The sequence below is a fragment of the Zea mays genome, chromosome 1 (assembly GCF_902167145.1).
Source record: "Zea mays cultivar B73 chromosome 1, Zm-B73-REFERENCE-NAM-5.0, whole genome shotgun sequence".
Lineage (NCBI taxonomy): Eukaryota > Viridiplantae > Streptophyta > Magnoliopsida > Poales > Poaceae > Zea > Zea mays.
In genome coordinates this window covers 123,374,007-123,518,185 of record NC_050096.1, presented here as the reverse complement: position 1 = coordinate 123,518,185, position 144,179 = coordinate 123,374,007, and the positions used below count along the sequence as shown (strand labels likewise).

At 44.3% G+C, this 144,179-nt stretch overlaps 2 protein-coding genes and 1 pseudogene across 5 annotated transcripts; 2 read left to right on the top strand and 1 right to left on the bottom strand.

Moving 5' to 3' along the window:
- The first annotated feature begins 42,667 nt into the window (after window positions 1-42,667).
- Window positions 42,668-126,492, top strand: LOC100279122 (uncharacterized). Of its 4 annotated transcripts, none has more exons than XM_023301903.2 (33): window positions 42,668-42,960; window positions 43,039-43,212; window positions 45,322-45,417; window positions 48,987-49,056; window positions 77,136-77,260; window positions 78,884-79,024; window positions 79,113-79,270; window positions 79,375-79,534; window positions 79,615-79,713; window positions 86,263-86,340; window positions 87,028-87,087; window positions 87,170-87,327; window positions 87,933-88,134; window positions 99,732-99,851; window positions 100,066-100,151; window positions 100,223-100,333; window positions 104,157-104,228; window positions 104,448-104,533; window positions 108,460-108,608; window positions 108,873-109,016; window positions 109,096-109,203; window positions 113,953-114,057; window positions 115,293-115,400; window positions 115,568-115,678; window positions 116,556-116,719; window positions 116,981-117,175; window positions 117,418-117,652; window positions 120,962-121,069; window positions 122,006-122,064; window positions 122,364-122,745; window positions 123,376-124,932; window positions 125,519-125,726; window positions 125,845-126,492. In XM_023301903.2, the coding sequence occupies exons 1-33, from the start codon at window positions 42,805-42,807 to the stop codon at window positions 125,943-125,945; spliced, it is 5,886 nt and encodes a 1,961-aa protein (XP_023157671.1). In that variant the 5' UTR covers window positions 42,668-42,804; the 3' UTR covers window positions 125,946-126,492. The 4 variants fall into 4 exon arrangements, with proteins under 4 accessions (XP_023157671.1, XP_023157674.1, XP_023157673.1 ...); NM_001350807.1 differs by having other exon boundaries at window positions 42,701-42,960; window positions 123,397-124,932; window positions 125,845-126,396; XM_023301906.2 differs by lacking the exon at window positions 113,953-114,057 and having other exon boundaries at window positions 123,397-124,932.
- Window positions 61,952-68,068, bottom strand: LOC103638371 (transposon Ty3-G Gag-Pol polyprotein). Its single transcript, XM_020546473.2, has 2 exons — window positions 67,414-68,068; window positions 61,952-67,327 (listed from the first exon to the last, which is right to left on the bottom strand). Exon 2 carries the CDS (start codon window positions 66,429-66,431, stop codon window positions 62,064-62,066), a length of 4,368 nt encoding a protein of 1,455 aa, XP_020402062.2. The 5' UTR covers window positions 66,432-67,327; window positions 67,414-68,068; the 3' UTR covers window positions 61,952-62,063.
- LOC111590626 (uncharacterized) lies at window positions 113,692-113,830 on the top strand (annotated as a pseudogene).
- Window positions 126,493-144,179: the final 17,687 nt, after the last annotated feature.

The window sequence follows — 144,179 nt, the reverse complement described above, 5'->3', positions numbered from 1 at the left end:
GCCGGGAGTCCCAAGAGAACTGGCCGAGCACAAATTGAAGGTCTATCCCCAGGCGAGGCCGATCCGGCAAAAGCTGCGTCGTTTCACGCCCGACAAGAGAGAAGCCATTCGTGCCGAGTTAGCCCGCTTGGTCGCGGCCGGATTTATTAGAGAAGTATTGCACCCCGAGTGGTTAGCCAACCCTGTTCTTGTACTCAAAAAGAATAAAGTGGATTGGCGCATGTGCGTCGACTATACTGATCTCAACAAACACTGTCCGAAGGATCCCTTCGGGCTCCCGAGGATAGATCAGGTGGTGGATTCCACCGCTGGATGTTCGATGCTGTCTTTCTTAGATTGCTATTCCGGGTATCATCAGATTAGTTTGGCAAAAGAAGACGAGGAAAAAACGGCGTTCATCACCCCGTTCGGTGCTTTCTGTTATACCTCCATGCCGTTCGGCCTCAAAAACGCTGGAGCAACTTATCAGAGAGCTATTCAAACATGCTTAGCCGATCACTGGGGCAAGCGTGTGGAGGCTTACGTAGACGATGTGGTGATTAAAACGGAGAATCCGGAAAATTTCATTGAAGATTTACAGCTGGTTTTCAATAGCTTAAGAAGATATAGATGGAAGCTCAATCCTGAGAAATGCGTCTTCGGGGTACCAGCAGGAAAGTTACTCGGATTTATTGTCAGCCACCGGGGAATTGAAGCTAATCCAGATAAGATTGAAGCTATCATGAAGATGGAAGCTCCTCGATCGCAAAAGAAGGTTCAACGACTCACTGGATGTATGGCAGCCCTGAGCAGATTCATATCCAGGCTGGGAGAAAAAGGTCTGCCATTTTATAAACTGCTGAAGAAGGTGGATAAGTTTCAATGGACTTCAGAGGCACAGGAAGCTCTAGACGCACTGAAGAAATTCCTGACAACGCCGCCAGTATTGAAACCGCCCCGGCGAGCTACGCCGACTCAGCCGGCTGAAGATCTGCTGTTATATATCTCTTGCACGACTCACGTGGTAAGCACTGCGTTGGTAGTCGAGCGAGTGGAAGAAGGGCATGCCTACCCGGTACAACATCCCGTCTATTTCATCAGTGAGGTTCTAGGCCCATCGAAGAAAAAGTATCCTCAAGTTCAGAAGCTATTATATGCAGTACTTCTAACTGCCCGCAAGCTGCGCCACTACTTTGACGACCACAAAGTCATAGTAGTTACTGGTTTTCCAATAGGGGACATTCTTCACAACAAGGAAGCCATTGGCCGAATAGCCAAGTGGGCTTGCGAGTTGGGGTCCCATGATATCGAGTTCCGACCTCGCACTGCCATCAAAACTCAAGCACTGGTCGACTTCGTATCAGAGTGGACAGAACAGCAAGTGCCGGATAATCCAGAAACCGCAGAAGTATGGCGAATGTATTTTGATGGCTCGCTGAAGCTGCAGGGAGCAGGAGCAGGAATTCTCTTCACTGCACCTGGAGGCGAACACCTTAAGTACGCTCTCCAATTGCTATTCCCGGCCTCTAACAACACAGCCGAATATGAAGCTTTGATACACGGATTAAACATCGCCATATCGCTGGGTGTCAAGAGGCTGATGGTGTACGGGGATTCTCTGGTAGTCATCAGTCAGATAAACAAGGAATGGGATTGTTCAAGTGATTCAATGGGAAGATACTGCGCCACCGTCCGAAAGCTAGAAGATAAATTCGAAGGCCTGGAGTTCCATCATATAGAAAGAGATCGGAACACGGCGGCTGATGTATTGTCCAAGCTCGGATCCGGTCGGACTCAAGTCCCGCCCGGGGTCTTCGTGCAAGAAATCCTTCAGCCGAGCATCTCGACGGATCAAATAGAAGAGTGCAACATCATAGACCAACCCGAGTCAGACTCTGATGACTGGAGGCAACCGATTATTAAGTATATAAAGAATGAAGAAGAGCCAGATGACAAGAACTCAGCAGAGCGCATTGCCAGACAATCAGCTCACTATACACTCATTGGGGAGGTATTATACCGGAGGGGCGCGTCAGGCGTCCTCATGAAGTGCGTTCTCCCGTCCACCGGGAAGCAACTTCTGGAGGAAGTCCATGCAGGCCAGTGCGGAATACATGCAGCATCCAGAACATTAGTCGGGAAGGTTTTCAGGTCAGGATTCTATTGGCCGACAGCAAAGAATGATGCAGCCGAGCTAGTTCAGAGATGCGAAGCTTGCCAGTACCTGTCAAAACAACAGCACATGCCAGCACAGCAGCTACAAACCATACCAGTAACTTGGCCTTTTGCATGCTGGGGATTGGATATGATTGGACCTTTCAAGAAAGCTCAAGGAGGATACACCCATGTATTGGTGGCAATTGACAAGTTCACTAAATGGATAGAGTTTCAGCCCATTGCCTCCTTAACTTCTGCTAAAGCCGTGGAATTCATACAAAGCATAATATTCAGATTTGGGATACCAAACAGTATCATCACTGACTTGGGATCCAACTTCACCAGTTCAGAATTCTTTGACTTCTGCGAGCAAAAAAGCATTCAGATCAAGTATGCATCTGTAGCCCATCCGAGAGCCAACGGGCAGGTTGAGCGAGCCAACGGAATGATATTGGAAGCACTTAGAAAAAGGGTCTTTGACAAAAATGAAAAATTCGCAGGAAAATGGATAAGAGAATTGCCTTATGTTGTTTGGAGCTTGAGAACCCAACCTAGCCGGGCCCTGCATGGAAACACTCCTTTCTTCATGGTCTATGGGTCGGAGGCAGTGCTACCTGCTGATCTCAAGTTCGGGGCGCCAAGATTGATTTTCGAAAGCATAACAGAAGCCGAAGCCACTAGGCTGGAGGATATTGACGTACTTGAGGAAGAACGACTGAATACAGTGATTCAATCGGCACGATACCAGCAGACTCTAAGGCGCTACCACGACAAAGCTGTGCGGCAACGTTTCTTTTCGAAGGGAGACCTCGTCCTCCGCCGAATTCTAACGGGGGAGGGACGGCACAACTTATCACCCTTATGGGAAGGACCTTTCATAGTAGCAGAAGTCACTCGTCCCGGATCATATCGCCTCACCCAAATGGATGGCACGGAAGTTGGGAACTCTTGGAACATAGAGCACCTCAGAAAGTTTTACCCCTAGCTGTACTTCAAAACAGCCGGGGCGGCCATGTACTCTGTAAAGTGGAAATATGTCATCAATAAAGATAGATTTCAAGGATACTCGGTTCGTTTATGATTGACTTGCATTCTTACTTAACTCGGGGTGACCACTATGCCCTACAAACGGAGCAATCGACTTAAGTCGGCAACGACTTAAGGCGGTGCAACATGCTCACGCTTACTTAACTCGGGGTGACCACTATGCCCTACAAACGGAGCAATCGACTTAAGTCGGCAACGACTTAAGGCGGTGCAACATGCTCACGCTTACTTAACTCGGGGTGACCACTATGCCCTACAAACGGAGCAATCGACTTAAGTCGGCAACGACTTAAGGCGGTGCAACATGCTCACGCTTACTTAACTCGGGGTGACCACTATGCCCTACAAACGGAGCAATCGACTTAAGTCGGCAACGACTTAAGGCGGTGCAACATGCTCACGCTTACTTAACTCGGGGTGACCACTATGCCCTACAAATGGAGCAATCGACTTAAGTCGGCAACGACTTAAGGCGGTGCAACATGCTCACGCTTACTTAACTCGGGGTGACCACTATGCCCTACAAACGGAGCAATCGACTTAAGTCGGCAACGACTTAAGGCAGTGCAACATGCTCACGCTTACTTAACTCGGGGTGACCACTATGCCCTACAAACGGAGCAATCGACTTAAGTCGGCAACGACTTAAGGCGGTGCAACATGCTCACGCTTACTTAACTCGGGGTGACCACTATGCCCTACAAACGGAACAATCGACTTAAGTCGGCAACGACTTAAGGTGGTGCAACATGCTTACGCTTACTTTACCTAGGGCGATCACTAAACCCTACTAACGGAAGTTACCGGCTAAAAGTCATTGACGGCTTAAACCGGTATAGCATACTCGCGCTTATGAAGTTCAGGGGATGACTTCCATATCCCACAAACAAACTTCATAATTATCATGTAGCATTACCACAAATTTGCAAACTAATAAATTCTGATACGATAAGAAAGAAATCATAACATTCGAATGATAAGCTGATGTCCTCTAAATGAATGCTTGCTCATGCTAACTGCGCGCTCAGAGCACGCGAACTGTTTCTTTATTTTCCAATGTCTCTCTCAGGAACGACTGACGAAGAAGGGCGATTCGAGGAATCAGGGGCAGCAACCACGTCGGCTCTTATATCCTCGGGGACAACCACGCCAGGTCTTCTCATCAAGATTCGTCCCGCCCGAATGGCCTTGTCCAGGGCCTTATCGCGCTGAGCTTTGAAAGTGACAGCAGCTTCTTCAGCAACTTTAACAGCCTGCTGAGCAGTTTCTAACTCCCGGGCAATGGTTTTCTTGGAAGCTCGGAGTTCCTTGATGGTGGCATCCTTTGCTGATAGCAACTGTGTAAGGCGGGCCACTTCGTCCGAAGATTCTTGCAGTTGACGGCGCTGATTGTCAAGCTCCTCCATCGTAAAGCGGTGGCTCCTCTCCAAGATGGTCAGCGAGCTACTGGAATCTCGGTACAATCTGTCCAAGTTGTCGCGAGAAGCAGCAAGGATACGTTTTTCTTCCTACAAGCAAAAATCAAACTCATTCAGAATCCAAGAGCATGATAAGGCAAAGCACAGGTTCGTAAGCTACCTTCTCAGAGTTAAGCTGGACATGAAGAGAAGAACTCAGAGCGTTAGCATCATCCAAAGCCGCAGAGACTTGACTCAACTCGATCTGACTTTGAGAATACTTCTCCTCGAAGTCAGCGCATCGTCGAGTCATTTCAGCTTGATCTTGAGAATGTTTTTCTTCAAGAACTGTGATCTGCCGAGTCATCCCTATCAAGAAGTATTCAAACAAAATGAGGTCAGAAGGTAAAACAACCTACGGGCAAGAATAAAGAAGAAGAAGAAAGGACACTGACCAGCATTGGTGGCCTCCAACTCAGATACACGACGATGAAGCAACACTGGATTCCAACGCTCGAGAGATGACGCCACTTCTGGGGTAGAAGCACCCTGTGATTTCAGTTGACTGGCCAATCCATTCACCAAAGCCTGACGAGAAGAACAGATGAGCATAATGACAGCAATTCATGCAACATAGAGATCAAATTAAAGCACGGCACAGCACCTGGAGGTTGGAAAAGAACGAAGGGATCCCCAAGTCAGGAGAAATCAGCTGATAATCAGGTGTCAGACCACCACCCGAAGCAGCTTGCAGTAGACCAGCAGGAACGAGTTCAGTACATTCAGCAGAGCCTAACACCAGACCAGTGGGGATGCTGCCCTCTAAAGCGACCCCCTGATCTGGAGTTTGAGCCACCACCATGCCGCCAGAGTGTGGAGGTGAACCCACGTGAACGTCCATAGAAGTGCAGGAGGGAGACCTCGCTCGGACACCCTCGGGGGCTGGGTCAAGGTTGGCACTGCCCACTTGAGCCGGGTCACCCCCGGCAACACCCTCGGGGGCTGGGTAGTGGCCTGCGCTCCTCACCTGAGCTGAGTCCTCCCCGGCAACACCCTCGGGGGCTGGGCACATGTCAGCACTATTCAAAGGATCCAAGCTCTCTGCCGTGACCACCTCTAAGGTCGACGGGCCTTCAGCTACTTCCACAGGATCAGGACGATCCAAGTCATCATCCCGGCCCTCGAGATCGTGCTCTAAGGTCGACGAGGCACGGGACGACCTCAACCCAGCATCTGGCACGACTGCGCAAGTTTCTGTTGCATCAGCGTCTGCAGGTTCCAACAACAAGTTCTCAGGGACCATATCCTCTAGAGCTTGATCAAAATTGGCCATGGACAGTTCTTGCAGACCAATAAGAGCAGACAAGGCAGGAGAAGGAACCCCACTACTACCACCGCTAGCAACGAACTGCCGACTGTTTTTCCGAGTTAATGGAGTTTCGTTCTCTTCCTCTTCATCTTCCACAGCAACAGCACAAACAGCATCCTCATTAGGGTCAGCAGCAGGCGGAGCACACCCATTGGGATCAATGTCAGCAAGGCCAGTTGCAGTCATTTCTTCAGCAGCAGGAGCTAAGGTGCTGGCATCCTCATCAAAGCTAGACACTCGCCGGAGGCGTCTTCTTTTCTTCTTCTGCTCATCAGCAGAAGGCTCGGGCTGACTGGTTCGGCTGGGGCGCCTCGGGCGAGCATTGACAGGCTTCGAGACATCCAAGGTCACATCAACCTCTGGAAGCGGCACCACCGCCAATGTACCATCAGGAACAGTATCAGATGAATCCTCAGCTAGCAGATCGAGCATGTCATTTATGTCTGCGTCACTAGGGTTCAGGGGCACTTCAAAATAAATCTGCCGTTCATCATCAGGTATCTCCCCGAGCGAAGCAACTAAGGAACGGACCTCCTCAGCAGAAGGTCGCACTCTAAGACCCAAGTTGCTATCTGTCACGGGCGGATTGGACACAAAAAGAGTGAAATCTTTGGGAGAAGGCAGGTTCCAAGCCGAGTATGCCACTGGAGCTCCAACGTTTGAAACTTTACCCCTGAGGATCATCTCGAGTCGGCTCACCAAATCAACAGAAGGAATTCTCCTATTGGTAACTCGGGTTGAGTCGGCCAGCCCTCGGTAAAGATATGCCGGATAGGCCCTGTCCTTCAGCGGCTGAATGTTCTTGAAAACAAAATCTGTGACCACGGCTTCGGCAGTCAGACCTCTTTCTTTCAGTAATCCAACTTCAGTAAGCAACACGCCCGCTTCGGCTACTTCTTGGTCCATGGGAGATTCAGTCCAACTCGGAGTACGAACGTCTGCCTGTCTTCCCGAGCGGGAAGGGAGAGAATTTCCATAATTATCCATTATAAACCACTCCAGACGCCAACCTTTAATGCTGTCTTTAAGGGGTATCTCGAGATACTCAGTCTTCCGCCCCCGACGCATCTCTAAGCTGGCACCTCCGACCAATTGATGTTGCCCCCCGGCCATCCCAGGACGGCAGTGATACAGATACTTCCATAAGCCAAAATGCGGCAGCACGCCAAGATAAGCTTCGCAAAGGTGAACGAAAATAGAGATTTGGAGAATGGAGTTAGGGTTCAAGTGAGTCAGGTTGATGTGATAAAAATCAAGGATGCCACGGAAAAAAGGAGATATGGGAAGGCCGAGGCCGCGAAGAAGGAAAGGAGTGTAAACCACTGATTCGTGGGTATCTTCGGTTGGGACAGTAGTCCCATGGCAAGAGCGCCAAGAACAGAGTTCCCGTGGAGGGAGAACCCCGATGGAAACAAGGCGGAGAAGCTCAACTTCAGAAATCACAGACATATGGTTACCTGCGAAGGGTAACTGACTGTTGGGATCGATGGCGGGGATCACTGCAGCAGACGAGTTCGCGGTCTTCCTCTTGGGCGCCATCTTGCTTCTCGTTGGCGAAACAGAGCAGGAGGCGAGTGGCAGAGAAGACTCAGATGCGGAAATGCAAGAACTAGGGCACGGAAAGCAAAGGCGGCTGAAAGCGCGACACTTAAGGGATATTCTTGAGCCAGATACCTTTTCAAAAGTGCCCAGTCATCACCCGGCGGTCATCTCCGAAATCCCAGCATGCCACGTGGATATCTAACAGTTATTTCCAAGAAAGCCGATGTGCCACCTCATCACTCGGCCATTTTCCTCAAAGAAACTTGAAGAAGCTGGCTATCACTCGGCGCTGCCTCTAAAACGCCGACCACGTGTTCAATCGCTCGGCATTACTTCTAAAATGCCGACGCTGATCTTCAATCACTCGGCGCTGCCTCTAAAACGCCGACCACGTGTTCAATCGCTCGGCATTACTTCTAAAATGCCGACGCCGACCTTCAATCACTCGGCGCTGCCTCTAAAACGCCGACCACGTGTTCAATCGCTCGGCATTACTTCTAAAATGCCGACGCCGACCTTCAATCACTCGGCGCTGCCTCTAAAACGCCGACCACGTGTTCAATCGCTCGGCATTACTTCTAAAATGCCGACGCCGACCTTCAATCACTCGGCGCTGCCTCTAAAATGCCGACCACGTGTTCAATCGCTCGGCATTACTTCTAAAATGCCGACGCCGACCTTCAATCACTCGGCGCTGCCTCTAAAACGCCGACCACGTGTTCAAACGCTCAGCATTACTTCTAAAATGCTGATGCCGATATTCTATCACTCGGTGTTATTTCTAAAATGCTGGCCCCGTATTTTGTCGCTTGGCATTACTTCTAAAATGCCGATGCCGACCTTCTATCATTCGGCATTGCCTCTAAAACGCTGGTCTTGTGTTCGATTGCTCAGTGCTACTTCTAAAACGCTGATGTCAATCTTCACATCGCTCGGCGCTGTTTCTACTATATCAAAAGAACCAGTTCAGCATTCAGCAAAAGCAGTGGCAAGTCATCAAAAAGAGGGGATAAAACGATATACTTCATTAAAGGGAAGTTGACGAACTTACAAACCAACTCTTTATGAGTTGGTACTTCCCTAATTCTACTTTACATTACTACTACTACTAAACTACACTAATTACTACTACATTATTCTAGCTATACTAAACTATACTAATATCTAAGAAGACCAGTGGCGTCTAGCCACTGGCCCTGCCCCTGCCCCTGCCGCCGCCGCCGCCTTTGGTGCTGCCCCTGCTGCTGCCCTTGGTGCTGTCCCTGCTGCCGCCGCCGCCGCCCTTGGTGCTGCCCCTGCTGCTGCCCTTGGTGTTGTCCCTGCTGCCGTCGCCGCCACCCCAGCCGTCGTCGTCGTCGTCGTCGTCGTCGTCGTCGTCGTCATCACCCTCGTCGCCGCCGTCCGAGTCCTCCTCATCCGAGGAGCACTCCGACTCATCCGAGCCTTCGAGCCCGGCGCGCTCGACGGCCCGGATATATGTCCAGACCTCCGCGGCTATCCCCTGGGAGTCGTCCGAGTCATCGGACGACGCCGGGGGAGAGACGGGAGCCGGAGACCCCTCAGGCTCGGAGGAGAACTCCTCCTCCGAGTATTCTGAGTCACCAAACTCCTCCGATGGAGGAGTCGGCTCACGCTTGCGCTTGTTGTTCTTGCCCATGGTTAAAGTTTTGGGAGAGAAGAAAGGGAAGAGGCAGTAAGGAGCAGCGAAGAGATGTGAAGAAACCAGAGAAGCAAAGGGGTTATTTATAGAAGGGAAAGGCAACCGCTCACTTCTAACCGCGGTCACTGAACAGTCGAAAGGCATTCAATAAGCACTTCCACCCACCCGAAGACACGTCAGACAGCGGACGCCGTTTCATGCAACTCTACACCCATTGGGACTCCAGTCAACAGCGCAAAGGATATGATTACACTAGCCGTCCCATCGCATTACTACTCAGAGGCAACCAGGCTAAAACACTCAGCGTACCAAGCCGTCCCTTGCCCACACCCATTGGGGGGGACGCCCAGGAATTATCAGTATATTTTTCAAAACGGTCACATCCGTGCAGGGCATGCAGTGAATACCTCAAGACAAAAATGAGATATCAACAAGAGTTAGAGGGAAGCCAAATATAGCCAGTAGAGTGCAAAATATGGTCGACAGAAATGACTTGAAGACTAGACAGAGAACGTCCATCAAATGTCCAATCAGTCACAGAGCAAATAAATTACACTACCTAGCGAGATATGGATGGATTGCGAACTCGGCTGCAAAAGACAAAATACATGCTGACCTCTGAAGCATAAAATTGATGACATAGCGCGGATGACATCATGCCAATTTTTTACAAGCAGAAAGGATAATTTTCAGCAAAAGGACACAGAAGGAAGACCTTCGAGTGGATTATCCTCAAAAATCCACTTGAAGGTCGGGGGCTACACCCATTGGGTGCACCTTCGGTGCACCCCATGGATTATCATTCTAAATCAATATAGTGCCGACCTCTAAGGCGTAGAACAAGATTGGAAAGATCAATCCTCAACTGAGATGCAGGAGCGCGAATGGAGAAAATCTTCGGAGAAGACCTTCGAGTAGATTATCTTCTAAAATCTACTCAAAGGTCGGGGGCTACACCCATTGGGTGCACCTTCGGTGCACCCAAGGAAGTCCAGAATCTTATAATCCAAAATGCCGATTTCTAAGGCACAGGCACAAAACTAAACTTTGGTCGAACAAGTGATCAGAGCAAGAGAAAACAGCAGGGAGTCATTTTTGGACCTTGGATCTTTAAGTTGATTACCTCTAAATCAACCCAAAGATCGGGGGCTTGTGGGGGATAGATATCCCCTGGGTCCACTAAAGAAGTAAAAGGCCTCACGAAAGGCCCAAGGGCCCAGTAATTCGTAAGGTCATTCTTTCGTGGGCCTAGAGAAAGACAGCCGATAAAATAAAGAAGACGTGGGACTAATTAGTGCAAGCACAGGCGGCCCACAACGTCGAACGAATGAATCACAAACAGAGACCCGACTTTCCCGCGCTGGAGCCCCCACGCATCGGAGCCATGCGAGGATAAGTCGGCGGAGGTTACGTAAGGATAAACTCAAGAGGTTCACTATCTTTCAGCTACTTGTTGTTATCGTAACACATGTAATGCTCCACGACCGAGTATATAAGGCCTAGGGGGCACCCCTTCAGATCGATCGACTCTGTTCCACTTAGCCACCCACAAAAACTCTTTGCGCCCTCTACCCAGAGAATCCTCTTGTAACCACGCTCATATACTCACCAGGACGTAGGGTATTACGCACTTCTAAGCGGCCTGAACCTGTAAATCTTGTCCATTGTCCCTCGTGCGATCAGCACGAACCATTTTGCTACAGTCGTCGACACCGTCCTACTCCTAAAAACACCTTGAGGGGCAACCCCGGGTGTGCGGTCGGACCCAAAACACCGACACGTACTGTTCACGCTGATTTGTCATTCTGCTTTTGCGTCACGCTTGTACTTTTACCTTCTTTCAAGCCAAAGGTACATTTGTAATTTGATATCATTTCTATTTTTCCATGATAATAGAATAGAAATGAGCTTACAATAATATATAATTGTTCATGTTATTTCTTATGTTTCATACATTCCTTCTTTCATTAATGTACACTATGATGATGAGGGTATGTCCTTCATGACCTTCGTCCGAAGATCGTTATATCCTAAAGGAAAAAACGCTTCGAAGGACGAAGAGCATTAACCATTAACCTTTCTTTGTGTTGCCTTGTTCTCAACTCATAGCATTTGAGAGCAAGTCCCCAACATTGGCGCCCACCTCCGGTGAACTCTTTTTGACCACCTTCGACAAGCACTGACCTTCGTCATGCCACCGAAGAAAGCTTCAGCAACAGGGGCTTCCGCTCTGCAGCCGCTGGACCCGAAAACCAGGAGACCCTTTCTCTTCGAGAGGTCCGAAGCCAGAAGAGGAAGGCCACTAGTCCAACACCCCAGGAGGATGAGTTGGACCAAGAAATCAGAAATATGGAGATGCTTCATCAAAAAGTACAAAGGAAGAAGGAAAAGATGGCCCGACTAGCCGACCTTTAGAGGCAGATTGACGAAGCCACTGAAGAAGTACGCCATCTTGCTCAAGATGAGCAAGAACGAAGGCCCCAACACAGGGAGATTCATCAAGAAGGCTTGTTCGATGATGATGGATGGTATGATGATTCTAATCATGGTACCTTTACTTTTGATGATGCTTCTCCCTTAGCAGCAGAACTGCAGGCTATCCCGTGGCCACCATCATACAAGCCACCTCAGCTTCCAATGTATGATGGGCATTCAGACCCGAAGCAGTTTTTGATGAGTTATGAAGCAACCATATCTTCATATGGAGGCAATGCAGCTGTCATGGCCAAATCCTTCGTCATGGCAGTTAAGAATGTGGCCCAGACATGGTATTCTTCTCTTCGGCCAGGAACTATCACTTCATGGCAGAAGCACAAAGACATGCTAGTGACAAGCTTCCAAGGCTTCCAGACGAAGCCAGTCACAGCTCAGGCTTTGTTTCAATGCACGCAAGATCATGAGGAGTATCTCCAGGCATACGTCTGAAGGTTCTTGCGTCTGAGAGCACAAGTGCCTACAGTGCCCAATAAAATTGTCATTGAGGCCATGATCAAGGGGCTTCGCCCAGGACCTACTGCCCAGTTTTTTGCTAGAAAGCCTCCATAGACTTTGGAGAAGCTGCTTCAAAAGATGGATGAATACATCCGCACTGATAATGACTTTCGTCAAAGAAGGGAGGAAGCCTATAGGTTCTCTGAGATGACCAGGGGCTTCGAAGGGAGAATCCACCCAAGGCACGTCAGATCAATCCACTCCACTCAGAATGACAACAGAGGAAGTCAGCAACAGAGGCCACAATATTCCTCGCAAGCTTCGGGGCAGCAACAAAGCTATCTTCGGCCACCAGCTCCATGGGGCAGAGGCGCCAGGGGCTTCGGAGGAAGGTTTGGGGATCAGCCCAGAAAAATTTATTGCCTATTCTGTGGTGAGGACAAGGGCCATACTACAAGGATGCGCCATGTCACCATTCAGAAACAGAAGGAAATAGCAGAAGCTGCAGCCCAACAGAACCAGCCGAAGCAGGTCATGCACACTGCTTCGTATCACTCACCCTACATACCAGAATATGTGGGTAACCATTCTACAGCTTCTGTTGCTTTGGCTAGCCAGCCATAGGCATCATGGCAACAACCTCCACCTCCGCCACCACTACAACCTGTGTATTCACGAAGCCAGCAGCCAGAAGGGAGTCAACAGACCCATCAGCAGCGAGACTTCAGGGAGGAGTCCGAAGCTCGTACAGTCAACAGTACTGTGCCAGAATCGAAGCATATCTACTGAGAGATATCTGAAAGGGAATTAGGCTTACACCTAGTTCCTAATTGATTTTGGTGGTTGAATTGCCCAACACAAATAATTGGACTAACTAGTTTGCTCTAGTGTATAAGTTATACAGGTGTCAAAGGTTCACACTTAGCCAATAAAAAGACCAAGAATTGGGTTCAACAAAGAGAGCAAGGGATAACCGAAGGCACCTCTGGTCTGGTGCACCGGACAGTGTCCGGTGCACCAGGGGACTCCCAGCCAATATAATTCACCGGACTGTCCGGTGTACACCGGACTGTCCGGTGAGCCAGCGGAGCAACGGCTACTTCGCGCCAACGGTCACCTGCAGGCGCATTTAATGCGCGCCAGAAGCGCGCAGAAGTCAGGCACGCGCGCGCTGGCACACCGGACACTCTACAGTTCATGTCCGGTGTGCCACCGGACATCCAGGCGGGCCCAGAAGACAGAGCTCCAACGGTCGGAACCCAACGGCCTTGGTGACGTGGCTGGCGCACCGGACATGTCCGGTGCACCATGCGACAGACAGCCCCACCAAACGGCTAGTTTGGTGGTTGGGGCTATAAATACCCCCAACCACCCCCCATTCAAGTCATCCAAGTTTTCCCACTTCAACTACTTACAAGAGCTCTAGTATTCAATTCTAGACACACCCAAGTGATCAAATCCTCTCCAAACTCCACACAACGCTCTAGTGATTAGTGAGAGAGATTTGCTTGTGTTCTTTCGAGCTCTTGCGCTTGGATTGCTTTCTTCTTTCTTTGATTCTTCATTGCGATCAAACTCACTTGTAATTGAGGCAAGAGACACCAATCTTGTGGTGGTCCTTGTGGGAACTTTGTGTTCCAAGTGATTGAGAAGAAAAGCTCACTCGGTCCGAGGGACCGTTTGAGAGAGGGAAAGGGTTGAAAGAGACCCGGTCTTTGTGACCACCTCAACGGGGAGTAGGTTTGCAAGAACCGAACCTCGGTAAAACAAATCCTCGTGTCTCACTCCTTATTCGCTTGCGATTTGCTTTGCACCCTCTCTCGCGGACTCGATTATATTTCTAACGCTAACCCGGCTTGTAGTTGTGATTATTTTTGAGAATTTCAGTTTCGCCCTATTCACCCCCCTCTAGGTGACTTTCAATTGGTATCAAAGCCCGGTACTTCATTAGAGCCTAACCGCTCGAAGTGATGTCGGGAGATCACGCCAAGAAGGAGATGGAGACCGGCGAAAAGCCCACTACAAGCAACGAGAAAGCTCTATCGGGAGAGTCCCGCAACAAGAAGAAGAAGAAGGAGAAGAAGAAGGAAAAGAAGACTTCTTCCCACAAGTCGCATCGGAGTGGCGACAAGATAAAGAAGATGAGGAAGGTGGTCTACTACGAGACCGACACCTCATCGCCATCTACCTCCGGCTCCGACGCGCCCTCCATAACTTCGAAGCGCCATGAGCGCAAGAAGTTTAGTAAGATCCCCTTACATTATCCTCGTACTTCTAGACATACTCCATTACTTTCCGTTCCATTAGGCAAACCGCCAACCTTTGACGGTGAAGATTATGCTAGGTGGAGTGATTTAATGAAATTTCATCTAACCTCACTCCACAAAAGTATATGGAATGTTGTTGAGTTTGGAGCACAGGTACCATCCGTAGGGGATGAGGATTATGATGAGGACGAGGTGGCCCAAATCGAGCACTTCAACTCCCAAGCCACAACCATACTCCTCGCCTCTCTAAGTAGGGAGGAGTACAACAAGGTGCAAGGATTAAAAAGCGCCAAGGAAGTTTGGGACGTGCTCAAGACCGCGCACGAGGGTGATGAACTCACCAAGATCACCAAGCGGGAAACGATCGAGGGGGAGCTCGGTCGCTTCTGTCTTCGCCAAGGGGAGGAGCCACAAGATATGTACAACCGGCTCAAGACCTTGGTAAATCAAGTGCGCAACCTCGGGAGCAAAAAGTGGGATGACCACGAGGTGGTTAAGGTTATTCTAAGATCTCTTATTTTCCTTAACCCTACTCAAGTACAATTAATTCGTGGTAATCCAAGATATACACTAATGACTCCCGAGGAAGTAATCGGGAATTTTGTGAGCTTTGAATTTATGATCAAGGGCTCGCGGAAGATCAACGAGCTTGACGGTCCCTCCACGTCCGAAGCTCAACCGGTTGCATTTAAAGCAACGGAGGAGAAGAAGGAGGAGTCCACCAAGTAGACAACCAATCGACGCCTCCAAGCTCGACAATGAGGAAATGGCGCTCGTCATCAAGAGCTTCCGCCAAATCCTCAAACAAAGGAGGGGGGAGGACTACAAACCTCGCTCCAAGAAAGTGTGTTACAAATGTGGTAAGCCCGGTCATTTTATTGCAAAATGTCCTATATCTAGTGACAGTGACAGGGGCAACGACAAGAAGGGGAGAAGAAAGGAAAAGAAGAGGTACTACAAGAAGAGGGGCAGCGATACCCATGTTTGTCGTGAGTGGGACTCCGACGAAAGTTCTAGCGACTCCTCCGACGACGAGGACGCCGCCAACATCGCCATCACCAAGGGAATTCTCTTCCCCAACGTCGGCCACAAGTGCCTCATGGCAAAGGATGGCAAAAGGAAGAAGGTTAAATCTAAATCCTCCACTAGATATGAGTCTTCTAGTGATGAAAATGCTAGTGATGAGGAAGATAACTTACGCACTCTTTTCGCCAACTTAAACATGCAACAAAAAGAGAAATTAAATGAATTAATTAGTGCCATCCATGAGAAGGATGATCTCTTGGACTCTCAAGAGGACTTCCTAATCAAGGAAAACAAAAAGCATGTTAAAGTTAAAAATGCTTATGCTCTAGAAGTTGAAAAATGTGAAAAATTATCTAGTGAGCTAAGCACTTGCCATGAGACTATAGACAACCTTAGAAATGAGAATTCTAATTTATTAGCTAAGGTTGATTCTATTGCTTGTAATGTTTCAATTCCCAATCTTAAGAATGATAATGATGATATGCTTGCTAAGATTGAAGAATTGAACATATCTCTTGCTAGCCTTAGGATTGAGAATGAAAAATTGCTTGCTAAGGCTAAGGATTTTGATGTTTGCAATGCTACAATTTCCGACCTTAGAAGTAAAAATGATATATTGCATGCTAAGGTTGTAGAATTAAAATCTTGCAAACCATCTACATCTACCGTTGAGCACACTTCTATTTGTACTAGATGTAGAGATGTTGATATTAATGCTATTCATGATCACATGACTTTAATCAAACAACAAAATGATCATATAGCAAAATTAGATGCTAAAATTGCCGAGCATGAACTTGAAAATGAAAAATTTAAATTTGCTCGTAGTATGCTTTATAGTGGGAGACGCCCTGGCATCAAGGATGGCATTGGCTTCCAAAAGGGGGACAATGTCAAAATTAATGCCCCTCCTAAGAAATTGTCCAACTTTGTTAAGGGCAAGGCTCCCATGCCTCAAGATAACGAGGGTTACATTTTATACCCTGCCGGTTATCCTCAGAGCAAAATTAGGAGAATTCATTCCAGGAAGTCTCACTCTGGCCCTAACCATGCATTTATGTATAAGGGTGAGACATCTAGCTCTAGGCAACCAACCCGTGCTAAGTTGCCTAAGAAGAAAACTCCTAGTGCATCAAATGATCATGACATCTCATTTAAAACTTTTGATGCATCCTATGTTTTAACTAACAAATCCGGCAAAGTAGTTGCCAAGTATGTTGGGGGCAAGCACAAGGGGTCAAAGACTTGTGTTTGGGTACCCAAAGTTCTTGTATCTAATGCCAAAGGACCCAAAACCATTTGGGTACCTAAAGTCAAGAACTAAACATGTTTTGTAGGTTTATGCATCCGGGGGCTCAAGTTGGATCATCGACAGCGGGTGCACAAACCACATGACAGGGGAGAAGAAGATGTTCTCCTCCTACGAGAAAAACCAAGATCCCCAACGAGCTATCACATTCGGGGATGGAAATCAAGGTTTGGTCAAAGGATTGGGTAAAATTGCTATATCTCCTGACCATTCTATTTCCAATGTTTTTCTTGTAGATTCTTTAGACTACAATTTGCTTTCCGTTTCTCAATTATGTCAAATGGGCTACAACTGTCTTTTTACTGATATAGGTGTCACTGTCTTTAGAAGAAGTGATGATTCAATAGCATTTAAGGGAGTGTTAGAGGGTCAGCTATACTTAGTAGATTTTGATAGAACTGAACTCGACACTTGCTTAATTGCTAAGACTAACATGGGTTGGCTCTGGCACCGCCGACTAGCCCATGTTGGGATGAAGAATCTTCATAAGCTTCTAAAGGGAGAGCACATTTTAGGATGAACAAATGTTCATTTTGAGAAAGATAGGATTCGTAGTGCATGCCAAGCAGGGAAGCAAGTTGGTGCCCATCATCCACACAAGAACATCATGACGACCGACAGACCACTGGAGCTCCTAAACATGGACCTATTCGGCCCTATTGCTTACATAAGCATCGGCGAGAGTAAGTATTGTCTAGTTATTGTGGATGATTATTCTCGCTTCACTTGGGTATTCTTTTTGCAGGAAAAATCTCATACCCAAGAGACCTTAAAGGGATTCTTGAGACAAGCTCAAAACGAGTTCGGCTTAAGGATCAAGAAAATAAGAAGCGACAACGGGACGGAGTTCAAGAACTCTCAAATTGAAGGCTTCCTTGAGGAGGAGGGCATCAAGCATGAGTTCTCTTCTCCCTACACGCCACAACAAAATGGTGTAGTGGAGAGGAAGAATCGAACTCTATTGGACATGGCAAGAACCATGCTTGATGAGTACAAGACTTTGGATCGGTTTTGGGCCGAGGCGATCAACACCGCTTGCTACGCCATCAACCAGTTGTATCTACACCGAATCCTCAAGAAGACATCATACGAACTCCTAACCGGTAAAAAGCCCAATATTTCATATTTTAGAGTCTTTGGTAGCAAATGTTTTATTCTTGTTAAAAGAGGTAGAAAATCTAAATTTGCTCCTAAGACTGTAGAAGGCTTTTTACTAGGATATGATTCAAACACAAGGGCATATAGAGTCTTTAACCAGTCCACTGGACAAGTTGAAGTTTCTTGTGACGTTGTGTTTGATGAGACTAACGGCTCTCAAGTAGAGCAAGTTGATCTTGATGAGATAGGTGATGAAGAGGCTCCGTGCGTCGCACTAAGGAACATGTCCATTGGGGATGTGTGTCCTAAGGAATCCGAAGAACCTCCAAATGCACAAGATCAACCATCCTCCTCCACGCAAGCATCTCCACCAACACAAAATGAGGATGAGGCTCAAGTTGATGAAGGAGAAGATCAAGCAAATGAACCACCTCAAGATGACGGCAATGATCAAGGGGGAGATGCAAATGATCAAGACAAGGAGGATGAAGAACCAAGGCCGCCACACCCAAGAGTCCACCAAGCAATCCAACGAGATCACCTCGTCGACACCATCCTCGGCGACATTCATAAGGGGGTAACCACTAGATATCGGGTTGCACATTTTTGTGAGCATTACTCTTTTGTTTCCTCTATTGAGCCACACAGGATAGAGGAAGCACTTCAAGATTCGGATTGGGTGGTGGCGATGCAAGAGAAGCTCAACAACTTCACTAGGAATGAGGTATGGCATTTAGTTCCATGTCCTAATCAAAATGTTATAGGAACCAGATGGGTGTTCCGCAACAAGCAAGACGAACATGGTGTGGTGACAAGGAACATAGCTCGACTTGTGGCCAAGGGATATTCCCAAGTCAAAGGTTTGGATTTCGGTGAAACCTATGCACCCGTAGCTAGGCTTGAGTCAATTCGTATATTATTGGCCTATGCTACTTACCATGGCTTCAAGCTTTATCAAATGGACGTGAAGAGTGCCTTCCTCAATGGACCAATCAAGGAAGAGGTCTATGTTGAGCAACCTCCCGGCTTTGAAGATAGTGAGTACCCTAACCATGTGTATAAACTCTCTAAGGCGCTTTATGGGCTCAAGCAAGCCCCAAGAGCATGGTATGAATGCCTTAGAGATTTCCTTATCACTAATGAATTCAAAGTCGGAAAGGCCGATCCTACTTTATTTACTAAAACTCTTGGAAATGACTTGTTTGTGTGCCAAATTTATGTTGATGATATTATATTTGGGTCTACTAACGAGTCTACATGTGAAGAATTTAGTAGGATCATGACACAAAAATCCGAGATGTCTATGATGGGGGAGTTGAAGTATTTCTTAGGATTTCAAGTAAAGCAACTCCAAGAGGGCACCTTCCTAAGCCAAACGAAGTATACTCAAGATATTCTAACCAAGTTTGGAATGAAGGATGCCAAACCCATCAAGACACCCATGGGAACCAATGGGCATCTCGACCTCGATGAGGGAGGTAAATCCGTTGATCAAAAGGTATACCGGTCGATGATAGGCTCTTTGCTATATTTATGTGCATCTCGACCGGATATTATGCTTTCCGTATGCATGTGTGCAAGATTCCAAGCCGACCCTAAGGAAGCTCACCTTACGGCCGTAAAACGAATCTTGAGATATTTAGTTTATACTCCTAAGTTTGGGCTTTGGTATCCTAGGGGATCCACATTTGATTTGATTGGTTATTCCGATGCCGATTGGGCGGGGTGTAAAATCAATAGAAAGAGCACATCGGGGACTTGCCAGTTCTTGGGAAGATCCTTGGTGTCTTGGGCTTCAAAGAAGCAAAATTCCGTAGCTCTTTCTACCGTCGAAGCCGAGTACATTGCCGCAGGACATTATTGCGCGCAACTACTTTGGATGAGGCAAACCCTTAGGGACTATGGTTACAAATTAACCAAAGTTCCTCTTCTATGTGATAATGAGAGTGCAATCAAAATGGCGGATAATCCCGTCGAGCATAGTCGCACTAAACACATAGCCATTCGGTATCACTTTTTAAGGGATCACCAACAAAAGGGAGATATCGAGATTTCATATATTAACACTAAAGATCAATTAGCTGATATCTTTACCAAGCCTCTTGATGAACAAACTTTTAACAAACTTAGGCATGAACTAAATATTCTTGATTCTAGGAACTTCTTTTGTTGATTTGCACACATAGCTCATTTATATACCTTTGATCATGTCTCTTTTATGTACTATGACTAATGTGTTTTCAAGTCTATTTCAAACCAAGTCATAGGTATATTGAAAGGGAATTGGAGTCTTCGGCGAAGACAAAGGCTTCCACTCCGTAACTCATCCTTCGCCGTCACTCCGAGCATCACTCCATCTTTGGTATAATCTTCACTCATTTATTTATGACCAAAGGGGGAGAGAGTACTTCTAAGGGCTCTAATGACTCCGTTTTTGGCGATTCATGCCAAAGGGGGAGAGAGTATTAGCCCAAAGCAAAAGGACCGCACCACCACCTAATTTTTTTAAAAAAAGAGTTTTTCAATTGGTATGATTCTCAAATTGATAAATTTAAAATTGGTATTTTATTATGTTCAAAAGGGGGAGAAAGTAGCTTTTCAAAATTGATATATCAAAACCCTCTTGAACACTAAGAGGAGAATTTTATTTAGGGGGAGTTTTGTTTAAGTCAAAGGAAAAGCATTTGAAACAGGGGAGAAAATTTCAAATCTTGAAAATGCTTCGCAAAATCTTATTCATCTACCTTTGACTATTTGCAAAAGAACTTTGAAGAGAATTTACAAAAGAATTTGCAAAAACAAAACATGTGGTGCAAGCGTGGTCCAAAATGTTAAAAATAAAGAAACAATCCATGCATATCTTATAAGTGTTTATATTGGCTCAATTCCAAGCAACCTTTACACTTACATTTTGCAAGCTAGTTCAATTATGTACTTCTATACTTGCTTTGGTTTGTGTTGGCATCAATCACCAAAAAGGGGGAGATTGAACGGGAATTAGGCTTACACCTAGTTCCTAATTGATTTTGGTGGTTGAATTGTCCAACACAAATAATTGGACTAACTAGTTTGCTCTAGTGTATAAGTTATACAGGTGTCAAAGGTTCACACTTAGCCAATAAAAAGACCAAGAATTGGGTTCAACAAAGAGAGCAAGGGATAACCGAAGGCACCTCTGGTCTGGCGCACCGGACTGTCCGGTGTGCCACCGGACAGTGTCCGGTGCGCCAGGGGACTCCCAGCCAAACTCATCACCTTCGGGAAAATCCAGAGGCGCTTCGCTATAATTCACCGGACTGTCCGGTGTCCCAGGGAAGAGCGGCTCTGGAACTCGCCAGCCTCGGGAAATTGCTCCACTATAATTCACCAGACTGTCCGGTGTACACCGGACTGTCCGGTGAGCCAGTGGAGCAACGGCTACTTTGCGCCAACGGTCACCTGCAGGCGCATTTAATGCGTGCCAGAAGCGTGCAGAAGTCAGGCATGCGCGCGCTGGCACACCGGACACTCTACAGTTCATGTCCGGTGTGCCACCGGACATCCAGGCGGGCCCAGAAGACAGAGCTCCAACGGTCGGAACCCAACGGCCTTGGTGACGTGGCTGGCGCACCGGACTGTCCGGTGTGCACCGGACTGTCCGGTGCACCATGCGACAGACAGCCCACCAAATGGCTAGTTTGGTGGTTGGGGCTATAAATACCCCTAACCACCCCTCATTCAAGTCATCCAAGTTTTCCCACTTCAACTACTTACAAGAGCTCTAGTATTCAATTCTAGACACACCCAAGTGATCAAATCCTCTCCAAACTCCACACAACGCTCTAGTGATTAGTGAGAGAGATTTGCTTGTGTTCTTTCGAGCTCTTGCGCTTGGATTGCTTTCTTCTTTCTTTGATTCTTCATTGCGATCAAACTCACTTGTAATTGAGGCAAGAGACACCAATCTTGTAGTGGTCCTTGTGGGAACTTTGTGTTCCAAGTGATTGAGAAGAAAAGCTCACTCGGTCCGAGGGACCGTTTGAGAGAGGGAAAGGGTTGAAAGAGACCCGGTCTTTGTGACCACCTCAACGGGGAGTAGGTTTGCAAGAACCGAACCTCGGTAAAACAAATCCTCGTGTCTCACTCCTTATTCGCTTGCGATTTGCTTTGCACCCTCTCTCGCGGACTCGATTATATTTCTAACGCTAACCCGGCTTGTAGTTGTGATTATTTTTCAGAATTTCAGTTTCGCCCTATTCACCCCCCCCCCCCCCCCCCCTCTAGGCGACTTTCAATATCCTACTCTTGAAACAGTTTTTACATTCATTGCCATTTTCTTTTTCAATAAGGAACAATTATTGAAAACTTAGTTCTCTCGTCATTTTCCATTTCTTGTAATAGCTTCATTTTTGCCATAGTGAAATATATCTTCTACACAGACTCGCCGAAGCTACCAAAAATTGTTCTAAGGAACGCGGCATAAGTATCACTGAAGCTACAAAAAGTCGTTCTACGGAACGCAGCGTAAGTTGCCGAAGTTACAAAAAGTCGTTCCTAAGGGAGCACAGTGTAAGTTTTCTGCTCAAAAGTCGTTTCAAAGGGAATGCAGAGCCAAATGCCGCCAAAATATAAGGCGAAGTACGAATACCGCCGAAATAGAAGGCGAAGAAGTTCAAAAGACATAAGGGAATGCAGAACTTACAACGAAAAGTCAGCGCTGATACACCGAAAAATAAGCGGTGAAGCCGAAAAATAAACGACAAAGAGATTGTGTATTCCATTGTGGGGATGTGTGTGTCTTCGGCACAAAAATCATTTTGCATAGCATAACATCATTACATCATTTCGCATAACATAACATCATACATCATGTTGCATCAATGGCACAAGAAGGGGATACAATGTTGATCTTCGGAGAATGCTTCGAAAAAGCGAAGTTGTGCTAAGGCACAAAATAAGTTTTAAAGAAATACAGCTTCATCAGCTCTGATATGGGGGGAAAATCTATTGTTGACGAAGCATTAAAGCCTTTTGGCGATGTCTGGAGGATTTTTCACGAATCATAAAAGCTCTTCTTTACGAAGCATGAAAAGAAGGGAAGGTGTTTTTTCGCCGAAGGCTCAAAAACGGTATGTACATAAAAATTTCATGCATCGCAAAGAAATGAATTACAAAACTATTTATATATTACATTCAAAACCCATGATCACCAAATATTACAAGCATAGTTCAGCAAATGTTACGTTAATAATCTAGCAATGTCTTTACAATAACTATTCTTCTTCTTTCAAAACTTTATCTGCAGCTTCGGTTAGCAGTCGGGTAACGACTTCGTCTATAATAGTTTCGGCCATGCTAATAATTTCTGATGATTCTTTTGCCTCTGCTTCGGCCAGTGGCTCGAAGGGCACTGGGGGAGGAGATAGTTCAGCTATGGTAGAAAACGTAAATTATTTCGAAGTCGCAAAAGTAAACAACAAAGGTAAAAATCATTAAGTAATACCTATTCGTCTCTCAAGCTTCGCAGCCTTTTCAGCTGTTTTTGTTGCTTCTCTAGTGTCGTGAGTATCTTTTTCACTTTTCTTTATTATTTCATGAGCCATCCCTCGACCGCCATTCTCCCAAATGTCAGTGAAAAATTTTCCGCCTATTAAGCTTGCCTCGGCTGAGGGATCCTTCGTATCATCAATGGAGAAAGCAGCTTCGGCTTGGGCCAAAGTTTTAACATGTTCGCACCCTGCTCTCTCCAAAATAGCTGCAACTCCCCTCGCGCCAGAAAAGGCGCAGACGTCCCCACGGTCACTCAAAACTTCCTCAAAAGCTTCGGCTTCGCTGCTGATCCATTTAATTGGGCCCTCAGGATCGCCTCTTATGAAGTTGTCCTCGCTTGAATATGCGCCAACGTTGGCGAAGCTAGTTTTTATTTTCTTCACGCAGTCCATATATTTTTCAAAGCATCTTTCCTGGGATATGCGAAGTTCTTCAACGTTCTTCTCTAAATGATTTGTCCATTGTTCGCTAATTCCTCGTTTAGCTTCTGCAACTGCGCACTTCTCTTTAGCTTCGACCAGTTGCTTCCGAAGGTCTTCAATCTCAATTTTTTAGGCTTCAGATTGGGTTTTAAAGTTAGCTTCATCCTTCTTTACTTTATCCACCAATGTAAGCAGAATTTTATCTTTTCCAAAGCCTCGTTCCTCAGCTTAATAACCTCTTTTCGAAGGTTGTTGAAAGCAATGGTGTAGCTCTCGTCTTCGGCATTCTTTTGCGCCCTCAAGGCGTTGCTAAGTATTAAACCCTATATGAAAAAAATTTAGTATAAGGGCAAAAGAATAATTCAAAATTTATAAACTTCTAGATATACAATTTTTGTACCTTTAGACTGTTATATGCGAGACTATCTGCCAGATCGTCCTTCGTCATAGCACAAAGGCCAGCTTCGAGCTTTGGAAAGCCCATACTTCTGGCCATCTCCCGGCAGACAGATAATTCTTTGTTGTCTGGGAGGCAGTATAAGAAGTCATCTTCGTCTGTGCCATTGAACACTAAGGACCCTTTCAGATACTTCAGTTCTCGGGCATAGTGTTTAGCTTCAAAAAACTCTTCTTCAGATGATCTTTTTCCCGAAGTGTGTCGTACAATATAATCAAGTACTTCAGAAGATGCTTCGGGAGTAGGAATGGCAGTTTTTTCAGGCAGAATTTGTTCTGCAGCTTCTTTTTCCGTTTCATTTTCTCCGGTTTCCAAGGATTTCTCCTTGGCGGGCTCTGAAGGCCCAGCTTCGGTCTCGGCCTGGCTCTTTGCAGCTTCGGCTTCGGTTAGTTTTGTCTCAGTCTGCGCTTTTGAAGCTTCGGCAGTTTTCCTTGGAGTAGAGCTTGAAGTCTATCGTCTCCAGCGCATCTAGTACGTTGACCATCCTTTTCCTCTTAGGGGTCGTTGTAAGACCTTTTTGTGCCTTTGGCACTGTCACTTCTACCGAAGGGCTTATAACTTCTAATATCTTTGTTCCTTCGACCCCTATCTCTTCAATATTATCGGCCTTCGGCTCAACTAATTTGGCTGAGGATGCCTTCGGCATTGAAGCCGGCTCTTCAATCTTCTGCGTAAGCGCAGGTTCTTTGGCTTCAGTAGCCGAAGAAGACTCACCGCCAAATTCGGGCACTGTGTTCGGTTCAATGTAGCGCGGTCGGTGAGTAAGAACCTTCACTTTTCTCCTCTTCGGCGCAGGCTCACTCGGAGCAGCTGAAGTAACATCCTTCCCAGAAGTTGCACTCTTTCTCTCCTGCCCCTTTGGCGGGTAGCGGTAGTCAGGATACATAAATCCGATAGCATCAAAAACTCTATTTAGCCTCTTATTTTTTCGGCTCTCGAAGGCCGCAGATAGTGCGTTATCTTCAGACTTGGAGTAGGCTCCAAGTAGTTCATCGCTGGTGTTTTCAACGCACTTCAGTCAATCGTCGTCTGGTTCGATAAATTGGTCTCTAAACCTGAAGGTATATTTTAATCAAACCAAACCACCTTCGTTAGGGTTGCTGATGGTCTCTTTTGGCATCTCCCAGTTGTCTACCAATGGCCATATCCTGTAGGCCACGTGCTCTTGAACTAAGTCCCTTGTCCCAATAAATGCGCAGACTGTGCTGAAGGCCCTCTGGCACGCTTCGGTTACCTCATTAATCTCTACCTTCGGCTTTCGGAGGCCGAAGTGCGACCAGATGGAGCGCATGATGATATCTTTTATATCTTCTCTTGCTTTTAAATCATTCTTCACGTAGAACCATTCTTTCATCCAGTCCCTAGGCCATCTCTTCCGAAACGTTGGCACTGGGCAGCTTGAGCCTGAGCAAGCAACGAAGCTGTAGCAACCAAAGTTGTTATGATACTGCTCCTTACCCCAGGGCTTTGTCTCATATAAAAGTTCGTGCATGCTGCAGAAACATTTTGCACTTGGTTCTGAACCTTGACTCCTCACGGCCCACACGAAGATCCCCATTCTGATAATTGCTTCGGGGGTAATCTGGTGAAGGAAAATCTCATATATCTTTAGAACTTCAACCACAAATCTGCTTAAGGGGAACCGAAGCCCAGCCTTGAAGAAGCTTCGGTAGATAACGACTTCATTCTCTTCAGGAACAGGAATAGTCATGTCTCCATTGTCAGCCCTCACAATAGATATGTCTCGAAAATACCTTTCTCTCATGTTATCAAGATGACTCTATCTAATAGTCGATTTTCCGAAGACTGCGTGACTTGGTCGCCAGGGCTGATCTTCGGAGTCTTCGCCCCCGCTTTCTGCATCATAACTATCGCTGTCATCGGTATCTTCAGATAAGCCTTCTAGAATTTCTTTCGTAATCTTTTCTGTATTTGTCTTTGCAATTGACTCAATGAATCCAGCAGTCTTTTCCTCAAGAAGATTCTCCTCTTCGGTTAGCTTCGCTTCAGTAATTGCTTTCTTGTCTTGAGACATCTTATCTTCGGAACTGACAAAAATATGTCCTTAAATCCAAAGCTCGGAAAAGTTAAGAAACAAAGCAACTGTTGGAAAGCAAGAGCTAAGAAATCAAGCAAAGCAAAGTAAGCGTACCAAATGTGCTCAGGGTGAGTTCTTATTTATACGCCCAGCGCGCTCCAAGTTGGAGGGCCCAGGTTGTCATTGACTGTTGCTATTCTAGCAAAGGGAAGGTGTTTTTTCGGACCTTCGGCTTAGGGCCTTCGTCCATATCGCAATCTGAATTCGTTATTCTAACAAATTAACATTGCGAGGGGCTACTGTTGGGGGCCTTCGTCTTCCGAAGGTCCTCAAAAACATGATTTAACAATGTTTCTGGAGTATAATACATAAACAGGTACCTATAATACATAAACAGGTACCTTCGGACTCGGATCAGAACCACAATGTGAAGAAGTACGAAGAATATGAAGGTTGGCGCAGAGCCGAAGTTGTACGCAGGGGACCTTCGGCATGATAGCAGAAAGGGGAACCGACTTAAAAGGGAAAAGGCTATTTGGACCTCGATGGATTGCTATAGAGTCATTAGCAAATGTAAAGGGCATGAATGTAATTTTACATGGGCTGCGTCCCGTGCCTATAAATAGATGAACAGTGCTCCCGTACTGTTCACGCTGATTTGTCATTCTGCTTTTGCGTCACGCTTATACTTTTACCTTCTTTCAAGCCGAAGGTACATTTGTAATTTGATATCATTTCTATTTTTCCATGATAATAGAATAGAAATGAGCTTACAATAATATATAATTGTTCATGTTATTTCTTATGTTTCATACATTCCTTCTTTCATTAATGTACACTGTGATGATGAGGGTATGTCCTTCATGACCTTCGTCCGAAGATCGTTATATCATAAAGGAAATAACGCTTCGAAGGACGAAGAGCATTAACCATTAACATTTCTTTGTGTTGCCTTGTTCTCAACTCATAGCATTTGAGAGCAAGTCCCCAACACTCATCATGTTCATTGATTAGAGTTGAGCAATAACATAAAGCTAAACAATAATAATCCAACCCAAATAGGTAAACAAGGACATGGATAATAAAAGCTAGTCAATCCTTAGGTATAACTGTGTAAATGCGGGAAGTGAATTATAGAATGTATAGGACAAAGATAGGTCAAGGGACTTGCCTTCACCAACCAGCTGCTGCTTAGGGGCTTCTCCTGCGAGTTCTTCGGGCTCTTCAACCAGATCGTTCTCTATACAAGTTCAAACATACATTCCACGCATTTAATACAAAAGAACAGTACACCATACAATGGAATGCAATAATCAAACAGACGTTCAACGCGGGGCTCGCAATTACGGTTAAGCGAGAAAGAGGAAATGACGGTCGAGTCTACGGTCGAGAAGCGATCACGTTACATAATTATAAATTAAACCACTCGTTTAACAGAAGTGTATTAGTTTGGCCACTCCGTTTAGCATAAAGTAAGGTCATGTTCCACATCTAATCATTATAAATAGATAAAGATGAATGAAAGGGAGTGGTCGCACGACGAGACGCGCGACACAACATTTAAATTGAATTAAGAAATAAACGACTCGCCGCGCGACAGAGCGGGCAACGAGATTCTTGCATTAATTATAGATAAACGTTAAGCGTTGCGCGACGAAATGCACGACGGCTTACGTCAGCAGAACTGCATTTAAAACAAATCGTTGCGCGACGCAGCACATTAATAAAGACAAATTTAGAATGAACCATCGCGCGGCGAAGCGCACGACGCATCACATTGACTAAACTAAAATTAAAATGGATTAAGACGAGAGTTGAACGCAGCGCGACAACGTCGCACGCGCGAGAGCATGCTGTGCGTGCCGAGGGCACGCGAACCGTGCAGGCGCACAGGGCGCGAGCCCGTCGGGGCACGGGCTCGGGCAGGGGCGCGGCCGCCGGCGCGCGGCCAGGGCGCAGGGGGGCAGGCTCGCCGGGGAGGGGGCTCGCCAGGGAGGGCCGGGGAGGGAGCTCGCCGGGGAGGGGCTCGACGGGGAGGGGCACCGGGGAGGTGTGAATCATCTAGGCCCCTTTGGTGATGTTTTGGTAATTAATGACAACTGCTTGTGGACTAACGATTCTTGGAGAAATAAGAATGCAGGGTTGGACCACATAGAACAGGAAATGTTGGAGAATAATAAGCATTGGTTGTGGATCAGATAAAAGCAAAGGTATAATATAGGTTTCGTTTTTGCCGGTCTTAAGGAGTTTAGAGAAGATACCTGACCGGATTAGTAGGCTAGATAGCCGTACAATTAAGAGGGGTCAATGACTTTGATCTGTGTAAAGCTTAGTGCCTCATAGAGCATCAAGTAGTTGCATTTGCATGGACTAACAACGCTTCAAATTTCTTGAGTTAAAAGTTCTTTCAAAAGCAAGTTTGAAAAATTGCAAAGTCTTGGATGCGCGGACCGTCCGGGCCTTGAGGGCGGACCGTCCGCGATCCACCAGAGGGGTCCGAAGTCTGACCACTTCGGAAGCCACCTTGTTCTATTGCACTACGGACCGTCCGGGCCTTAGGGTCGGACCGTCCGAAGTCATGACCAGAGAAGGCTGGTTTCGGGCCAGTCCCTGAATTATAGCGCGAACCGTCCGACTGTGTTGGGCGGACCGTCCGCAAGTGTCAAACATGTTTTGGACAGGGACTGTGTGATTTTGTAGATTTGTACTACGGACTGTCCGGGGGACTAGTCCGGACAGTACTGTCTCAGGTCGCGGACCGTCCGGCCTTATAGGCGGACGGTCCGTCCGTGTTAATTGTTCTTGGTCAGAGGTTCGGGTACCTCAAGCTGCCAGGTCGCAGACGGTCCGGCCTTGGAGGGCGGACTGTCCGGATCCACCTTTTCTGACAGCTCTAACAGTTTTCAAATGGGAATTATAGCCGTTATATGTACGGCGGACCGTCCGGCCCTAGGGCACGGACCGTCCGCGTGTGCGCAGAACTGGTGCTTTTTGCACATAACGGTTGGATTTTGATGGGGGTCTATAAATAGAAGGGTAGCTCGTGTGAGAGAGCTCTCTTGGCCATTCCTTGCACACATTGAGCTCATTTGTGATCCTCCAACTCACTCTCTCACACTCTTTGCTTGAGATTGCATTCTAGTGAGAGATTGAGGGTTCCTAGTGCATTTGCATCATTCGGTGATTCTTGAGGCACTAGGTGGTACACCGAGCAAGCGTCATTGGCTTATTACTCTTGGAGGTTGCCGCCTCCTAGACGGCTCGGGTGATTGTCTCCGTCGAGCTCTCCAAGAAGATTGTGGAGAAGTCGCGGTGTTGATTGTGAGGGGTTCGCGCCTACCTCGCCGAGCGGCAAAGGTGACATTAGTGGAATCGAGGTATTGAGTGATTTCTTGTCCACTTGGCTCAAAGATCAAGCCGTGCCTTGATAGAGGAGCAAGTGAGAGCTTGAAGTCCACCTCAACGTGGATTAGGGGTGATCGGCAAATCACCGATACCACGGGATAAATTTCGGTGTCTCTACCTTCTTGCATTACTTATTGCCTTGCAAGTGATTAGTGTTTTGCATATTGTTCCTCAAGTATTCAATCACCGTAGTTGTTTCTCATACATTGTTTACTTGTTGTCACTAGAGAATTTATTCCTCTTGTTATATTGATTAAATTTACCTAGTGTTTTTTATTTTAGTCAAAACTGCCTATTCACCCCCCCTCTAGCCGGTGTCCTAGATCCTACAAGTGGTATCAGAGCCGAGGACTCCATTGTTTGTGGATCTAATCATCCCGGAGTGGGACAAAATGGCTAGTAACAACAATGTGCACATTGGGAAGCCACCACATTTTGATGGGAATAATTATGACTATTGGGAAATAAGAATGTCAATGCGTCTTAAAGCAATGGGTGGAAAAATTTGGCCAATTGTCAGGGATGGATTTGTTGTGTTGAAAGAAGATGAACCATCCGTTAGTGATAATGAGAATATCCTCACAAATGATCAAGCCATGAATGTCTTTTATGATGCTCTTGATATAAATGAGTTCAATCGTATCAAGAATCTCACAACCGCTCATGAGATTTGGATTAAGCTAATGGAAATTCATGAAGGAACTACAATTGTGAAGAGTGCCAAACTATATGTGTGCAAAGGGAAGTTTGAGCAATTTATTATGAAGGAAGATGAGAGTGTATCCGATATGTTCAATCGGTTAAATGAGATAGTAAATGAACTCAAGGGACTTGGTTTTAATGTACCGGATGTGGATTTCACTCACAAGTTCCTTAGATCACTTCCGGAGAAATATGAGACCATTGTGACAATGTTAGTAAGGAGTGATCTATCTTCAACTTCTCCAACCGAAGTATTGGGAGAAATTCTCTCTCAAGATATATTTAAGAAGTCACAAGCCGATGCTTTAAGTTTGGCAAAGAAGGTGAAAAATGAATCAATTGCTCTCAAAGCTAAGGCCTCAAAGGCAATTGAAAAGGAAGATAGTAATGATGAAGTAAATGAAAGTGAGAGTGATGGTGACATGGCTCTATTTGTAAGGAAATTCAATAAATTCATGAAGATGAAGAGAGGTTAACCTAGGAGAGGTCAAACATCAAGAAGAAATGCTTTCAATGATAGAAAGTGTTTTGAGTGTGGGGAACCCGGTCACATTGCCATGAATTGCCCAAGCAAGAAGAAGAAGGGCAAAGATGAAAGTGACAAGAAGAAAAAGAAATACTATAACAAGAAGAAAGATGGCAAAGCCTACTTAGTTGAATGGGACTCGGATGATAGCTCGGATGATGATGATGATGACACCTCATCCAAGCTTAATGCCGGAATTGCCATCAAGGAAGCTCCCTCACTCTTCTCATCCCCCCATTGTCTCATGGCAAAGGGAGATGCTAAGGTAAAAATCATCACCGATTTAAATGATATAAATGATGATGATGATATCGATGATGTTGATGATGATGGCTATTCATATGATGATCTTGTTAGAATGTTAGGTGAGACCGATGACTACATGCACAAAGAAAAAGAAAAATTTAAGACTTTGAAGGAATTGTATAAAAACCTCCAAGTGTCTTTTGAGGAGCTCAAGACCTTTCACAATGACCTAAAAGAAAATTGTGAGAAGCTTGTGGATGCTCAAAAATCATCTATTGTGCATGAAGTTGAGGTGGTCACTAAGGATGTTGGAGTCACTTGTGATTTACTTGATAGTCTTACAAGTGAACCACTACCTACTAACTCTATTTGTGATAAATGCAAAATTTCTCTCAATGATAACATTGCTCTTGATGAATCAAAAATTATTGTTGAGAATGAAGTGTTAGTAGATAGAGTAAACACTCTAACTCATGACCTAGAAAAGGCATATGGTGGTAAGGCTAAATTGGATTTCATATTGGGAAGTCAACGGTGCTCTCTTAACCGTGAAGGTCTTGGATATGTTCCCAAGAAAGGAAAGAATGCTTTTGTAAAGCAAAAGACATTGTTTGTGAAAGAATGTGACAAAGTATGTCACAAGTGTCACAAGAAGGGACATGTTAAGAAAAATTGTCCCAAGTTCAAAAATGTATCCTCCACTTGTTTTGAGCATTGTTATGTTCTTTCTCATAGGGGTGGGCATTCGGTTTTTTTTAAACTTCGGTTCGGTTTTTCGGTTTTAAAAAACTTCAGTTTTCTAGACATTAGAAACCGATCGGTTTTCTAGAAAATGAAAAACCTAGAAGTTCGGTTTCGGTTTTTTACTTCGGTTTTTTGGTAAAAACCGAATACCAAACTTATACTCAAGACAACACATATAACAAGTTTATATGATAGATTACACATAATTTTAAAAAGTAAAAATTATATAGGTACAAATATTTAGAGATACATCACACATCACATATAAATAAGTAAATAACAATTTAATTGCTTCACACATTTAGTTCACATAATCAAATAGTCAAATTTTAGAATTGATAAAGTTTGGTATTCGGTTTTTTTGGTATTTCGGTTCGGTATACGGTAAAAACCGATTACGATACCGAAAACCGAACTTCTGAGATACAAAAACCGAAACCGAACCGAACTACCGAAAAAACCGAAATTTCGGTTCGGTTCGGTACGGTTCGGTTCGGTTTTCGGTTTATGGTAAAAAAGTGCCCACCCCTACTTTCTCATAATGCAAAAGGTGTTCATGCTAAATTTGTTGGTACTTCAATTGTTGGAAACAAAAAGAAAGCTATTTGGGTGCCAAAGACCTTGGTCACTAACATCCAAGGACCCAAGCAAGTTTGGGTACCTAAAAGAGATTGATTTCCTTTTGTAGGTAAACTACAAGGCGGGAGGGAATCATTGGGTGTTAGATAGTGGATGCACTCAACACGTGACCGGAGATATGGAAATGTTTACCCAAATGAGTGAGGAAGATTGCTCAAATTATGATAGTATCACATTTGGAGATAATCGCAAAGGAAAAGTTAAAGGTTTGGGTAAAATTGCTATTTCAAATGATCATTCCATATCAAATGTGCTCTTGGTTGAGTCTTTGAATTTCAATTTACTTTCCGTAGCTCAATTATGTGATTTAGGATTTTGTTGCAATTTCACGGTTGAAGATGTTATTATCTCTACTGTTGATGGTAGCAATCTTAAGTTTAAAGGTTTTAGACATGAAAATCTTTATCTTGTTGATTTCTCATCTAATGAGGCAAAGCTCACAACTTGCCTATTCTCAAAAGCTTCACTAGGTTGGTTATGGCATAGAAGACTTGGTCATGTTGGAATGAAGCAACTCAATCAGTTAACCAAGCATGACTTAGTTCGTGGCTTAAAAGATGTGAAGTTTGAGAAGAACAAATTGTGTAGCTCTTGTCAAGCCGGGAAGCAAGTGGCAAACACTCATCCAAATAAAAGTCAAATGTCCACTCATCGACCTTTGGAATTACTTCACATGGATTTATTTGGGCCCACATCTTTTGTAAGTATTGGTGGTAATTCTTATTGTCTTGTGATCGTGGATGATTATTCAAGATTTACTTGGGTTTATTTTCTTCGAGACAAATCTAATGTGTTTGAAACATTCAAGTCATTTGCTATATTGGCTCAAAATCAATTTGATTTTGACATCAAAAAGGTTAGAAGTGATAATGGGTCGGAATTCAAAAATGCAAGAATTGATGAATATTGTGATGACAAGGGTATTAAACATGAATTCTCTTCCAAATATACCCCGGAACAAAACGGTATTGTTGAAAGAAAGAATAGAACTCTCATTGATATGGCTAGGTCTATGTTAGCAGAATATAATATATCAGATTCTTATTGGGCCGAGGCAATAAATACCGCTTGTCATTCATCAAATAGACTATATTGTCACAAGCTTTTGAAGAAAACTCCATATGAATTGCTCATTGGTAGAAAGCCAAATATCTCATATTTTAGGGTATTCGGTTGCAAATGTTATATTTTAAGAAAGGGAAGCCGACTTTCTAAATTTGAGAAGAAATGTGATGAAGGTTTTCTTCTTGGATATTCATCAAATAGTAAAGCTTATAGAGTCTTCAACAAAACTCATGGTATTATCGAAGAAGCATATGATGTTGAATTCGATGAAACAAATGGGTCTCAAGATGAGAGTGATAATCTTGATGATGTTGGTGGAACTCAATTGATAAATGCAATGAAAACAATGGCCATTGGTGAAATAAAGCCAAAGGAAGATGATGATGAAAATAGTGTGGTTGTCATTCCTTCATCCTCAACTATAAATGAGGAAGATCACCAAAGCCAACAACATGATGAAACTATGGATACTCATGATCAAGGTACTTCAAGACATTCGGTTCCTCCTAATGCTTCAACTAGCAATTATCAAACGGTATCAAGAATTCATCATTCCATTGTGAAGGATCACCCGGTTGATCAAATTGTGGGTGATATTAGTAAGGGTGTTCAAACTCGCTCTTGCATAGCTTCATTTTGTGAACATTTCTCTTTCGTATCTTGTATGGAACCTAACCGTGTAGATGAAGCTCTACTTGATGTTGATTGGGTGAATGCAATGCATAAAGAATTAAATAACTTCGCTCGAAATGAAGTTTGGGAGCTTGTTGAGAGACCAAAGAACCACAATGTTATTGGTACAAAATGGGTGTTTCGCAACAAGCACAATTAAGATGGCGTGGTAGTAAGAAACAAGGCAAGATTAGTTGCACAAGGATATACTCAAATTGAGGGATTGGATTTTGGGGAGACATTTGCTCCCGTGGCAAGATTAGAAGCAATCCAGATTCTTCTTGCTTATGCTTGTGCACATAATATCAAGCTCTACCAAATGGATGTAAAGAGTGCTTTTCTAAATGGTAAGATTAGTGAACTAGTGTATGTTGAACAACCTCCCGGTTTTGAGGACCCCAAAAGACCCAACCATGTGTTCAAGCTTTCTAAAGCTCTCTATGGTCTTAAGCAAGCTCCACGCGCTTGGTATGAAAGGCTTAGGGATTTCTTGCTTTCCAAAGACTTCAAAATTGGGAAGGTTGACACTACTCTATTCACTAAAAGAATTGGAAAAGACTTATTTGTCTGTCAAATATATGTTGATGATATTATTTTTGGATCTACTAATGAATTATTTTGTGAGGAATTCGGAAAAATGATGTCAAAAGAATTTGAAATGTCTATGATAGGAGAATTGAGCTTTTTCCTTGGCCTTCAAATCAAGCAATTGAAAGATGGAATTTTTATAAGTCAATCAAAATATTTGAAGGGCATGCTCAAGAAGTTTGGCTTAGAAAATGCAAAGCCTATCAAGACTCCAATGGCAACAAATGGTCATCTAGACTTAGATAAAGGAGGTACTATGGTTGATCAAAAACTTTATCGCTCAATAATTGGTAGTTTGCTTTATATTACCGCATCTAGGCCCGATGTTATGTTTAGTGTATGCATGTGTGCTCGATTTCAAGCTTCACCTAGAGAGATTCACTTGAAGACCGCTAAAAGAATTCTAAGATATTTGAAGTATACTCCCAATATTGGTCTATGGTATCCCAAAGGTGCTCAATTTGAATTAATTGGATATTCGGATTCGGACTATGCGGGGTGCAAAGTTGATAAAAAAAGCACATCCGGTTGTTGTCAATTTCTTGGTAGATCTCTTGTTTCATGGTCTTCTAAAAAACAAAATTCGGTTGCTCTCTCTACCGTCGAAGCGGAATATATATCGGCCGGAAATTGTTGTGCTCAACTATTATGGATGAAACAAACTTTGTTGGATTATGGGATTATCTTCAAGAATGTGCCTCTCATGTGTGATAATGAGAGTGCGGTAAAATTGGCTACCAATCCGGTCCAACACTCAAGAACTAAGCATATTGATATACGGCATCACTTCTTAAGGGATTATGTTGGAAAGGGAGATATCAGACATTTTTACAAAGCCTTTGGATGAAACAAGATTTTGTTCTCTAAGAAGTGAAATGAATGTGATCGATCTCTCAAATGTGGCTTGAAGTTGATCACGCATGTGTCGTGTTGCATTTCGGTTCTAAATATGCTCTTTATGCTATTTATTTGGTATTATTGATGCATTTTTCATTCTAAATTGCTCTAGATAGTTTAATACAAAAATTTGCATTACTCAATTACATAATATGTATATGCATGCATACTAACTCTTGGATTGGTCGAAATGTCCATATATGAGCACCAATTCGGAATTGAAATTCAAAATCAGAAAGTGGACAAACATTGGAAAACTGAGTATCAGGCCGCGGACCGTCCGCCCATGGACCGCGGACCGTCCGCAGCATCAGGAACTGGACAGTCCGATCAGCAACGCAGACAGTCTGACCTCATCAGGGCACAGACCGTCCGCCGCCCCTGCGCGGACCGTCCGCGACAGGCAGTAAAATTAGGCAGCGGCCGCAGACTTGTCATTTGTGTTCTTTGCCCTTCTCTCTTGCTCTCCACTCGCCAAATAGTCTCCTTTGTCGATTGTGCACGGACGGAGAAGTGACGTTGCGCACGGACAGTCCGACAGCTGGTGGAAACATTCAATCAACATGTCTTCATCACGGTATTTCATAATCTTGTGGATTTCATCAAATCTCTTCAATTTTGAGATTATTTGGATTTCCTCTCTGATCTAGAATTGAGCAGTAGTTTTACAAATCTGATTGGTGGGATTGTTAGTACTACTCACTATGAATGCTGTGCAAAATTTTGAACTCGTTTGGATGGGTATTCTCTACAAAATCATCAATTCAACATTTGTGGCGGCTAGGGTTCCTTGGAGTCGCCCCTGGTCAGTCGCGGACCGTCCGCCTGGTGGGCGCGGACCGTCCGGACCTCTGGCGCGGACAGTCCGGCCCCCTGGCGCAGACCGTCCGGACCCTGGCAGAGCAATGCAGTTCTATTCCTTTTATTGTGGTGTATGGTATCAACTTCTCATCTATGGATGTCTGTCACATTATTGCAGTGATTTTGGTGGTCTCCGCAAGAAACTTGCAGGTCGCTTTAAATCAAAGCGCCCTCGTGGAGATGACGCTGATTATACACCAACCACTGATTCAAAGGCCCAATCCTCAGCTGGGGGCACTGTATCTATGGATACTGAAGACTTTCCTCATGTCCATCCCGATTATCCCATTGACACCACAGGATGGACATATCCAAAGCGGAGGTTTTCTATGGCTGAGTACTGCTCAAGACGAACTGTGAACCAATACACTCTGCCATCTGACACCAATGTTCAATTCTTCCATACTCAACTGCAGTTTGATGTTTTCTGGGGCACCTTGGTGGATACAAATTTTCATAAACATCAGGTGATTGATTGGTCTTTCATGCTAGGTCAATCAGTCATGGAGGGTCTGATCCCTAAGTTTGAGACGTGTGGACTGTATCAGTTTATGGGGCAACGTACAGACTTCAGTGAAATGGCTGTCAAGCAATTCCTGGCCACCTCAGAGATTGATATAGAAGAAGAATCCATCACCTGGATGACTGGCTTCAAGCGCTATTTTGCCTCTTTTGCTGACTTTGCCACTACCAACAATCTGGATTATGGCACCATTTCAGCTGGCCTGGATTTCTACACTGAGGATAATTTTGAGGACATTGTGCAATTCTATGAGCCAGCAAGGCTGGGAATACCCAGGAGGTTTGGAGAGACAGCAGGACTCAGGCATCATCCTACTGTGATCAACAAGATTGCCAGAGTCACTATTCTTCCTAAGAGTGGGGATAAGAGCAAAATACGGGACAAATTCTGGAATATTATCCATCACATCATGAACGGTGAGGTAATGAATGTTGTTCTATTCATGATGAGACAACTTAATGATTTGAAGATGCACAAGAACCAAAATTTAGCTTATGCTCCTTATATTATGGCTCTCATCAAAGCCAAGACAAGATTTGAGGGGCCTTGCGAGGTTGTTCACACACTGTTCAGACCTTTTAAGAATGAGATAGGGTTTCTCACCAGGCCACTCACTCCCTTCCCAGATAATGAGGAAGACCCTGGCTATGATGCAGGAGCAGATCCTGCTGTTGAGGGCGAGCAGATGCCTCCTCCTCCACCTCCTCCTCAGCCTCAGCAGTATTGGCAGCCTGGTCCAGGCTACTTTGATCCATATTTTCACACTATGCAGCAGGGGCTTGAGACCCATATTGATACTCGCTTTGAGGGCATGATGACACATGTGGATCACCGCCTAGATGACATGCAGTCTCGCTTTGACAGTAACTGGGATGCGCTCAACTCTGAGTTTTCTGAGTTTCGTGATCACATTCACACTAATGTCACTGATCCTATCATGACCAGGCTGAATAATATGCAGCAGAGTTTTCAAGATAACATGGGTGCTCTCTCCAGCCAATTTGACAATCTTTCTACAAATGACAGCATGCATGATATCAGTCAGAGGCAGCAGCAACTCCAGCAAGATTTTGGCCAGTTCTCCTCTCTTTTTGACACATTCAGCACTCACTACTACAACATGCATCCTGCACCCAGTGATCAGTGAGGCCTCTCCTTTGTGGCAATTGATGCCAAAGGGGGAGAGAAGTGCTGAGAAGAGAAGTTGTCAGATGTTACATTCAGGGGGAGTTGTTGGTCTATGTGGACATTATGACCGTGCATATGCATATTTACCTTTTTATGTCGCATGCATTAGTTTATGTCTTATGCATTTGGAACTGGCTTGAACTGTTAACTCTATGTCGTATGTCTGTGGACAATTATCTATAATATTCTGTGGGTTGAACTATGTTTCAGTTCAAATTACTCTGTGTGTGGTTAATCGAGGAATAGTTACAATTGTTGTGCTTACTCTACGTATCATCTCTTGTATGCCTCGATAACCATGATTGTAGGAAAGTCTCCATCAAACTTTGATATATTATGTGTGTTATATCTTCAGCTTCAAATAATCCTGCACACACTTAGGGGGAGCCTTTCTTACATACCGAGTTTTTATTGGGATTTATCTATCTCTCGGACAGAATTTCAAATCAAGATAAGTCCTATGAAACTCATCTCCAAAATCTATCTTATACCTTAGGTATGAGAGAGATTTGGAAAAACTAAACTTTTCTTTAATATATTATGTAGTGTTGTCATCAATTACCAAAAAGGGGGAGATTGTGAATCATCTAGGCCCCTTTGGTGATGTTTTGGTAATTAATGACAACTGCTTGTGGACTAACGATTCTTGGATAAATAAGAATGCAGGGTTGGACCACATAGAACAGGAAATGTTGGAGAATCATAAGCATTGGTTGTGGATCAGATAAAAGCAAAGGTATAATATAGGTTTCGTTTTTGCCGGTCTTAAGGAGTTTAGAGAAGATACCTGATCGGATTAGTAGGCTAGATAGCCGTACTATTAAGAGGGGTCAATGACTTTGATCTGTGTAAAGCTTAGTGCCTCATAGAGCATCAAGTAGTTGCATTTGCATGAGGACTAACAACGCTTCAAATTTCTTGAGTTAAAAGTTCTTTCAAAAGCAAGTTTGAAAAATTGCAAAGTCTTGGATGCGCGAACCGTCCGGGCCTTAAGGGCGGACCGTCCGCGATCCACCAGAGGGGTCCGAAGTCTGACCACTTCGGAAGCCACTTTGTTCTATTGCACTGCGGACCGTCCGGGCCTTAGGGCCGGACCGTCCGCAGTCATGACCAGAGAAGGCTGGTTTCGGGCCAGTCCCTGAATTATAGCGCGGACCGTCCGGCTGTGTTGGGCGGACCGTCCGCAAGTGTCAAACATGTTTTGGACAGGGACTATGTGATTTTGTAGATTTGTACTACGGACTGTCCGGGGGACTAGTCCGGACAGTACTGTCTCAGGTCGCGGACCGTCCGGCCTTATAAGCGGACGGTCCGCCCGTGTTATGGTTCGTGTACCTCAAGCTTCCAGGTCGCGGACGGTCCGGCCTTGGAGGGCGGACTGTTCGGATCCACCTTTTCTGACAGCTCTGACAGTTTTCAAACGAGAATTATAGCCGTTATATGTACGGCGGACCGTCCGGCCCTAGGGCGCGGACCGTCCGCGTGTGCGCAGAACTGGTGCTTTTTGCACATAACGGTTGGATTTTGATGGGGGTCTATAAATAGAAGGGTAGCTCGTGTGAGAGAGCTCTCTTGGCCATTCCTTGCACACATTGAGCTTATTTGTGATCCTCCAACTCACTCTCTCACACTCTTTGCTTGAGATTGCATTCTAGTGAGAGATTGAGAGTTCCTAGTGCATTTGCATCATTCGGTGATTCTTGAGGCACTAGGTGGTACACCGAGCAAGCGTCATTGGCTTATTACTCTTGGAGGTTGCCGCCTCCTAGACGGCTCGGGTGATTGTCTCCGTCGAGCTCTCCAAGAAGATTGTGGAGAAGCCGCGGTGTTGATTGTGAGGGGTTCGCGCCTACCTCGCCGAGCGGCAAAGGTGACATTAGTGGAATCGAGGTATTGAGTGATTTCTTGTCCACTTGGCTCAAAGATCAAGTCGTGCCTTGATAGAGGAGCAAGTGAGAGCTTGAAGTCCACCTCAACGTGGATTAGGGGTGATCGGCAAATCACCGATACCACGTGATAAATTTCGGTGTCTCTACCTTCTTGCATTACTTATTGCCTTGCAAGTGATTAGTGTTTTGCATATTGTTCCTCAAGTATTCAATCAACGTAGTTGTTTCTCATACATTATTTACTTGTTGTCACTAGAGAATTATTACTCTTGTTATATTGATTAAATTTACCTAGTGTTTTTTATTTTAGTCAAAACCGCCTATTCACCCCCCTCTAGCCGGTGTCCTAGATCCTACAGGAGGGGCCGCGGCGGGGAGGGGCTCACGCGGGGGGAGGGGCGCGACGGGGGTGGGGCTCGCCAGGGAGGGGCGCCGGGGAGGGGCCGCGGCGAGGAGGGGCTCGCGCGGCGGAGGGGCGCGACGGGGGCGGGGCTCGCTGGGGAGGGGGGCGCCGGGGAGGGGGACGCGGCGGGGCAGGGGAGGGCGCACGGCACGGGCAGGGGAGGGCGCGCGGGCAGGGGGAGGGCGCGCGGCCAGGGGAGTAAGAAAGGGAGGGGGAGGGAGAGAGAGGGAAGGAGAGGGAAGGGGAAGCTCACCTCGGGGATCCAAACTCCGGCGATCACCGTCTCCAAACCCTAGGGCACCACAGGGAGAGAGAGGGAGAGGTGGGAGAGGGAGAGGGAGGTTACTGCGTGGGAGAAATCAAATGAGAGAAAGAGACCAAGGGAGGGGGGCACGCGCATGGGGGCAGGGGCGCCAGGGGCGCGCGGGCCGGACTGGGCCGGGCTGGGTCACATCGCGGATCAAAGTCCACGACACACACAACCACCAATCGGAATCCGGTCGCGAACCAAAATCTGAAACGGGACGAGACGAACACACGACTAACCACGACATCGGACAAAGAAATATGCTTCAGCATGATGCAACACCCATGACATTTAGGTTTTGTTTACACATGACATAGACACCGTCACTATATTGCTTTGAAATTAGGAAGAAGGAGCGAAACGAGAAAAGGAAAGAGAGTAACGTCTGAATTTGGTGAGTAAGTAGAAGAAAAAATTCTACCCACCAAATTCAGGGCGTTACAATGACCACCCTAAAAAACAGTACAACCATGAGGGTGGTATGAGACGCCCTTAACTAATTAATTAGAGGAACTGAGGTGTAGTTTACTTCGCCGTCGTGCCGTCAATGGGGCTTGGTGTATGTGGCTCGCTCCATCGAGGGTGGTTTGCCCCTTGGGGAGGAGTGCGGTATATTTAGAAAACCTAACGGCCGGCTACAACCTCAGGGAATCTTTGTAAAGGCTTCGTAGTGAATCACTGGCCATTCACCTCGGGAGTGAACAAGGATCTTGCAAGCCCGGGCTAGAGAGGGAATCACGGCTCATGGATAAAGTGTGCAACCTCTACAGAGTGTTATGAAACTGATATATCAGCCGTGCTCACGGTTATGAGCGACCTTGAGAGCTCCTTTGATTAGAGATACTATGATTACAAATGATGATGATGATATTTATGGTTTCGATGGTTATGATTATAATTTCTGGTATTCTTTCCGTTTGGAAGGAGTAATTTTGTGCTAATAACTTGGGTTTAATGCTAAAACATGGCTCTCTACTAGTAATCATTACCTGACCAACTAAAAGCAACTGCTTTAATCCTAACCACACATAAAGCTAGTCCACCTCAGCCAAACGGGACAATTGCTGAGTATGTTGATGTGTACTCACCATTGCTTTACAACAACAACCCACAGGTTGCCCACATTGCAACCACTACTCAGGAGAAGATAAAGTCATGGTGGAGGATTTCAAGTAGTTCCAAGACTATGATATATGTTTAAGACTATGTGGATGTCTGTGAAGGTCGTGTATTGCTACGTTTCGTTTTCGCACTCTGATCTATGTTTAATACTATGTGGATGTCTTGGACATCATGATGTAATCAAATTAATACTTTTTTATGTTATTATTCGAGCACCGTGTGATGATGTCCAACTATTAAACTGTTGTGTACGTGAATTGCTAATCCTGACACATATATGGTTTGCATTCGGTTTGCCTTCTAAAACCGGGTGTGACACTTGGAACCACGGGCCTGGGTGAACTCCGGCTGCAGGTCGCGAGGAAGGAGTGGTTGCTCGCGAGAGTTCTCGGCGTTATGCCAGGTCGCATGCTCACGCTCCTGGGCAAGGAAGTTCCGACGGTTTGTTTGGGATTATAAACTGTCAAGATTATATAATCTAACTTATTTATAAGATTTAGTTCAAAATAAGTTAGAAGTAGATTATAATCTTGAACAAATATATCCTTAAGCTATCTTCAGCAGCTTACCTATTTCTAAATTTCAAACTTTAATTTGTAAATAATGCACTATATACGGTGTAGAACATATTAGGTAACCACAATGAATTGCTAGACACATTGTTAAACCCTCCGCCCTCCCTCCATTGTGTCTCCTTTCCCAGAAAAACCCTCGTTCAGCTGCTACACTCACCGCGGTCTCTCTCTGTCCATTTCCCGCCTCCTCGCCGCAACTAGGGTTTCTTAAGCCCTCACCGCCCATGGCGAGCGGCAGGGCGGCTACATCCAGTTCCATCCTCGTCAACGCCGCCGGCACCAGCAAGACCCTGTCCGCATCGCTATGGTGGGACTCCTTCGTCGTCCTCTCCGACGACCTCGACCGAGCCACTGCTGGCCCCTCTGTCCCGGATGCCCTCGTAAGTGCAGTTAATCCCTAGTCCGCCTGCCGCGTTCGCAGAATCATCAGTCGTAACAGTTGGCTTCCTTTGCTGCAGGCTAAGCGGATCAAAAGCCACCACGCGTGGCTCCGAGGGTCGGTCTCTATGTTCGGGAAGCCGAACGACGCGTCCAGGAGCGCACTGGAAGTTGGCGAGGTTGCCGTCGGGGAGCGTCGCCTCACTGTCAAGCCAGAGCTCAAGGAGGCCGCGCTTCGTGCAAGCAAATGCCTGGTAATTTTGCTTCCCCTGTCTCACGTATTGGATGTACATAATAATTAGTAGATTCTGGGTATAGATATCTGTTTCTTTGAGTTCCTGAAGTCCCATATGTTTAGCTTAAATTTGTATTTGGTAGCTAAACTGTGTAGGCCCGTAAGTCGACTAGTGTAGGGGCTTGAGATTCCGTAGAATTGCTTGAATGCTGAGTAGTGACCAAGGTTTTCCCCCCTTTTGTTTCGATCTTGGAATTTTAGTATTATAGATCTCTCAAATATGCCATACAATTTCTTTGAGGGATACCCGTTGATGCTTACTGGTTTGCCAGAGTAATTGACATAACTTAGATTGATTTTTTACTTTGAGTCAGAAGCGCAGAACGCTTTGAAATCTCAAATATTGGCCTGCAGATATTTGTAGTTATAATCATTTATCAGATGACATCATTAATTTAAAATGGTCTTAGCAAAATTTTTCAGCGCTGAAGTTAGCCATGTTTAACATCAATATTGGAAAAGGGCCACCAAGGCACCAGTATATGATTTCCACTAGAATGAGAAGTATTAACGCCACTCTCGGTAGAAATGAAATTTCCCAGGATTTCCATTAGTTCATTACCATGACTTTTTCCTGGATGCCCCCCCTCTAAATTCTTGCAGGAAATCTTAGTGCCAACCAGGAAGGCCTTTTGGCCATCCAATATTCCAATTTGACATAGATGTCTCATTTTTCATTAGCACTGACTACTGATTGACATAGTAAGTATTATGGCAATTGGAGCCATTAGGATAAGGAAATAATAAGTTAGATTGATTTGGTTACTTAGGATAAGGGAAGAGATAAATTAGATCGATTTTGGTTAGTTAGGATAAGGGTCGCTTGCTTAGGGGTCAAGTAAGTCTCTCTATATAAGGAGAGGAGACCTATCAATCTAGTCAGGCAAGAATTAAGAAGGAAAACCCATAGTTATTAAGGCGTCCTCAAGGCGACGCTTAAGCGTCGCCTAGGCGGTAAAGCGCTTGGCCGAGACAAGGCGTCCGCCTCGCCTTACCCCAGCGCCTAAGGCGAGCGGAATGCGAGTGGGAGAGAGGGCTCTGCCCGTTGGCACCCGCGTTAGGGAGGGAAAGGTGGTCGTGAGGGGGCGCCTGAGTGGCCGCGCCGGTTGCTGGCAGCCGGTGGCCTGGAAGGCGCCTGGTGCCTGCCCAGAGTAGATCTAGCGACGAGATAGAGGGGGGGGGGAAGAGGAGAGGGGGCGAGCATGCACAGAGCAGTGCTGGCGGCGATGAGCTCAGTGCTGGGCTGTTGGCGGCGGGGGGGCGGGGGAAGAGCCTGGCAGCTAGGAATGGGAGGGAAGGGAAAGAAGTGGCTGGCAGGTGTGGGGTGGGTAACCTAATTTTGACGGGCTAAGTTGGCTGCTGGGCTGGTTTATGAGCTGCTTGGACTGACTTGACCCTATTTGCTAGTGTAATACATCTATGAGACTATATTTCTATATATTTTATTTCTATTATCTATTTTTATATATTATTAAGGCGTCGCCTCGCCTTATGCCTTATCGCTTAAAAGTTAAAAAGGGGGTTGGTCGCCTTAATTCGCCTTGCCGCCTTAATAACTATGGCCTATGGGAAACCCTTCCCTCTTGCTCGGCCCGTCGGCCGTGGGCAAGCCACCGCCAACATGTACATAACAGCATGAAAGATCCTTTTGTTATTCAACCTTTGCCCTGCCATCCACTTAAGGATATGGCTATTATTCTGCCTCAACATGCAGTGCACAGACATTATTGTTTGTCTTCTCTTAATTTAATCTTGGTTACTGTCATATATATAGTCAGCCTAAAGATTCTCTCAAATTGTTTACTATCATTTGTTTGACAGTACAAAATATTTGTGACAATATGATATATTTGTAACATTTGGTGTACACATTTTTTCCTGAGTGTTTGTCCAATAAAGCTTTGAGAAGTTGAATAGTATTAGCATGATCATTATTTCGATAAATCCCATATTTTCTGCTATTTGATGCAAAATTTGGCTTTTTTTGTGGACCATCCATATACTATCTTAGTATTTTGCTTTTCAAACAAAAAGTTCTGCTGTGTTGCTAATTTTGTATTCTCTCCAGAACCTGGATGAAGTGCAATCATACATTCTGGTCAAGAGATCTTCAGAAGTCTCTCCAACAATCCGTGATGCTGATGCTGAGGAGTTTCTTCATCTGGTATAATTCTGAAAAGATGTTGATTGTAGAAACTGCAATGTCAATGCTGTAGTGTAGTTGTCATTTGATTCTATGCAATTGCACTCTATCCTTCCATGTTGTTTTAAGAAAATTGCAATAAAAAGAAAAGACATACTTCAGGCACAATTTTGTGTGTTTACTTTAGAGCAAGTATAATAAGGTGACGTAGGCGGCTGCAAGAGATGGCTTGTCAGATTTTTGGTGACGTGGAAGAAAGAGAAATGTATTGAGAAAGAAAGCGGACTGCTCACTAGTAGGTAGCTGAAAGTAGGCTGCTCACAGACTTCAAGATACTTTGTGAGAAAGATACTTTGTAGTTAACTAATGACATACAAATACATGGATTATTTGATTGCACATGTAATTACATTGGCCTAAACCTGCCACTAGAAATGTGGTATCTTGGGAGAGATCGCCCTGGATCGGAAATGGCATTTATAAGGGCTGCTGTTTGGGTCGATGCCTGCTACAGTACAGAGCATGGGTCATTGTTCTGTTAGCCGTGAGGACACCTAGAGATATCAGACACACTGGAGCCGCATCTACGGGAACATGGGAGAAGCGTCGGAGACAATGAGGACTAGGGTCTTCCTGCAGACCCGCAGGCAATGAGGTAGCACATGCATCTGATTCCCAAGGAGAGAGCACCAGAGAGAAGGGTGAGGGCGACTGATTTTTCTAGCCCAGGTGTGAGCTGATGTCCGCTGGTGATGAATTTCAGGCGGCGGCTATATGATGGCAAGAGCAGAGAAAGCAACAAGAGGAATGAAAGACGCGGTTGCTAGCTGTCTTGTGTGTGGACTTAGAAGGTTTAGGGAAAGTCATATTGGGCTAAGTGGGCCTTAGAATTACAGTTCAGTAGCATATATCTTTCTTCATACATTCTTTTCTCCCCCCTCTATTTAAGTCTGTAACTTGTGCTCACGAACCTTATGTGTCAGCGAACAGATCGTCCCAAGCTACTGTTCCACAAATAGTTGGTTCACGTTTACAGATGGCAACGGGTAAAATGCCCGCGGATACGAGGTTGTAATACCCGCGCCCGCGAGGCAAAACCCGTGCCCGCGCCCGCGCCCTCCATCCTCCATGGGCATAGTATCAAGCCCATATCCTCTACCCGCGGGTAGAGGATACCCGCGGGCATGCCCGATTACCCGCCATAAAGACAGTAAGTAGCAAAAATGCAAAATACTAAATCATAGTTAACACACACAGCTCTCACAATCTCACAAGTCATACCGACACAGACTTACAGACACACAGTTCTCCATAGTTCACACACATAGTTCTCACACATGACACACAATTCTCACACAGATCTCACAAGTTCAATAAATAAAGATAACAGGAAGTTCATTAGTCGGAGTCCGCCATAGTGATGCAAGATTCTTTCATTTCTTCTTCATTGTCTTCAAGACATGACCAGAAGCTGTTAAACCTTTCATCGGCAACATCTACAACCATAAGACCATATGAAATATATTAGTTGCTGCAACCTATAGTTAACATATGAAATATAAAGAGAATACAAATGCAAATGCACATGTACCTTTGAGAATACAAAATCTTGCTCTTTCACTTCATAGTGTTTCATCAAACTAGTCAACAATTCATGGGCTTCACTAACATAGTTTTCAGCTGCCTCTTCACTAACATAGTTTTCAACAATTCACTTGCCGCTGGATCTAGAGGTCCTGGAGCCGGGAGCACGAGCTCCGGGAGTAGGGACGGCCGCCAGCCACTGACCGCAGAGAGCAGGTCCGCGGCCGCCGGGATGTCGCAGGCCGACGGGATCTGGTATGCTGGCTGCTGGAAGTCACAGATCACCGGGAGCCGGGAGTCGCAGATCGCCGGGAGCCGAGAGCAAGAGCTCCGGGAGCAGGGACGGTCGCCGGGAGGTCTGCGGGCCAGGACCGGGAGTCGCTGCTCGCTGGCCGTCGACACTTGACCACTCGGGAGTTGCTAGCCGCCTAGCGTCCTGGAGATCTGGGGGACGATGGACGAGTGCGGTTGGGGAATGGGGACTTGGCCACTTGGGGGCTGGGGCATAGGGTGGCTGTGTGCCCGACTGCCCGTGAATGGAATGGACAGAGATGAGTGATGAGTGCGGCTGGGTGGTGAGACCGTGAGCGGATGAGAGAGTGGTGAAACCCTAATTTTACATATATATATATATATTTCCTGAGATGGGCCTACATGTCATATTTGTGGAGCGGGTTTAGCGGATATGCGGGTGCGGATACTGTTTTTTCTTGCCCGCTAAAAAATATCCTCTGGGTCTGTTATTGTATCCTTATCCTTGCCCGCGGATATAAAATTATACCCGTATCCGTGCCCATCGGGTTTAGTATCCGTGGGCAGGCGGATATCTCATGCCCGTTGCCATCTCTATTCACGTTCCATGTTTCAAACCATCGTCCCGCCCCATCGTTCCCGAAACTTGTGAAGTGTCGATCCGTGCATCCCTGTATCCGTTCCTCAACCCCTTGGTACCAGGAATATTGTAACATGACAACCCCTGCCATGGCGGTCACCTCAACCCTCTGTTTTTTTTTTATAATTTCTGCAGCTTTGTAGTTAATTTGCATTGCTTTGCTTGATATGTGTTGCGCTGCATGGGAAAATAAGAAGGGAGAAACACATGCTAGATGTAAGAGAGTCCGACCATGAAACAGCACCTGCTCTCTGCTCATAAATGAACGCCGCCTTGCAATGACAAAAGTGAGCAAAAATTGAAGGAAAGCTTCACTTAAACATCCTCATCTTAACCACAGTTTGTGCAGCCACACATTTCCTATCACTCCATCACTGCACATATGACATAACACAAGCACACAGCAGATCAAAAGAAGAGCAGCACAAAGTGAGTGCTTGTTCCCATGTGCCTAAGCATGAAAGATGGGCACCTTGCCAAAGTTACTGTGCATCTGTGCCTAGTACACATTTTAGGTGTCCTTGCATCACTGTGCCTCTCCTGAGTGGCTTAGCTGCATAAGCAAGCACTTTTTTGTGCTTTTTTCATCCATGGTTTCTAGTCTTGGTTTCTTCACTCACTAAACAGATTGCTAGTTCTGTTTGACATCGGAGTAGCATTTATTTCAAAGTTACATTGCAATCATCTATCAATAGTTAAATCACGAGTACATTGCCGCTGCGAACTCTGCTACACCCCAGATGTTTGAACAGTGGTTATTCTAATGATGAAGTTAAGACCATCCAATTATTGGGGTCTGAAATATTTATATTAGCACCTCTAATATAAATACTTTTGCCTCAAATTATGGTTGATTGGTTGAAACAGTGATGTATTTTTAATGTTCAGTAACATTTATCTGTAATGATATTTTTATCTATTAACTTCTCTAGCTAAGAAGGAATGTCACCATGTTATCCATTCTCTAGGTTAAACTTATGGTGTTGATGATGAGAATGTTAGTGTTGCTAACATGTTGCTAGCTTGGATTCATACTACTTAAATTTTGTGATAGATTAACAGTTCAGTTATTGCTATTCATCCCCTTTTAAAGTAACATTGTTTTTTCCTGAAGGTATCTGTACGATATTACCTTGAGCGTCAGTGCTTACTGAAGTGCATCAGAAGAATCTTTGTGCATGCAAGTAAGCTTGTAGTGTTATTGAGCTACATTACAATGTAGAGCAGTGCAAAATCCCGTTACTTCTTGATTTTCTACTGTTTTTATTCTCATGTCACATTAATAATCAAAGTTTTGCTAGGCGCTAGGCGGAATCTAGGCGATGACCCTTAGCCTAGAGACTAGTCCAGCCTAGGCTTGCCTAGGCGATGCTAGGCGTTTTTCTAGGCGTTTTGCCAACTTATATAATATATACATTTATAGATAAAAAAATAGGGAAGGATCAGTAGACATACCTTTTGTCCTTGCAGATCTGCTGATCACTGAATCCTCAAGCACTGCTGCAATAGAAGTGGACAACACTTTTAGATGCAATTGGGCCTCAATACAAGTGATAAAAAAATAGGAAATAGCAAGTTAGGTACTTATCTGAGGTCTGACCCTTCTCCCATCCATTAAGTACTGATCAGCACCATAGGAGCCTTTAGAAATCACAAACATGAAGGGACAGCAGGCAGCAACACCTATAAAATGCAGCAACACGAAATAAAATAACAAGCGCATGTGCATGATTCAGTTCTCACAAGCCACAACACAAAACACAAGCGCACAGCAGGAGTTCTAAGTTCACAAGTTAAAGATACATGGATGCATAATAAAAGCTAAAACATGACATGAAGCTGGCTCACACGCCGGTTTCATCCATCTCATCCTCATCCTCATCTTCATCAAACTCTTCTTCTTCGGACTCAAACTCTTCATTGAGCTCTCTCACTGTCAAGGGCCTGGGCGTCTAGAGCAGGGGGCCCTCGGCTACGAAGGTCGTAGCCGCGGTTCGTCGTCTTCTCCGGCGTGGTTATTCCCCACAGCCGTAGGCTTAGTTGGTAGAGAGAGGTGGAGAAGAGATAACTTGTTTGCTGCCTTTATTCCTGTCTCCCTGTGCCGCATATATAGCCATCGGCCTGCTGTTATTTTAGGCAAGCCTAAACATGGTAACACTAATCAATCACTAATCAATCACTCCTTTCCTTCCCTCTACTGTGACGGAACCTCCCAAGTAATTAGGCCCACCTACAGTTGTCCTTGTCCAACGGACATCAGACAACCCTGTAGGTGCCCCTGAACTACTTGACAAGTTCGGTATCTTTCCTTACCTCACCAGGAACGTCTCACCCGTCTTGCGGACATTACAGAACATCGGAGATAAAGAAATGCGGAAGCGAATTGCATAAACTTTACATTTATTTCAAAAGCAAGCTTGAGTTAGGTTATTACAGACCAGTCTAAAAGTGAGTGCATAGGAGTAATATTATACAAACCAGGGAGGCACAAACTCCTCCCGAGAAGCTAAAAGCAAAAGATCTTAAGTGGAGGACCGAGTCCTCCCGCACTTCAGTCTTGATTTTCTTCTTTTGGAACCACCTTGGAGCAGAAGCAACAAAAGTTTGTCGCTTCCTCACCTAAAAACAACAAAGGGATAAACCCTGAGTATGGAATACTCAGCAAGTCTTACCCGACTAAGGAAAAGACTCTCAAGGGTATGCTGGATAAATAGGAGTCAAGGAGAGGCTTTAGCAAAAATCAACTTATAGTTTTGCAGAAGAAGCTTACTAAGTGAGTCCTTACTTTTCATCTTTTAATGCCATCTTAAGTATTAATAGACTCTATTTGCATCTAGTCTAATTTCACATCAAATCAAGACAACATTAGTTTTATCCATAGTGTTCACCTCCTGACTCTAGGTTGTAGAAAAGTGACCAAGTCTTCATAACCGCGAAGGTACGGCGATCCGAATCGATTATACTCAGCTGAGGATCTCCAATCACACGACATATGTAGCACTTAACCCTTGCATATGTCAACCCGCCACCGGGGTTCTTAAGACCGGATCAGGTTCACGCAGACCGAGAGCACAGATACACCACCGTCCAGCCTCTTGCCACGGAGGGTACACGCTACTCTCGCCACCGCTCCACGCCCATCTCGTGTTGTCTTATTCCGGCCTTAGTCTGCCCGAGGCAAGGCTTACCCATGACGAGGCATGTGACCAGTTAAAGGGTCCTCGGTCAGCACGCCTACATACGCGTTAATCCTTAACCAACCTGGGTAGAACATCACCTGTTCCTACCCCAGGTTTCAATTTAAGTATTTCCACCCTTAGGAATGTGTCTGTTCCTTAGGATGAAAGAGCATCACGGGGAACTTTGCAGTAAGATCCCACTATTGCTCCAAATGAAAATATTCTTGCAGGTAGAAGCCATCCTCTCCATGGTTAAATTGAGGACAACTTCTATCCACAAGATCTAAGCAAGTCTAAGCATTTTTGTAAATCATATTTTGATACTTCACCGAAGTATCTATAAAGGTATGGATATCAAGGAAAAGCAATGCATCAAAGGGTTTCAAGTAACTCCTATGAACCTAATGCACATTTCACTAGACTTAAGTGTGCGAAAAGTATTTTGAAACACAAGGAAAGGGGTTGCATGCACCGGGGCTTGCCTTCGTTTACTGGTGAATCAGGCTCAGATCCACAGATGTCAAAGTAGAAATGATTCCCAGCCTGAGACTCCGAAGGTGGTGGTGGTGGTGTCTCCTCTTCAGTTACTTCTACCTCTTCCTCTCGTTCTAATCATAATCATACATATGTATAAGAATGGATGCCATGGGATGCTCATGAGGATGCAAAGACAACATAAACTTATCATTTATGTCTTGAGTACAACTTTCCTTCACGGAGTTCCGGGAACTTAGGGTTTCCGGAGTCGGTAAAGGAGTTCATAGGGCAGGGGGGAGTGGTTTTGGGTGTAGTGATCAAACAAGGTCCAAATCAAACCAAACTCTACCCATAGCTTCTAAATAATGTGATAAGTTCACATAAAAGGTTTGGGAAATTTTGGGCTTATTATTTATTCTCTAAAAATCCAGAATCAATGGTTTAGGCTATTTTAAATATCCTAAAATTCCTTTTTCAAACTAAAAATCATAGAACTATTTTTATTAAATACTATGGAAAATAACAAGCCTAGGAAAATTGGTCTCATAATTTTAGGATTTTTCTACTATTTTCTACCGTTTTTCAAAGTTCTGCTGAAAAAGAAAAAGGAAAAAGAGGAGCAGTACTGGGCCGATTCAGGTCCAGCCGGCCCAAGCCCGAGCGGATTCGCGCGCGCGCCCGCGCCCGCGAGGCGACTTTGCGCAGAGGCCCTCGGCTTAACGGCTAAACAGAAATAGGTCCGTTTACTATTGTTTTAAGTCACTGACAGTTCACGAAAAGGTCCCCGGGTTCTTGTCAATTCACAACTCGCAGTCCTCGACGGCGTTCAAGCGCGGCCGTGCTCCGACGAGCAAGCAGACCGGCCGATTGGGGCAGTGACCGGTGCTAATCTTCGGCTGAGACCAAATCCGAGTTCCTATGAACGTTTTCCCCAACTAAATTACACTATCGGTGGACTAGGGAGCTCCGGCCACGGTGGCCGTACGCAAAATGGGGACATGATCGTGTTCCCGGCGACCCAGGGCGGTCTAGTTCGATTCAATGCTTCGGTAAGCATCAAGAGGACACAAAGATGTTGAAACAAGAGAACCGAGGGTGAGATCGGACCTGAAACGGGCTGTCCACGGCGAGCTCGATTCACGGCGGCGGAAAATGGATTTGGGGGAAACGAGAAATTCAAGTGCGCGGGTGGATGATTGTGGCCGATTAGCGGTGGCTGGATGCGTAAGGATGTGGTGAAGCTCACGGCGGGGTCAATTTATAGAGCTCCGAAGCGGTGGCACTTAATTTGATCGCGATGCGTCGACGGCCGGAGAGGAGGAAGAAGCACTGGCTTCGCGGGTACGTGGCCAACGACGTGGCAGTAACTCCGGTGAGCCACGGAGGGTTCAGAGAAGGTCATGGCGACACGGTGAAAGTGTAGAGCCACGCGGCACCCGGCCGAGAGGCGGCGGTCGACGGCGAGTACTTACCGCCAGCCGCAAAGTCGAAGGAAGACAGGGGGGGTTCGTCGGAGTGGTGGCCAACTCACTGGTGACGAGGACCTTACCGCGACAAACTTATCTAGTGACCGCCGAGCACGAATCACAGCGACGACGATCGACGGCGACGGCTATCGGCGACGAGCACGGGGGGGTGAACCTGCGATCTTCTTCAGTTTGGAACTACTGTACCATGGTGAAAACCTGATTCAGTCGCCTGACAGAGCACATTGGAGCCACTTTCTCTCTCAATTTTCCATAGTGACACAGGTTAAGCTCTGCAGCAAACTTGTAGAATATGGTACCCACTACAAACTTGCTATGGCAATCATAGGTATATTTACACAGGATCATGCTCAAAACCCAGCTTGAAGTCGAGGTCAGTTCACTGCTAGTCTGAAAATTCAGACATAACAGCCTGACAGCCCAACTTTAGGCTTGGTTTTCTCCAAATTCTTCTTAACAACTAAGCTTACAACCTTAAGCAAAGTTGTTCTCCTATAATTGGTCTTCAACTTTGATGTGGTGACCTAGGGCAAAAACCCTATGCTTTGTAAGTTACAAAGCCCCAAAGTTGAGCCCATTCACTGATTTCCAGACTTAGAGCAAAACTCAAATGAGGTCTATTTTGCATTTAAGTCCAAAACTTAGGGTTCTGCTTTCAAGTCCACATATTTGTGAACCAAAGGACTTAAGAAACTTATTTGGCTTGGTTTTTGCACTTTAGTCCAAAAGTGGACTAATTTTGAATATAAGCCCCTAGGGTTTGGTTTTAGGGTTTTCCAGGGTTCCAATTAGGGTTTCTGGTATCTCAGGGGTATAAAAGTGATTCAAGCTTATCCTTAGGGTCATTTTATGACTTTTACCCTAAAGTATTTAGGTTTTCTTAACTTGGGTAAAGTTTTACCCCTATAATCCCCATTTAGGGTTAAGTCCTTAAACCAGGGTCCTATTTGTAAAACTTTAAAACAATACAACTTGTTTGAAAATTTTTGCCTAGTGAATGCACTCTAGGTGTGTCAAACATATGCAATGCCAATGCTATGATGTCATGCTCAAGTTTTAGTTATAGTAACACCAGGGGTGTTACATCCTTCCCCCCATAAAAGAATCTCGTCCCGAGATTAAAAATCCTAGGGTAGGGAATGGTAAAGGAAACACATCACATTCTTATTTCTTTAATTTTGATACAAGACAGGAGTGATGTGGGGGTTACTTCTTTATTACAACAGCTATACAAGCTTTACAATTTACATGAGGCTAGGAAGCCTGGGAAATTCTTTTTCAAGAAATCTTGGGTTTCCCATGTAGCCTCGTCTTCCGAATGCTGGTTCCACTGTATCTTGTAGAATTTGAGAGTCTTTCTTCGGGTGACCCTGTCCTTTTGATCCAGAACTCGAATAGGATGTTCCGAGTATGTTAAATCTGGTTCCAGGACAACATCAGTCACTTCAATGGTTCGATCAGGAACCCGAAGACACTTCTTCAATTGTGACACGTGGAACACATTGTGCACAGCAGACAATGTTTCGGGGAGCTGAAGTCGATACGCCACTGGCCCATATCTTTCCAGAATAAGAAAAGGACCAATATATCGTGGTGCAAGTTTTCCTTTAACTCCGAAACGTGATACGCCCTTCATTGGTGAGACCTTCAAGTAGACATAGTCTCCTTCAAGAAAATATAAGGGCATTCGTCGTTTGTCCGCATAACTCTTTTGCCGTGCTTGAGCTTTCTTCATATTATGGATAATTCTATGAACCTTTTCTTCAACCTCTTTCACCATATCAGGTCTAAAGAAGTATCTTTCTCCAGGTTCAGACCAATTTAACGGAGTTCGACACCGACGTCCATATAAAGCTTCAAAGGGTGCCATCTTGATACTTTCTTGGTAACTGTTATTGTATGAAAACTCCGCTAGGGGCAAACATTCATCCCATTTTGGTGAGGAATTCCAGAACACATGCCCGCAGCATATCTTCCAGTATTTGCTTGACTCTCTCAGTCTGTCCACTGGTTTGAGGATGATAGGCCGAACTGTGGAGCAGTTTAGTACCCAGGGATTTATGAAGTTCTTCCCAGAATTTGGATACGAATTGCGATCCACGATCCGGCACTATGGTTTTCGGAACACCGTGCAGACTAAGAATACGAACAATGTACAATTGGCATAGACAGTAACTGGGTAATCGGTCTTGACTGGCAGAAAATGAGAAATTTTCGTAAGCCGATCAACAATAACCCAGATAGAGTCATACCCTTTTGTAGTCCTGGGTAATCCCATGATAAAGTCCATACAATATCTTCCCATTTCCACGTGTGGAACTTGCTTTTTCTGATGACACTGTACTATCTGAGTCTGTTGGGTGGCAATTATGCAACTTTACCCAAATAGAATCAGATGCACCATCTTGGGTAAAACACACAAGAAGAGGTTTACCAACAAGTGGTTACAGTAAGTTCATAGCACACGAGACGAGTGTGAATGTCGAGTAACATCACAGTCAACTCGTGTTAGCCAGGGAATCCAAATTCACGAAAGGTGATATTGATTCAAGAAAAATCACCAGTGGAGGGATCTAAAAATGCGGACTTTGCAACTAGTCCATTTTATCGGGCACTAGACATGGCTCGACCCAATCACTTATGCTGGAAAAGCATACATGAGGCAATCGAGGCACGACTAGAGCGATGGTTAGGTGGTTATTGACCGACTTAATCTCGATTCTTGAAAATTCTTCCTTAAGAGGGGTTGTACAAAAGTGAGCTTAGACAACTCGATAAAACGATCTCTAAACTCAACCTTCGTTCACCAGGCAGTTGCACGTTAGTGAAACCAACTTGTTGAACTACTTTTGACATTGAGCAAGTCCTCTCAGTACCATCGGTAAGCCAAGGGTTGAGAGTTCACATTTGCAAGCCAAAGGTCATGCATTTGGATAGAAATCCATTTGGTCAGGTTGTTCATCCGTTTCTTCAAGCGAGATGAATTATCCACTTGGTTAGGGAATACATAGATTGATTAGGAAAGCGAATGAACAAACTCCTGCATTTCAGCAGCAGGGGAAAGTCAATCTCCAATTTGAGAGCTAATTAGTTGTTTTCTTACACTAAAAAGCTCCAAGGCTTCACCTTTACACAAAGGATGCAAAGGGAACTTGTGTGAGTAGTCACTACCAAGATCAAAAGAAATAAGACCACACATGAAAGTGGTATGCCCTCTTGATCCAATGGAAATGACAGATGTTGCTTGATCTCTTCAAGACAACATAGAGAGTTTTTCAAGGAAAGGTCAATGGAAGACAACACATCAGTGTAATTCCATAATGGATCATGACTAGAGACCTCGATACCGACATGCGCCAAGCAGCAAAATCCTGGGTGCACATTCATAGGAGGCTCTCAGCTTCGCTGCGGTACCATAAGTTCTTAACCATGTCACCAATAGATTGAGCAAGGGTGATTATACACAACGAAATACTCCACTAATAAAGATGGTTACAAGTAGAGATCCAAATAGATCATGGCCCAAGGCATGGCCATAATCTAAACTTGATAGAAGGAGTATGATGGGAGACTGTTAATTCAGCCCAATCATATTTCTATGCCCATCGCAGAGATCACAAGGTCAAGGCTTAAGTTGGTATGCCTTCGATAGATATGAAGAAACCAAAGGCATCAAATTCAAGGAAATGGTCGGACATGTCTTTCCTAGGTTGGGTTAATAAAGTAACCTGACGATCCACAAGGAGAGGCCAACTATACTAGAGACTTCAACCTGCATCAGCTGATCAAGAGAATGGCTCTAAAAGGAGGCACGACTTGAGATCCTTGTTTGAAGTCTAGGTATACTCTAGGTCCGACAAAGAAATTATCTAGGCATTTACTTGTACGGGTGTGGTCATAAAGTGATAACGGAAAATTCGACTTTGAGTCGGGTCATGGTTCACTAAATACGAATATAGCCTAATCAAGTTACCAACTCTCTATTGGTCATAACTCAACCTGATGGTTCTCTGATCAGGATTGAAAATTGCTTTATGCTGGGCTAACCAGTTTATGCCCAAGATGACATCTATAGTCTTGGCCTTTCAGAACGATCATATTAGCAGGAAAGCTCCGTCCGGCCAATGTTAAGGGCACTTGGTAATCCACTTCTTTTCACTTTTGGTAGCTTTACTGTCGGGCGAGGAAGACCATTCGTCAACCAACTTTATAGAGGGAGGGGGCCTGAAAAGGTCCAGTTCACCATCAAGTGCTTCTCCCGCTACATGAGAAGGTCTGGCTTCTGTCCCGACAAGATTCGCAGGGACGTTCGGGTGCAGTTGTGAATACAACACATGAACTTCTTCATGTAGTGTATTATAATAGACCTGCAAGTTATCCATGGCTAAGCTAAGCTCCTCCACATGGGCTCTAGCTTTGGCTTCCTTAGCCCAGACGAGTAAACGAGAGTTAACCACCCAATCGAGTGCTAAATCTCGTTTCGCGAGTTGGTCTTGCAAGTAGCGGATGGTTGCATCCGCGATCAATAGATCATTCTTGTGACGGAGTTCTGACTGAAGCAGTTCGACTTGTGCTTCCAGATCCCGATAGGATCGTTGCTACCACTGCTACTTTCTTCATGTCTTGGAGTAAGTTAATGGCAGGGTACGCCAATGGGTCTAGTAGATTTGCGCGCGGTCTTTCTGATGCGCGACAACATTTCTCTAAGGGGGAAACTTTATTAATATAGTGCTTAGCATGATGCATGTGTAAGTACAGAATCAACCTTAGTCGATTCAACTTTCTATACATTGCACTCTTCCTATCTGGTCTTTAAGATAGACTCTTCAGAATACTTAGGTAAGAAGAGAAAAGAATTTTTAGGTAAGACTTTTGAAAATTCTTTTGAAGATGCCTCATAATATCTACAAAGAAGGGCTACGCTCCGATACCAGCTGTGACGGAACCTCCCAAGTAATTAGGCCCACCTACAGTTGTCCTTGTCCAACGGACATCAGACAACCCTGTAGGTGCCCCTGAACTACTTGACAAGTTCGGTATCTTTCCTTACCTCACCAGGAACGTCTCACCCGTCTTGCAGACATTACAGAACATCGGAGATAAAGAAATGCGGAAGCGAATTACATAAACTTTACATTTATTTCAAAAGCAAGCTTGAGTTAGGTTATTACAGACCAGTCTAAAAGTGAGTGCATAGGAGTAATATTATACAAACCAGGGAGGCACAAAGTCCTCCCGAGAAGCTAAAAGCAAAAGATCTTAAGTGGAGGACCGAGTCCTCCCGCACTTCAGTCTTGATTTTCTTCTTTTGGAACCACCTTGGAGCAGAAGCAACAAAAGTTTGTCGCTTCCTCACCTAAAAACAACAAAGGGATAAACCCTGAGTATGGAATACTCAGCAAGTCTTACCCGACTAAGGAAAAGACTCTCAAGGGTATGCTGGATAAATAGGAGTCAAGGAGAGGCTTTAGCAAAAATCAACTTATAGTTTTGCAGAAGAAGCTTACTAAGTGAGTCCTTACTTTTCATCTTTTAATGCCATCTTAAGTATTAATAGACTCTATTTGCATCTAGTCTAATTTCACATCAAATCAAGACAACATTAGTTTTATCCATAGTGTTCACCTCCTGACTCTAGGTTGTAGAAAAGTGACCAAGTCTTCATAACCGCGAAGGTACGGCGATCCGAATCGATTATACTCAGCTGAGGATCTCCAATCACACGACATATGTAGCACTTAACCCTTGCATATGTCAACCCGCCACCGGGGTTCTTAAGACCGGATCAGGTTCACGCAGACCGAGAGCACAGATACACCACCGTCCAGCCTCTTGCCACGGAGGGTACACGCTACTCTCGCCACCGCTCCACGCCCATCTCGTGTTGTCTTATTCCGGCCTTAGTCTGCCCGAGGCAAGGCTTACCCATGACGAGGCATGTGACCAGTTAAAGGGTCCTCGGTCAGCACGCCTACATACGCGTTAATCCTTAACCAACCTGGGTAGAACATCACCTGTTCCTACCCCAGGTTTCAATTTAAGTATTTCCACCCTTAGGAATGTGTCTGTTCCTTAGGATGAAAGAGCATCACGGGGAACTTTGCAGTAAGATCCCACTATTGCTCCAAATGAAAATATTCTTGCAGGTAGAAGCCATCCTCTCCATGGTTAAATTGAGGACAACTTCTATCCACAAGATCTAAGCAAGTCTAAGCATTTTTGTAAATCATATTTTGATACTTCACCGAAGTATCTATAAAGGTATGGATATCAAGGAAAAGCAATGCATCAAAGGGTTTCAAGTAACTCCTATGAACCTAATGCACATTTCACTAGACTTAAGTGTGCGAAAAGTATTTTGAAACACAAGGAAAGGGGTTGCATGCACCGGGGCTTGCCTTCGTTTACTGGTGAATCAGGCTCAGATCCACAGATGTCAAAGTAGAAATGATTCCCAGCCTGAGACTCCGAAGGTGGTGGTGGTGGTGTCTCCTCTTCAGTTACTTCTACCTCTTCCTCTCGTTCTAATCATAATCATACATATGTATAAGAATGGATGCCATGGGATGCTCATGAGGATGCAAAGACAACATAAACTTATCATTTATGTCTTGAGTACAACTTTCCTTCACGGAGTTCCGGGAACTTAGGGTTTCCGGAGTCGGTAAAGGAGTTCATAGGGCAGGGGGGAGTGGTTTTGGGTGTAGTGATCAAACAAGGTCCAAATCAAACCAAACTCTACCCATAGCTTCTAAATAATGTGATAAGTTCACATAAAAGGTTTGGGAAATTTTGGGCTTATTATTTATTCTCTAAAAATCCAGAATCAATGGTTTAGGCTATTTTAAATATCCTAAAATTCCTTTTTCAAACTAAAAATCATAGAACTATTTTTATTAAATACTATGGAAAATAACAAGCCTAGGAAAATTGGTCTCATAATTTTAGGATTTTTCTACTATTTTCTACCGTTTTTCAAAGTTCTGCTGAAAAAGAAAAAGGAAAAAGAGGAGCAGTACTGGGCCGATTCAGGTCCAGCCAGCCCAAGCCCGAGCGGATTCGCGCGCGCGCCCGCGCCCGCGAGGCGACTTTGCGCAGAGGCCCTCGGCTTAACGGCTAAACAGAAATAGGTCCGTTTACTATTGTTTTAAGTCACTGACAGTTCACGAAAAGGTCCCCGGGTTCTTGTCAATTCACAACTCGCAGTCCTCGACGGCGTTCAAGCGCGGCCGTGCTCCGACGAGCAAGCAGACCGGCCGATTGGGGCAATGACCGGTGCTAATCTTCGGCTGAGACCAAATCCGAGTTCCTATGAACGTTTTCCCCAACTAAATTACACTATCGGTGGACTAGGGAGCTCCGGCCACGGTGGCCGTACGCAAAATGGGGACATGATCGTGTTCCCGGCGACCCAGGGCGGTCTAGTTCGATTCAATGCTTCGGTAAGCATCAAGAGGACACAAAGATGTTGAAACAAGAGAACCGAGGGTGAGATCGGACCTGAAACGGGCTGTCCACGGCGAGCTCGATTCACGGCGGCGGAAAATGGATTTGGGGGAAACGAGAAATTCAAGTGCGCGGGTGGATGATTGTGGCCGATTAGCGGTGGCTGGATGCGTAAGGATGTGGTGAAGCTCACGGCGGGGTCAATTTATAGAGCTCCGAAGCGGTGGCACTTAATTTGATCGCGATGCGTCGACGGCCGGAGAGGAGGAAGAAGCACTGGCTTCGCGGGTACGTGGCCAACGACGTGGCAGTAACTCCGGTGAGCCACGGAGGGTTCAGAGAAGGTCATGGCGACACGGTGAAAGTGTAGAGCCACGCGGCACCCGGCCGAGAGGCGGCGGTCGACGGCGAGTACTTACCGCCAGCCGCAAAGTCGAAGGAAGACAGGGGGGGTTCGTCGGAGTGGTGGCCAGCTCACTGGTGACGAGGACCTTACCGCGACAAACTTATCTAGTGACCGCCGAGCACGAATCACAGCGACGACGATCGACGGCGACGGCTATCGGCGACGAGCACGGGGGGGTGAACCTGCGATCTTCTTCAGTTTGGAACTACTGTACCATGGTGAAAACCTGATTCAGTCGCCTGACAGAGCACATTGGAGCCACTTTCTCTCTCAATTTTCCATAGTGACACAGGTTAAGCTCTGCAGCAAACTTGTAGAATATGGTACCCACTACAAACTTGCTATGGCAATCATAGGTATATTTACACAGGATCATGCTCAAAACCCAGCTTGAAGTCGAGGTCAGTTCACTGCTAGTCTGAAAATTCAGACATAACAGCCTGACAGCCCAACTTTAGGCTTGGTTTTCTCCAAATTCTTCTTAACAACTAAGCTTACAACCTTAAGCAAAGTTGTTCTCCTATAATTGGTCTTCAACTTTGATGTGGTGACCTAGGGCAAAAACCCTATGCTTTGTAAGTTACAAAGCCCCAAAGTTGAGCCCATTCACTGATTTTCAGACTTAGAGCAAAACTCAAATAAGGTCTATTTTGCATTTAAGTCCAAAACTTAGGGTTCTGCTTTCAAGTCCACATATTTGTGAACCAAAGGACTTAAGAAACTTATTTGGCTTGGTTTTTGCACTTTAGTCCAAAAGTGGACTAATTTTGAATATAAGCCCCTAGGGTTTGGTTTTAGGGTTTTCCAGGGTTCCAATTAGGGTTTCTGGTATCTCAGGGGTATAAAAGTGATTCAAGCTTATCCTTAGGGTCATTTTATGACTTTTACCCTAAAGTATTTAGGTTTTCTTAACTTGGGTAAAGTTTTACCCCTATAATCCCCATTTAGGGTTAAGTCCTTAAACCAGGGTCCTATTTGTAAAACTTTAAAACAATACAACTTGTTTGAAAATTTTTGCCTAGTGAATGCACTCTAGGTGTGTCAAACATATGCAATGCCAATGCTATGATGTCATGCTCAAGTTTTAGTTATAGTAACACCAGGGGTGTTACATCTACTTTCCATTCTTCTACTAATCAATCACTCATCAATCTCTCCTTTCCTTCCCTCTACTTTCCATACTTCTATTTTCCTTTCTAGCCACTGCTTTCCATAAGCTCCTGCTGATCTCCCAGATCTGCGCGCCCTGCGCGCTCCTGTGCGCGGCGCCTGTCACGGGCGCGACGCTGCCTGGCGTACGAGCGCCCGTACATGACATCTCTCCCCTCGTCGAAGGCCAGCTCGTCCTCGAGCTGGAAGGCTGGGAATCGGGCGCGGAAGTCGTCGAACTCCTCCCAGGTGGCTGATGAAGCTGGTTCGCCGCTCCAGTGAACGAGGACTTGCCGCACGCCACGCGACAAGCGAGCCCCCGCTATTCTTGCAGGCTCAGGCACTACCGCACCATTGAGAAGAGGCGGCAGAGGCGGCGGTGTGGTGGGTGGGGAGCCCACGTACTTTCGGAGCACGCCGATATGAAACACGTCGTGCAGGCGCGCGCCGGTCGGCAATTCTAGCCGAACAGCCACGTCATTGATGATCTCGGTGACGCGGTAGGGTCCCACGTAGCGAGGCTTGAGCTTCCCAGTGATGGTTCGCGGCAGGGACGCCGCCACACGTTGGCGAAGGCGAAGGAATGCCCAGTCCCCAACCTCATATGTGACCTCCCGGTGGTGCTTATCATACTGCAGCTTTTGGACCGCCTGAGCCTGCTCGAGACGGAAGCGGACGTCAGCCAGAAAGGCTTCCCGCGCTTCCATTTCTTGTGCCACCGCCGCCACCCTTGTGTCGCCGGGCTCGTAGGAGCGGATTGAGGGCGGGTCACGGCCGTAGACCACCCGGAACGGGGTGTCGCGGAGGGACGACTGGTAAGCCGTGTTGTAGACGTACTCCGCCCAGGGGAGCCAACGAAGCCACTGGCGAGGGCGATCGCCCGTGAGGCAGCGTAGGTACATGACGATGACGCGGTTGGCCGCCTCCGTCTGGCCATCCGTCTGCGGGTGGAATGCTGATGACATGAGGAGCTTGGTGCCCATGAGGCGCATCAGCTCGCTCCAGAACGACGAGGTGAACAGCGGGTCGCGGTCGGAGACGATGGATTGCGGTATCCCGTGGAGACGGACGATGTCGGTGAAGAAAGCCTGTGCCACAGACTCCGCCGTGTACGGATGCGCTAGGGGGATAAAATGGCAGTATTTGCTGAAGCGGTCGACGACGGAGAGGATGACCGTCTTGCCGTGCACCCGGGGTAGCGCTTCAACGAAGTCCATTGCAATGTCCGCCCAGACCGCCGAGGGCACTGGCAGCGGCTGCAGCAAGCCAGCTGGATGTAGATGTTCCGACTTGAACCGCTGGCACGTCGTACACGCCCGCACGAAGTCCTGTACCAGGCGTCGCATGTTGGGGAAGTGGAAGTCCCGGCGCAGGCGGTGCAGGGTGCGGTGGACGCCCTCATGCCCATCTTCATGCACAGCAGCCACAATCTCCTGCAGCAGGGGCGACGTCGGTGGAATGTACAGGCGCCCATCATAGGTGACCATGCCGTCAGCCACCGCCCACGGTGCATCGCGGGTGCCAGCGCCGACTCCTTCATGGATGGCTGTTAGAGCCGGGTCCATGGCCTGGGCCTGACGAAGGCGTGCGATGAAATCGAAGCGGGGCGCGGAGATCGCCAGCAGCACGCTCTCCTCCGTGTCGCGGCGGGACAGAGCATCCGCCACGACGTTCGTGGCACCCGACCTGTACTCCACAGTGAAAGTAAAGCCCAACAGCTTCCCGACCCAGTGGTGTTGGGGTATTGTGGAGAGGCGCTGGTCGAGGAGGTATTTGAGGCTATAGTGGTCTGTCTTGACGACGAAGCACCGCCCCCAGAGGTACGGCCGCCAGTGCCGGACCGCCTGGACTAGGCCGATGAGCTCGCGCTCGTAGGCCGCCAACGCCTGGTGACGAGGGGCGATGGGACGGCTGAAGAATGCCACCGGATGTCCCTCTTGGGTGAGCACGGCGCCAAACCCGTGTGACGACGCATCACACTCAACCACGAAGGTCTTTGTGAAGTCAGGCATGGTGAGGATCGGTGCCGAGGTGACGGCGGCCTTGAGGGCGCCGAAAGCCGCCGCTGCCTTGTCGTCCCAGGTGAAGCCGTCTTTCTTGAGGAGGGCCGTGAGCGGTGCGGCGACCGTGCCGTAGTTGGGCACAAACTTGCGGTAGTAGCCCGCCAGGCCAAGAAACCCGCGCACCGCTCGAGCCGAGCGCGGCACCGGCCAGTCGAAGATGGCCTGCACCTTTGTCGGGTCCATGGCCACGCCCGCCGCCGAGATCACATGACCAAGGTAGGCGACGGACGGGGCTCCGAAGGCGCATTTGGAGCGCTTGACGAAGAGTTGGTGGCGTTGTAGTTCCTCGAGGACCATCCTGAGGTGGTGCAGGTGCTCCTCCCAATTCTTGCTATATATCAGGATATCATCAAAGAAAACAAGGACAAACCGGCGCAGGAAGGGACGGAGCACATCGTTCATGAGGGCTTGGAATGTTGCCGGTGCGTTGCAAAGCCCGAACGCCATCACCAGGAACTCGTACAGGCCGTCGTGGGTACGAAATGCCGTTTTGTGCACATCTTCCGGCCTCATGCGCACCTGGTGGTACCCGGAACGCAGGTCCAGCTTGGAGAAGAACCGGGCACCATGAAGCTCGTCCAGCAGCTCGTCGACCACCGGGATCGGGAAGGCGTCCTTGATGGTGACCGCGTTTAGCGCGCGGTAGTCGACGCAGAACCGCCATGACCCGTCGGGCTTCTTCACGAGGAGGACCGGCGACGAGAATGGTGAATCGCTGCGACGAACAATCCCCTGCTCGATCATGGCGGCGCACTGGCGTTCCAACTCGTCTTTGTGTGCCGCCGGGTACCGGTAAGGCCGGACTGCCACCGGCTGCGCGCCCTGCTTGAGGATGATGCGGTGGTCATGGGCGCGCAACGGGGGCAGACCGGCCGGCTCTGCGAAGACGGGCGCGAAGGTGTCCAGGAGAGCCGCGAGCAGAGGCTCGGCCGTGGTGGTGGCGCCCAGCACCGGCGTCGAGGACGTGGGCACGCCGTTCCAGCAGACTGTGCGGTCGTGGTGCTGGAACGACATGCGCCTGCATGCGAGATCCCACACGATGGGCCCCAGCGCGCCCAACCAGCGAGTGCCGAGGACGACATCGTACCCGGCCAACGGCATGACGAAGAGATCAGCCGGGAACGCGTCGCCACCGACGGTGAGGGGCGCGTTGCGGATGACGCCCACACAAGTGATGCGCTCGCCGTTGGCCACCATGGCCGAAAGGCGCGGGCGCTGTTGTTGGGGAAGGCCGGAACGCCGCGCCGCTGCTTCGGATATGAAATTGTGCGTGCTGCCCGAGTCGAGGAGGGCGACGAGCGGGGTGGCTCCTAACATGACGGCGACCTGCATGGTGTCGGCCACGGGACAGCCTGAGACGGCCTGCAACGAGAAGCACGGCGCCTCAGCGTCGGGGCCGTCGGGTTGGTCGGTGTCGTCTTCGTCCATGATCTCGACGCCGTCGACGAAGAAGATGCGCTTGCAGAACCTGTTGTGACCCCTGGAATACTTGTCATTGCAATTGAAACATAATCCGAGGCGACGACGTTCGGCCATCTCCTCAGTGCTGAGCCTTCTGCCCTCGCCACGGCCCGGATCCGCGCCCGCCGGTGGTGCCGGGAGCGCCAAAGGGACGTGGGGCGTCGGAAGCGCCATAGGCGCCGGTTTCGGCGGCGGAGGCAGGATGCCGCGTGCGGCTGGCATGATATGGGCCGGCGTTGGGGCCCTGTCGAGTTCCATCAGCTCCACTTGCCGCGCGAGGCTCATAGCCGCCGCGAGCGACTGGGGGTTGTGGATGCGCACCGCATGGCTGAGCGGTGGCAACAGCCCGCCCGTGAAGAGTTGCACGCGCTGGCGTTCCTCCAGTGGTCCGGCGCGCGGTAGTAGCTCCTGGAAGCGGTTCTGGTACTCCTCCACAGTGCCTGCACGCCTACACTCAGCGAGTTCGAACAGCGGCGCCGAGCGTAGGGGAGGCCCGAAGCGTAACTGGAGGATGTCCTTGAAGCGGTGCCAGCGCGGAGTCCCCTCATCCGTCTGTAGCTGGAGGTACCACGACTGGGCCACGCCCTCGAGGTGGTAAGACGCCATCCAAACCTTCTCCTCCTCCATGATCCGCTGCTGATGAAAGTAGGACTCACAGCGGTTGACGAAGAGCATGGGGTCCGACTTGCCGTCAAAACGCGGGAAGTCGATTTTTTGGAACCTTGGTGGTCGGTCGATGTGGTGCTGGCCGTCGTGGCCGCCGCTGCCGGACGGCGAGGAGGAGGGCGCCTTGTCCTTCTTCAATGACTCGACGTCATTTTGGAGGACAGATATCGTACCCACGAGCTTCTCGATTATCATAGCCAAATCATCGATGGTTTTGGTGGTCATAATGGAGGAGGGCGACGGCGGTGATGGTGGAGGGCTGGGTGGTAGTTGGGTGACGTCAAGGGACGGATCGGAGGTGTGGGATCGAGAGGACGAAGATCGCCTGACTCGTGATACCAGGTTGTCAAGGGCCTGGGCGTCTAGAGCAGGGGGCCCTCGGCTACGAAGGTCGTAGCCGCGGTTCGTCGTCTTCTCCGGCGTGGTTATTCCCCACAGCCGTAGGCTTAGTTGGTAGAGAGAGGTGGAGAAGAGATAACTTGTTTGCTGCCTTTATTCCTGTCTCCCTGTGCCGCATATATAGCCATCGGCCTGCTGTTATTTTAGGCAAGCCTAAACATGGTAACACTAATCAATCACTAATCAATCACTCCTTTCCTTCCCTCTACTTTCCATTCTTCTACTAATCAATCACTCATCAATCTCTCCTTTCCTTCCCTCTACTTTCCATACTTCTATTTTCCTTTCTAGCCACTGCTTTCCATAAGCTCCTGCTGATCTCCCAGATCTGCGCGCCCTGCGCGCTCCTGTGCGCGGCGCCTGTCACGGGCGCGACGCTGCCTGGCGTACGAGCGCCCGTACATGACACTCACCCTTGCACTTCTACGCAGCTCTAGTTGTTCTTCTGCTCCCACTGCATCTCCAAGCACAGACCAAGGTATCCCTGTACCTTCCATGACTTCTTCCTCGTCTTCGTCATCTCTAAAGGAGACTAATGCACAATCATCTCCATTCTCTTGGAGGAAACCTTGAGCCTCAGTTGTACCACTAGACAAGAGAACATCAGTAATTTTCTTGGACTTGATCTTTGCTCTCTTATTAATTAGCCTGTTGTTGAACTGAATGTAGACCAACTTGTTGAGGCGGTCTGTAGTAAGCCTATTTCTCTTCTTAGTGTGCACCTATAAATTAAAAATAAGAGCACTTTTAGTTCTGCAATTTTATTGTAATGCTGCTGTAATTTTGATAACAGATTGGTAGTACTTACCCCATCAAACCCACTCCAATTTCTTTCACAACCAGAAGAACTTGCTGTTAAAGATAGGATCTTGGTAGCCATCTTCTGTAGAGCTGGTGTTTCAGTTCCATAAAGCCGCCACCATGATGCTGAAATAAAATACCTCTCTATTAGTTAGTAGTATAACAGATTGCTTGTTACAATGCTGAAATAAAAAACCTCTCTATTTACAAACAACTGTTACCTGGATTATAATCAAAGTTTTCAAAAGTCCTTGCAAGCTTCTTGCTAAATGGACCTTCTCTATTCTGAAACTTCTGCAGTTCGATGTTGGCTGCTTGTTCTTGCATTTCGTCGTCATGATAATAAAAAGTCTCCACACAATTGATAAAACCTTCTGTTATTTTGGGAACATCAAAGATTGATGGTTCAGCATAACTGTAGTGTGGATTCAGCAAATAAGCTGTCAAATGCAATGGAGAATCAAGTCTTCCAGCCATCTTCTTGTCAATAACAGCAACAACATCCTTGAAACGGTTCTCAACATTGCCAAGGGCCTCTTTGACATGTCTCTTTGCCTTCAATATTTCTCCATATACAAAGCCCATGGATGGCTTCACATCTCCATCAACCAAACAGAGAACTTTGAACAATGGCGCAAAAACTGCCAATGTCAATTTCACATCCTTCGAAAAGGTTGGATTCAATATAGTTGCTGTGGCATTTTTTCCCTTCTTTGATTTCACATCCTTCAGTGAGTCCCACCTACTATGAACCACCATCTTTCTTAACTGGTCCTTCTTCTCTTGTATGCTGTCCAAAGTTAGATAGTTTGAAGCAAACCTAGTCACTCCTGGCCTTACTATCTCTTTCCCCTCAGTGAAGTATCTCATGCACTCTAGTGTTCTTGTGTGCCCATAGACAAATATGGTGAATGCCTTTGCTTGGTCAATCACCTTCTTGAACTGAGGCATGTTGCCAATTCCTTGGAGCATCAAGTTAATTGTGTGAGTTGCACAAGAGGTCCAAAAGATATGTGGTCTCTTCACATGCAGTAGCTTCTTTGCTCCCATGTTGTTAGAAGCATTGTCAGTCACAACTTGCACCACATCATCTGGACCAATGTCTTCGATTGCTTTGTCCACTAGTTCAAAGATCACTTCACTTGTGTGTGACACATCTGACATCTCTTTTGAGGAAATAAAACTAGTTCCATCAGCACAATTAGTGCACACATTCATTATGCTTGTTCTCTTCTTATCTGACCAAGCATCGGTCATAATAGAACACCCATTCTTCATCTTCTCGGCTTCACGTTCTTGCAGCAAACTCTTGGTTCTTGCATATTCTTCTTCCAACAATCTCCCTCGCAGGTCAAACATAGTTGGAGGTTCAATTCCAGGCCCAAATTGTCCAATTGCTTCACACATTTGCTTGAACTCATCGTTGTCACATGCATTGAATGATATTGCTATCAACATTACAAAACAACAAGGAAATCTGATGAATATGAAATCTGAAATTAAAAAACAGCAAGGAAATTACCATGGTTAAAGGCCCATCTTGCAATATATTTATGCACCTCATGTAATCTTTCTTTCCAAAGTTCCTTGTTCAGCCTCTGTTGAGTCAAAGATTCAGATTTGGTTGCTGTAGGATCAATAGCTTTTGTCCATTTGTCCATGGGGCCTAATTTGTGAGGCTCTGAACTTCCAACACAAGTCACTTCTTCTGATCCTCCAACCCTAGACACATGAACTTCCTCTCTAAGTTCTAGCTCACGAACAGTCTTCACCTCCCTTTTCCTTTTTGCTCCATCTAGTGCTTTCTTGCACTTTTCTTGAACCTCCAACAACTTCTCTTTGGTGGTCTTCATGCCTTGGCATTTCTTCGCATTCTTTCCTTCCTGGGCGATATGTTGCTTCAATCGATAAACCCCTCCACACATTTGCTTGTCACACAGTATGCACTTTACCTTGTCCTTATTATTTATATCAACAAGAACCCCATACTCCCATCCCACATCATCTGAATTTCTTCTAAGGACACTAACTCCCTCCGGTGCACTTGCAGTTTCTTCAGATTGACCTTCTGTCATCTGAGTTCAAGCCATCATATGTGAATAACAGAGGAGATGAGAGGAGAAAAGCAGGGGAGGAGGAACATACGGACCTTCTCTGTTCTCTGTCGGCAAAGAACAGAGGACTTCTCTGTCGGTGAAGAAACAGGGGAGAGAAGCAAGCAGCAGGGAGGGGTCTCCGGCGTCCGGCGTCCGCGCAGGGAGGGGTCTCTGTCGGTGAAGAACCAGGGGAGAAGCAAGCAAGCAGCCGGTTCTCCGGCGTCCGCGCAGGGAGGGGGGTCTCCGGCGTCCGCGTAGGAGGCGTCCGCGCAGGGAGAGGGGTCTCCGGCGTCCGGCGGAGAAGCAAGCAGGGGGTCTCCGGCGACCGCGCACTCAGCTAAACCGGTAAACCCTATCATGCCTGCCCTTTCCCTTTCGCGCCGCTCTCTTCTCCCCTCCCGCGCACGCTCTTTCCCTATCGCGCGCACTTTCTCGCGCGCTTTTCCAGCTCGCGCGCGCGCGGCGCGCGCCTAGCCCGCCTGGGCACTGGGCGACGTGGAATCCGCGTGGAATCGACGCCAGGCGCCGCCTAGGCGCTCCGATCGACTAGGAGGCCGACTACCCCCCTAGTCCAGGCGGAAGGCCAAGGACTAGCGCCTAGGCGCGACGTAATCGGCGATTTTCAAAACCCTGTTAATAATAGCCCCATTCGTTTATGATTAATGGGAAAACTTTTTTAGAGTAATACCGTGTGATTATCATTTTCATTGGAAACACTTCGATGGAATTATTCTTTACGTACAAGTACAGGTTGACAAGCATGCTGTTATGGTCGCTAGATCGGTGAGGGATTGGAGAGGGGTATCGATGAGCAGGAACGCCGGCCGGGGGCCTCTGCCCACGGCCGAGCAAGATAAGGGTTTCTCCTTTCTAATTCTTGCCTCCTTTATTTCTCATCCATTGATTACATAAATAGGCTGGTTGGCCGCCCCTGTCTAGCTAGAGATCCTTATCTCCTTAAAACTCTCCTAAAACTCTCAACAAACTAACTGATAACCTTCCTAAATAATCTCAACCAATACCCTAAATAATCTCAACTAATCTTCTTATCTTATCTCTAACTATCTTTATCTAATCCCCCTTGGAGGGCCCATGGATGCTACTGCTGCTGCTGCAGCCCCTCCGTGGGCCTCCTTAGGCCCCTGACACTACACCCCTTCCTGGACAAGCAACTCGTCCTCGAGCTGCAGCATGACGAGTGCTCAAAGACCGAGTCTACTTGACTCAAAACCAGACACCTAGAAGACAAGCCTTTTACATCTCGGCTTATTTTATTATTTCGAATCTGATTTTTTTATGACCCCATAAGATAAGGCGGACACCCTCCGCGCATTGGACTTGCACGTGTGCAGCCACCTGGATCCCATGGACGCCATTTGGACGAAAAGGGAGCACATGGACGGGCACCTGGAATAGGTCGCAACAATAACCAACGGAGGCGCCCTCGTGGCGGCCTGTAGCGGAATGTGGTGGCGCTAAACAGTGCGCCCTTACCGATGACGAGGGGAGTGCCTTCCCTACCGCCGCTACCATAGAGTTGAAGTTCGTCGCCCGCGGGACACGTACCATGCTCGCACTTGGAGATTGCGGCCCTGTGCCGCTGCTGATGGCCGGCCGACAGGGCGAGGTCGTGCCCCCGTGTGTCGAGGTCAACCGTCACTAAGGCTGCCTCGAGCATCTGCCGACGCATCTCTCGCACTCTACGTCGTGTAAGGAAGCCACGGGCAGCAGCCTATATGCCCACAGCCGCCGACGTCTGGAGCCGTGCGGACAACGCCAACTGTTGCTGCTCATGTTGAACTGCTGCCTTGATTTGCGGCAGCCCCTGCTCAACCATTCGGAGTGAGACTTGCATCTTTGCTAGATCAGCCCTTATGTTGGTCCACAAGTCTCCCATTGATGGAGCTGGTGATTGTTGAGCCGTGGCTGCCCCTAGTGGTGTTGCCCATGGGGACGGTGACGCCGTCAACGAAGATGATATGATGAAATTTGGCGTTGTCCCTGGAGATGGGCACGCCGACGTCCAGGATGTGGTGATAAAATTGGCAGGCGATGCTGCCCATGGAGATGGGGACACCGGTTGTCAGGATGGCGTGACGAAGGTGGCATGCGGCGCAACCCATGGAGATGGGGACGCCGGTTGCCAGGACGGCGTGACGAAGGTGACATGCGACACAGTCCATGGAGATGGGGACGCCGGTTGCCAGGACGATGCCATGAAATTGGCAGCAGAAGCCATGGGATTGGATTGAAACCTAAGCTAGCCGATACCAGATGTTATGGTCGCTAGATCAGTGAGGGATTGGAGAGGGGTATCGATGAGCAGGGACGTCGGCCAGGGCCTCTGCCCACGGCCGAGCAAGAGGAGGGTTTCTCCCTTCTAATTCTTGCCTCCTTTATTTCTCATCCATTGATTACATAAATAGGCCGGCTGACTGCCCCTGTCTAGCTAGAGATCCTTATCTCCTTAAAGCTCTCCTAAAAATTCTCAACAAACTAACTGATAACCTTCCTAAATAATCTCAACCAATGTCCTAAATAATCTCAACTAATCTTCTAATCTTATCTCTAACTATCCTTATCTAATCCCCCTTGGAGGGCCCATGGCTGCTGCTGCCGCAGCCCCTCCGTGGGCCTCCTTAGGCCCCTGACACATGCACTTACAAAGCACTCTTCTATTGGAGACCATAAAAGTCAATAGTAACTTTGTACCACATATTGAGTAATCTGCATGAATTTCTTATGAAGATGTAATTATTTTTTTGAACACGCAGGTGAAATGAAGATGTAATGCTTGTTCCCAAATATATGTGAATATAATTCCATTGAATTAACCCTTTTACCCTTATAGTTCTTTAATGCTAATGATTCTATTTTGTGTGATTGTGTTATGCATATTATTTTGACCTTGTTTAAAAAAAGTTAGAACCAGTTGATGTGTGTGTGTGGGGGGGAGGCTTTCCTCAATTTATCCCTTTCGCAGACCACACACATGTGGGAGCCTCTGACACTGGGTCTGCCCCTTCTATTGTAGTTGGGGATTGGATTTGACAACATATAACTAATACACAATTAAAACTTTTGGGTCATCTAGATATGTATTGTTTCACAATTGCTTCTTTTGGGCTACCATTATAAGTTGAATTGAGCTCTTCTGTTATGACCAGTACCAGTTAATAACGTCGGGACCGTCACGTGGACAATTAGGAATGAAATGTCAAATAATTTTTTTCCTTAGATATTTTGCATTGTTTCCATAAATAGGATCATGATTGATTCTTGATTAAGAGGTTTCCATAAAAATAAGGATAGCTTGCTTAGGAGTCAACTAAGCCTCTCTATATAAGAAGAAACATATTAATCTATCAAGCAAGACAATCATCTTGCATGGCCTCAAGGGCCATCTCCCATGTCTCTTTCTCATTCGCTTGTTCCCTATGTGTGACCACTGCTCATGTGCACTGATGGGGGTACACGCTTGGACCATCGATCTTCTATCCATACAACTTAAGTAGCCATGGTAGGATTTCAAACCCTATCAATCTGGTATTAGAGATACCAGGTGACTATGACTCCGAGAAGCAGTCGCCAATCCCACCATCATTACGCGCCGACACCACTACGATGGCCTTGGCGGACATCACCATGTAGCTTGCCAATCCCTCCACTTGCATGTCATCACTAGAGCACCAAGAGGTATCCTCCTCTGTGGGTGTCATGAATCCCTACATGATGTCGAGGTACAAGGCGATGACGTTCTCGTCCATCTCCACCACCACCGTTGTGACACCCTCTGTCACCCTGCTTGTCATGCCCAATGCCACCCTCCTGCACATCACAACAGCCTATTGTTCCTCTTCCCATCCACCAGATCGAATTCCCCTCCTTGCCATCCTCACTACCAAAGTTTCCATAGGGGCCACCTTTCTCATATGTGTGGGTGCCCTCCAATGAAGACGCTACCCGCACACTTGCCGGTTTGGACGTTCCTCGCTTCAGCAAGCTCCACGTCTCCACCTACGATGGTAAGGAGGGCCCTGTTAATTGGTTCAATCACTGAGTATTTCTTTCATGGGCAGCATCCATGCCTTGGATTAGTTCTGGCTCGCTTCCTACCACCTCGCATGCGCAACTTAGACATGGTACTATGCTCTGCAGCAAGATGAGGGCATGCCATTATGGGAGTGATTCAAGGATCTTCTACGTCCACGGTTTGGCTTGGTCATCTACATCAATCATCTTATCGAACTCGCGAGGCTCCCCTTCCACGCCATGGTCCTAGGAGTGCTTCAACACACTTTTGTGCCACATGTCAAATCTTCTACCGGTCAAAAGTCTAACCGCTTCGTTGGGGTCTTCCGGATCATATTTGGGTTGATGTCGAGCTCCGAGAACCTAGGACCTGCAAATGGCCTACGACCTCGTCCTAGGCATTAATTACCTTCGAACCTTGCGCCCTTCTTGTGCGACTTTGAGGTCATCTGCATGGCATTCTGGAGGGGTGACTGCCACATCCTCTAGAACGGCGTGGGATCCCATCATGACGACACACCATCATCGCTTTGTTGCATCGTTGGCGACCACCAGCATCCGCTGCTGGACAGCCTCCAACAGTATGACATGGTCTTCGACGAGCCCTGTTGGTTGCCATTGGCGTGACCCTATTGGATCCACCTGCTGTTGAGTACCGTGTTGGTGGCCGTTTGCTCTTACCACTACCCACAACTACACAAGGATAAGCTCGAGCAACAGTGCATTGCCATGCTAGAGCAGGGCATCATCCGGTCGATCACTTTTATGTTCTCGACATCGGTGCTACTAATTAAGAAGGCGGAGGGCTCCTAGAGGTTCTGCCTTGACTACCACACATTAAATGACAAGACATACATGGACAAGTTTCCCATCCTTGTGGACTTTGTGGTTGATGAACTCCTTGACGAGCTCCATAGTACCAAATATTTCACCAAGCTAGAGTTGTGGTCTGGCTATGACTAGGTGTGGATGCATCTTGAGGACATCAAGAAGAGACGACGTTTCATATCCGCCATGGCCACCTCAAGTTCGTCTCCATGCCTTTGGTCTTTCAATGCCCTGGCCCCATTCTCGACGCGCTCTTGAACGATGTCCTTCGGCCTTCCTTCGCAGGTTCGTGCTTGTCTTCTTTGATGGTATTTTGTTGTGGTTTGAGCACCTGGAGCATATTCGTCTCGTCGTTGAGACCCTCCATGCACATGACTTCCACTTGAAGTGGTCAAAGTGCTCCTTTGAGGCGTTGTTGGTCGCCTACCTTGGCTATATTATCTCCACCAACGACGCTTCCATGGACAATGACAAGGTGGAAGCCGTCTCGTCCTAGACCGAGCCTCGCTCGCCTCGGGGCGTACTCGGCTTCTGGAGTTGGTCGACTACTACCAGAAGTTCATCTTTGACTTCAGCACGATCGTTGCTCACTTGCCACAATTGTTGCACAAGGCTGCCTTTACCTGAACGCGAGACTGTAGAGGCATTAGCGGCACTCAAGCGCGCCCTTTCGAAGGGGCTGGTCATGCAAATGCCAAACTTCGACCTACAGTTTGTCATCGACTGGACGCTTTAGGTGTGGGTTTCGGTGCTGTTCTCCGCCAGGGAATTGGTCCCTTGGCCTTCTTCAGCTGGCCCTTTGCCGCCTGTCATCACAACTCCACGGGAAGTCTATCTTTATTATCGTCGTCGATCACTTCTCTAAGTACGAGCACTTCATTGCCCTCAGCCACCCATACATAGCTGCCCTGGTCGCACATGTCTTCTTCCAGGTCGTTGTTCGTCTACACGTCTTCCCCACCTCCATCGGTAGCGACCATGGCCCAGTCTTCACCAGTCACATGTGGCGTGACCTTCAAGATGGCCGACGTCGAGCTTCGCTTGAGCACGAGGTTCCACCCTCAGACAAACGGCTAGTCAGAAGTCGTCAACAAGGTGATCACCATGTACAACTGTTGCGCCTTGGGGAACCGTCCACGTGCCTGGGTTGACTGGCTTGCTTAGACAGAGTATTGCTATAATACTTTGTTCCACATGGCGCTTCACACCACACCCTTCTAGGTGGTGTACGACCGACCTCGATGTCGATTCTTCTGCCCGTCGCAGGGGCAACTCAAATGGAGGTGGTGCGATGCCTTCCTCACGGAGATTCGTGAGTGTCTTCTCCAGCTCCAACAATATGTTAAGTGATACTGCGACAACCACCATCGTGAGCTTGAGTTTGTGGTGGGTTCGTCTGCTCATCGACAGACGCAATCACTGGAGTCTCGGTCTATTATGGCGTGGCTGGGAGTGGCGGCGGCGCACCCAAGTTGCGCAGGGCGTAGCCGCTGGTAGAGGTGGGGTGAGGTTTTTCCTCTCGGCTCCCTATGTTGCTGGTAGGGAATAGAAGCTATATGAATTACTGCTTGATTTCATCCCTTTTGCCATGCGGCTTACATAGACCTTGATCTAACAAATCTTCCTAAAATCTCTCCTAAAAACTCTCTTTCTTATCTTATTTGCTAACAACTCTATCCTTATCTATTTGCTAAGGACTCTAACAAACTCTATATGGCCGATCAAATCTTGTTCGGCTCATTATGTGGGTGACCGCGCCCTCCATCTTGGCGCTGGTCTGGCCTGCGTTGTGCAAACGTCCGGCCCCACATGACACGGTCCAAGGGTAAGCTCAGGCCATACTATGCTGGTCCCTTCCAGGTGCTGGAGCATGTCAGGCATGTGGTCTATCGTCTTTAGCTTCTAGCTGGCGCTCGTGTCCACGATGTCTTCAACGTGGGGCTGCTCAAGCTGTTCTGTGGGACCCTTGACGACTCTGCTGCCCATGCAACCCATACAGGATGGTCGACTACTGCCTGAACTGGAGCATGCGTTGCATGCCCAACTACGCCAGGGTGCCTGGCATGTTCTCGTTCAGTGGCGTGGCCTACCTAGTGACGACACCACTTGGGAGCTGCTTTAGCAGTTCAAGGTCAAGGATCTCTACCCCCGACATCCAGCTTGTGACAAGCTGTTCGTAGAGGTGGGAAGAGATGTAATGACCGGTGTCACCATAGACGTTGTGACCGCCACACGACAATTAGGAACGAAATGCCAAAGAATTTACTTAGATTGTTTACATTGTTTTCATAAAATAGGATTATGATCGATTCTTGATTAGGCAGTTTCCATGAGGGCTATCTCAGCGAGTCAGCTCCTTTGATGTTATCGTACTTGAGTCCTGGGCAGGGATATGGCTCAGGAAACATTTATGGATGATGAAGGATTACCATATTTCCAAGACTCAACACTTTAGAGTGTCATGCCCCAAATAAGAAACTTTGTGGTGGCATATCTTTAAACCTGTCACTTGTGGCATACAACTAAATAACCCAATACTTATTTGTCTTCCTTCACCTCTAAGGATATTGCTGAATTATTTCAATCTGTCTGGCATATTTTTGGTGTCTTTACTGTCTAAAGTTTGTCGTTAACCATTTAAAAATAATTCTGAAGAAAAAAGAGACAATTATGGATCGTTAATATATGCATATTTTTTGCAAACAAAACATATTATTTGCTAACTTTCTGTGTTAGACTGTATATCTCATGCTTTTGTTGCCGACACACACAGGTGACGTGTCTGATTCAACTGATCCCATTCGAGATGAGGCTTCATTATTGATTAGTGAAGAGATAGACAGAAAACTGATATCTATCATTGAAGATTCTTTTTCAACTGCATCTTCTGTAAAAGCGGTTGGTTTATGAAACTAGTACTAATTTGGTGCAGCAACTCAGCAAGTAACATTGCATGCATTTTTCTTTTGCACCTTATAAGCCTCAAGTTCCTAGTTACTCCTTATTTACCATGCTTAGCATTCTGTACTCTCAAATCTATTTACTGGCAATACTGATAGCTAACATATGTTGAAAATTATACAATTAGATTTGTGTTCAAATAATTTCACAGGATTATACTTTTGGTATATATTTTTGATATATTACAACAAGAATTGTAGTCGAAGTTTTGTTCTGGAGACAGTGCTGATTTCTGAAAGTGAAATGCCACTTATTTGTGGCTTGGAGCAAGTGATTTTGTATTGATTGTTGCTTTGCTCTTGATTCTTCCTGGATTTGTTTGAATGTAGTTGTCCGTTCAAGGATAGAGGACACATTTTGTGTTGACTAGATGTTGAAGGTTTGATTTTGACCATTGTTTTCTAATGGATTATAGCTATGGTACAATTACAGTGCTCATTTTCAAATATGATTCTAGTTAAATATATTTATACAGTGGCGCCTCTATCTCTCTCTCCCCCCTCATGCTCACATCTGTTGCTGCTGCTGTGGCGCCTCTCCTTCTGTCCTCCCTGCCTCTTCCTCTCCCTTCACCTTCCTCCCAGGCTGGCAAAACGTTCCCTTCCAGCTCCCTCTCCACTCTATGCAGATCAAAAGCTGCTGGGCTGTTGTTGCCCCTCTCCCTGATGCTGCAGTTGGCTGGTGAGTAGAGCTGCCATGGCCATGGGAGCCGATGGGGATGGGGACAGAGATAGGAGCTTGGCTTTCACTGAATTCTGCTAGTCCACTTCTAGTTCTTCCTCTTTGTTCTCCCTCCCCTCCTCTGTTGTTTTGCTGGATTTTGTTCGTGGCGACGAGGATGCATAGGATTTTTATCGCCTGGACACCTCGGCGATGCCTTGAAAACCATGGGTGCCTGGTTTAAGCCTAACATTACCTAACGTCAATCTGGCTAGATTGGGCTAGAAAATGTTTGAAAAGTTGGCATCTAGAATTTGGGGCTGTTCAGTCCCTGTACACTCTGGTGACTTTTTGAGGAGCTAAGAAGGATTCAACTTCAAGTGTCTCTTATATGTTGGTGTTATTAGGGGTACTTGAGGTGCTGCAATGATGGGTGGTTTTGGTATCGTTTCTATTCTGTGTTTGCCCTTTGTGCCATTGCAATATATCTATCCACTTAGATTGACTTTTTTCCCAACTAGCATTTATATTTTATTAAACACGCAGGAGAGCTGCATGCCTCTATTAGAAATAGAAATTAACAGTTATATTAACTTAGCAAGGGCGTACTGACATATTTTTGCATGGTTTTGCACTCAGCTAAGCATTTGAACTTATGTGGTGGACCTATCTATTCTAATTCACATTTTGCTTGTAGATTTGCAGTGCACCTTCCAGTTTTGAAGGCTGTTTTGTGGTCATAAGGCCATAATGTCCTTGTTAAACTTTATAAGCATCAAACCTTCCTGCAAGGGCATGATGTACTACAAGCAATTGCATTTTCCCCCTTGGCATCCTTCTTATATTTTCTGGCAAATTTCTCTGGTGTTAGAACTTACATGGTGTGACATTATTTTGCAGGAAGCGGAATTTACAATTTCTAGTCTGGAAGAAACTTTGATTGAAGTTAACTTGATTCTTGACATATTGTTTCTTACTTTTTATGATAACTTCTCAAGATGTAATGGTAGACAGTGGATAACTTTGTGTTCAATTTTTAAGGTTAGTGTTTTTTTCTTGGACTTGAAATTAAATTTCTACTTCTTTTCACTTGATATAAAAAATGATTTTGCGAGTGTTGTTCTTTTAGGACATTCTATGTGGTTCTTATGGTGTCGGGAAATTTGTTGCATCTGTTGAGGCAAAGAATTCATTTCATTATGCTAAAGCTCAGCTACTTCTCATCCTTATTGAAACTTTGGACTTTGAGAATCTCCTCCGGATGATTCATGATGAAGTTCCTCTGAGGTCTCATCTACTTTCTGATTTAATCCAGTGGCATGTTTCTGCACTGGAGTACATGACATATCCATAGCCTTTCATTTTAATCTGATATTTTGTTTTTGTCCCAGTGGAGGGTGTTCTGCATTTTCTGTCGGTGATATTCTGGAGATGGATGTTGAAATATCAAAATTGCCTGAATTTTCATTGGTAGAATCAGGACCACTTATACTGGCTTGGGCAGTTTTCCTTTGCCTAGTTCTGTCTCTTCCAGAAAGTAACACCAACTTGGTAATGATGATATTCTGCACTACACTTTTATGATGTTATTAGACAAGTACGATACCTCTTATTACCCTTAATGGTCCCAGGAAATTGATCATACATCCTATGCCCGACGGGCCTTTGAGTTTGCGCCATTCAATTATTTACTAGGAGTTCTTTGTTCAAGCATCTTCAGGGAGTCAGATGTAAGTGTTATCCAATTGCTTATTGCTGATCATTGTTACAACTCTGAGTAGTCTTATTGAGTACTATATTTCTGTAATGTTATCGATTCTTGTTTAGCGTTAGTAATAATCCCTGCTGTTAGTGTAATCCATGCTGCTGTTAGTATTTTGTTAGTGAGTTAAGTCAATGACTCAAGGTCTCTACTGTTAGAATACCCGTTAGGTTTGGGGTTTTCCCTGTGTAATTACCCTCTCGCTCCCTTGTAATGGGCCTGACCCAACTATCCCAAGTCTATTAATACAACACCCAACCCTATTATAGGGTTAGGGTTTCCCATTCTAACTTGGTACCAGAGCTAGGTTTAGTTTTTTCCCCTCCCACCATCAACCCCAGCCGCTGGACGCCTAGCCGCTACTCTAATTGGCTGTCGGCCGTGGCCTCCCACCACCCTAGGCGCCGGGCGCCCTCTGCTTGGCCGCCAGCCGCGCTCCCCATCCCCACAGCCGACGACGTCTTACCTTGCCTCTAGCTTGGCCGTCACCTGGCGTCCCTGCTCGCGCTGCCGCAAGCTCGGGCCCACACGCCCGTCGTCTCCTGACGAGGCCACGCGCCTCTCCTGACGAGGCCACACCCCTCCTCCGCTCGGCGTGCTCCTAGTCCGGATCCACACCCAGGATCCCGCCTCCATCCCGACCACGTCGCGCGCTGACCTGCACCGCCTTGTCACAGGACGCCTGCGCCACATCTTCTCTGAGCGCGCCGCCAGTGCCCTCCTCCGCTACGAATCCCCACCCGCCCCTGGCCGCGTCACGCGTGCCACTGTTCGCCCAGCGTCGCGCCGCGCCGCTCCACGCCACAGTTCCGAGCACACTACGCCCGCTCAGTGCGCCTGCTACTCACATCGACCTTCGCCGGAGGTCCCTGCTCACCGCTGCGTCTTGCTGCGATTGCGACCGTTGCCGTCGTCTTGCTGTTCGTGCCTGCGTCCGCACGTTCTGTGCAGCGCGTCTGCTGCTTGACGCCTACCTTCACCATCGCTCGGAAGCCATCGTCGCTCGCCTCCATCGTCGATCCCGTTCCATGCAGCTGCTGCTCGCCTCCGTCGCTGGTCTTGTTCCATGCAGCTGCTGCTCGCCCCTGCTCCTAAGTGCGACGTCGTTCCCTCTATGGCGGTACCCATCCCGTACTCCTACGACAACACCACGTACGACCTACCCCCATCCGTCCTTGCCCCTACTCAGACTGCAGCACCCATGCCTTTCACTTCTCCCGTGGCCCTGGCGTCTCCGGCCCCGCCTTCGCACTGGCTGCTAGCACCCCTTACTTCCTGGCTTTGCCTTGTTCTGCTGGGATCACTATGCATGTCTTCCTTTACGACGACCAGCTTGTCTGGGGCACTTTCATGTCCTTCTATCCGGCCTGGAACCCTATTCTCCGGGACTGCGTCGAGCTCCACCCTCAGACAGGCCGTCACGTGCCTGGACCGCTTGTATTCCCACGCGCTGTGATTGCTTCCCTAGCGATCGAACCCTTGTTGTCTCCCTCCCCTCCTGGTGCCTATGTCGGGGCACCTCCTCTAGCCCTCTTCGCGCACACCATACCTTCGCCACCACCTCCCTCTCCCACCACTGATTGTGTGGTCGATTCTGTGCCTCCTTCCACACTACTCCTACCGCTAGCTCGTTATCTTACTCCCATCCTCCACACCCCTCCCATCCTCCCTCTATCGTTGTCGGCAATGGCTCCGCCCTCTTGGTCACCTCAGTAGGTGCATCGGTTCTTCCAGGACCGTTTCCCCTCAACGATGTCCTTGTTGCTTCCGGTCTGACACTCTGACTCACCCCCTTCTCTCGGTTCGTCGCTTCACTAGTGACAACCACTGTTATATGGAGTTCGATGCCTGGGGGCTCACCATACACCACCTCCCCACGCGTGCTGTGCTCGCTCGCTGTGACAGCTCCGACCCCCTCTACTCTCTTGACTTGACCTCCACTCCCCCCACCAGCGTAGCCTCATCCTATGCTCTTGCTACTACCACAACCTCCGTCGTTTGGCATTGTCGCCTCGGGCACCCTGGACTTGACGTTATGTCCAGCTTTCCAGTCGCCCAGACATCTCCTATACCCAGGGCTCCTCTACGCGCCTCTGTCATGCTTGTCAGCTCGGCCGTCACTCTTGTCTTCCTTTTTCCACTTCCACGTCCAGGGTTGTTCAGGCCTTTGATCTTGTCCATTGTGATCTTTGGACTTCTCCTGTCCTTAGCCTCTCTGGATACAAATACTACCTGGTCATTCTAGATGACTACTCCCATTTTCTTTGGACTTTCCCTCTTCGTCTGAAGTCCGACACGTTCACCACCCTCACCCAGTTCTTTGCCTGGGTCTCCACAATGGGACCACATGTCCAGGATTGTGTCCGCAAGAACGGAGCAACTAAGGTAGTTAGCTCATCCTCCCCACAAGAGGATATGTGGTAGCACGAAAAAGTTGCTCAAACCAACGTCAACAACAGGCAAGACCTTAATCAACTCAAGCGGTCTATGTCCACGCGACTCCATTTTCGTGACCCTACAACCCGCTCAAGCCTCGCATCATAATTAAGAACATTTTAAGTTCATCACTTAACATAAAAAGACTTTTTTGGAACATGATTGATAACCCTAAAAGAATTCCCATCCCATACCATGAGATACTAGCTTACTCTAAGCATTCTAAGCCATTATCAAAATTTTAGAGTAATTAACCCAACTAATCAAGTGACAAGGAAGGTAATACATTAGCATAGGTACCATAATAAGTAATCATAACTTATACCATTTGCAACCCATAAATATACACCATATCACATTTAACTTAAAATTTAGGTAATTGAAACATGCTTAGCTGCTTGCCTAGTGCTTCAGTTGGTTCCTTTAACACACTAGCTTCAGGCTCAGGCTCCTTGGGCTCGGTCTCTGGATTTTCACTCTTTAATTAATGAATGCATGCGTTAGAATTAAAGCATGTGTGCAAGTGCTCATGGGAATGATATGGTCATGAATGATGCAAGAACTTGCAAATAAACACCACATCAAACATCACATGAAAAGGGTACACCTATGCTAATGACGAATACAATTCTCATCACACATTTCCAGCTTCAAGGGGCAACATCATCCAAACATAATCACATAAGTTCGAATATAACAAGGTTGTGTTCACACAGCAAGGGGGCTATTTTCATGAAATAGATTATCTAGCTTGTTGCTAAGTATAGCTATTCTCCAATTCTTCTTATTTTTAATTACTTAGAAAGGAAGTAACTCGTAACATGGACTTTTTACTTAACAAATTACAAAAAAGTTATTTTTAAATGACTTTGCATTAAATGACTTGACAAACAAAATTGAGTTTGTATTTTTAGCATGCACCAATTATTTTCTACGCATCAAAACATTTCTTAAGCAATATAATACAAATAAATGCTCCAACAGTACACAAAATATTTTCTGTGTTCCAAAAATTCAGACTAGGTATTCTCAGTTACAAGAAAGACAACCAAATTGCCACTCATTTTATTCTATACATTAAATAAGGCAAACACTAGATAAATAAATAGAAATAATTTTTACATAGTAACATATGCCAAATTTATTTTTAAACAGAAAGTAAACATCACAGTAAGCCACTGAATAAATTTCATGATTTTTGGATTAAGCAAACTCAAGATGTTGCATTTCAAACATTTTCACATTTTCTGGAAATTGGAAAATAACCTTTCTTGGATTTTTCACCGGTTAAACCTTTTCTCACTCGCGCGTAGCACCTGACAGCCGGTGTCGAGGAAAAGGCGGTCCATTGGTGGTGGTGGGTGTACTTGCGGGCGCAACCCAGTTCGTGGGCGCGACGGTGTCGCGGCCAGAGTGCGCTTGACGCGTTCACCGCGCAACGCGCTGCTGACTAGGCGAGTGTTATGGCAGAGCAGAGGGGGATAAGGGTGGGGAAGCACACATACACACAAAAAAGCTCACCGATGCTTACCATGACAACGGGAAGCAGTGGCGGGGGTTCGCCGACGATGAAGTAGGGGCGACGGTGAAGCTCCACGTGGGCAACGACCTCTGGACGTTTGGGGAAGCTCGGCAGTGGCTCAGAGACGAAGACAGGGACGAGGGGAAGCTCTTTGAGCTCCCATCCGGACGGAGGAACAAACGACGACGACGGTCGGCGAGATAGAGCTCGACGATGGCTGAGCGAGGGAGGAGATGAGCTAGGGTTCGGACATGGCGGCTGCGGCCTTAAATAGGCGGGGCATGGACCGACAAGGCTGTTCGCACGACCAATGAGGCCCAATCGGCGACGAGGGCTGCCCCTTGTGTGCGGCGCTGACAAGGAGGGTGAAGAGACTGATGCGCGGGGCCCACTCGGCAGCAAGAGAAAAGAAGCGTGCGGGGGCGCTTGAATTTCCCAGGGGTGCGACCGAGAGACTGACATGTGGGCCCACCAGTCAGTGAGAGAAGAACTGGAATTTCGAATTTTCAAAATCTGCAGTGGATAGCTCCAAAAAATACAAATAAATACTTTTTGGAAAGCTAAAATATGAGGATCCCTCTATATTCTATATAGCCAGCACTGATCAAAATAATTATTAAAAAATTCAAACAAGTTCCTCTTTATGTAGATTGTGGTGCACAAGCGCTGCTGGACCACATATTGTCTTGCAAAACGTGGATTGCCACATCTAGTGTCGTCACTGTGACCAAGCTGGGGAGGCAATTGGTCACCTACTCACTAGCTGCTTGTTTCCTAGACAATTCGTCTGTTTGTTTCGGCTTTTTTCTGAGGAGCTTTTCTGAGAATCTAGCTGTGGAGAGAATCTGAAAGTGACTGATTTCTACAATCATGACGACTCGATCGATTCTGTGTTCACGTTAATTTTGGACGGTTTTCAATAAAGCGATTCTGACAAAAACGAGCTGAAAAGTTGGGTGTTTGGTAGTCCGCAGCAGCTTCTGGCAAAGCTGAAACAAACATGCCCGTTATCTCCTGCAACGATATGGCCTGCAAGCATTATGGCCTTTTGTGCAAGATGCACCATTCGAGGATCTGTGGTACAGAACCAATGAAGCAGCCAACGGCCAGCTACAACAAGGATCAATTCTCTCATTATTCTTGGGCTTGAACTCTTTGGTAGCATACACATTGCTGTGTTTTCAACAGCGTCGCAGCAAGCATGGCAAACACCTTGCTACTTCGAAAGAGGAGGCACAACTTTGGGTCATGGCTGGGGTGAAAAGAATCTCTTTTTGACATCCTCATCTCCTGGTATCCAGGTTGCTTATATGTCAATAATTTACAGAAAAATGCGTGAATCTAGCTTAAGAATCGCTCCGCCCCTCTTCTATGTGTGAATCAATCATTTACATTGGTGTGGGGTGTGTACTTGGGACACTTCCCCCTCTTCTATATAGCAGCTCTCCTGCATGATCGAGAAAAAGCCCAGGCAGGTGCCATCTTGACAGATGGTTGTGACACTGCCCACTGCAAATTTCACTCTCCACCTCTTGGGAAGCACCAAACAATTAAATAATTTGATTAAATTTTCTTAAGGAAGTTACATCTCAAGTCCAATCCACTTGAAGTTTTCATTTGATTGATGCTTTAATGGAGAAATTTTTAATGTGTTGGGAGGGATGCACTGTATCTTTTGTTAGTGCCCGTTTTGGCAGCGCTCCCTCCGCTCCGCTCCCCATGAGAATCAACGGAGCGCTGCCAAATAACCCCGCTCCGCGAGCTCCGCCCGATAAGTGCTCTCCCCGCTTCTCTTTTGCACTGTGGGATGGAGCGGGGGTTTCCGCTTTCCACTGTTCCGCCTCACCACGCTCTGCCTTCCTTGTTGGCCATCTCTTCCTTCCCGCCTCCGTGCCCCCTCTTTGTTTTGGTGCATCCTTTATGGGTCTTCACCGCACCCTTCTGTGCTTCGCCACATCCTCCCTGGCCTTCACTGCACCATTCTCCGCTGGGCAGCTTCTCTTCATTGCCGAGCTTGCTGAGACCTGACCTGTTGTCACCAGGACTGATGCTGCCAAGCTTGCTGAGACTGTGCCCGCTGTAATCGTCCTCCTCACAAGTCGCACCACTACAGCTTGCCCTCTTCCTTTTCTGGGTTGGGAGTGGGAGCTGTTGAGAGAGCTCCAGGACACGGCACTGGTTGCAGTGGGGAGCAGGTGGGAGTGGGTTGGGAGCTCTGCCAAACTGGCCCATAATATATTTGGATTGTTGTGGATAATAGACCATTTTAATTCTGGACAACTAAGAAATGTCCTACGTGCCATTTCTACTCAATTCAAGGGATGTCAAGACTGGTAGCTTGCACCATGAAAATGGATTGATTTGACAATTCATGTTGAGCTGTTAACACATTTTTTCGCTTCTGTTCCAGAATGGAAAAGTATGTTGTAGATGTTTTATGCACCCATTATGAAGTCTATGTTGATTCTATGAAATACATTGCAGATCTATTTATTAAGTAGCAGATCATTTAATTAAGTCTGTAGCAGACCATTTAATTAAGTCAAAGCTTAATTTCAGGGTCCTGTTTCTGGTTATCGGGGTATATTGCGGACATTCATTTCAGCATTCATCGCTTCATATGAGGTATCTTATCAGGTAAATGCAAATCTATTGGTTAGTTACAGTCATGTTTAAATTAACTCTTGGTGAAGGTAATACTAAGGAGCTTAACCATAGTTGTTAAGGCGTCGCCTAGGCGGTAAGGCGCGCCGGCGACGTAAGGCGTCCTTCTCGCCTTATTCGCGGACCTAAGGCGTGTGGACGAGAGGTTACCGGAGGCTGGCAGCGTGGCGGCGTGGGCACGCACGGCGTCTCCCAGCGGCGCGGGCGTGCGCGGCGGGCTCCAGCGGCGCGACGTGGCAGGGCCAGTAGAGGAGAGAGGGAGAAGTGAGCACAGAGGGAGAGAGCGGTGAGAGAGGGAGAAGTGAGCACAGAGGGAGAGAGCGGTGAGAGAGGGAGAGAGGGGTGAGAGAGGCGGCTGGGAGCGGGAGGGAGTCGGCTGGGACTGGGAGATAGAGGGAGAGGGGGAGAGTGAAGAAATGGGCTAGTTGGGCTGGTTTGGGCTGATTGGGCTAGTCTTTTCCTTATCTTTATCCTTTTCTCTTTATTATTATTATTGTGCTAAATACTTTCTCAAATATCAATATTTTTCCTATTTTTAAATATATTTAAGGCGTCGCCTCGCCTTACGCTTTATTGCTTAAAAGTTAAAAAGGGGGTCACTCGCCTTACTGCTTTAACAACTATGAGCTTAACTGGTTAGTTGAATTATTTTCTGTGCAGAAAGAACACAGTTCCTTTGACATGATTTCGAGTATTTTATGTGAAGTTTATGATGGAGAGGTATTAATATGATTATTGTGATTATTGATGTGGAATAATTTATGCATGAAGACTACAGAATAATGATATTTTAATTGTCCAGGAATCTCTCTGTATGCAATTTTGGGATAAAGATAGCTTTGTTGATGGTCCTATCAGATCTGTTCTTCATATGCTGGAGGAGGAGTATCCTTTTCAGATATCTGAACTGATACGTTTCTTATCAGCAGTTTGCCATGGGACCTGGCCTGCTAATTGTGTGTATGTTTTCCTTTTTTCTTTCTTTATTTTTGGCACTACTGTGTCGGGATTGATGTTCCTTCCCCAATAGAAAATTTGTGTGCTTCCCATCTTGTGCTGCGTTGATTTCTTCTATGCTATTACTGTGATATGGTTTACTCAGACAAACATAACTTAAATATGGATGATGAATTTGGTATATTTGACAAGAGAACATTTATTATCTCATTTCAAATTCATAAATTGCTTTTGAGCGAGTACTGTTATTTTATTTTTTCTCTGGTCTCCAGTTTTTGGAATAGTGATGATGAGCATGAATTTGTAATTTCTTTATCGGTGGATGAAATATAAAAAACATTCAGAATTATTGATATTATTAGTACTTAGGCAGCAGTATACAGGCCATCTTGGTTTCCAAATTGCAACATGCAAAATGATCCTTACCAATGATTTCATTCTCTTACCAAGAATTTTATCTTAGCAAAATATAATTAACTGTTTTTGGTATTCAAGAGGTGCTGATGTGGTTGTGTAAATTTTTGTTTAAAAGCAATACAAAAAAGATCATGATATTCTTTGCCGCGTGATATAGTAATGTATTTCAATATTTTTGGGGCTTGTCACAGATATAATTATCTTGAGAGGATGAATGGAGTTACAACAATCTATACCATCCCTTGTGTTGCTGATGGTGTTGGTTATGGCCATCAAATTGAAAGTCATCATCCAGTCAGCATTCCTAGTATTGAAGGCATTACAATTCCACAAGGAACCCATGGCTACATTTTGAAAGTTCTTCAAGAGGATACCACATTAGTTCGCTGGGAGGTAGACTATCTTCTTTGTACTACCATACTATATGCTTGCATATTTCCACTGTTCCTCATTTGTTTCTAGACTCAGTTTCATGTGTTGCATCTTTACAACCTTCGTTTGATTTTGTGATTAGCCGCGTTGCGAGAGGGCGGGGCGAGTGTGGGCGGGAGGGAGCCGGGTTTGGGTGCGATGACTGTTAGAATATAATATAAGTGAATTGCCCACCCCTTCCTATCAACTTAAGCTTTTGAGTTGAACTGGTTGTTTCATACAACTTAATCTGGTATCAGAGCCAGAGATCATGAGTTCGAATCCTGGTTAGCACAATTAAAATAAAAATAATTGTTGTTCGCTCCTATTCTATGTCTGAGACCCAAGAGAGGCTCGACGTGAGGGGGAGTGTTAGAATATAATATAAGTGAATTGTTTACCCCTTTCTACCAGCTTAAGATTTTGGGTTGAACTGGTTGGTGCATGCAACGTAATAATGACGACGGCCCACGAGCGGGAGGGTGGAGAGGGGGAAGGGAGGGAGGGTTGGCAGGAGGTGGCCTCCATGGTCGGCCCCTAGTTAGGGGAGGAAGAGGGAGTGAGGAAGGTGGCTTGATACCAATTAGATTGGAAATCCTGACCCCAATTAGGTAGGCTTTTGTATATATATCAAGAGTAAATGGGCTGAGCATTAGCCCATTACAATAGAGACACACATTAATCCACTATAACTGATTATTATAAAAACAGTGTTTTCAAGTCGTCTGACTAATCGCAATTAGTCGGACTAGTCAATAGACTACAATGGTACAACCGACTAGTAAGGTGCCCATGCTAACAATACGACAAATCTAAAAGACAATAATTCTAATCGAAATGGAGTGAATGCACATGAAGAATCGTGCCAAAAGGAAAAACAGAAGCTAAGTTCTGCACATAATTTAGCTAGGCAGAACTAACCTTTGAAGTGTAGCTAGGTAGAGAGCCTCCACATAATTTAGCTGCCTCCTCATAAGGAAAAACAGAAGCTAAGACCTGCATCAAGGGTGAACATTTAAGACAACAGAATGGATGGTCTGTTATTCAAATATGCAGGTTCTTTGTCTACCTTGGCTCCTTCTGTGATTAGCTTTCTGGCTTCTCTTTCTCTACTATGATTCTTATCCTGTATTTGATCTGGTCGGATTACCCCTTTATGCTCGACAAAAGCTCTATAATGAATGACAAAACATAAAAGGAATGTGATCAGCAACTGGAATCTAATTAATAAAATAGTAGAAGTCAAAATGAGCTCAAGTGCCAACTGTTAGTAATGCATACCCAAATGAACTTTAATAACATGGTTGGATACTAAAAAGCAAGGTTTTAAAGTCGACAAGTCGACTCTAGTCGCCTGAGCACCGATAAGGTGACTAATCGCGATAAGTTGTCGATTTGCTCGATTAGTCGAGCCTAGTCGACTCCTAGTCGTCCACCTATAACAGAACCATATGTATTTATATATATATATATATAGATGTAGCAGCAGCATAGGTTCAAAATTCAAATGCAAGTCATAAGATTAATGCAGGACAACAGGACACTACATTGCAAATACCATTTTAGCGTAAAGGCAGGGTAGCATTAAAACAGTACAATTGCAGATCTATTAACAATATAACTGTAGCAGTATGCTTTCACTAAAAGTCATAAAAATGGCCGCGGCTGCAGAAGGCCGCCGCGTGCTGGAGGCTGGAGCAAAGGTGCCGCACACTGGAGGCTCGAGGAGAGGGCCTCTGCAGCAGCCACACGATGAAGGGGGGCAGTCACGCGATGGAGCAACGGACGCACAACAAGACGAAGGGAGAGGAGGGCGGCGGCACTGGAGAAGGGGGCAATGGAGCAAAGGCGGTGGCGCTGAGCAGGGAGCACACCGCACAGGTGGCAGCGACTACAGTGCTGCGTATCTAGGACTCTAGGTTTGGCAGAACAATGTATTTAGACCTTTAGAGATGGTGGGCCGACCCATATAAAAGAGACCGGATACTGGCCCAAAACAGACGAAATTAGTTGGTCATGACCCTCGTCGGACGACTAATCGCGATTAGTCAGTGACTAGGACGACTAATCTCTTCCTAGTCACCCTAGTCGAGTCGAAGACCCTGATCGAGCTTGCTCTAGCGATAAGGCTGACTAATCGCGATTAGTCGGACGACTTTAAAACCTTGCTAAACCATACCCATCAGGAAAATGGTAACCACTCCCAGATTCCAAATGAGAGAGGCCTACATTGCTCGTACAGATGTCCAACAAATGGCCTGCAGAATGTAGTCTGCAGCATTACATGGATAGAATAATGAGAAGTACACCTTATACATTTAGAAATCATAGAGAGCAGATAAAAACTGAGTGATAAAATGATGTGAAATGCTCATCAAATTGACATTATGTGAGCTGATACAATATCACCTCTTCCTTCTATATGGCATGACAAGATTGGGTTAAGGCCCACGCTGAGGTAATTGAAACATGCTTCGATTCATTCTGACTTATTTCTACAGTTTGGTAAGTTAGCTTAGATGGAAATCTTTAGCCTAGAAGCTGGGCTAGAGATTTGGCAGTCCAATTCATGGCTCCACCACTGGTATTCCTTGTGGAAATACAAAGTAAGCACAACCATGGATCACCTGGACTGTCAGCTATGAATTGACCTGATGATATGATTATATAATTCATGGTGTTTCCGAAGCCATGATATGATTATATAATCTGGACTATCAGCTATGAATCTGGACTATCAGCTATGAATTGACCTGATAGTCCAGATAATCTGGACTGTCAGCTATATCATCAGATATGATTATATAATTCATGGTGTTTCCCAAGCCATGATATGATATTCATGGTTCATCTGGACTGTCAACCATGAATTGACCTGATGATAAGCACAACCATGGATCATCTCACGTTAAGCATCTTAACTAATTGACCTGATTGCAAATGGGCCTTGAGATCTTCCTCCTCTTCTGGTCTGCACACACAATAAATCAACAAATAGCAGATTGGTCAGCTCATAAGTACCAGACAGGGAGCGAAAATCTGTTCCGATCAAACCAGTGGGGAGAAAAATATACCTCTTTGCGGCAGCGATGCGGTCGTAGCGCTTGGGCCAGTTGCTACACACCAAGAAATTTTGTAAACCTAAGCGTGAGGAATCTCATGTCAGAGACCACAAAAGTTGTTTTTTCAACAATGTAAACTGGAGATTAAACCCCGCTACAGTAAGAAATTGATGCAAAATAACTGAATTTATCACCTGGATTCCACCCTGCTCAAGTTCCTGGCCTGGCGCCAGGTCCCCGTGCCACGAAACATCGATGTCTTGCTCGTCGAGCAGGAGATCATCGGTGATGACCGCTCAGCCTTCGTGGTCGTGGTCGCTGCCGATGAGGAGCTCACCACCCTCCAGGCCGAACATGCGGGACTTGAGGCTCTAATGATGCTGATGACAACGAGCAGTTTTTTTATTTGGTAGAGAACAACATTTTTCCACTTTAATTGAGCAATTGACTAGGTTGTGCTCCAGTAGATGACAAAGGTGTTCTAATGTTACTTGACAAGGGGGATCAACAGATGATAATAGTAAAATAAGGGAACCAGAATATAAAATAACAAAGTTTTTTCTTTCGAATTACGCAAGAGAGCCGCGTCCCATTTCATTAAAATAGAGAACAGAGTACAATGGGCTGTAACAGAGAAGCCCATCCTGAGTACAAAAAACCACTCACACCCACATTCCCTAGGAAGGTAACAGTCAAAAAACATCTCACAAACAGAAATAGAAAACTTGACCAAGGACTACAAGAACCTAAGATGCTGTGATCAATGATTTCACCAGCGAGTATCGATGCCCCGGCCAAACACTACACTCAACGGCTTGGAGGAGCCCATGCATGTTAGTTTGAATCTAATAAAAACACAGGAATTCTTATGCTTCCAAACTTCCCAAGCCATGATATGATTATATAATTCAAACCCTTGTGGAACTCTTTGGGAGAGCTCCTGTTGGTGTCCCACCAGGTAGATAAGTGCCACACCGCTGCAGTAGGTGCAACAGCAGCCAGGACCAAACTCTGCAGGACCAGAGACCAAATTTGCCGAGTGAAAACACAGGGAAGCAGAATGTGATTGATTGTCTCCTTGGCTTGATCACAAAAGGGGCAGGCAATTGGGTGAGGTGGGCCACCCTTTGCAAGGTGATCCGCCATCCAACACCTGATGTTAATGGCCAACCAGATGAAAAAATGTAGCTCTAAGGGGCCCAACTTGTCTGAATCCTCCACCATGGGGCAAATTTTATGGTGGCAAAGATTTGCTGGTACATGTGCCAGATCATGCCAGCTTCCAGTGGTGATGATCCTGAATATCTTGTTGTAGGACAAAACCATCCGACTGAAGGGCTTCATATGCTAAATGAATAAGCCGTATCCGAATGCGGACATTCAATATCCATACCGTATCTGTATACTCAAAAAAAGAGCTAGCCTGGTGCAGCGGTGAGAGCGGTCTCACTGACTCACTAGGTCGCGGGTTTAGATCTGCACTTGCGAGGGGAAGGTTTGCGTCGATCTATCCCTTTCCCAGAACCAACCCACTCATGTGGGAGCCTCCAGCACTGGGTCTGCCCTTTTTTAAGAAGGGCAGGCCTGGTGCAATGGTGAGAACTGTCTTACCGAGTCACCAGGTTGTTATGGTTAGAATCCAACCATTTTTTAAGAAACTCACTGTTTTAATTTCTTTAGGGTTTCATGGTATACGGTTAATCATCTATTGGTGCTTGTGTTTTCACCAAGCAATTCTGGTTTGAGTTTCTCAAAGATGGTGGTTTACAGGAGTTCTGTCCGCTGCAGGATGGTCTCTCTTTTGAATCTTGGTGGAGGAGCAGCAGTTCTAGAATGCCTCTGATCAGATGAAAAAATGTTTCAACTCATTGGTGATCTTAGGTGCCTGTGTTGTATGGAAGCATAGGAATAAGTGTGTTTTTTATGGATGCAGTCCTAGTTTAGCTATCGCCCTACGGGTGGCAAGGGAGGAGGCTTTGTATTGGTCCTTAGCAGGAGCAAAAGCCCTGTCCTTCCTCCAGGTTGGAGAGCTGTTTGTATAACAGAGCTCTAGGTCGTCGTTTCCATTTTTTGTAGCCAGTGAACAGTCAGTCCTCTTTGTAATCCTAGGTTGGGTATGTGAGTGCTGCTGTACCAGGGATCTTTTCCCTTTCCCCCTCTCTTCTTAATATATTAGTGCGCAGCTCTCCTGCGTATTCGAGGAAAAAATGGTATAGGGTTGCACAGCTCTCTTGCGTATTCGAGAAAAAAATGGTATAGGGTTCTTTAAATCGAACCATTTCAGACTGGCGTAAATTAAGTTTTCCTGGTTGAGTCATAATTCAAGTTTAGTCTTGATAAAGATGCTATGCATTCCATAGATGTAGATAATCAACCAGAGCTCCCAAGGTCAGGGCGCCTTTGATGTCAGGAACCCATCTTCTATTAGACAAAGCCTCATGAACAGTCCCTTTAGAAGCAATTCTTTTTCGAACAGTTAAGAGCAGCCTCGGAGCAATATCAGAAACACTTTTGACATTAATCCACTTGTCACTCCAGAAAAAAGGTGTTAGTGCCATCACCAATCTCAGTGACAAGAACAGAGGAGAAGTAGGCTTTAGCTTTAGTTGGAACCTGGAAACTGAACAGGAAGATCAACCCAAGGACGGGTAGGATCAATCCTTTTCAACCACAACCATCTCACCCTGAGGGCCCAACAGAGCTCAGGAAAGCTGGAAATTCCCAAGCCACCCAACTTCAAGGGTCTACACACTTAGGGAAATCAATAGACGTAGCAGTATAAACAAACATCCCAGTCTTGCTCGGGTACAACATCCTTAGGAAATTTGGTCTTCACAGTCTTGCTCCTCTACATGATGACACAAACTTCTTGCTGTGGTGGAAGCGAATTTCAGTGATTGTGTCAGACATGGCAAGGAAAGGAGCGAATTTCAGTGAGCTTGGATGATCTGGAAGCTCAGGGACAGAGTGGTGTTTGATGGGATCTCCCTCAGTATCAGTATGCTCTTAGATGCCACTAATGAGGAAAGGGAGAAATGGTAGGTTGCAGGAGCTAGGGGTCTCTCCTTTCTAGCTGCTCCCAGTGCCATTGTTTAAGGGTAGTTGTATTTTTTTGTTTTTCATGGATTGTTTTCTTTATGCTTGTTTTTGGCCTCCATAAGGAGGTCCTTTTTTCTCGAAAGCGCAGGAGAGCTGCGCGAAAATATATTAAGAAGGGGAAAAAAGGTCCAAGAAGGACCCCAAGATACAGATAAGGCCGCCCTATGGCGGCCAAAAACAAGCAAAAATGAAACCATCCATGACAAAAACACTGCTACCAAAACAGCACTACAACTATCTAGCTAACAGGTAGACCTGGGATGGGGGCAGTAAGCAAGGACAACTTCTTTGCACCAGCCATAACCCAAAGATCAATCTCCAAACCAATGCTTCTAATAGCAGCAGCCACACTAGGACTCTTATTGTCAAAAACGCAGCCATTGCGATGTTTCCAAAGGGTCCAAACACCAAGAATGACAAGAGAATTAAGACCATTTCTTGCAACCCCAGGAATCTTGGTGCTCAAGTCTTGCCACCAATCCATAAAAACCCCTTCACAGGACTGATGGGCCAAGTGTTGTAGATTTACAAGAAGAAGCAGCTTGAACCAAAATTCTCTAGCAAAAACGCAGCCCAGCAGCATATGATTCAAGGTTTCCTGATCCTGATCACATAATGGACATCTCTCCGGATGATCCATACCTCTTTTTTGCAACCTATCAGCTGTCCACACCTTCTTATGAGCGACCAACCACATGAAAAACTTAGATTTCGGAGGAGCCCAAGTCTTCCAAATTATATGAAAAGGCTCAAACTCAATTGACCCAATAAAGAAACCCCTATAAGCTTCCTTGGAAGAATATTTTCCATTGGCAGCAAGGCGAAAGAAATGCTTGTCTTCAACATGAGGTCTTAGCTGAACCAAATCTAATAAATCCCACAGGAGAAGATACTCGTTGATAACACCCACTGAAAGGCCCCCCTGAATGTCCGAAATCCAGCTGTGATTGGAAAGAGCGTCCGATACTGTTCTCCGATTAGTCCTTTGCTTAGAAATAATTCTGAATAACCGTGGAGTTAAATCTGCAATTCTATGTCCCGACAGCCACCTATCTGTCCAAAAAAGCGTGGAAGCACCATTACCAATATCAGTTTGCATAGCCATTGAGAAGAAATCTTTTACTTTCTTAGGAACATGGATAGAAATAGAAATCCAAGGGCGAGTTGGATCAGTTTTTGCCAACCATAACCAGCGCATTCTAAGTGACCAGGCAAGCTCTTTTAAGCTCGAAATACCAAGTCCACCCAGCTCAATAGGCCTGCAAACAGTCCCCCAGGCCACTTGACAGTGACCACCTCTTGCATCTTTCCGCCCTCTCCATAGAAACCCACGGCGAATCTTGTCAATAGCTTTGAGCGCCCAAGCTGGAAGATCCACAGCCATAGCAAGATAAATGACCATCCCTGTGAGAACATACTGGACGTGGATTTTGCGACCAGATTTAGTCAATAAATCAGCCTTCCAACCAGCAAGTTTATTTGCAATCTTATCAATGATGGGCTGAATCTGATCTCTAGTGACCTTTTTAATAGCTAGCGGTAGACCCAAGTACCGACAAGGAAAATCAGCCACCTCGCAAGGTAGCAAGTCATGAAGCACAGCAAGGTCTTGATCGTCACATCTAATAGGATATACACTGCTCTTCAAGACATTAGTACATAAGCCGGAAGCCTCTCCAAAGAGGTGAAGAATATCCAAAGTAATATTGATATCCAAAGCAGTCGGGCGAAGGAATATCACCACATCATCAGCGTATAACGAAATCCGGTGCTGCAAAATCCGTGGGGCAAGGGGCTGCAACAGCCCAACCTGTTCAACACGGTTAAGTAAGAATACCAAAATATCCATGACCAAGATAAACAGAAAAGGGGACAAAGGATCGCCTTGTCTAAGACCACGTCGGTGAATAATAGTCTGTCCAGGCAGTCCGTTAAGTAACACCTGGGATGAAGAGGTCCATAACAAACCACTAATAATGTCCCTCAATATCTGACCAAAGCCCAAATGTTGCAGAACTTTGAGGAGGAAAGGCCAAGCAACTGAATCAAAAGCCTTTGAGATATCTAACTTCAGGAGGATTCGAGAAAGTTTATGTTGATGGAGAAAGCGAGTAGTCTGTTGCACTAACATAAAATTATCCTGAATGAAGCGACCTTTAATAAAGGCACTTTGATTAGGAGACACCATAGTGTGTAATCTACCCGCCAGACGATTAGCAAGGAGTTTAGTGAGCAGTTTTGCGAAGCTGTGAACTAAACTTATAGGTCTGAAATCTTTTACTTGATCAGCCCCTTCAAACTTTGGGATGAGGGTGATATATGCAGTGTTTAGAACATGAAAATTAATGAATCTTCTGCATCCAACAGCCGAAAACGCAGCCATAACATCAACCTTGATAATATCCCAGCAAACCTTATAAAATCTCCCCGTGAAACCATCCGGACCAGGGGCCTTATCTAAGGGAATAAGACAGATTGTATCCCACACTTCCTTTTCTGAGAATGGGGCATCCAAGGCTGACAGATCAAAGTTTGGAATCCCCAAGTTTTCCAAGGATATAGTATGCTCTCTATCACTGCAGAGCCCCAGCAACCTGCCATAAAAATCATCAATCAGATTGGCCTTGTCATCATGACTAGAGAGGACTGCTCCATTGGACACCAATTTTGTGATGAAATTTTTCTTCTTTCGAAATCTGGAATGCATATGAAACAGTTTAGTGTTGGCGTCCCCCTCACGCAGCCACCCAATTCTGGACCTCAACCTAGCAATAGTCCTTTGAAGGGAAGCAAGGGCCAGAGAATGTTTCTTAAGATTTACTTTAAACCACAACTCAGCTGGAGACAGCAGGCGAGAGTCTTGGGCAACTTCCAAGTGATGCAACAACACTCGGGTCAGAGCCAAAGTGGACGAAATATTTCCAACTTTTTTAGCACTCCATTCATGCAGCCCTTTAGCAGCAGCTTTCAACTTAAGATTCAGAGTGGAAAAAGGACAGTTCGAAACAGGGACAGAATGCCATGCCAACTGAACAACCTCCAAAAAACCATCAATCTTGGGCCAAAAAGCTTCAAAATGGAACCTGCGCCTACCCGAAATGTTATCCCTCAAACCCAAAAGAAGGGGACAATGATCAGAGTCATTGGAGGCCAGACTTTGAAGCAGAGAATTCGGAAACATTTCCTCCCAATCCAAGGTACATAAAACCCTGTCCAACTTCACTAAGGTAGGAATAGCCTGCTGATTGGACCACGTGTATTTTCTACCATTCAGAGGAAGATCACTCAGAGCAAGGTCGTTGATCAGATTGCGAAATCTTCCCATCATACCCCGGTTGAAATGTGGGGTATTCTTATCTTCAGCTTTATAGATCAAATTAAAATCACCAGCAATCATCCATGGTCCAAGACACAGCCCCCTCAGATTTCTGAGTTCCTGCAGGAATAGGATCTTATCATTATTTCCCTGCGGTCCATAAACACAAGTAAGCCACCAGGGGCTCCCATTTCCATTGAGAAATTGGACTGAGACGCTATTATTCCGGATATACTGCGTGCCTGTGACAACCACATCTTGTTTCCAAGCCACCAAAATCCCACCACTGGCGCCAACAGCAGGTAGCTCGATAAAATTAAGAAACTCGGAGCCTAAGGCTGATAGGAGGACCCCTCTGGTAACGACATCCAATTTAGTTTCTTGTAAGCAAATGATATCAATTTTTGAGGAAGTAACTAAAGAACGGACTGAGTCTTGCCGAGCCGAGGAATTTAATCCTCTTACATTCCATATCAGAACACGATCCGGATTCATTGACACAAGGGCGATGAGAACAACAAAAGGAAAAACAAAGCAGATCCAATCCTAGACCCTACAGTTGGTCAGGAACCTGCCAGCCAAACAAGGCTGCAAGGGCTTTTACATGAATATCAGACAAAGATGTCTTGAAAAGATCAGCATACTCCTCTTGAGCCCTCTGGTCAATCCCCACATTATCAGCAATTATACCAACTGCCTTCATGATTTTCTTGATAGCACGTCTGTCAAGGTCAGAGGCATTAAATTCAACGCCTACACCAGCAACTCTGCGGCTGCGACGTGGCACCGATCTGGAGGGCAATTTGTTGTCCTTCTTCTTCAAGATGACTGGAGGAGCAGGAAGCAATTTAGAAGGTTGCCGAGTAACAGATTTAATGAACACTTCTCTCTGCAAAGACTGGGAAGTCTCCTGCTCGCCAGAAGGAGAAGGAAGAAGACTGGGAGCCACCCCAGCTGGAGACATCAGAATGTCTGCCACAGCCGCAGTAGGCTCAACCAAACTCTCCTGCTCGCCAGAAGGAGAAGGAAGAAGACTGGGAGCCACCCCAGCTGGAGACATCAGAATGTCTGCCACAGCCGCAGTAGGCTCAACCAAACTCAAAATAGGTTCAGAACGTGTAAAAGTTATTGCCGTGGCTGGAGACACAATAGCATGAGTGAAATTTCATACCCCGTGGAGGTCCTTGTATCCGGGTCTTTCTGATTCTTTTCTTTCCTTCTTAATATATTGAGGCGCAGTCCTCCTGCGTTTTTCGAGAAAAAAATAACTTGCTATGCACAAAATAGCAAGGTCCCAAAATAATATCAGGGAACATCGTGTTTGAGAAAAAAAAGGGGAACATCATGTTAAGGGCGACAACTAATGTGCAATCAAGTTTTATGTAAAAGCATGCAAGCGAGGATTCTGATCCGTTAGATCATGATCCAACCGTAGATATAGCTGTGTTTTGTTAGGTTTTTTTAATAAATCTACGCAAGCAGTTGGTGGAAGGATTTACTCACTCCGTCCCATATCTTAAGGTCATGGAGGTTTGTACTAAGTCAATGTTTTGAAACTACCAACAATATCTATAAAAATAATTATTTTTAAATTACAGAAATTATATATTGTGGTAGATGTTTTAATAATAAATCTAATAGTTTTATTTTTATTTAGTCAATATTTATGAATATTTTGTTATTAACGGTCAAAGTCGGAAACATTTGACTTAGGACATATCTTCGTGACCTTAAGATATGGGACGGAGGGAGTAAGTGTTAAATGTGACATACTGTTGGATCATGATCTAACGGATCGGTAGTTTTGCTTGTACGCTTGCACATAACATCTGATTGCACAGTAGTTTCCTGTGTTAAGTGTCCATGAGTGAAATTTGATTTTCAGTGTGGTCTAGCAAGGTGCCTCACCTGCAGAATTTCAATAGCATAGCTCCACTTTTTTTTTTTTTTTGCTTTGACTGAAGTACTTGATCAACCTCTCTGGTTTCATATATTATTTAAAGGTAGTTCTACTATGAAAAGCAGATAATTTCGATTGATTATTGCTTTCTCTATTAGTTTATTTTCAGCACATTTTTGCTGACATAGCTAAATTGGTCTAGTTCCCGCATTCTGGGGTATCCTTTTTGCTCATAACTCTGGCGCAAGAGCTCCATTCATGCAATTACAAGAAGGCATGTGATATCATAGGTCTACTTTATCGGATGGTGTCGTCAAATAAGGTACTGCCACTTTGTTCTATGCCTACATCATGAGTTGCTAGGCTGTTTTGGTGCACCTAATGGCTATATCAATTCACTGTGTTTATATTAGAAAGACCATGACACACACTCAGTCTTCGTTTGTTCCTATTGCTTTTCTTGCATTGAAGATTATGCAGTTTTTATGCTGTTCGAACCTAAGTCTGTTGTATTGTTTTGAAACTTGAATATATAGGACCTGTGCTTCGCTTTGATGCATGTTGACAAGTCACTGGCTGTTCAAACATCAAATAACTTAGGACAAATTGAAAAGCATGTCAGGTTTTAAACATATACTCAGCTTCAGTTTAGTACTTTGGAGTTTGGACATTATATTCTTTGTTTCTTTTCAGGATTGATATTGCTAAGGTATTTTGCAATTCCATTTTCAAATATGTGCGAGATGTTAATAATGCTGACATATTGTCCAAAACCTTTGGTCTACTAGCAGAAATGATGAAATGGTAAGTCCTCTCTTAGGTTGTTCCTAAAACTGAAGTGACTATGAACTTCTGTAATGAAGCTGTACATTTGTTTTGTACCGTGCTTGCCGGCCAAGACTTTGGACTATTGTCTGTCTGGGTGAGATTTGCAAAATTTTACTGAATTCGGAGAAACATTTTTTTCCCTACATTCACGATAATTAGGTGATTGTTTTGGTGACACATGGAAAATTTATAAACTGAACCTTTTGTTGCTACAAAAAGGCTACTAAAGTTAGTTAGTTCATAGCTAGTTGTACACTTATTTTTGGACATATTTTAAATGGTTGAAGTGCAGTTATTTTGGGACATGGTGCACCATTTTTTGAATTGGGAGAAAAGTATGTTTGTTAATTTGGTGGCTATGTTTATAAACATTGCTTGGATTGTAATGACCAAACAATTGAATCATATATAGTAGAATGTTAATCATGTATAGTAGAATGTTAAAATGAACAAATCAAACACGATTTTAAATGCATTCACTGCCTTCCGAGGCTAACACTGTTTGTACATAGTAAATGCATTTATTGCTTGAAGAACACATACTTTGAATCCAGTTATGGTTTATTAACATGACTTGTGCTTATTCATAATTTTTCTGGAACACACAAGCAATGTGTATTCATATCTGGTAGAGTGTGTTTGGTAGTTTTGGATTGTAATATGGCATATGTATGTAGGGCAGTGTCTTGCCCTCTAAATATATGTATCCCATGCATTATGTCCAATCTACTATGCTTTCTTAGTATCATGAATTTAGGTTTTGTTCCCAAACCCTAAGGCTAACACTGCTGTGCTGCCCCTGGGGAGATTGATCTCTGCCGGGGACAGTATTGGGCCAATCTAGTTGATCCAGAGCATGAGGTCACAGTTTCAGTTTTTTTCCCGAACCCTAAGGCTAACACTGCTGTGCCTTTCTCCTGCGCGTTCTATAAAAAAACACTGCTGTGCCGGCCCTGGGGATATTGATCTCTGCTGGGGGCAGCACCATATTGGGCCAATCTAGTTGATCCGCAGCATGGGTTGGTGGTTCAAGTGTCCTTCCTTCCACATCGTCATGCTGATATACCATGGGCCCTGTGACCATCTTGCGACCTGTTTCATCGTGGAGGTGCTACCATCTGGGTCATGCCTTGTTCTCCTGCACTGCCAGTTGGGTTGCACTGTGTTTTTTCTCTCGAAAACACAGGAGAAATGTAGCAACGCCATTGCGTTGAGATGTTGCTGTTTTTCCCCAATGTTTTGTTTGCCAATCCCTTCATCGTTATTCAGTCGCTGGCTCTCCCAAGGACGAGGTTTTTTATCACATACCCTCCCAGGCAGCAATGTCATTGCTCGTGGTCAAGCTACCTTCATAGCTGCCACTTATCCAGGCTGGTGCCACCCTTGGTCCTCTTTGTCGCACCAGCCCTTGATCCAAGTCTCTACTGCACCTCATGGACATCGCTGCTGGTGTTGCTAACAGATGATGCGTCATGCGTGAACACTTGTTGATATGTCCGAGCAGCCTCACCAGCCTCATCTACTGGACATCACCACTGGTGTTGCTAACAGATGATGCGTGAGCACTTGTTGATATGTTCGAGCAGCTACGTGTACTGGAAATCACTGCTGGTGTTGCTAATGGATGATGCGTGCACACTTTTTGATACGTCTGAAGAGCCTTGTCTACCTTCACCATTCGATCAAGTCATTGTCCTATTGCAGCCATCTGCCGGAAACTAGTGATTGTGTACTTGTGTGCCTCTGTTGACGCTTCAGACCAGCTCTGTCCTCTATGGCTTTGACCATGTCCACTTTGACCTCGGCTACCTCGAGGACAAAAAGGGCTACCATCCACATGAGCTACTCGTCAGTTTCTAGTTTTCTACTCCATTCAGTACATTTGTAATGCGACCTTGTTATGACTGCACGAGGTGTTAGTCTTCACTTTCTTCTCCAATTTGACCACCCACAATGTTCTCACTATGACTGTTTCTCACTATACCTGCTGGGGGATGTTAGAGTATATTGCATATTTGTTAGTTTAGGGTTGTAAACTTGTAATTCGATTTTGCCATATGTATCCAGGGAGGCATCTGTCCAAGTATTTGTACTCTATACCACCCGAGAGGCTTAATGCAAATAATGCATTATACCGAATGTCTGAATCTGCTATGCTTTCAATACAAACTTACAAGGGAAAAGTGGGAGTGCTTTTTTTCCCGAATATGCAGGAGAGTTGCATATCGTTGTTAAGAGGAAAAAACGGTTTTTTACAATTATACCGACCAAGCTGTAGAAGGGTCCTGATACATAGTTTTTCTAATCGATAAAAACACACACTCTAGGTGAGACCTAACCAATGCTCTAACAGCCTACCTAGTACCTACCCTGTCGCTAGAGCTGGACATAAGGCATCAAGCTTCCATGCTCTCGTAAGACACCACTGGAATGAATAGCACTTGTATTCAATATGAGGCCTAAGGACAGTATATATACACCAGTACATGAGGGTAAATATGCACTAATGTGGAAAACATAAATATGCATCTATATACATCTGACACCCCCTCAAACTCAAGGTGGATCAACTACACTGAGTTTGGAGAGATAGAAACGATGCCGAGCTCTGGTTTGTGCCTTGGTGAAGAAATCAGCCAACTGAAGCTCTGAAGACACATAGCTAAGATTAATGACATCATCCTAAACCTGTGTTCGTGTATAAGAAGCATCAACACTAATATGCTTAGTAAGCTTATGCTTTACCAGATCACGAGCAATACTAATAGCACCAGTACTGTTAGACAAAAGAGTTGATATAGATACAGATACACCAAAACCAGTAAGCAACTACCGTAGCCAAGTCACCTCTAACGTCGCAAGAGCCATAGCACGCAACTCAGCCTCTGTACTCGAACGAGAAACTGCTACCTACTTCTTAGTCTTTCAAGCAATGAGGGAACCACTAAGAAAAACACAATAGGCAGAAAGAGACTGACGACCTAAGGAATCACTAGCCGAAGTCATATCACAATCGGCATGAAGTTGCAAGGAGCTAGAGCATGGTGTCCAAAAATACGTCTCATTTCTGTTGCCAACATGAGATCGTAAAGCAATGACAAAGAGCTTTTACATTTTCGTGGACCGACACCTCTAGGCCTGACCAAGGTCTCCTTATTTGTCTTTGCAAGCCAGAACCACCTTATTTGCAGTGGAAAGCTCATATATCAACGCTGAGAATTCCCAGCCCACCATACTGAAGCGTCCGGTGCACTTTGTTCTACGAAACCAGGCAATTGCCACCATTTACTTGTTTATGGCCTGAACATAAATACACATGCCAAAGTTTGTTCATGGCCTTGATGAACCACTTCTGCATCTTAATAGCAATGAACACATAAATAGATATTGCTGACAAGATGCAACCTACCCAAATGATATGTCCAGCTGTGTTCATGGGGGACACTTGCCATCTTGGCAACTTGTCTGCAACTTTGTCATGTGAGTACTGATAAACACTTAAAGTTTGTCGTAACATTTGACAAATAGCCAAATAATCACTTTTTTCCTTTGTGTGGTCCAAATGGCATTTTTTTGTTATTTTTGAAATTCAAATATTTGACGTCATTCTTTTGGGTTCTATTCATGTTAAGTAATTTGTATATTTATGAGTTATAACATGCCATAACTGATGCTTAGGTAGGAACTCAAGCAATTGCTATGAAATTACTTTTAGACTCACATTGTAAAAGATCCTGTCTAGTGAAACTGTACTTTTTGTAAAACTTTTAATTAATGAGCTGTTACTGTGTCTATTTAGCGCTCCATATCACGTGTTTGATGCGGCGTTCGAGTGCAACATCTTCACTTCACAATTAAGTAGTCCATCAAGGTACTTTTTATTTTCATTCTCTTTGAATTATTTGGTGTTTTTTAGATCCCACTCATGTGGGGGCCTCTGGCACTATGTCTGCCCTTGTTTTTTTTGAATTGTTTGGTGTGTAATTGATCATGGTAAATCAGAAATACCTTTGCTGTATGTTTCTGTAATTTTTGTTTTGATTCTTGAAAGTGTACTTCTATAATATGACTGCTGCTATTACCTCTGCAGTGATTGGTTACTTTCTGGTGCCCTAGCTAGAATGCTTTTTGCTGCCTATGAAGGAAATGGAGATTGTTCTTCGCTTACATCTTCAGGCATGTATTATTCAAGATAATAACATTTTTCTTCTTCTGACTTTTAACATTTTTCATTTTGAATGTCATTTCTAGTTGTATTTTCAACCTGTTACAGACCCAACATGGTAGATTAACTGCTCATTGTTTTTTTGGTTGGTTCCTTTTTACTAGTGTACAAGGAATACCATTTTCCTGATTTTGGAATGCTAGGAAAATCTCTCTTGAGCACTGTATGTTGATAATGGAAAAACCTGTTTGAATGTTGTATGCTTTTTTTATCGAACGCGCAGGAGAACTGCGCGTCTTTATATTAAAAGGGAAAGGAGACAAACCCAAAGGGTTTTACAAGGCAGAGATCCTGCCAAAAGAACAAAATGGAAAAGAAAAACAACACAAAAAAAACAGAACAAGACCAAGGGTCTAGATGTCTAAGGACCCAGCCACATTCAAAGACCTCGCGAGATCCAGGGATCCAAGGCCCTTAGCACCAGCCATAACCCAACAAACTGATTCATCAAGGAAGCTTCTCTTAATCCTTCTCAACGAAGGGGAATCCCCATCGAAGACCACTTTATTACGATGAAGCCAAATACACCACACCCCCAAGATATGACACTGTTAAGCCCCTTTCTTGAGCTTTTGGCCACATGACACTCCACCTGTTTCCACCACTCAGCGAAGGAAGGAGCATCAACAGCTGGCGTGAGATGACTCAAATCAAAAGGGGATAACAAGCTGTGCCAGAACTGACGAGCGAAGATGCAGGAGATTAGGAGGTGTTCGATTGTTTCTTGCTCCTGGTCGCATAAGTGGCACACCACCCGGTGAGGAAGACCTCTCTTTTCTAATGTGTCAGCAGTCCAACATCTATTCTTCATAGCCAACCAAAGAAAGAATTTGCATTTTGGTGGAGCCCAGGTTTGCCAAAGTCTTTTCCATGGTTCAAAAGGAGCTGAACCAGCAAACAAGCTTTGATAACATGATTTAGAAGAGAAAACTCCTGAAGTAACATGTCTCCATCTATGTTGATCCGGATCCTGTGATAAATGAATATGCTGATAATGAGAATTACTACTGGCACCTTGTGGTGTACTAGAGGCATGAAGGAGCTCTAGAGGCTATCTCTGAACTCTGGGCTAGGCTATTGCTGCTAGTTTCCGTCTCTTGTTTTATTTGAATGGTGTGCTTGTAATCTTTATCTAGCATGTGGACTCATGTTTTATGTTTTAGTTTTAGACATTATTTTTTGTTGTTGAATGAGGCAGGAGCTTTGCCTAATCTATGCCATTATAATTTCTCTGGTTTTGGAACATGCCATTACTATTTGTGATACTTGAATGGTGCCATTACAATTTACAAGTATTCAAGTAAAAAGAAAATCACAAATGGAAAATGATAGTTACACCGCGAAAGGGCCTCTAATGTAATGGCTAAGGCTTCCGAGTAGTACCTCCAGGTCCTGGGTTCGATCCCTCTCGGTGGTGAATTTCGGGCTTGGTTAGAAAAATCCCTTCGCTGTGCCTCGCTCGCTCTTGGTTACGTCCTGCGCGCCACCCTCCAGCTGTGCTGTTGTAGAGTGGGCGGTGATGGCCTGCTAGTGATGGGGGGCCAGCCGGCCAGGGTTCGGAGATTTTCTCGGCCAAGACCATATTTCGGTCTCTTCTTAATATAATACCGGGAGGGTGGTCTTTATTTCCTCGTCGAGTTTTTTTTATGGTTACACCTGCATAGAAAAAAGGCAGATCCAGTGTCGGAGGTGTTAAGGCCCATTAGGCCCAGGCCTACTGCCTATATATGACCTATAGTCCTTAGGGACAGATCATCTATTGTAAATCTGCTGGTTTTTCTTCTAGTGAACATGATCGTACATTGTTTGTTCATGTCTCTCCAAAAGGACACACTTTACTTCTATTATACGTGGACGATATGCTGATTACTGGTGACAACTCAGAACATATTTCTTATGTCAAGCAGCATCAGTAAGGAATTTCAGATGTCTGATTTGGGACCACTCAGCTAGTTCTTAGGCATTGAAGTTCAACAGACTCAAAAAGTTTTTATTTGTCTCAGTCCAAGTATATTCAAGATCTTCTTGATCGCTCTGGAATTACTGGTACACACACTATTGCAACACCAATGGATATTCATTTAAAACTTCGTCTGAGGGATGGGACACCACTTGCAGACCCAACTCGATATCGTCATATTGTGGGTAGTCTTGTTTATCTCACCATCACCGGACCTGATATAGCTCATGCTGTTCATATGTTGAGCCAATTTGTATCAACACCAACTACAACTCATTATGGTCATTTGTTTCGTGTGCTTCGATATTTACGTGGGACAAGATCCAGATGTTTACTCTATGCGTCCGATAGCCCACTTCAGCTTCATGCGTATTCTGATGCCACTTGGGCAAGTGATCCTGTTGACCGTTGTTCTACTACAGGTTATTGTATTCTCTTTGGATCTTCTCCCATTGCTTGGAAATCCAAGAAGCAAGCGGCCATATCTCGTTCTAGTGCTGAAGCCGAACTTCGGGCCCTTGCTACTACCATTGCTGAAATTATTTGGTTGCGCTGGCTCTTGGCTGATCTTGGTGTCTCTTGTGACACGTCTACACCTCTGTTATGTGATAACTTGAGTGCTATACAGATTGCTCATGATCCGGTGAAGCATGAACTTACTAAACACATCGGTGTTGATGCATCTTTTACTCGATCCCATTGTTAGCAGAAGACTATGGATCTTAAATATGTGCCCTCAGAATCTCAATTGGCCACCAAAGCACAAACAAGAGCACAACATCAGTTTCACTTGATCAAACTCAAAGCTTCAGATCCTCCCTTTCCACCTTGAGTTTGAGGAGGGGTGTTAAGGCCCATTAGGCCCAGGCCTACTGCCTATATATATATGACCTATAGTCCTTAGGGACAGATCATCTATTGTAAATCTCAAGGTTAGTAACAGGAGGCTCCCATATAAGTGGATGTAGGGAAAGGATAAACCGAGGCAAGCCTTTACCCTGCAAATGCCGAGAGATTGCTTCAATTCTGTGACCTGGTGACTTAATGAGACAACTCTCACCATTGCACCAGGCCTACTCTTCATATGGTTACTCCTGCATAATTGAGAAGAAAAATACTGCTAAGTAGGCATGCAAGCCGGGTTTGGACCTAGTAGTGTAAAGCAACCACTGCTATCCCCAAAGATTTTAAAAAAGGGTTCAATTCGTTGGTCATTTTGGAGCTTTGGAAACACAGAAATGCGTGCGTGTTTGGTGGAGTTCAACCTCAGCCTCAAGTGATCTTTGCTCAAGTGGCTGTTGAATCCTGCACATGGGGCTTGGCTGGGGCTTCTAACCTTAAGAAGCTCCTTCATAGGGAGGCTCCTTAGGCTGGGTGTGGTAATGTTCAGTTGTTGTGTAAAGTGTTCTAGTGTTTCTGGGGGTGTTAACCGCCTCCTTGTATTTGTAACTTTTTTCTTGCTTGAAATGACACGCAGTTCTCCTGCGTAGTTAAAAAAACAACTTGGCTAGATCCAGTGTCCTAGATTTGTGCACTTTTTCTCACTCAGTAGTCAATTTATTCTTTATTTAAGCATATGAGTTAACTATTTTGGGAAGTGTGGAATAAGTTAAAATAAAATTAACGCTTTTGGCATAATAGCATCCGATATGGAAATCTAACACCAAACTATCCATTTGGTGACAATTCAGTTTCTGACCCCTGGATGGCTCGATATATATGTTTTGAAACATAGCGGAGCTCTTAGAGAGGATGTTGTACACTCAAGGCTTAAATAAAATTAATAGACTTAAGCAAAAGTAAGTTCTCTTGTTTGAGAACATTGTGGACTGACAAGTCTTCACTTAACTCTACAACCTACATATGTTTTTGTTCTTTATCATAAGTGATGACCTGATCCATTGCTATATTTCCCAGTGCTTGACTTTACCACTCAGGTTCTTCGGAAAGGAGCAGATGCTGATGATATAATATCACCTTTAATTGTTTTCTCAATTAAATACATCATGATTAATCATGTGAACTGGAAACACAAGGAATGTAGTCGTTGGAAGACAACCCTACGGGTATGTTTTTTTTATGTTTGTTCAATATAATGATAGTATTGCTTGTTACCTGTGATATTTTTAGTACTTGTGAGCCACAGCCCTTTTTTCTGTTGATTGAACCTAATAGACAAAGTAAAATTTTCAACTTAGTTGGCTGTGATTCTTATTTCATTTTAGTAGATTTATTTTAGAAACATTTCAGTTTTGTTGATCTTGTTTTTATTTGTTGTTACCATTAATAATAGAGAAGCTAAATATTGCCACTGAACTGTACTTGACTAGGTGTTTGAATTGGTGAAAAGCTGTCTTCAAGTAAAACCATTCTCATCAAAGCTTGGTGGCATCATTTGGGAAATTCTACTATATGATTCATCTGTCCACGGTGTACTCTGGAGCATATTATCTGTACTAACACGATTACTGCATGTAAGGATATTCTTCCTGTTAGTATTAATGATCATTAGCTTTGTGACCTTTACATGATAATCTGTAAAATTTTTTTCAGGACTCATATAGGAGCAATTATCATGGTCTTAAGGATATTGAAGATATCCAGCTTGTCCTTTGCAATGGACTTGATATTATATATCACATCCTGTCCAATTTACCAGAGGTAAAACACAGATGAAATTTTGTTATGTCAGTTTCAATATACATTTTTACAACGCATCGATATTTCGCTTATACAGTTTATAGTTTTTTCCATTGTTGTAAAATATGTTTGTAGCTACACATTTGTCACATGTGATGTATTGCTGTGAATTTGAACTAGGCTACCATTTTTTTTCTCGAAAGCGCAGGATAACTGCGCGATAATATATTAAAGAATAGGAACAAATACAAGAAACAAACAGAGGCCCCTACGGCGGCCAATAGCAGGCATACAGAAACAAACTAAGCTACCATCATGTGCATCATACTACTATACTTAATAGTTAGGGGCAATTGTGCCCGTGCCCCTATTCTCGACCTTAATTCTGAAAATGGACTCCTTTTTTGGACTTTGCAAGAATGGACCTCTTTTTTGAACCCGAAGCAGACGTTTGGCCCTGCTTCTGTTAGGAGCCATTTAGCGGTGTTAAGGGCAGATAAAAACACTATGTTACCCTTTGCAAAACTGCCTCTGTTTTAAATGTACATTTTCAGGATTGCCCTTATTTTGGTAATGATAAAACCTGTTCGAGTTTTACCAAGTTTGAGAAACTGTTTTCTATAGTTTTTAACAAAATTATGTTATTTCAATACAACTTTTGGTTAAATCTCGACATTATTTCATTTTTTTCCAAAATTTTCGACACATTTCGTGATAAAAAGTAAAAGCAATATTTTGGCAGAACTTTGAACATCGCATAAAATTTGGACATAATGTCTCCAACATAATTACCATCACATAAAATTTGAACATAAAGTCTGCAACATAATTACCATTCCAAGTTTAACAGAAGCACAAAATGATCTATCCCTACACATGCAGCTAGTCTTCTCCCCCCTGTCCTTCCCCTTCTGATCCTTTTCCACTGCCTGTACCAGATGATGGTCTTCCACCTCGCAAACCACTTGCAGCAACACTTGCATTTTCACATGCAACTACACTTGTACTAAGTAGTAAAGTATGTTAGAAATAAGCAACAATAAGCATAGAAATATTACTACAGCAATAATTACACTTAGATGTGGATACAACTACAATAGTGCATATATCAGAAGTGCATAAAAGGAGATTTTTGCACATACATTAACCAAATGGTTTATTAGAAATCATAGATTGGTTATAAGTCAAGACATACAACACATGTAGATACTAGTCGAATTTGACATGCATACATGAAGTCCATACAAAAATACAAACAAATATGACCCCACATTACGATCCCACCAATCTCCGTGTTTGTTTAAGCTTTTTTCCAACTTGCCACCAGAAGCTGTTGCGGACTGCCAAACGCCTAGCTTTTCAGCCCGCTTCTATGAGAATTGCTTTGTTGGAAACGGTCCAAAATTAACTTGAACACGGAATCGACCGGGTCTTGATAGTAGGATTTTGCCACTTTCTAGATCCTAAACCTTATGGATCCCTTCATCTTCCTCCACATGTAATCCATACGATAGTTAGATTCTTCCCACAACCAGATTCTTCTCACATCCAGATTCTCTGGAAAAAGTTGAACCAAAGAGGCCTGTGCATCATTAAATTAAGAAAACAAGGTCCAAAAAGACTGATATAAGCCCTATATCCTAGCTAATAGCATCGCAAAACTCATCCATGGTAGGCACTTGAGGGTTGCCTTATCCATCTAGTTTCTGAAAAATCTCGTTCCACAAACTCTTAGAATCACACTCATTATCGCCTTGGGTATAACCATCTTCTGAGTCACCATACTCTCCTGTGTCAACTAACTCGTTTCAAACTTCCGACGAATTGCTATTATCTTGGTCTTGTTGGCAAATAATAGAAGTCTGATCAAGCATGTTATAGATATGGTGAAGGTGATTGACAACCTTTTTCATCTTGCGCCCTTCCACTTCTTCGACAGTGGAGCAAAACCTGGTCATGCCAGATGTTGCTACCTAAGTGATATTGTGTTTCATGAGTGATTTTGTGTTTGGGGCTGTTATGTTTGTCTATGTTTCTCTCCTCTTGTAATCCCCTGTAATTCTTGTGTGGCCTCTTGGCTATGACTTTTGTGTTTTTGCTTCTCCTATTAATATAAAAAATACGCAATTCTCTTGCGTATTCGAGAAAAAAACCTGGTCATGCCTTGTAGCATCAATGCATGACGCCTCATCTGTTGTATGACGCCTCATCTCCATAGCAACAACGACCTTCTCCACAACAACGGTGGCAACGCATGCCTCGTTCGCAATGATGGTGCAACCTTCACTTTCGCGAAGGCCTTCTTTTGCGCGACATTGGCACGTTGTTCTTCGCAGCCACGCTCTGCCATGGCTAAGCACAACGAACAACACAGTTTCAAAGGCGTCACCTAGGCGTCCAGGCACCCAAAAATTCTAGGCGTCCCTGTCACCTAGCTAAGAATCAACAAGTGAGGCAAGAGTGGAAGGGGAAGAAAAGGAGGAGATCAACCAATAAGCCTAGCAAATACTTGGGGGTGTAGGAGCGACACCGTAGGGACTCCGGGAGTAGTGGCGCAGAGCTTGGGGAGTAGGAGTGGCAACGTAGAGACTCAGGGTTGCGCTAGTGTAGACCTTGGTTGAGCGGGAGCGACAACGTAGAGCTTGGGAAGCAGGAGCGACGACGCTGAGATGGGAGTGAGCGGCGCATAGAGATGAGGTCGGGGGTAACCCTAACCACCACTAGAGAGGAGGATATATGGGCTAGCTGGTGGGCTGGGCCATTTCTTATACATCTCCTACCCCTTCCTTCTCCTTTTTTCTTTTTCCTTTTTCTTCCTTAAGTATGTTGTTGTTCTACTGTTTCTCTTATCGGTAAGGTTTCACCTTGGTCGCCTTAGTAAGTGCCTAGGCGCCGCCTAAGCGTCCAGGTGGTGGTTCAGCGCCTTGTCTCGTCTTACCGTCTTAAGAAAGATGGCCAAACAGAAGCAATCAACGAGCAACATCACAGATGAAGAATCGATAGTGGACTCCATGAAATGATCAACTCGTTCCTCTATTGCTATAAGAGAGACAAAGGTGACTGAGGTCTAACATTGTGAACCTAGGAGGGAATAGGCCGACCCTCTGGATTGACGGGCACATCGATCCCCAGATCCTTAGTGCCAGAGGGAGTCGTTGGTGACGACGGTGTGGAGGTGCGTGCTGGCGCAGACGAGTGCCATTATGGGGCATGTGTCGACCCTAGAGATGACTTTGTCGATGATGAAGGCCCTCCATGCTTTCCAGCCCCGTCTTGGTCGGTGCGGGTTCTGGCGACGATTGGGACGCCATTGGTGCGGCGAAGCCCTTTGATGCAGTGGGAGATTTTGGGGGAGTAGGGTAGGGAAGTGTTGTCGCTGCCATGACCCGATTGCCTTTTAGGTTCTGTAGTACCCTCGTCATATAGAACGTTAGATGCTTGATGCCACTTCATCCATCCGCTTTAATTCTATGGCTAACATCTTAATCAATTTTCCCGTCTTTTTGTAGCAATACCTATAGTTGTCCTTAGGGGTGGAAATTTGGCTCGGGCTCGGCTTGGCTCGAGCCGGCTCGCGAGCCAAAACGAGCCCGAGCCCAACCTGGTTTTGCAGCTCGCCAGAACTGCGAGCCGAGCCGAGCCGGCTCGCGTGCCGAGCTAACAACGTCAAGTATACTATTATACCATATTATTATTATTATTATTATGTTTTGAACTATTTTATTGAATTTCTTGAATTTGATACGTGATACACTTATATTGTAGTCAAAAAATATATTATACATAATTTTTTTATCTTATATATAATAAAAAATATATAATTTATACTCTAAACGTGAATTAGTGTGAGGCTCGCAAGCTGGCTCGAGCCGGCTCGCGAGCCGTTACCGAGCCGAGCCTCTCGGTCAGGCTCGCAATATGACCGAGCCGAGCCTAGCTTGGCTCGCAGCTGCACCGAGCCCTAGTTGTCCTTGCTAGGCACTACTTGGCCTTCCAAACTAACATCTTTTCCCCATGTGTGGTAGTGCCGAAATCAAATCTCATTATTTAGTTTAGTTTTACTGAGTCCAAAACCTTTGGACTCTAGAGCCTCCCATCACAACTCTAATTTCCTATTTACTCCTGCCTGACTTTCATCAACTGGCACTACATATGTCCCTTGTGACTTTATCTATCACCAGGCAAGAAGGTAAGGGATCAAAGTTGATCCTTGATGTATGGTGTTAAATAAAGGTACAAATAAAAGGCCAATTCATTACATCTCTATCTCTACTATATTAAAGCACCAGTTTCGTGCATCGTGTGTCACGTATGACGCGCATAGGTCTATTCCTCTTCCCCACCTAACAATGGGTCGTTACCGCGGATTGGCCTTGAGAAACCACCCAATCCTAACTCGACAGGAAGCCACACACAGCTCAACGCTCCCACATAGCACCACCTCGTTAGCTGAAGGAGGACGAGAGACTGAACAACCTATAAAAAAAGTTCGGGCTCCTTTTTCAACTCATACCTTTGTCGGCCTTTTGGCTAAGATAAGGTGTAATATTTGTTCTTATTAGTTTAATATATGATATGTGGACCATATCTTCACTCTGATATTAAATTTTTTGGGTATCAAATATGGTTGTATACCGTCCCAACGCATGGGCATTGTACTATCTGATACTTGATAGTAGTATTTTATTTCTGATTTGCATGTTGTAGTTTTGTAGGGATGCTATTGGTACATGATGCTGTATTGTTATTTGACTCTTGTTATTCTTTCAGGATTTACTGCCAAATCCACCATTGGTTACCATGGTTTTGTCATCTTCATTGAAGCCGTTTTCTTTTATCACTGCTCTAATATCATTGATGTCCTTTCATAGTTTTGTAAGTCTACATTTATGTGCCCTGAATAGATTCTTTGCATTTATTGTACTGAGTTCAATACTTTTACACATGCATAATGTATTGTTTAATTATGGCATGTCAAAGTGTCATGTTATCTATTTTTATATTGTAAGGTTGATTGCATAGTTTGTAGGTGTCTCTAGAGGTCCTAGGTCAACTATTTAAAAACGACACATGTTTCACTGTAGAAATTCATCCATGTGAAACAAGGGTATTTTGGTTCCATTTTTAAAAGAAAAAGGAAAAGAAATTCATCCAGTACGCCGAGGCACGCGCAGGGGCTGCCGGGGCGCGGGGCCACCAGGCACGGACGCGTGGGGCGAGCCGTCGAGCCGCGCGGGGGCGCGCGCGATGGACTGCCAGGGGCCGCCGGGGGGGGGGGGGGGGGGAGAAGCACGCAGGGGGCCGCGGGGAGCGCCGCGGGGGGGGGGGGGGGGGGGGGGGGAGAAGCACGCAGGGGGCCGCGGGGAGCGCCGTGGGAGAGCCGCCGGGGGGGGGGGCGCGAGGGCCGCAGAGGGGCGCGCAGGGGCACACGCGGAGGCCGCCAGGGGCGCGCGCAAGGAGGGCGCGCGGGGGAAGAAGGGGAGGGGGAGGGGAAGCTCACCTCGGGGTCCAAATCCGGCGATCACCGTCTCCAAAACCTAGGGCACCACGGGGGGAGAGAGAGAGATGAGAGAGAGAGGGAGGTTGCTGCGCGGGAGAATTGAATGAGGGAAAGAGAGACAAGGGGAGGGGGGCGCACATGGGGAGGGTAGGGGCGCGCGGGCCGAGGCCGGGCCGAGCTGGGCCGCACCGCGGGTCAAAACCCACAGATCGGAATTCAATTCGCGAAGCAAAATCCGAAACGAAACTAAGCAACACACGCGACTAAACACGACATTAGACAAAAGAAAATATGATTCGGCATGATGCAACACCCATGTCAACTTAGGTTTTGTTTACACACGATATGGATGTCAGTCGCTATACTGCTTTGAAATTGGGAAGAAGGAGCGAAACGGGAAGAGAAAAGAGAGTAACGCCTGAATTTGGTGAGTAAAAAGAAGAAAAAATTCTACCCCCAAATTCAGGGCGTTACAGCCATCTTGTTGCCTGAAAAATGAGAACTTACGAAATTGGTTGCTGCCACTCTTTTTATTTTATTTTATTTATTATGCCTGTATCTTAGCAATGTATTTATTGTTGAGACTGAGGATCCTCATTTGTTTCTCAAGGGTATGCAAGTAGCTGCCGCTAGAGCATTCTCAGCATTGTGTTTCATTGCATATAAGGCCCAACCTCAGTTGATGGAAAATGCCAGCTTTACAAGTGATGTTTCTGAGGTTAGTATTTTATCTCATGATGTTTGTTGAGCCCTTCATTTTTTTTTGACTGGAATCTTCAGCCCTTCATTGTTCTTGATAACCTTTTTTTTTGAATTTTTTTTGCCACCTTTGTGTGCTGATGTCGCTCTTCTTATGTTTCCTTCCCCTTTCACAATTGCTCTCAGATACGGAGATTGGAATCAAATATATCCTGCATTCTAGATGAGGATGATAAAAATAATGATTGTTTGGTTGTGGCTGTATTCAACCTTTTGACATCTGCTGCTCGTTATCAGGTGTTGTTTCTTCCATAGTGTTCATATTTTGAGTATGCTGTACATAAATGATAAGTGAGATGGTCGATGATGTCAAACTGTTATCCCTTCAGGCTAGTGGAGAAATACTCTCTTGAATATGTTTGTGATTCAAATTCCATATTATCATTATTTAATGATCACCACTTTTGTGAATCTTATTTTTTCACATTTATTTATATAGTATGCCTGATACTGAGTCTGACTTTATATAATTTGTTGCATAGACTATCAAATAGAGTTATTCATATGCTATATTTTGACAAATAATTCCTTAAATTTCATTACTAATTCTTCAAATCAGCATCTGTTGTTACAAAACAACTTGACTGTTTCATAGATTATTCATATGTTATCTTTCAGCAGAAGTCCTTAAATGTCATTGTTAATTTCTCCAAATCAGCATCTGTTGTTGAGTCCTGCTACACGTACAACCAGTTGAGTACAACTCAAGATCCAAAATTTGAAGTCAAATTAATAGAAAGATTATAAATACAATGTTTGGTTTATACAGTACATGAGTTGTAGCTAAATGATTTTATTCAAACTTCAAAGCATTTTCAAACAACTTATATCCACTACATACCATCTGTATGGTCGAGCATGAGATTTTAACCGTTGATTGTGTTATGTCAAGCTTGTAAGTTGTATAAACTATCTTTATTATCTTGAGATACATGTAATCATTGATCATTTCTAGACTAATTTGAACTCTATGTGCTGCAAACTGTTTTCTCATAACCTCCACATTCCTGAACTTATTATGTTACTGTGTTGCATCTGACATGCTTCTGTTCTTCATATACAAACTGTTAGACAATTCACATGTGAATTAACCTGGTATATTTGTTTTTTGCAGCCTGCTTTTCTTATTTCCTTGATAGAGCAGAGTACGAAGTCAACTGATCATAATGCTTCCACCAATGATCGTGACAATAGAGTTTTGGTTACTTCAAAAAGTAATGCTAGACTTGTTGACCAAATCTTGGACTATATTGATAGGTCCATTGAGCTCATGAATAGGTAAAGGATATATTGTATTTGTCACCATATTAGAGGGATCTGATCTTAGGCGAGGAGATTTTTTCCCCTCATTTCTCCTCGAGAAAACCGTTCAGGTTTCATTCAACAAAGTTTTATCAAAAAGATAAAAAAACCCTTAATTGGTTTCTTCATGACTTTATGGATGCTTCTATTTTGTGCTGGTGCCTAAGAATATGTTAATATTATGCAGCTCACATGTTGAATTGAGTTACAATATTTAATATCAGTGAATACTTGCAGATCTCCCTTGGTGTTACTCAGTATTCTGGACTTGTTGAAGGCACTATGGGAAAGTGGTATACGATTTTTGTTTATTTTAGAGAAGCTAAGAAGCTCTGTAACATTCTGGGATAACTTATCACGGTGTATTCGTGCTACACTTGATATCTCCCCTATTGACAATATTGATGCCATTGACGAGAAATTTTCGTTAAGGTGTGGTCAGTCACAGCTATTGAATAGTTAGCCCTTCATTTTTTAAATCAGTATCTTCTTAAGATTTTCCTTTTAAAAATTGGGGTAGCTCTGCTGACCCTGCTTCCTAATGTAGTATTTAATGTGAGGTCTGGATTTCAGTTGTAGTTAATTAAATCTAGTTATTTAATGAGTTAGATTCTTTTCCAGATGATTTGATTCCATACACTCCAATAGAGAATAGACGGTCTTTCAATTTGCAGGTACCATTGTCAGGGTAAAATATTTGAGATCATGTCACACGAGTTATTTTTGCAAGGAAAATTGCTTACAGAGACTTCTAATACTGTCCAAGATGATCCAAAGGGGCAAAAAGAGCATAAAAGTGGGCCTTGTCGTATCAGTGTAGTCTTGAAATGGTTCGATAATGCTATTTTGGCCGATCTGGTCAGTAATTTGTCAAGTAATGCATACAAAAAGGAACTTCATCATGCAAAGGTAGATTTATTTTTTCTTGTCTGATTAAGAGAAGATAATGCCATTCTTCTTTCTTTTGTTTTCTTTACTATTTTAATTTTAGTTTGGCTAGGGGGTCATATTGTCTTTTTCTCCAAGCTCTCTTACTGGTTATCAAACATCTGACTAAAGCAGCACATAGTGCATGCACAATGGTGTACTTCTACGAGTGAATTTTGTATTCAGGTTCCAGTGGCCCCATTAGCAAATTCAGGATGTTACATTGTTTCAGAAGTTCTTCCAAAAGTAATGTATGTAGTGCTGATAAAGCTAGAAGGGCAGGTCCGGGGCAGCGATATGAGAGCTACCTCTCTGAGTCACCAGATCATGGGTTCAAAGTAGTCTCTCTCCGCATTTACGGGGTAATGCTTGCCTTGGTTTATCCCTTTCAAAGATGCCACTCATGTGGGAGCCTCCGGCATTCGGTCTGCCCCTGTCCCCCTTAGTGCAGATAAAGCTAAACTTGCTAAGGCTCAATTTGAAAGTCATCGCAGGTGTCAATAAACAAAATTGATAGGCAACCTATCTGTCTTTTTTCATCATGTGCTAACAGTACTTTATGTGTCCTACTATGTGATTTTTGTATGGAAAATTTCAAATATTGTAACATGTTGGTCAATACATTTTTTTTGTAATAAACAACATACATCTTTTAACTTGGAACCAAACAAAACTGGACCTTCAATTCTTGGAACTAACACAAACATTCATTTAGGCGCCATGCCATAGTGGTTGCCTCACGTGGCCTGGTTTTAGCTCATGCTGTACGTTCTCTGAACACAAAGTCGATCCAGAATTTGATTGAAGTCCTCTCTCATGGATAAGTAGCTCTTTCTGTAGATGGATTCTATTTTTTGTTTGTGAAGGAGTGGCTTCTTCCATGGTTCCAACTTCCAAGGAGCAAGGACATGAGAATGGGGAGAAGTGAACTACTGAACTACCAAACAACCTGTTTTTCTTTGCCTGCCAACCCTTCCCTGGCCTATCAAAGAAACGTAGTATGCCCAGAATTTCAATCACACGTCTTCTCTGAAAGAACAATTTTGCTCCTTTATGTTGATGACATACTCGTCACTAGCCATGATCCTATGCATATATCCTTTGTAAGGGCTGATTTGGTGGTCAGGGATCCCGAGGGGATCCATGGGGGAGGAATCCCTTTGTTATTCAAAATTGAATTGCAAGGGGATTTCTCCTCCATGGATCCCCTTGGGATCCTTGATCACCAAATCAGCCCTAAAAGTGTATTAGGCTGTCTCGAGCAGCTTAGCTATACTATCTCCCATCTCATCTCCTATTCCAAATTTCACTCTATGAACATTGCAATCTACAGTGTAAAACTGCAAAACAGTGTTTTGCACAAGCATATGCACGAGACAGTCTTAGGCCGACTCCAGCAGTTCACCCAAAGTTTATCTATAAGCACTGTTTTGCACTGTTCGTAGAGTGGAGTTTGAATATGGGTATGGATAAGCTGTTGGAGATAGTCTTAGTAAAAAGTTCATGATGTCTGATCTAGCACCACTCCGATACTTCTTCGGGTTTGAGGTTATCTCCAGCCCTGATGGCTACTTCCTATTCCAGCAGAAGTTCATTTAAGATATCCTTCATCGTTCTTCACAGATCATCTTATTACTGAGACTCTTATGGAGCTCAACCTACATCTTCTTGCTATTGATAGTGAGCCTCTCCAGGATACAACTCGCTATTGCCATATTATTGGGAGCCTTGTTTACCTTGGTATCACTCCTGACATTTCTCATGTTGTTCACATTCTCAGTCAGATTGTGTATTTTGCTCAGCATCGCTAGTCACCATCTGTGGGGAACATCTCGTGTCGTCTTTTGTTTCCATCGCTACAGTCACCTTGGTATCACTCCTCCAGGTATATTGTGATGCAACCTGGGCTAGTGATCTGTCTGATTGATGATCTCTTTCTGCCTATTGTGTTTACCTTGGCTCCTCATTGCTTGGAAGACAAAGAAACAAACTGTTGTATCCTGCTCGAGCGCTGGGGCTGAGTTGAGAGCTATGGTATCGGTGACAGCTAGAAAACTTGGGTTGAGGTGGCTTTTGGTTGATTTTGGGGTTTCTGATCTGGGATCTACTCCCCTGTTGTCAGACACTAGCAGTGGCAAGCCTAGGAGGGGCTTATTCATCTCTTTCCTCATCTTTGTCTTTTCTTCTCTTTTTTCTTTTACTCCACCCTCCTACATCTGCCTGGTGCTATCAGCATTGCTTGTGATCCTGTGAAGCATGTGCTTACGAAACATATTGAAGTTGATGCTTCTTTTACATGCTTTCAGGTGTAAGAACCTTTAATCACTTAAATATGTGCCTTCAGATTTGCAGCTAGCTGATTGCTTCACAAAGTCGCATACCAGGGCGCAGCATATGTTCTATCTTTTCAAACTCTGTTTTGACCCACCATGAGTTTGATGAGTTTGATTTTTTGTTTGGGAGAGGGGGTGTTAGATGCAGAGTCACACCTAATTAGCCCATAGAATAGGGGCTTCTTTGTATATTTACACAAGTGTATATTTGCTCATTTAGCTCATGCGGTTTTCTGATATTGATTGTTGATGATTCTTTTCCACAAAATTATAGAATTTAGGTTTCCAAAACAATGTTTTCAAGTCGTCTAGTCGAACCTAGTCATATAGTCACGATTAGTTGTCGACCAGACCGACTAATCAAGCCTAAAGCAGCCTAATGCAAGGAGAGCAGAGCAACAAGAAGCACACTAACCATCTCAAGGCGAGCTCATCTTTTCGGTGCTTGATACCAGCGGATACACAAGAGCTAGGCCTGTATGATGAACCTTGAAGACTGCGGGCGTCGCCTGGGGCGGCAACAGAGCAGCACGGGTGGCTTCTTGGAACTGGATCTTGCGTGCAGCAGTGGCATTGCGGCAGCACGTGCGGCCACCTAGAAATTGCGGGCGGTACTGCAGCTGTGCGGCAGCAGGGCAGTCGCCTGGAACTGGATCTTGTGGGTGGCGGGCTGGCAGAGGCACTGCAGCTGTGCGGCAGAATGAGTGGTTCTAGGCGATGCGTTCTTGTGCAGTTGTAGTTGGTTGCCTAGTTTGGCAATGCTAAAAGGCCACAATAGCAGCCCATGAGCCCACAACTTATTGCGATTAATCGTGATTAGTCTGACGACTTGAAAACACTGTTCAAAAATGAACTGCAGCAAGAGTAGAGTGTTGTGGACTTGTGGTTACTAATCATGCTAATAGGATTTGCAAGGTACTTTGAAATGTTTATTGCTATTATTTGTTCATTTCAACAGGTAGCTGCCTGCCTATGTATCATCCATTTAATAACAAAGTTGTCAACCGGTGATACTGGGAGCTTGTCTTTCTCATTCATGAAGAAAATTCAGATCATATCAACAAAAGTAAGGCATCTATGAGACTTTGATGTTGGTTTGTTGGCATCACCTTGTTTACACTGTCTTGCTTCTGTTTGTTTTCTAGAAAAGTACTTCACCTCCAATGTTTTTTGGTGTCAGTTGTATGGAAAAATTAGACTAGGACATGGTAAAAATATCTGCGAGTGTAAAAGAAGGGGTGAGGCCTCTATTGGAGAATTCCATTTCGATTGGGATGCCCACTATATCACACCACATCACCAAAGTAGTCCCTTTCAAGTTCTGGTAGGTTAGAGATCAAAACTTGATGAGAGTGGTACAAACCAAAAGAAGATAGTAATATTGTAAAACTAACAAATAATAGTGTGAGGCGGATGGTGTGGTATCGAGCTTGGAGACCTGCATTAGGGTCTAGGGGAGCATGCTCATGCTGGAGTGACACCGAAGGAAGGCTGCAAGAGTGGACCCCACTGCGGCGGCATCTGCCATAGTGTCTGCCTTGGATGCAAGGCTTGTGAGGCTGCTGTGTCATGCACTCATGCTGTCCTGGCCAGGTGGCAGATCAGGTAGCACCTTGCTGCAGCGCCCACCTAGAGAAGGCAGTGGTGGGCTAGGGTGTGGCGGATACATGATGGTGGTGAGAGGTCGGGGAGGTGTGGATGGGGAACTCGTGGTACTGTGGTAGGGCCACCACTGTGGTTTATTTTTCGTTTCTTTAATTCTGTTTCCGGGATGCCATGGCATGTGCATAAGCTCAGACCTCTGTAACCCACAATATCCACCCAACCTAAACCCATCTAGCTCATGTATTGATGGATGGGTCAAAAATCTATTCTAAATCCAGCCTTGCACAGGCTAAACAAAAATGCTTATGAAAAAAATACTTTTATTGTTTGTTTAGGCTAGTGGTTATACTTAATTTGTTCGGTACTTTTTTTAGCTACTTACCGTTTGTTTATGCAGTTGTTGCAGCACCATGCATTTTTAGCTCTCCTGTCACAGTATTCCCTGCATGGATACAGGTAACCTTCTTAGTTTTGTGAAATCTATGGTTGTGACTATTTTTGTTTTATTCTGCATTAGGCGTTATTCACTTTATAGCTCAAACAAGAATTCCATTTCTGAGTCTGCAGACATTTTTTTTCTGAGTTCGGAATATTGTCAGTTCCCCTATCTTATCTATAACTCGTGTTAACCTTGATGGAGTAGAATTGACTTGTATGGGACTCCTTTATGAATCTGTTATTGTTTTGGAGAAAGTGAGATGCATGAAGTGGTAATCAAGAACTTACTGATTTTATTATCTCCTTTGAATCTGCAGCGGTGAACAAGAACTTAATAATTTGGTTCTCAATGATCTTTATTACCTTATACGTGGAGAACTCGAAGGACGTCAGATTAGCTCTGGCCCTTTTCAGGAGTTGCTCAGTTTTCTTCTTGGGTTTAGAATTTTTGAACACAATCCCTTGGAGCAACTACAAAACACATACCTGATGGCAAATGACAAATTTTTATTTGATGTGGAGCACATACATGACGAGCTTGGAGTTGATCTCTGGACTGATTCAGACAAGAGGTCTAAAGAAGTAGCTAAAAAAATGCTGGATATTATGAGTAAAGCAAATTTAATGAAGTATTATGCTGATGCAAAACTTTCTGCATTGATGTCCTTCTTGAAATTTTTATCTGTCTACAAAGGAGCGGTAATTTCATTTACCAATTGAGAACTGAGATACTTTCTTTCCTTGATTATATTGTTGCACCATACTGTTTCTGTTACGAACCATAGTTCATTGATCGCTTTGGGGGAGACTAGACTGTAGGACAAGGAGTTCAGTGGCTTGCATAGACAATATTCTTGCTGCCCATTCCTTTTATCTATGGCTCGTGTTTCTGAACCAATTCTTCTATAGGATCGCCAGACTGGACTGGACTACATGGAGACCTGAACCAATTCTTCTTAATTGCTTGAGTCCTGTATGCTCATTCCTCTCTTTATATAGAGTTGGCTCCTAACAAATTCTACAACTTTATCTTCTATCAACCTTATATATTTCTAACTTTAAATTAAGGCCTAATCTCTCCAAGTAACAATGGCCACCCAGTCCCAAAACATGTTTTTATTTCATGTGTCCATAAACCTGTCGGTCCCATAAGCATGTCCTACCATGTTGTTAGGTCCGTTACTTAAGTGTGCGGGGTGGGGGGTTGTCAGGAACTCAGGAATGATGTATCTTATTCACTGATGACCGGTTTGGAAAATATATGAGCCTACCCATGTTGACTTGAGCTAAATGTGAAATCTATAATTTACTTGAATTTTTGTTTGGCAGCTAATCTTAGAACTTCTACAGATTTCTAACAAAAACTTGGACTTACCTGATGGAGGCATATCAGTAGCGGCCACACAATCAGCAATTAAATGTGCATGTAAATCATTTGAGTCAACTGTTGATTCACTGCTGCCTCAAGCTCATACAGATGAGGTTTTGTTTCCCCTCTTGTCCGGGCAAGTGGAATTATTGCTTACTTTGGCCCGAATATTGTTTCATCAAGCAAAGAACAAGAAATCAAGCCATCTCTGTCCAGATATTGTACTTCTAATGAAAACTTCAGGTGCCAGCACTTGTTTGTTTGTTGATCTCATGCCATCTGCTCATGCTCTTAAGCAACCAGTGAAGACACTTCTTGTTCTGCTTTTGTCGTCATATGAGTTCATGTACAGCAAGGTTGACATAAAAGACCTACCAAATGATATTAACATTTTTGGCGAATTAGCCCTTTTAAGTGTGAGCTTGCTACCTATACTGTGCAAATTGGCAGAGAATAGGGAATGCTCTGATCTTGCTGTTGCATCAATGGACCTAATATTGAAGGGATCTGTACCTTCTAATTTATGGATGCCTATTCTGCAAAAGCATTTTCATCTCCAGACTATACTGCATAAATGCCAGAATGGTGATTTATTATCTACTCAAGTTATACTTAATTTCCTCTTGACCTTGGGGCGAACAAAGGATGGTGCTAAAGTTCTTCAGTCTGCCAATATTTTTGCATTCTTAAAGTTACTTTTGAGTCAGTTGTCTCTGGATGACTCCTGTTTGAGAAATTCCTTGAGCGCCCAAGTGAAGGATGTGAACCTATGGGGCTTGGGTCTCGGTATTGTTGCGTCCCTGAACCATTGTTTGGATGATGACATTTCTCATAACAATGTCGTGAGCAACACTATCAGCTTCCTTTCAGGACATGTGCCTTTGGTGTCATCATATCTGTCTACACAGAGTGCTACTACTCATCAGAGCAAGAAACGGGCATTGTCGCAGAAGTCACAGACATCGCTTTCAGCCCTTAGTCTTACTGAGAATATTCTCATACTTCTATGCATCTTGGCAAAATACCATTTTCCACGGGACACTGGAAAGAAGGAAGTAGATTCAGAACTAAGAGAGATTATTATCCACCTGCTAGCATTTATAAGCAAAGGAAGTGTAAAGACTGGCAATGCCTCTAAATGGAACTCATCGTTTTTCTGCCCTGCTGTTATCAAAGAGGAAGTAGCGCTTAATGAGAAACCACCACTCATTTGTAGCAAGTATGGGTGGTTCAGATTTGCAGCAAGTTGTACTTTGTCAACTGCAGGTGTTTCAGTTTCTCCCAGTGCAGCTTTATCAGTGGTGAGACGGGACAAGACTTCAGGAGATTCTGATTCTATAAGGCAGACTCGTTTTACTGAGATATTAGCTGTTCAGATATACAGGATTGCTTTTCTTATCATGAAGTTTCTCTGTAGTCAAGCAAAAGAAGCAGTAAAAAGGGCAGAAGAACTGGAGTTTCTTGACCTCGCCCATTTTCCTGAGCTTCCCATGCCAGATATTCTTCATGGTTTACAGGTGGCGACTGCTGTGCCTATTGTTGCTTTGTACAAGTGCTACTTCGTTTTTTTTCCTCTTGGACTGGTTTTAGTTGTTTCATATATGCGTATTCGTAGTTTTGAAGTGAAGGAAAAGCAAAACTAGTTTAATTTTGTAGTGCATGGATTTTGCACTATAATAGTTAATCAATTGATTCTTATAAGGTATTTGTTTTCACTGTTTCATTTCTGAATTCTCTGAGTGCAGATTTCACTGAATGTTCGTAACTGCTAGTAGTTATAAATAAACTAGGTGGTTCAAAAATGATGTCTAGCCTTACCAAAGGAGTCATAGTTCAGCGTGCAGAGTGTTGATTTCATTTATACTTGAAGCAGTTTATTGTAGACTATGGACTTGAAACTTGCACTAGTTTATGATTATTGAATTGAAACAGATTTATCTGTATTATATAGTTCTACTCTATGTTTAAGGTCCAGTTCAATAGGATCTTGTAGAAATCAGCCATCTTCCCATGAAATAAGACATTAAATTTCTATTTATAAATATGAAAGATGTTATTTTGTATTTTTGTGTGTGTAATTCCATCTGTGGTCTCTCTTTTCAGGATCAAGTGGTTTGTATTGTCACTGAAATATTCGAGGCAAATGGGTCAAGCACTCTAAATCCCGAGACAGAGAAGGTATGCCAGCTCCTATTGGTGACACTTGAAACGTCACTTTACATGGAACTATGTGTATCCCAATCATGTGGCATCAGGCCAGTACTTGGTCGGCTTGAAGATTTCTGCAAAGGAATTAAGGCTATGCTTCAAGGTACTCTTCGTTCAACGAAAAATACCTTAACTTGTTCAAATTAGTGTTTTGGATTTTGTAACGTTTTATCAGGTTGCATTTGTACTTACTTTCCCCCTTCTTTTCTAATGTCTTGCAGCTATAGAGAAGCACTCCAGTTTTGAACCTTTTGTCAGGTCGCTAACTGAAATTACTTCTCTTTTGTATCCCGGGCTTTTGCATAATAACCTTCTCATGTGACTCTTGTAAATTGTCACTGTTAAAGAGATGTGTTGTTGGCTAACTTTGAATTGAGCCACATATGGACTTGCATACTCAGTTGACGTCACCCGAGGAAGCTTCGTTTTCGCACGTTACTGTCACCAAAGTAAAGTGGGTTCCAGCGGCTACGAAGCAAATTCGCAGAGCCAGGGCACCAAATCAAACTGAAGGCGACGACGCCCGAGGAAGCTTCGTTTTCGCATCACCTTTGTTCGGTTTCACAGCCGAGGCTCCCAAAGTGGCCAGAGAATCTTGGTGGACTTGCCTTTCCGGGACTCCACACTGCCGACCACGCTTATTCACCCGTGTAAATTATGCTGGGATTCTCCTTTGCTGGCTCGTCTGGCCGATGTGCGTCCCATCATCACAGAGAACTAGAAACAAATGATACATATGTAGATGCTATGCGTTCTTGATCAATCAGACACGCATTTTTTTTTCTGTAGAGGAATACATGTTCGGCGCGTTGCATCTTTACACTACCATTTGTTTGCCTTCTCCATCCTGTTTAAGCCCTGTTTCAAAACGCTACCATGCAAATTAACCCTAAGGGATAATTTGGGAGCCGTAAAACCGGAGGGGATTGGAGGGTCTAGATTTCCCTTAGGGTTGATTTGGTGACAAAGGGATCACGGGAGGATTGGAAGGGATTGAGGGGGAAATAAACTAATTTCCCTCTCAATCCCCTCCAATCCTCCCGAGATCCCGGGTCACCAAATCAGCCCTTAGGGTCCGTTTGTTTCCTTTTATTTTGAGGAATTGGAATCTTACTATTTGAATAGGCTATATTTTTTTAGAATGTGATATTCACCATTTTCCAATGTTATCATATAAGCCTATCTTAAATTCATTGGGTGAGATATGAAAATTAATTCTATAGATTTACATGCTATTTTTTCGATATATAACTTATAACACACTCTTCTACTTGCTTCGTTATAACATAAATGTAGTATATAACTATCTTTCTCACATGATTTAAGATAATATATAAATATATTACATATATAAATATATAAACTTAATTAGTTTTATCTAAATTAAAATTATTAAAATAGAATTTAATTTCAACGAAACAAACGAGGCCTTATTTAAAATTGAATAAGAGAATCTAGCTTTTGGTAAGTGACAGTTGTAAGTTCTGTTGGATGTCAATTCGGGAATAATCATACGAGGCTGACGATTTAACTTAAACATATTGTTGTCTTAGAAGTCGATTTGATAGCGGCGGGCCAAAGAAAAATGCAGCACGGTGCAGAGAATGCGTGCGGTTCGTCTCAGCAGCCTAAAAATAGTTTAAGGTTCGCACTATCTTGTGGTGCATTTTTTTGGCTAATTGTCATTGACTTGCACTAAACATAAGTTACAATCGGAGAATAATCTTTGTCGTGCTTATATATACTGTATTAAATAAGAATTGAATTTGCTGCTCTTCTCGATCAGTGCCGCTTTGTTAGTCAACTTTGAACTTATGAGCTCATTAAATATTGTATATTTAGAATTGTTGTACCACTGTTATAGATATATGCCAAATCAATTACTTTTATAGATAAAGACTAAATAAATTACGGTAGATTTTTCCTTGTAAGTTTCGATAGAGGCTATTTCTATCCCATTTAAATATAACTACGCGGAGGTAGAACACTTCCTACGCCAGATGGTTTTACATGGTTATCAGAGCCATCTCTCTACAACAACACATCTAGATTCATCATACCAGTACTACAAGCTGCCATGTTGACCTCTACCTCGATGATGTAAGGGAAATGGATCTCGACCCATTTGACTAATTGATTTTGGTGTTTCATGACCAATATAACCCGTGAAACTATATATTCGCAAGTATCAATGTTTGCAGTTCACAGGATGCGAAGTGGACTTAGACTGAGGCATTGAGGAAACAACACCTCAAAGGAGACACTAGAAGACCTTCAAGTATCAAGCATATGTCCAAGACACAAGACTAGAAGAGCCCAAGAAATGAAAATTGAAGAATAAAGAAGTGTGATGCTTGTGGGTGCATCGGACTAGGTTGCCAGAGAGCACTTTCCCGATCACTCGGTCAGTTGGCGCACCAGACCTTGTGAGTGGTGCACCGGACCTCAGCCAACGACCGACGACGGCTAGTTCAATGGTCACGTGGTCATTGGACGTTGGGTCCGTTGCACCGGACCTCTACACTATTGTAGGGATTTGCTAGAAGACCAACGACTAGCTGACATGGAGGGAACCAGACCTCGGTTCGGTGGCGCACGGGACTGGTCCGGTGCGATGCAGAAAAATCTGCTTTCTCCAACGGCTATATTTGGAGCGGGACACTATATATACCCCTCCCACTGGTCATTTGAAGGTGTGGGAGCCAAATCAACATAATAAGTGAAGTGAGACACATCTCCATTGCTCCAAACATCCAAGTGCTTAATAGAATCACTCGGTGATTAGTGTAGGTGTGAAGAGCTTAGGTTAGTTAGTAGGTTAGTCCTAGTTGATCGAGTGAGGTTAGAACAACCCAAAAAACTGTTTGGCTCTTGCGCGAGTTGTTGTAATTGTACCGAGTGGGACGGGAGTCTTGCGAGACCAAATCAACCGCGTTTGTCATGTGACTGCCACCGTGTAACAGAGAGAACAAGGCCCGAGGCGTTTCAGCCAGAAGCTTGATAGTGAAGATGGTAGAGAGCGTTCGAGAGGAGGCCAGAAGCAGAACACCACTTGTGCATAGAGAAGGTGTGTGACTCTCTACGGAGTTACTAGACTAGGTGTTTGTCCCTCGCGTGGGCTTCCCTTTGCATAGGGGCACCAACAAGGATTAGTTAGAACCTTGCGCGGTTCTAAATACCTCGGTAAAAATATCGAAGCGTCCACAGGAGTTTGCATCTTTACCTTTCTCTTTAAGCTTCCACATTCATTGTTTACATAAGTGTGATCTTTACCATTCTTAGTTTAGAATATAGGTTAGTTGGTAGGATTGAAACTTAGGTTGCTGAACTCCTTTTACGGTAGAGATAGCAACACAGACAAAATTGTAGTGCACATTCTTGTTTAGCTTCTTGCATAGGTTTTGTTTAAGAGAATTGTTATTGCCCTATATTAGAGTGAGAAAATAGAAGTTCTAATTCATCCCCTCTTAGGCATCCGTGTTCCTTTCAATTGGTATAAGATCCTCGTTTGGTTCTTTAGGAATCTTTTGGCTTAACCTTCATTGAGCCGACACTAGATAAGAGGGAAGGGATGGGTATCCATAGGCCATCATGCTTTGATAACACTAACTTCCCCTGTTATAGTGCTAGAATGGCTTGTTACCTAGAAGCCATTGATTTAGGTGTTTGGAGAATCATTCACAACGAGATGAAACCCCTTAAGAATCCTAAAAATCTCACCATGAGTTACGAGAAAAAATCATTTAAATGATCGAGGCAAAAATTCTTCTATGAATCTCTTAGCCTTGATTTTTTCAATCAAATATGCACTTTGAAAATGGTTAATGAGATTTGGCTTAACTTGCGTGAGCTCCATGATGACACATCAAATGTTCGTGAGCAAGAACATTGCCTAGCTTTGAATGAATACAATTCTTTTACAATGAAAGAAAATAAAATTGTTAGAGATATGTATTCTTGTTTGAATCTTATTCTTAATAAGCTCAATTCTATTGGAATTAATAGGCTAGGTGATGTGGATATTGTGAGAAAGATTATCTCTCTGCTACCGCAACAAAAATATGGGAGCATCGTTACCATCCTTCACAATTTGGAGGACTTGAGCCAAATGACCCACACACTTTTGATCGGGGAGATTATGTCATTTGAAATGTCACACAAAATGGGTCAAGAAGAACCAACTTTATCAAGGACATATGCTTTCACTTGTGATGAGCATAAAAAGATGAAAGGCAAGAAGGAGGTTGAAAGTTCAAGTTCTTCAAGTGAAGAGGAAGAATCTGAGGAAGAATATGGTGATGATGAAGAAGATGATCAACCTTCAACATTATCCTCCGAGGATGAAGAAATGGTCGGACACATCAGAAAGGTAATGAGGATGATTCACAAGATTAATCTTATGGGTGTGCCCCTGTAGGTTGAGGATATCCTTTTAACATTGATAGGAAAGAACGAAGAAAGAAAGGATGATTCAGATGTGGGGAGAAGGGCCACTTTTGGGATAATTTCTCAAATAAGGCTGAACCCAAGAAGAGGAGGAGCAAAGGCAAAGCGCTCACCACTGTCAGGACTTGGAATGATTCTTCAAGGGAAGTTGAACCTTCAAGGAGCCACATCCATCACTCTTCATCACACTCTTCACGATCATCTCACAAATGCCTTATGGCAAGAGGTAACTTGATAAACCCAATGGGTAGAAGGGAGCCCGATCTTTCGATGAGAGTTGATGATGGTTGAAAAATGGTTGGAGAACGACGTTGGCTACCCGACTACCACAACTAAGATAGTGTGGGACCTTGAGCGACAGGTACACCATCTCCTTTTAGGGTGGAGGTCAACGTTGTGATATCCGACTAAAACAAGCAGAAGGGTGTTGTGCCTTAGCATAGTTATACTAGCTTCTATTTTTGCTGCTCTTACCGTGACAAGAACAGCTTTGAACCTACAAGCAATCGAGAATAATCAAGAATAAGATAATAAGCAGACACTCACGGATCTGATAAAGCTGGGGTCTTGTTTCAAGTAACCAAGTGGTCTAGCCGACACACACGTTTAAAAGGAAGTAGCAAAGGCTAAACTTACATCAAACAAAAACCCAAGTTATTTGGTGGCTACTAGTTTCTTAAATAGAGAAATAGAAAGAAGGAAGTTTGGTGGAGTCATGAAGGTCTCTCGACAGTTCTTGGATGCCTTGGGTGCGATCTCCCATTAATTCTTGATCCACCAGCAAGTAGACGAATAGAGCTTTCCAACAAGTACTTATTTGCATTAAACGACCTTGGGAGTTGAAAGACATGCTCCATTTAATCGGGTGCTTGCTACAGTTATGAAATCCCCTCAGGCTGGTGGAGTTACGAAGTTGTCTCGGCCATTCCTAGATGCCTCAGGTGTGATCTCTTATTGATTCTTGATCAACTTGAAAGTGGACGAAGATACTTTTCCAACAAGTGCTTATTTGCATTAAACTACCTTGGGAGTTGAAAGATATGCCCTCTTAAACATGCACATGCGGCAGTTACGAACTCCTCTCGGGTGCAACAACTTTTATTGCCTTGTTGCCTTATCCACTCCAAGATAGTTCAACTCCCAAACACCTATGCATAATAAAGTTATCACAAGGCTTTAGCACCTCATTTAGAGAAGAATTAGCTTTAACAGCAAGGAACGAGTTCACCTGATAATTAAGTTTACATGCATTGGCTCGTGTCATTGGTCCTTGGTTAAATGGTGAAGGGGTCGCTGGTGCGGTTGTATCGATGGCAGTGATGTCCTCATCATAACTCAAATGTTCCATCCTCTAATGATGATAATCATAGTAATAACGATGATGATAAGTCCTTAGTAGAAGAACTTGTGCATGCCGTCAGAATTTTTGAGGATATTTGCACTAAACAAAAAGCTCAATTAAAGTTGCTAAAATCAAAGTTGCTTAGCTCTCAAGATGATTAGAAAATTTGCTAGAAAAATTTGAATATTTTGCAAATTTAAATGTTGAGCTAACAACTAAAATTGAGCAACTAGAATCTAGTTCACCTTCCTCAACTACCAATGAAAACTTAATAAAAAAGAATGAAAACTTAAGGTTAAGTTAGCTTGCTCTCAAAATGCTATTGAAAACTTACTAGAGAAAATGGAAATTCTTAGCATTCATAATAATGAGCTAACTACTAAGCCAGAAAGCATAAGTAGTACCCTAGAAGCACCTAAAATTAAAATCCCTAAAATTGTAAAAAAATGATGCTTCTACTTCTTGCCTAGTTTTAATTGACATTACCTTTAATCCTTGCAATCAAGTCTTGGTTAAGAATATTGAATGTTAGTATAGAAACTTGTTCTGATGAGATTGCAATGGAGAATGAACTATTAAAGCAAGAGATGGCTCGCCTTGGTAAGGCTTTGTATGAAAAGAAAGACAAAGCTAAACAAACCCAACCTCATCAGGATAACACCACTGCGAGAGTGAAGAAGCTTGATGAGGGTGAAACTATGGTTTGTTGGTTGTGTCACAAGGAAGGACACAAGTCTTACCAATGCAAGGTGAAGACCGGGGGAGACAAGAAGAAATAGCCAACATGCAAGATCTCCAACACCTACACCAACAAGGTGGATAAAAAGGCGGCTACACAATACTTGATCAAAAAGAAGAATGGAAAGGTGATAGCCATCAATGCCAACAAGCAAGCCAACAAAGGAAAGGGGACCAAACAAATCTAGGTGCCTAAGGAGATTATTTCAACCGTGAAAAGCACCAAGAAAGTTCGGGTCTCAAGAGGGAAGTGAGAAGAATATCATGGGGTGCATCATATTGAATCAAGAATATTACTAAGTGGGTTAGTGAAAATTATGGACCCAAGTTTCCCACCCATGACTAAGGTAACTAGATTTGTTATTCCTCTCTTTAGATATGTGTATCTATTTTCATGTATCTAGTTTACTTTTTCATGCCAGCTTTCAATTGCCTTGTTGTTCAATTGATTTGCCATATGCTAGTTATTATAGATATTTTTCAATTGGTATATACTTTCAATTGAATTGCATGCATGCTAGGTTAAGCATAGGGTAGGATTGCTTGCTTTAAATTCATATTCTTGGAACAAATCTACATGGTTTAAAATGTCAATTAAAGCATGGCACATAACTTAATTAAACTCCTAAATGAATGATACTCATGCTTTCACTAATATCATTCAATTAGTATCAATTTGAATTATATGTGCCAAAGTTTAAATTATAGATAATTTGCCCCTTAGTATCACTTGTAAGGTTATACCTTGACCTAAAAAGATCGAGTGCATGTCTCCCACAAGTATTCAAAACTTGTATGCACACTTTTAGGGGGAGGTTATTCTATAGTTTGATTCTTTGAGACTAACATCTTTTTCAAGCTTATCAAGTGTGTAGTAGTCTCATTGAAGAAAAATGTAATCCCCGAAGATAGACAAAAGCTTCCAGTGCAAAGGTGTAACACCTCAAAACCATCAACTAAAAATAATATATTTAGAATATTAGTAGTAATAATATTAAAGGATTTTTCTTCAAGTGTTTGATTTTATTTACCTCTATAATAATTTTTGTTTGCTCATGTCTGATTTATGGTTGTTTCGTAGAATTTCTTTTATATTAAAAGCCCAATTAATTAATATAAAAACATTGGTCCAAAAATTAGTATTTTAGTTATAAATAATTTTGGTATAATTATTATGATTTTTAGAAATATTTAAAAATATATTTATTTATATTTCTAATGAAAAAAGAAATAAAATCGAAACCCTAATTGGCTAGGCCATTTCGGCCCACCAGAGGCCTAGCCGCCTCCACTCCCTCTCTCCCTCTCTCTTACAGGCGGGGCCCAACCCGGCCCCCTTCTTTCTCCCTGGACGCGCTACCGCCGTAGCATGGCTGCGCCCAGTTGGCCGGCTCGGCCGTGCCCCCCTCTCCTCGGCCGCTCGGACTTCGGCACCAGAAACCGCCACCGATTTCTCTCCTCTCCCCACTCTCTCTACTCCGGAATCCGATGCCCTTTTCCTCTCCTCTTTCCCCCACTTCCTCCTCACATTAATCGACGCCATCAATGGTGATTGAAGCCGCCGGTGCCCCTTTACCTCCCCGGCGCCCTCTCCCTTTCCCCTCTCTCTCTATAAAAGGGGCCGCCAAGCTCTCCTCTCTCCCTCCCCTACCCGCGCTCCCTCCTCTCTCTTCCTTGTCTCGCCGCCGCGTCGTGCCCAGCCCGCCCCCCGAGCCTCGCTCGTTTTGGCCGCGCGCCCGCCTCGACAGAGCTCGCCGCCTGCACCACTCGCCGGAGTTGAGCCCTGCTCGGCCGTGCCCCGTTCCCCGCCCGACGCCGAGACCCCCTGTCCTGCTCCTTGCTCGGCCGAACACTCCACCGTCGAGCTCCCTGCACACAAGCACGAGCTCAAGGTAGAAGAAAGCCATTTTACATTTTGGCCCTCCGGTTTTCTGTAAATTATTCCTGTATTTTCTGTAGTACAAATGTGTTTAAAAGAAGTCCAAAAAAAATCTTACGTGCTACTCCCCGAAGTATACGTGTAATTGTGAATCAACCCCGACAATAGTATTTCGGATATAGACATTATTTTTATATTTCAAAAAATAAATTGGTTATGTCACGATTCTTTAATTTTGTGATGTAGTACTAGAAACGGTTGCGACTAACTTCTCATTTTAGCGCATAAAACGATATTCTGTTAGTAGTGGTTTAAGTATAAGTTTTTACTAATATAAGAAAATGAAAGAGGTAATAGGCTATGTCTTGTCATTCAAGTTAAAATATAGATTTTCACTAATCAGGATATAAGTATTCGTACGTATATCACTTATTCACTTAGAATTAAAAAAATATCTATTCATGTCGAAATAACCATGATTATGTTACTAAATTCCAAAACTAGTAATTTACATTAATTAATAGAATATTAAAGTTATGTGATTTATAAATAAATATTTTAGCAGTACATATAATTTCTATTTAGAAAGGAAAAGATAAAACCCAAAAGGTTATTATTAGTCATAAAGAAAACAATTAATTAGTAATTATTTTCCGTAAAATTTATTAAGTCATTTTATCTAAGCGATATTAGATAAAATAGCTTTGTAGTTACATGCCCATATAATTTTCACCAATGATAACTCAAATTGGAAATTTAGTGGGTTAATAAAATGGTTATGATTTAGACATAATTTATAAGTATAGTTGCGCGATATGCGATTGTTTATGTAATGGTGAATGTTACCCATGTGATGGTGTATGTTTATTTATTTGGCGTATGTATTCTTTTGTATGTACGATATGCGAATCGATGTTAGAAGTTGACTACGAGGTAGACGAACCAAACTCATTCGAAGACGACCCGCAGGAAACGTTCGAGCAAGGCAAGTGAATTCTCAATCTGCATTTCTATTTGTACCCAAATAATGCATATAATAATGTTTACTTTTCGGATATTGCATAATTTGATGGGATTTGCCTAAATAGGATTTCCTAGAATTACCAACCCTATTCCTTGATTTACCCTAGGATAAATGCTATGCTTAGCAATTTTTTCTATTGCTCAACTTGATAAATATGATGTCACTCTTTTAATGACACTATGTTCCGAAAATGAAGTTTTTATTATGATGTTAACCCGATGGTTAAACAAGAACATTTTGTATTAAATGGAACATGGAGTAACCACCCAGGATAACAGTGCAACCACGAGTGCTATAATGGCTCTAGCTTTGTTAATTAGCTCTATAGACTTAGTGCTTAGCAACCCTACCTGAAAGATGGGCAATAGGGGGTAGCAGTGGTTTGGTGGCAGCTCATGTTAACATTGGGTGGGATACACGGCTTGTGGGTAAAGTTGTACCACCTCTGCAGAGTGTAAAACTGATATGTCAGTCGTGCTCACGGTTAAGAGCAACCTAGACCCTCACATGATAATTGAACTTAAAAATAGAAAATAAATTGTGGTCCGATGATCAACCAGTGGTTTGCTTAAGTGATTTCACTTAAGTGTTTTGAGATATAATCATGTACTTATGTTTAACTGGAAATTTTGGGATACACTTACAATTAGTAAGTGAGGTGTTGCTAATAAAATATTGACCAACTAAAAATCTTACCGCTTATTCATAGCCTACCTTGTTAACTTTGCATTATTTCCCCCACTTGCTGAGCCTCGACCATAAGTGAGCTCACCCTTGCTAATATTTTTATTAGAGTGTAAGGACGAAGACATCGCAGATGACGTTGATGAATATTGAGTCTAACGATGCGCCAGTCATCTTCCTGTGGAAGAGTGTCCATGTTTAATTCCGCCGTACTTTGATAATGATACTTGCTAAGATACTATGATCCATATGATGTAATAAAGTTACTCTACTCCCTTTTACGCCTTTATTGCATTGTATTTTGATATATTACAGTTGTGACATCAATATATGTGTGGAAAATTGATCCTGGCACACATATGCTATGCATTCGGTTTTGCCCCCAAAACCGGGTGTGACAAAAGGTGTGAAGTTCTTAATTCGATATCACTAATTGAGGTTTTCAATCGATCTTTCTTATGATGATCTTTCATTTGGTATCATTTACATGCCATCTCCACTTGAATATACTATGTCATTATTAGATATTCATTACCCATCATGTTGCCCTTATGCATATGCTTTAGAAGTTTTCAATTGGTATTTATAGAAAAATTTTCTTCATTTAAATATGCATAGAAAAGGGGAGAGTCTAGTCTACTCATCATGTTTTGGGTTCCTCTTCGGCTCTTTAAAATTAATGTTTTCCATTGGGGAGTGTTTTTCGACCAAGGGGTATATCTTTTTGACATTGGGGAAGATTACTTCACTAAATGTGGAGAAATTTTTCTAAGGGAGAAAATCTTTTTGAGGTCCAAAATTATTTTGCTACTTCCTATATGCTTTAACGTGTCTTCCTTTTTAATGTTTGATTCCAAAGGGGAGAAATTTGTGAACCAAATCAAACCAAAGTATATCAAATACCAAACCAATCTTTTAAAAAATTTGCGATCTTTCAATTGGTTAATTATGTTGGTTCCGGTCCAAAATAGGAAGCATGTGGATTATGGAGTTAGGGGAGGATTAAGTTCATAATCACCCATTATGGGGACTGTTTGCATATGCAAGAATGATGTTCAAATTCTAAAATACCACATATATTTGAATTTGGTATCTTATACATCTTGCCTATGCACATGCATCCGTTGCAAGTAAAGTGCATTTTTCATTTTGTTATTTAATATTTGCTTGCTTTGGTTGTGTTGTCATTAATCACTAAAAAGGGGGAGATTGTATGGAAAATGGACCCAACCCAATTGACTAAGTTATTTTGGTGTTTGATGATCAACATGAACTATGGACTAATATATTTTCATGTGTCTATGTTTGTAGTTCATAGGATGCAAGTGGACTTAGAGTGAGGCATTGAGGAAGCAACACCTTAAAGAAGGCACTAGAAGATCTATAGAAGACCTTCAAGTATCAAGCATATATCCAAGACATAAGACTAGAAGAGCCTAAGAAATGCATATTGAAGAATGAATAAGTGGGTTGCTTCTGGGTGCAGTGGACTGGTCGGGTGGTGCACTAGATCGGCTTGTCAGCGAGCACTTTCCTGGGCACTCGGCCAGCTAGCGCACCGAACCTTGCGGGTGGTGCACCATATCCCATCCAATGGTCGGCAACGGCTGGCACAATAGTTGCCTAGTCACCAGACCTTGGGTCGTTGCACCGAACCTTTCCACTGTTGCAGGGAATCTACCAGAAGACCAACAACTAGTTGACATAGAGGGCATCAGACCTCGGTACAGTGGCACACCAGATTAGTTTGGTGCGATGAGAAAGTGTGCTTTCTCCAACGGCTATATTTGGAGTAGGGCATTATAATATGAAAGTCACCTAAAGAGGGTGAATAGGCGAAATCTAAATTGTGTTGCCTTATTTTCAACTTTGTATAATAATTGAGAACAAGTGACCAATACTTATCAATTAGAATTCTATGCTATCTGTTTGAATCTAACTGTCTCTTGTATTCCAATAATATTGTTATTAATTTATACTAATCATATTAGACCTCCAATTTAAATAAATTTTAAATTAATTTTTTGGGTGTTACACGCGAGTTGAAAGGAGTATTTTTTTAAATATCTTATTGTGATATCCTAATTTATATCGACTTTACCTAAAAATCATCATGTACAAACAAACCAACAAAACATACATCAATACATTATATTAGCTTATATTTTTTTCTAATTTATTCTTTCTATTTTAAATTTAAAATTCAAGTCTAATTTAAAGCTAAGTTAAATTTTCTATTTCGAGCATAAATTGCAACAAACAAAAATCCAACATGAATGCAAAGCATTTTTTATTAATTAATTTACCTATTTAAGAAAATGATTCAAACAATACATTTAACTCATTAGAAATAATTTATATAAAATGTTTTATCATAATAATTATTTAAGAAAATAATTCAAACACATAGCCAAATTTTTATATTCAACATTTATTTAAAATTTAGGAAAATAATTTTAATTTATAACTTTATTATAAAGACTTTTTAAATTTTAAATTTTTAGAGAGTTTTACTTAATCCTAAAAATAAGGTTTTGGTGTGTTACATTCGTAGGTTAAACTAATAAGATCCCTATATATCTACTTGCTCTTGTATACCTGAAATTTGATCCAGGTCGCTTGTTATGTACGCAGAATATAATGTTAAAAAGACGTAGCTATAGGCCTATAGCTCCAACCCACAGAGAATAAAGGTCATGTAATTCTGGCGTCTCATGAGCACGGCATATTATATCTTAATCATGGATGCACACTAAGGCTATTTTATTAGCTAGTCGGTTCAAGATAAGACACTAGAAGTTCTACATCTGTTCTGAAAATCGGCCTAATTAATTAATGTAGTGTCTAGTAAAAGTATATGCCCTACTCCCTATACAATATGACATAACTGTTGCATATTCTCAGGCTAAATAATACTCTCTCTGTCTCAAAATATAATTCATTTTAGACTAACCATATATATTTATGAAGTAACATATGACTGTAGTTTGAATATATATCTATATTCATTATCCTTTAAACAAATATGGATAGAAAAATAATTAGTTTGAAAGAACTATATTTTAAGATAAAGGAAGCAGATACTTTAGAGTGGCGTCGAATCAGAATCTGTCTGTCTCTGTATCTTACAGCAACAAAGCGTGTGAACTTGAATATCCTAGATTTACGGCCACAAAGGAGAACAAGAACAACTTGATGTGAGAGTGACGTCGAATCAGAACCTGTCTGTCTCTTTATCTTACAACAAAAAAGCGTGTGAACTTGAATATCCAAGATTTACTGCCACAAAGGAGAACAAGAACAACTCGATGTGATTGTCTCGCGCGCAACTCGAATCACGTAACACCGAGAAACACGTTCACATTGTTTATCACACATGTAATAAGAAATAAAACAAGCCAAGTATTCCACTTAGTGACTTAGCTCCGCAGTAGGCTGCAGTTGTGACACACCAGGTCTTTTAGTCCTAGAAATTTGTACAATAAGATAATAATGTATATACCACCTAAAGATTAATTTTTATTAATTAATTTCTATAATATATCTATTTGATGTTATATTTTTTTATAATTTTGATCAATTTAAGATACTTTGACTTAAAAATAAAATATAATTTAACTTATAATTTAGAATAAACAAAATATAAAATAATACTTTTTATTGGAGAGTAAACTCTAGCCGCGTGGCGTAATGCACCCACTTAATCCTTGGGACAGGTTGTTGCCTTGATGAGATGGATAAACAAAGAACACACAAGGATTTTGAGTGGTACGGGCCGCCGGAGAGTAATACTATACTCCATTGTGAGTTGTATTGCTGAAGATATCGATGAACTTGGGTCCACCTCTTCAACCATTAATGCATGTGCACTCCCTTTTATAGTCCAAGGGTGGCACATACAAAGGTGCTGAGGAGCCCCCACTGGTGGGTCCCAGTGAACTAGTATTAGTTAAGGCTACACTGGATAGAGATCCTCTCCTCGGCCGCCGTGCGGATCTTCTGACTAGACGTGTCTTTCCCCCATTTGCCAACTCGTGCTAGTCATAGAGTGTGGCTGGTATGCTGAGGTACATAGGGGCCGAGCTTGCTGACGTGTGGTAGAGCTATTGTGACGGATGTGTGCGCTTTGCCGGAGCCAACGACTGCTCATGATGATGCCATCCACGCACGTGGCATAGAGACACAACCGTCTACCTCGATATCACGTGACACACTGTGTAAGCCATGCGCGCGGCGCTGATAAGGAATTGTGCCCATTTGTAACGCGCGGAGAGAACATTCGTGTCTCCGTTGTCTGACAAAAGCCTGTCCATGCTCTGTGCGCAGTAGGGCACACCTCGGTCGCTCGCGTTGAATGCGTGCGACGAGCTTGCTTATGCCATGCACCCATAGGCCACGTGGCATCACTGAACCCCATGTTCGAGTGGAGAGTGAGGACCAAGGGCGCATGCTGGCTTGAAGACGTGGGCCCTTCCTATCGAGGGTGCGGATGCTAGATAGGGAGATCTAGGACCCGCCCATACGGGTTTGAACTGCATTTGTGGAGGTTTAGGACCCACCCACGAAGATCTAGACTCATGGCAATTGTCCCTGATTACTTACACCCTTGGGATACGTGGTGGCATTGGACCTGCCCCGAGCGAGGAGTGGGTCCCAAGGCCAATGGTCTAATTAGATGGGTCCGAACCCATGGGCCCGTATGCTCAGTTCCTTAGTACACGGGTATAGGTAACCACACGGGTATATGCCTTAACAAGTAGGAGAGGGTACCTATCACACCCGGGTTTTGAAGGTAAACTGAATGCGAACCATGTACGTGCCAGGATAAGAAATTCAAGTACACAATGATTACATAATTGGACATCATCACACAATGCTCAAATGATAGCGAAAATAAGTATAACTTTATTACATCATGATGCCCAAAACATCCACATAGTCATTAACTTAAACATACATCAAAGTGCTGAGCGAAACGTAGTAAGATAAGGCCTTCACAGGCAGCCGACTGGGGTTTGCCGCTAGTTTAGTTTAGAATTCCTCGAAGCCTGAAACTCCTGAAAATCTCCGCATTCCCTTCATCTTCTCCCGAGCAATGGTTGCAATAGGGACAACCTAGTGTTTGGTGTTTAAGCAAGGGTGAGTACACATCAACTTACTCAACAAATGTCCTGTTTAGTTAAAGTGGACTAGCTGTATGTGGGGATAAACTCAAAGAAATTGCTTTTAGTTGGTCACGTATTTGTCATTTATAGAAGCCAAGTTTTATCATAAAACCCAAGTTTATATTCCCAAAAAGAGAGCACTTCCTCAAAGAGGAAAGTACCAAATATCATAAGTATAGCCATGATCATTAAAGCACCAACATAAATGAATCCAGAGCATTGGACAGGCTGAGTCCAGCATAAAGAATTTGACCATGCTCCTCAAAAATAAATTAAGGATAATCCAAGGAGGTGGTATGATGTTTTGTATGAAGCTCTATGGGCACATCATATATCTAGACATGGTACCACTAAAGTTACTCCTTTTGAGCTAGTATATGGGAAAGAGGCCATGTTACTTGTCAAAGTAAATTTGGATTCATATAGGCTTTCTAGACAAATTGTTAAATCAGTTATTATGTATCATCATTTTATGATGGATAATATTGATGAGGTGATAGACAACAAAATAAAGGCTCTCAAGGATATGGAGAAAAACAAGGTTCGAGTTGCCTGATCATAAAACAAGAAAACCAAAAAGATGTCATTTCAAGTTATAGATATAGCATGGAAAATCATATAATTGATTGGAACAAAGAACAATAAGTTTGGCAAGTGGCCACTTTGTTAGGAAGGTCCTTATAAAGTGACCAAAGTGATACCTAGAAATTCATATATGCTAGAAATGTTGCAAGGTGATAGTCTCTGAAGAGCAATCAATGGAAGGTATTTTAGAATATATTTTACAAGTGTTTGGTAAGAAGCCTAGAATGCTTTTCCAAATAATAGCCGATATTTTTGTAAGGCCCAAAATTTGTATAATAATAATAATAATAATAATAATAATAATAATAATAATAAAATAAATGAAGAAATAAAATAGCAAATTCAGATATCTCAAATTATACTTGAGTGTTGAAAATTGAGGACTCAATTTTGAAAACCAAGAATTATTTTAGAAAAGAAGTAATAGAAAACTTTTCTATTCAACTAAATGATTATGCATATCATTAAATGATGCACCATAAGCATTTATTTACATGAATATTTAATTTTGAAGTAACTTTTACTTCTTATCCCACATTCAAAATACTATTTTTTTTAAAAAGAAAGAAAACAATATGAGTGTTTTTCATATTTCAAACATCTACCAAACAAATAAATCAATTAAAATAAATATATATTTATTGCTTCATAATTGATTTTGAGTATGTATTCAAAATTTGAATTCTTCAACTTTATCTTGGATTTGAAATTGAAATTTGTAAATCAAAAAGTGAATAGAAAATGAGAAAGGAATTTTAATGAAACCATTTATTCCGCCCATAAATACATAACAAGGAAAATAATAAATAATAATATTGGAAACAATAAATATTATAATCCCATTAGTATCAACTTTGGCACTTGAGAATTTGGAAAATCAAAACACGAATTTGACTCGTTTTGGACATTTTGGATTTCAAAATGTGAGAGAAATATCATATAATATAAAATAAATCTATAAATGAGTAACTTTGTCACATTTTGGGTATGATCAAATAAAACATTTAGTCTAAGTACAAATGTACCACAAGTTTGAATTTAAATTGGAAATTGAAGTTGAATTTGGAAAGAATGGGAAAAGAAAATAGAAAATAAAAAGAAAAGGAGAACCTCATACCTGCGCTTGGGTCGCGTTCCGCAGCCGGCCCATTTACGCCGTTTCACCGCGCGGCCCAAACTCATCCTTCCGCCGCGCGCTGACGACCGGGCCCCACTGGCCAGTCACTAATCGCGCGTGCGCCACATCACCGTGTGCGCCGACAACGTGGCCCCACCCTGTCAGCCAGCCAGCCAACTTCCCTCGCTCGTGCACAGGTCGCTGTCCCCTGGACCCCGCACGTCAGATCCTTGCACGCCGCCGCGGATCTCTCTCACGACGCGTAACGACCGACACGTCAATCGCGCAGATTCTGCCGTGAACTCGCTGACTCGCCAAGATTCACGGAAGCGCGTGCCTATAAACCCTGGGTTCCGCCATTATCGCAGCAGCACCACCGAGGAGACTCCACTCATAGAGAGAGAGGGAAAAGAAGAGAGACCGCCGCCATGGGCAATTCCCTCGTTGGTCGCCGGCTTTGCCTCTGTCGGTGGTCAGGGAGATTCGCCAGCCACCACGGAAACCTCTTGTTGCATCACTTGGCAGATTAAGACCTCAGCCTTCGACCGATTCCTCGCCGGAATCTTCTCTCCGCCGCAACACCACCTCGCACTGTGGCCGGGAACCCTGCATACAAAATCACGGGTAAGACGTTCTCCAACATGCCCGCTGTGTTATCCGTGTTGTGTAGCCGCACTTGGATCAGGATAGAAGGCTCGGTGCTGCAGTGCAGGCGTTCACCGGCGGGAAGCGCCGCCGTGGGGGGTGTGCTCCGCCGTGTCTGAGCGCTTGGGGAGGGGGATGAATTAGATACAATAGACTCTCGATCCGGTGGCTCAGTTGATTGGCGCTGGTGTATTACATAGGGTAATCGTGATTGTAGATGCAGAATCAAGCGATCCAGGGGAAGTCAAGCCTCATTAAATTTGCACCGTCGAATCAAAATTGTGCGGATCAGATTAAGACAATAGATAACCTTTCATCACATTGAATCCATGCCATAAGGATTTGATCAGACGTGTTTGGGGCGAAGTTGATATTTGGCCGTAGATCTTTAATCTGACGATTGTGGAACTGTACCGGTTTGGGATGGGCTTGATCTAATCTCACGCGTCCGATTTTGATCGTGCGAATGCAGCGCACCCGTACCCCTTCGGCCTTGTAAAATTGCGTAAGAGACCCTGAAATATGTTAGAATAAACTCGCCGTCCTCGACTAAGGTGCTCTGTGTCTTAGGAATTCTTACACCGAGGCCCCTGCACTCTCTGGTTTTCATGCGCCCAATCCAGAGAGTTTGTAAATCAGAGAAATTGAATTGGAAATCTATTTTTAATATAAAAATAATGGCTAGAATTTGTTTAAGCCATTGAAAATTCATACTAATTCCAAATTGAGCCATTTCTATTTCTATAGTTTTGTAATATTATTGTTTATCACCTAGTGTCTATTTTGACATAAAAACAGTAATAAAATTGATTTCTTAAATAATCTTATGCCAGACACATAAAACCTTTGGAAATTCATAACTTAAAATCTATAACTCCAAAATTAATGATTCATGTTCCTATGATCTTATTTTAATATGTAGATTATTAAT

Bases quoted from the DNA above. Each gene is read 5' to 3' on its own strand.
- LOC100279122 (XM_023301903.2), top strand. From the start codon at position 42,805: ATGGCGAGCGGCAGGGCGGCTACATCCAGTTCCATCCTCGTCAACGCC. The intron at 104,534-108,459 runs GCATGTATTATT...TATATTTCCCAG, and splicing joins TTCTTCGCTTACATCTTCAG to TGCTTGACTTTACCACTCAG. The intron at 117,176-117,417 runs GTGTGGTCAGTC...TTCAATTTGCAG, and splicing joins GACGAGAAATTTTCGTTAAG to GTACCATTGTCAGGGTAAAA.
- LOC103638371 (XM_020546473.2), bottom strand. From the start codon at position 66,431: ATGACCACCAAAACCATCGATGATTTGGCTATGATAATCGAGAAGCTC.